This window comes from Malus domestica, chromosome 01 (genome assembly GCF_042453785.1).
Source record: "Malus domestica chromosome 01, GDT2T_hap1".
Classification (NCBI taxonomy): domain Eukaryota; kingdom Viridiplantae; phylum Streptophyta; class Magnoliopsida; order Rosales; family Rosaceae; genus Malus; species Malus domestica.
The window spans coordinates 26,946,574-27,075,723 of NC_091661.1; the positions used below are offsets into that span (position 1 = coordinate 26,946,574).

The window sequence follows — 129,150 nt, forward strand, 5'->3', positions numbered from 1 at the left end:
CATGACGATGATCCAAGCACCTTTGAATTTCCCTGTTTGATTTGATGGGCAATTATATGAGGAACACAAGGAAAAGAAACCACCATTTTTGTGCTAACAGAATGGAATCACAAACTCTTTTCCGCCTGCATTCTTCGCCTTTTATTGGCCCACAAGAAATTTGATTCCTGCACTATCTCATTTCAAACCCAAGTTTTCAAGCAATGAGGAGCCGAAGGCATTTTCTTAAGCATCATATTTTATCAGTGGACGACCCCTCCTCTTTTCAACTTGATTGATCAAATATACCTTTCATCTTCGAGATTTTTCTTGGATTCCATAGATTACTTTACTGCCAAGGCAATAACACTATTTTGACTGAAATACGAAATACGTGTATAGAATAATTTAAAGAAATTAAATGGATCGTCAAAGTCACTTACAAGACGACATATATTATACACTCAGGTTTCGTTACTTTGTGGCAATTTCTTTTTGGTTGAAGTAGAATCTTCAAGCAATGTGTCCACTAGAAGTGTGCATTGCTATGTTTATGTGTAGTGATCCACTAGGTATATATGACTAGTACACAAAAAACGAGCGGACATGAAAAGTACCAATAAGGTACATCTAAAGCTCTAGAGTTCTTTCAACGTGCCTAACATGGAGTAGAACACCATATATCAGTATACAAAGGGCGATAATTCTTTTTCAATTTTTCAAGTCTTCTTCCATTTATATAATGACAAATGACGTATGTACCTGTATTCTAGACACACTGAAAAAATATCTACTAAAGCTTGCCATGGATGACCAATTGAATGCTTGTGTTGTCATGGACTATTTGTATTCTTTTATTTAGGAAGAGAGAATTTGAGGCCAATCTTTTTATTCAAGTCTTGAGGATCATATGGATGGAGTTGATAATGAATTTAATCTTGTCATTAGTACTACAAAGTAATGATATTTTTCAATATTTGTAAGTGAAAGACAAGAAGTTCTCAAGTTTGCATTTGAACGTCGAGTTTAATACCTAATTATTGTTGACTCTTGGCTTGCCAAAATCATCCCTCATAATCATTGTATGAAAAAATAGAAAAATTAATTCTTCTGCTCACGGGTCGGACCAATTGTGCCACTCTAGTTGGGCCAAGGTCCAACCCGGCCCTTATAAGGCAGGTGGGGCTGAGACTTAAAGCCTGAAGTCAGCTCGGCCCAAAATAGTCCAACTCAAGCCCGGTCCATTTCCTAATCAACAATGTTATATTCATATTATGATCATATTATTTGACCTCTATGAGCAGGATGATCAACACTCTGCTACCAATAAGTTTTCTTGATATAATAATTCAACAGATTTTAAGAGGTTTGAGGACGGACAGAGGACGGATTAGTCATTTTCAACGGTGAAGAGTATGAAGATTGATGTTCTCCTTCAGGAGAGACACTTATCTATACCAGATACGTCACTGTAACAGTATTTCAAATTAATAACGCATCATCATGTATGTTTTCGATAAGCACAATACACTTGAATGGACAGAACTCGATATATCATTCATTTTATTACGCAAAACAAAACAAGAAACCGCAGATTTTTCCACTTAACAAACTTCAAAACGAGCCTTGCGGTTGCAAACAGTAACATCCCATAAGTCCCAATAACCAGACATTCACTTAGTTAACTCACTTGCTCAGTTCAGCTGAGAGTGCGTTGGCCAGGGAGGAGATGGTCGAAGGAGACACCCCTCTTGTCCCACCCAAATACCATTTCTTGATGTTCTCCACCACATTTGCATTCTCCACTTTGAGTTTCGACTCTTCCTTCCCTTCGGTGCTAAACACGATCTGCATACACATAAAAGTTCAAGTATAAATTAAACAATAGCTCGTAACGATGTTTGTCAAAGCTTTCAGAGAGTCGGGTCAGCAACTAATTACTAATCAACACTTATATCGCCTTCAATGTGCATTTAAGTTTAACTGCCTATCAGCACAACATGTGTGAGATTTCATCGCAAAATGTCTCGGTAGAGGATTTTACATTGTTCAACAGTATTCATGTTACTTTTTACTTCCTACCCCTCTGATCAAGATGATTCTTTACCTCGGCCGCGGCAGAAGTTGCTGGGAAATGGAATGTGATGACGGAATCCTTCTTGAAGTACTTTGATTGGAAGAACTCAACAACTTTTTCCAAGGCCTCCTCCTCCTCTTCCTCATATTTGTCATCAGCTGCCAATCTGTCCCTCACTGCACTCTCAAGCTGCACTCCATATTGTGACCCTTTGATCTCCTTGATCACCACAACCCTAATGAACTTCTCAACAGGGGCTACATGAACGCACAACTTGATCAATGAACTAATTGGGTTAACTTAAAATTCGACCGATATTTTAAACCACTCTAATTTCTCAGGACGAGCTACATGAACACTACCCTGATCAACTGGCCTGACACACGTTTATCAAATTGGTATTGGGCTATTAGCCAAATGAAATATGACAGATAAAGATTGAAACTTCACCAGAAATAAGAGCATCAAAGAAGTCATCATCTTCTGCAAGTTCATCTGCCTTTTTGGCCTTCCACTGTTGAAGGTGTGACACAACTTCAGGGTCCAAGTAAACCCCAATTGCTGTGAACTTGATTTGAAGAAAGTGAATCTCAATGTCGGTAATTCCTGCGAAAACCTCAATTTACCCATCAGTAATTTTTCGATTTACTTTGCTAATTAAAGTTAAACCCCAGATATGTAATTAATTAGCATGTGAAAAGATGATGGCTTTACCTTGACCCAGCAGAGATAATGGCTTGGTGGTTGTGATCTGAGGAGGAAAAGGGACTTCATCCACCATTACAACTTCAGTGCCCACTGCAAAACACAAAGATTAAAACTTTAATCATGAAAAAATCCCCCAACAAAATATAAAAAATATAAAAATAAATGGGATTATAAACATTAGGGGGTGTGATTAGCAATTTAGCAGAGACGCAGAGAGGTCTTACTCTTACTGGCTTTTGGGATTAGGAGGGTATGATTAGCAGGAAGCTGTGGAGATGAAGGGAGGAGATGGAAATATTTGTCTGAAAAAACAATTGGGATTGCATGTAACCGCTGTTTGAGGGGCTATATATCTTCGGGTGTGAGATTTTCAGCTGACAATTGCCCTCCTAGCAAGTGGTAGGTGGTGCTATTTTGGAGGTTAGAAAGCTTGTGATCACATCTCACTTTCTCCAACTTAACTTTACAACTGTGAAAATTACAATAACAACCCCACATTTTGATTACAAATTTCTAAATTTTGGGTCCCTAGCTTGTTGACACCTCAATTAGTAACTTGCACAACCTAGTGTAATTATTGTATAACAGTCAGAATACTAAGACGTAGGTTTCGAGTTCAAAACCCGCTGCTGGTGTGGAAGCCAGACTTGTGGCCAGAGGAAGGTTGAAATGCCTCTGTGAGTCTTCCTAGCCCCTGAAATGAGTGGATAACCGTGGATTGCCACCAGTTGTCCCTTAAAAAAAAATGAATACTAAGCCGTGGTTTGGATTTGCTCATATTATAACACATAAATTCTTCGGTTATACTTTGCGGTAAGATAAATTTTCGATGATCCGAATTACTTGTAGAAATAAATAAGCATACAATGAGTTGTAAGAGGCTTGACATTACTTGATTAATAACATTCATCTTTGCACCTGTTCGCAGTTTGAATTCCCCTCCAGTAGTATTGCTTATAAAAGCAAACACAAATTGAGGTTAAAATTTACAAACTACACAAGAGAGATTGTAATTGATGAGGAATGGATTGTGGAGAATTCAATCCTCCCAAAATGCCATAGCGTGTCACTTGGTTTGCAAGGCACCGAGACAGTCACTTTTCATATTTCATATTATTCTTCCCAAAATTTGCTAACAAGTCCTCAATATTTAGTACCTATCCTATTAACAATTTAGTTAGGGGCATTTACGGAAAATAATAAATATTTTTATTTTAGCTGAAAATTATATTGGAGGGCCTCCAGCTACCCACGTGCGCAACAGTTATAGTTTTGCATCAGCCGTTCCTTCTACCTACCCACCCTGTTCATCTCTTCTGTTATGTTGCCACAAAGCCATATATACATCAACATCATACCGGTCCACTCTCCTAAGAACAATAAAGAAATATTAAGGAACAATTAGTCTAGCTCTAGCAACTACGTAACTATATAGAAATCATCAAAAAGAGTTTGAATTAAGGGAACTTTAACGAAAAGCACCCGGTACTGTTCACTTTAACGAAAAACCATATTTTTACACTAAAAAGTCAATCATGGTACTATTCATTTTACCTTTTATTTTGTCCTTATTATTAAAACTCAAAATTTTCAAATCATTTTCATTAGTTTCCTTTGAATTAAACAGGTAGGAGGCTCTGTAAGGTCTTCAAAATCCATCTTACTACTTAAACTCAACCTGGCTAACTTGTCACTTGCAAAATTACACTTTCTATACGCTGCAAACATGCTGCAAATTACAACTCTAGTACTCTGAGACAAGAGCATAAAGCAGATGATTAAGCATTGGTTTAGTATTGAGGTGCTTTTATAAAAAGTGGGTATAAAAAGCTGAGCTCAAAAAAGTGTTTGGTAAACACTTAAAAACAGTTTATTTTCACATTTTTGGGTGAAAAAAAGTTGAAAACATGAAGTAACAAAAATGAGCTTATTCTCATAGCATAGCAGAAGCAAATTTTTTTTCAAATATAAAAAGTGGGTATAAAAAAAATGAGCTAAAAAAAGTGTTTGGTAAACACTTAAAAACAACATATTTTCACATTTTTTGGGTGAAAAAAGCTGAAAACGTGAAGCAACAAAAATAAGCTTATTCTCATAGAACAGCAGAAACAATTTTTTTTCAAAGTACAGTAATATCAAACCAACCCTAAGGCTAGGATCCAGGAAAACCATGAATGAGAGAGATCACAAAAGTAGAATCATGGACCTAGGATCCCTACTGCAACAATATTGTGGGTGGGATTTTATGGTAGCCCAATAGAAAATAAAACCATTTTGCGACTTATTAGGATTCAGGAGGAGGAGTGACAATTTTGAATATGATACGTTATAGTAATTGAAATGTACAAGATTAACACCATCAATATTAATATTGTTTAATATGATTTCAAATGTACATGAGCAAGCAAACGTTGTTTGCAACAATTGTTTGTAGGCGACCTTCTCATATATTAACATGCACATTTTGTGCTATTAAAAATTCAACGTTAACGTGATTCACTTGCAGTGTAATGTTAAACATTTTTACTTGTTTGAGCTGCAAAGGTTTGCATGGTTAATTAGCCTTATATAACGAATCATGTCTCAAACAGTTTTTCATTAATTAGCCTTATAAAGTTAACGTGACACCTAAACTGTACGAGAATGTTTAATAAAAAATTTAAAAGGCATACATCATTACATGTTTAATCCGAAAAATTTAGAGAGGGTAATCAAGTTGTTGATTGTTTGGCCAATTATGGTGTTGATCACCCCGGTGTTCATTAGTGGGATTCATGCCCTCCTTGTGTTGCAGCTACTTATTTTCACAACCTTTTTTTAAGCTTTCTTGTTGTTTTGCTGAAAGAGGTTTTGAATTGTTGTTATGAATTCTTTAATGGTATGGGTTTGGCCTCATGTCCCCCCCCCCTCCCCCCCCGACATATTGTATTTTACTTATTCTCACAACCTTTTTTTAAGCTTCCTTGTTATAGGTTTTGCTGAAAGAGGTTTTGAATTGTTGTTATGAATTCTTTAATGGTATGGGTTTGGCCTCATGTCCCCCTGACATATTGTATTTTTCTTGTTTATAAATAAATTCTCCTCAAAATCTCTTCCCATGATAACAATGCTGGAGTGGAACGGACTTAATTTGAAGCCAAATTTACCAAAAAAAATAAAAAATCTAAAAACCTCTCCAGTTTAGTTCTGGGGGTGATGAACTCGATCGGCCATGCATGTTATATTTTGCAAATACCACTGCAGTCGTGCTTGGAGTGCCATGTTGGTCCCTAAATAATAATAATAGTGGTTATAATAAGGAATTTATACAAACAGTTTTTTATTAAGGCCTAATCGGATAAATGTTTCCTGAGCATAAGGCATTCCGAAGATAACAACTATGGTAAAAAAAAGTTGGATTTAAACCCATGTGGACTTCTGTCATTTCCTCTGTTCGTAGCCTGCACTTGGGCCTTACCTCATCTTCTCCGGCAACAGCGATTTGCCGTCGTCGTTTATGGAGCTGTTTAAATGGCGAGTTTGAAAGTGATGAAATGGAACGACCGTTCATCGTTTCATGAAAGGAGATCAACAATGAAAGGAATGAAATGGAAACGATGAAATGACCATTTTAACCTTACACGTAAGGCTCACGTGCAAGCTATTAACAAAAGAATGACATAAGTTTTAATTTTGTGCATAAATTCTAACAGACTTATACTACAGGAGTTTTAATCTGAATTCTTTTACCACATGGGCTACCTTATGAGTGCGAACCATTTATTCGATTAGGCGAATAATAGTAATAGTAGTAATAAGGAATTAATACAAATGGTGTGGTAGATCAGAAGGTTTAAATGAGGTTATATCTTTGGAGGAGGATTGTCTGCCCTCCAAGTTTCGGTGTCCTTCAATGCCCTCCTGTTTTGTGTGGTCACGGTTAAGCCACGTTAATATTTTATATTATTTTTTTATAGAGATAATAAGATAAAAATGAATAATAATATAAAATATTAACGTAGTTTAACCGTGACCACACAATCAGAAAGGCATGGGAAGGCACGGAACTTGGAGGGCAGACAATCCTCCTCCTATATCTTTTAAGAGTAGGTAGCGTGTAAAGATGGCGCTGCGCCCTCTGCATTCAAAAGAATGACTTGTGCAGGATGACTTGTGCAGGGTTGATTGATTAGGGTTTTAGGTAGCTTACGCGGAAGAAGGAGACTTGCATGGAAAATTAAAAAAATATTAATTAATGGGGGTGATTTTTGGTAATAAGTAGGTCTTCCACCTACAATTTGCAGACTCAGAGTTATTGTTCTCACCTCATACACCCCTCAAGTTCCTTCCCATTTTTTCCATTTCAAGTAGAATCATCACAGCAGCAGATTTGGGTACTTGTGGAGCGACGGAGCTCCAACAATGGCTTCCACGACCTCGACTCAAAACGGGTCGCATCAATGGCTGCGTCCATTCGGGTATCCTGCACTTTCTCGCTCGTGTTTTCTCCACAAGTTTAGTTTTCTCATTTAATTTCCTTCTTGTTTTTTACCCTTTTTCAGAAGGGGGAAAAAAAAAAAAAAGGAGTTTTGGTGGAGCTATTTTCTTACGTTTTGCGTTTTCACTTGGTATTTGCAGGGTCCCGAATGGACGCAGCATTGATGCGAACCGTGAAACGGGCTTTGACAAGAAACTCCTCCGTGGTGCGGTGAAGAAATTACTGAAGGTTGGTTTATTTTGTTTATATGTGTTTTCATTATTTTCTCATAGGAAATCGCTTTAGGATTTGGGGTTTTGTTAGAAATGTGAACAGGATATTACTTTCATGTTGATAAGGGAAATAATACGACAGTGAATATGGCGATTTATAGAAGAGCTTGTTATATGCTTTTGATTGAACAACTGCTTGACAAAGCAGAAGCATAAGATGCTGTTGAAATTAGAATAAGCTGATTGCTGCTGCTTCTTCTTCTTGTAGTTTTTGTATGCTGAACTCGTTGTTTCTCCATTGGTTGGGGATCTCGGGATCATCTTCATCTATCTCTCAGACGGCAAGCAGAGGGCGTCTTCCATACTGCAGCAGTTAGAAATGGAGTTAGGGCTCACTTCTTCTCGCTAATGCACGGCCACTAACTGTCTCTAACTCTATCTCCAACCGCAGTATGGGAGACGTTTCCCTTGGAGGCCGAGAGCTAGATGAAGAAGATCCATGAGATTCCACCTAATGGGAAGCAAGTTCAGCACACAAAAACAAAAGCAATCAACTTATCCTACAACATCTTCTCCTTCTACTTTTTTCAAGAAGTTGTTACATCAAGAGCGTATGAAAACTATCTTCAATAAATGACCATGGATTCACTGTCCTAATGCAAAACCCATTTCACATTTCAAACAAAACCCAAAACCCTCACGCACTTTGCTTAGTTAAACACTTAGTACGATAACTATATGGTTATAGGAGGTCTTAGATTCGAGGCTGGTTGCATTTACCAAAAAATGGAGATCCTTTTGAATAAAAGGCCTACATACTATAATCTAGAGCTTTGATTTGTTCAAAGTCCTTCTCAATAGTCCATCATATGAGTCTTATTTGAGCTCGTATACACTTTACATCCACGCAATCTTTTGCAACAAAACAGATTTGTGCCTTCAGATTCGGCGGAGGAGCTCCAACAATGGTTCCAAGAGTACGAGGCAAAAAGGTTCAGCCTTTACTTTCATTTTCTCACACTTTCTCGCCTTTTCCCGCAATTTTTTCTTCTACAAGTTTTGTTTTCTCACATTTGATTTCCTTCTTGTTTTTATTCAGAGATTTTTAGGAGCTGTTTTCTCAGATTTTGCACTCTCACTTGGTATTTGCAGGACACCTAAATGGACGCAGCCATCGATGCGATGCGTGAAATGGGTTTTCACGACAAACCCGTTCGTGCTACGGTGAAGGAACGAGTGAAGTTGGACGATTCAAATAGTGAGTTTGCCCAATAACTTTTTGTTACTGAATCCAAATCTTGGGTTATCTCTTTCGTCAACAAATTCAAATAGCAGGTTTTACAAAAGAAAAAATATGAATGAATTTTTGCAACTTAGGAAGCATACAATTATAGTGACTAACCTAGACGCGCATGAGCAAATCGGATATGAGTGCAAGACAACATTTTGCTTAACTAGATTAGCATCAATATTGAAGTCCCTGAATTCCAACTATCCTGTCAAATTAGGACCAAGAACGAGAACATGATGGTTTTCCAAGAACAATAACATGATATTCATGATTTTCCAAGAACATTCCATGTATGGTTCGCTGGAAATTTTGAGTAGAATTTCATTGTCCCACATTGCTCACCACCACAATGTTTCCTCATTTTATAAGGCTTTGTCATTTATAGAAAGTGATTGGAGTGATGAATCTTGGAGAATAAAATTGGGCTCATCCTTGTGGTTGGGCTTTAGGGTGTAATAATTAATTAATTAATTAATATATATAATTAATTATCAAAAGATGGGCCTTGTGGCTCTTGGGCTCTGAAAATTAAAATTTTTAATTAATTTTGAATTTAATTAAATCATTTTTTTATGAAAAGACTTATCTTTTCAGATGAAGTCTGAGAGCGTATCTGAGAAACGGATGGAGCAACACACCCTTTACGTTGAACAGTCGCCTCCCAAAAACTTGTCTGTTGCGAACATACATATGCTCACTATAAATACGTGCATCTGCATATCATTCAATACGCTGAAAATCATCAATCCTCATATACCAAGCATACTGAGAGCACCACAAACAAATTCGCCAGAAGTCTAGTTTTCCTGTGCTGGAATTCTAACTTAGATCATTGAATCCTGGTGAAGCAGACGTCTGTAAAACTACAAGCATTGAGTAGGGACGAAATTTTTGTTTCAAGGACATTGCGGTACGTAAGCCTCGATCTTCAAGTTGTCTGTTTTATATTTTTGTTTGTTCATAATCTGTTAATTTCTCTATTAGCATTTATTATTTGTTAGCATATATAATTATATCACGGATTGTTGACGTATATCCAACATGGTTTTCCAAGAACAAAAAGCTGACATGCATGGTTTTAGTTTCCATATACATGACCAAGTCTCTTTGCCTATAAATACTAGGCAATTTTCAAATTGAATACACATCACTCATCTGGCTTTACTTTCCTCAAGAAAAGACCAAATCAGTGCATGTTAGGACTAAATTAGGCCCTTGATCAAATCTTCTTCACCAAGCTAGTGGATAATCAAATTCACGTACTTTTCTACTACATTCAAATTCAAACATGATGATGAAAGTGCTAATTGTGGGACCATAATTTTCTAGGACTATGACACGTAGCTCTCGGGTGGCAAGAAGAACCATAATGCCCATAAGCCATGTAATGTAGTCCGACATGCTAGGCATAGTCATAAGATCTACTTGTCACCCAAGTAAAGAAACCCTAATGCTCATAAGATCTTCGTGTCACACAAGTAAAGAAACCCTAATTCAAGTCAAATAGGATATTTTGGGGATTAAGCAACATGATCATAATTCTAGCACAATTTGACATCTTATCCAAAATTCTCTCCTAGATATTTTGGGATTACTCTCCCTACAAAGATTCTCAAGATCTCTATAAATACTCTAGCCTAAGTATTTATAAAAAAACTCTTCTCTGGATCTGGAAACTTTTTTGGATTCTCTAATCACTCACAACTAAGGATTCTTCATCTTCACTACAAGACCACTACACAAATGTTCTCTCTATGCCTAACAAAGACTCATCTCCTTAACGCCCACTTATAGGCTATTCGTTAAGGATGGTTCACGATTTGCACACATCACATTATTCTTCCTTAGAACTACACCAATGGTTTAATTCTCCTCCTCAGATATATGTAGGCAGTCTTCTCGGATTCAACCACACCTTCCCTAATCAACCTCATTCTCCTTTTGCCAGATATCATGGACAATTACGATTATGACTGGATCTCACCTCCGTCTACGGATATGCACGAGTTTGGTTTCAACACTAGTATTTTTTAATACTAAATGTTACTAGGGTCTCAACTTCCCTCTAGTTGGAGACAACTGTGTTGTAGCTAGAGATGGTCGTGCTACAGACTGCAACTTACACAGATTTCATCAGAGCGCTCTAATGCACCCACATATAGTACATGAATTTTCAATGATGCGTCGAGGGTGGAGTATCGAGAACATTTCTTCTAAGTCCATCTTTTTAACTACAACGAAGAGTTCGTCACTGTGATAATTCATGTAGTGAATGTTTACATGGTGGGATTCTTCGATGAGAACCAGTATCTCGACTTCAGAGACACTTTTTCAAATGCAAATGCTTACCGAGCTTTATTTTCCTATAGTGAAGAGCTTAAAGCTTAATGAAGTGGCAAATATGATAAAATAGAGTATGAGGCGTGAACAGAAAGGCTTAATCTTTAATTGGGACGTGTGCCACTACACAATGCCATTTTCCAATTGCGATTTGTGGAACGTGTTTCCACTATAGCCAGACACTTCTTTTGATCATTCTAATGATATTTGAAGTGGTAAGGCTCATTGCAATAGAGTGCCATGTGGCTTCCCACATAGGCATAAGAACAACTTACATACTGACTTTACAGTTGGTTGATGTCAAAAAATAAATAAAAAATATGGGCGGTTGCCATGAGAGATACATGGTGCAAGACCTTTTAGAACCTTCCAAAATCCCGTTCGTATTAGAAATAGGGATACCCAGAATTCAAAATTTGTAGCACCCATTTCGCTAACCTTATTATATGAATGGTCTTATTACTTCACATAAATTTGCGACACTGGCGGATCCATGGCAAGGGGGGTCAGCGGGCCTTCCGAACTTCGATGAACGTCCATAAATACCTTAAGTGTTGACCCACCGAACTTCGGTGAATGTTCATGGATACCTTGAGTGTTGCCCTTTTGAAGATTAGAGTTGGCTTCATACTTGCTCTCCAACCGACTTCAGGCCTACCAAAACCCGATGAATGTCAATGAATACCTTGGGTGTTTTCCCTTGCATACATTAACATGTATGTAGCATGCATTTTCAAATAACTTCAGGCCTACCAAGACTTGATGAAATGACAATATGCATGCTATTTCTGGTATAAAAAAATTTGCACGCTGCGCGCGTTATTCTTACTAACTCCATAATATTATTTCTTACTAACACAAGTCATAGGACGGGTTGTTGGTTATGATGGCAAATGTCTTAAGGCAAGTGATAACTCAACTTCTCCTATTTGTATTTGTCACGGTGCACTAACACGGAAATCAACCAATAGTGAACTTTCCAAACGAATGGGGTGATTAGTGTTTAAGGATAGATATTATATGGGCATCAGTAGGGGTGGTTCGGTATATGATCCCATACCGAAACCCTTGTCCCGATTCCCAAACCGAAATTTTCGAGAATCCGAATTTCAATTCCGATCCCAAACCAAATTTTCTGCAATCCCAATTTTCGGGAATCCCGAAATAGTTTCGGGATTTCGGGACAAATCAAGAATCCCAAAATAGTTTTGGGCTTTTGGACTAAATTTTGATATAGTATGCTTTTAGGCTGCCAATCTGTTGAACATATAACAGTACAGACACAAATCTTTTCTTTGTTTTTGTTTTTTAAGGAGAAATTTTGTTAACTAACTAAAACATGAACTGACATGGAGTTCTCAACGAATAAAACCATAACACAAATTTGTGCAATGTGCAGTGTGCCAATCTGCCCAATCTGTGCAGTGTGCACAATGACAATAGCACAAATATGTGCACAATGACAATAGAATAGCATAAATCTGCCTATTCAATTTCTACTACAAATGCATGCAATAAAAATAAACTAAGTAACAAATCCAAAAGCAAAAAAATTAGTTACAAGCCAAGGTTTTAAAATAAATAAAGTAACAAACCCAAAAGAAATACGAGCCAAAGTTTCAATAATTAAGTTACAAACCAAAAACCAAAAAGCAAAGCTTAAAGTTTATGAAGATTGTTGGCCTCTTCGGCCCCTAGATCTTGTTGATGCTTGTGGTTGCTCCCTTCTTGTTGGTACTTGTGCTCTTCCCCTTAATGTTGATGGTTGAGCCTTTCCCCTTACAATGGATGGTCATGGAGGTAGTGATTGATTTTGACGTTGTTGAACTTGAACTTGAACTTGAGGTGGTCAAGGAAGTGGAGGTGGCATTTCATTTTCGTGTGTTGTATTCTCCTCACCTCCCAAATTAGCCGTGCCTAAAACAATAAACCACAAATCATTTACATTGAATTATAGTCTAATAGATAATAAATACTAAGAAAATAAAAGAGGGAATTAAATTGTTTACTTACTTCTTTCTAAGCGTTCAAGCTCTTGGTAGAAATTGAATTCGTCAAGTGTAGGCTCCTTGTAGAAACAAAATTCCTTTCCTCTAAGCCAATCACTAGTACACACTAATGCCTCAACCGTTTTAGGTGTTAAGAAAGTTCTAAAAGGATTAACAACTCTCCCACCAAGACTAAATACATTCTCACTAGCAACGGTGCTACTAGGAAGGGCCAATACATCCTTAGCAACTTTACTAAGAGTTGGATATTAAGCACAATTTCCTTTCCACCAATCCAAAAGATTGAAACCCTCATATGTTAGGCTTTGATGTGGATCATTGAAGTACATATCCACTTCATTGACTATCTCATTTTGTTGTGCCTCCGCTCTCTTTCGTTGGATCTTCTTTGCCATCCTTGAAGCTACATCAATATCTACGATCACACCCCTCACATCATCTAGTACAACACTTGATCTTTGCTCCACATTTGAGGTAGCACTACTATTAGTACTGCTAGACTACTACTACTAAGGACCACTCCCTCTTTATATGCATTATACAACTTGGTTACATAGCCTTTAACCCTTACTTTCTCCTCCCTTATTTTGTCCCATCCATAGCCGAGCTCTTCTAGATTTATCTCCAACATATCAAATTTGTACCTCGGGTCGAGTACTTGGGCTACAAAAAGAATAGGATAAACGTTTTCAATGTGACCCCAATATTTGTCAAACTTGAGCTTCATTGAGGTAGCCATACTTTGCAAAGTGGCATTACAGGCGTTTGAAATTTATTCTTGTATCTCAACTTGCAAGGCAATCATCGTGCTAAGTATTAAGTGTGATGTTGGAGTAAGGGTTTCACTTAATGTCAAGGTGGCATCATAAAACTTTTTAAGAAAGTGAGCAAAACTCATCGACCTTTCCCAATCATCCACCTCCGGAAGACCCACCCACTTGGCCTTTCTTGTCACCCCATCAACCTCTTTCGAGACCTCATCTTTAAAGTAAGCAATAAAAGAGTCACACTTAAAAACCATCTTAGAGAACACTTCTTTAAACTTGAAAGCACTATTAAGCATTTCATACATGGCATTCCACCTTGTGACAACATCAAAAGGGATACTTGACATCCTATCAAATCTCAACAAGACACAATATTCCCTAAAATACTCCAACATTGCCGAAGATGAGTGTATAAACTTCACACAATTTCTTATGGCATCAATCCCACAACTAAGCTCCGTCATTCCATCCTTAACTATCAAATTGAGGATGTGACAAGCGCACCTCATGTGCAAGTGAGCCCCGTCAAGTAAAAGACTACCATTTGATTTGAGTCTTTTTTTCATGTATACAATAGCGGTGTCATTTGCACTAGCATTGTCAACGGTAATACTAAACACCTTGTCTATGCCCCAATCATTCAAGCAAACATTTAGACATCTTCCAATATCATCACCCTTATGAGAAGTAACTTGGACAAAGTTTAAGATCCTCTTATGCAACCCCCAATTAGTGTCCAAAAACTGGGCTATGATGACCATGTAGTTTATCATTTGAATCGAGGTCCAAGTGTCGGTTGTAATACTCACTCTCAACCCCTCAATCATACTTTTTATTTTTGTCTTCTCTTCAACATACAACTCCAAAACCGCCGCTGTCACCTTATGCCTATTAGGAAGTTTGTACTTTGGATTCAAGTCACGAATAAAATCTCAATCGTCCTCTTGATCAACCACTCTAAAAGGCATCTCCATTATTATAATCCACCTCACACATCTCCTATCAAGTCTTTTTTGATTGAAAGTGTGAGTGACAACCGGACCTCCCATCTTCGCTTGTGTCAATGTAGGTTGGTTCGGATCCACTTTCTTAAAGAGACTATAACCCGGGCATTTCCTCAAATGATTAAGAATTCCCGTTGTCCCATGAGTTATAAGGTGTGCCAGTACTAAGAGTTTGCAATGCTTGCATTCGTCCATGAAAGATTTCTCCCCATTGTTATCGGTGATCGTTACCCTCTTAGCATCATTCCACACCGGACTTGGACCCTTTCTCCTATTACCCTTTTTTCGATGAGGACCCTCCCATTGTCTCACTACTTCTTCTATTTTCTCTTCCCTATCTTCCCCCTCTTCTTCTATTTGTTCTAATGCAATATCCTCCTCCATATCTGGATCATCATCCCAACAATCTTCATAATAATCATTATGCAAATAATCTTGAGGTGAGGGCGTGCCTAGTTGAAGGGTACCACTAGGTTGGGTTTGTTTTTGTTTTCCTAATACCGAGACCATAGGTGTACTAGATTGGCTACTAGACCCATCCATCCTAACAAATAAAATAACAATGCACATTAATATATCACAACCACAGTTCAACAAATATCTACATTCCAATCAATAAATAAAATATTAAAATATTTCCAACTGTTGTCTAGTCTAGATCAAAGCAAATTCAACATAGAATCAATATAAACACCAGCCCAACATCTCTACCAAACAGTGAAACAGATATTCGAAAAACTTGCAATAAAAAGAAAGCAACAGTTACCTCAATCCTCAAATCAACAACCCGGTAAAACACGGTGCAATCGATCCTTAAATATTTATAATGCTTGTCTAGAATACTGCAAAAATAAAGGACACATATCATGTCTTAGTATTACAAGTCTATTAGCCGTGAATGAAAATCTAAAATATGTAAATAAATTTTTAGTACCGACAGTTAAGAATGCACATAAATTTTTAAAACAACTAAATATCAAATGAACTAGATTCACCTTGAAGCTCACACCTCTTAATATATGCTTCTCGCCAAACAATTTGTAGACGTCTTTACACTCGATTAGAACATCAAAATCATCATCAGGCTATCGAACTCTACTTAAATCCTCTGATTTAAATGAATCCTGATCAGAAAAACCATGTTAGCCACAACTACCATTTTATGATTTGGATTAGTTTTAGCTACTACAACATCTAACTACGCATTTCATGTGTCCATTGGAAATCCAACACGGTGATCAAAATACGACACAAGTTTTCCAAACTGCAGCTTATCGAAAACAACACAAAGGAAATAACATATAACAACATAATGTAGATGTCAAAAGAAGCCAAATAAGCATACGAAAGAAGCCAACATAATGTACAGACATTGATATTGATATATCGAATGGTAAGACTAGCAGATTATTGAGGCATGTTAAGTTGTCTGTCGGTGCAACCTTTACAAACAGACAGACAGACACACACACACACATACTCACTTCCCAGAACCAGCATCAGCTCCTCAAATCATTCAGGTATAAGGTTATCTTCCTTAAATTCAGAACACAAAAATAAATGCAACAAAAAACCAAGTAAAAAACACATTTGTTGATGCACAAAACCAGAGGGGTCTTAGAACAACATAAATCCGACCATGAATCTGCAAGAAAGTAAAGAACACAAGATGTATTGTGGTTCACCCCAATGTTTGGGCTACGTCCACACTGATGTTGATATTGTTTCACTATGAATGGTGAATATACAATAAGGCTAGAGGCAGTGTGCTCTCTAGCCTATTTTTTGTGTTTGCCCTCTTTACGATGTTTTCTCTCTTCCCATGGCCTAAACCTTGACCTCCTCTAATGAGGAGAGTGAGAAGTCCTTTTATAGAATAAGGGCTCCTCACTTATTACACATTTGCCCCTTCATTTATTACATAATTACATTTGAGTCCCCTGAGTATTTATACGAGGTCTAAATACGAAGGCCCTAAATATGGTACAAATAGTAGTCCCCCAAGTCTTCAGTTAAGAGAGTCTTTTGGCTGGAGACTTGAAATTCAGTCCATTTATGGGCCGAAATAACTAGATGTCGTCTAGAACTGATACTCGATATGAGACAGTGCTCAATGTGAAATGATGCTTAACTAGAAGTAGCACATGTTGTGAGGCTGCTCGGCTTGTGGCTTATGTTGCCTTGATTGGCTCGGCTTGTGGCGTTGAAGGTGAGGGAGTCCTTTTTATAGAATAAGGGATCGCTCCTCAATACATAAATGATAGGATAGAGTTGATGCTCGCGGCGAGGCGGTTGCTCAGCAGGCAGTGATGCTCTATAATGATAGTGAGAGAGTACCTTTTATAGAATAAGGGCTCGCTCCTTAATACATAAGTGATAGGTTAGGAGTGGTGCTCGCGGCGAGGCGGTTGCTCAGCAGACGGCGATGCTCTCTAATGATGGTGAAGGAGTCCCTTTATAGAATAAGGGCTCACTTTTCAATACATAAATGATGGGCTAGAGTTTATCTCTAATGAAGATGAGGGAGTCCCTTTTATAAAATAAGGGTTCGCTCCTCAGTACATAAATAATGGGCTAAGTCCCCCAAGTATTTTTCATAAGGCCCAGTTGCGAAAGCCTAATATATGGTACATAGTGTAGTCTCCCAAGTCTTCAGTAAATATAGTCTGTTGGCTAGAGACTTCAAATTCAATCTATGTATGGGCTAAAGTGGCGATTGTTCGGAGGTGGTATTTGTATACCATGCACTGAAGCTTTGTAGGTGAAGCTTTGAAAGTGAGGTTTTATAGGTGAGGCTTTGAAAGTGAAGCTTTGAAGCTGAAGCTTTTGTAAATGAAGCTTTGAAGTAAGAGCTTTGTAAATGAAGCTTTCGAAGCTAAAGCTCTGTAAATGAAGCTTTCGAAGCTGATTGACATGAGTGATGCTCATGAATGTTTATGTTGATTGACATAAGTGATGCTCATGGATGTTGACATGAGTGATGCTCATGAATGTTTATATTGATTGACATGAGTGATGCTCATGGATGTTGACATGAGTGATGCTTATGGATGTTGACATGAGTGATGCTCATGAATGTTGACATTAATGATGCTCATAAATGTTGACATGAGTGATGCTCATGAATGTTTATGTATGATTGACATGAGTGATGCTCATAAATGTTTATGTATGATTGACATGAGTGATGCTCATGTATAATTTTGGTGTACTGGACGTACTTTTGATCACCTGGTTGATGATAATAGCGGCAGACTGCTGAATAATTTTGGAGTACTGGACGTACTTTTGATCACTTGATTGGTGATAATAGAGGGTGAACCTTAAGTGGATGGATGTACGTTGGAGTTTGAAGCTATAGACCTTGGCTCTTTGGGGCATATGGGCCTTCGCCCTCCACATAACATTCCAGCCAACTATTTTGGACTTGCCGACATTTTGCTTTTTTTTTTTGGCATGCTGCCTTCTTTCTTTATTTATGATTACCCTCTGGTGAGGTTATACAGATGTCTCCAAAAGATAAGAAAAGTAAATTACATCATTAAAAAAAAAAAAAACTGATGGGACTTGGCAACAGCGAGATTTCTCACTTCATCAGCCACACTGAGGCCATTTACTTCACATAGTGGGATAACATGTGCAGCTGACAGTTGCGGAATAAAAACTTATCTTTTTAGATAATGGAGTGGGCATTTTCTTTGGTGGTTGACAAAAGTCATCATCAATTATACCAACTTGACTCTTTGTTTGAAAAGCATATATCCTCTTTCTTATTTTTTTCTGATCTCACTTTTTTTTTTTTACTTTTGCTTTCTGCTTTTGCTTCTTCTTTGGCTGGTTCTCTCCCTTTTCTTTTCCTAGCGCTCCATGGTCATGTCCCACCACAAATGTCTGCTGTCCACCAAAGTGATCAAAGAGGCCAACAAGGTCATCGACGAGGTGGAGAATGGAGTAGGAGGTAGGGTTGAGAGGGGCATCGGTGTCGCCATAACCTCTCATGTCAGGAGCAACAACATGGTAGCCATGCTTAGCCAAGAAACCGATCTGGTGGCGCCACGAATACCATATTTTCCGGGAAGCCATGGAGGAGAAGCCCCATACATAACTTTTCGTGTATTAAGCAGAAAGAAAACAATTTGAGAAAAGAGAAGCACCATGCAAGCTTTGCAAGTACTGGTATTCTCTCATAAATCCCCGTAACGGGCTAGCCCACCCCTTGCTAATGACGCGGACCCACTCAAGATCAATCTTTGTCAGCCGCACCATGGGCAGCGCTTCCACCTCCAGAGTCTTAGTAGCTCTTTGGCTCTCCGGCACCACGAGATCGACCAGGGGCCCTACCGTCGGGGTCGGTGAGGGAGCTCTTGATGACAGCGGATTGATGAATATAGTTTAAAAGAACCTCCACCGTGAAATCAACCACCGGCCGACAAGCGACGTGTGCGCAAGCGTTGTCCATGCAGACGCAAACACCTTTGGGCAGACACCTGAGCTTCCCGCAGTACAAATACCCCAAAACAGCGAGGAGCGCATCCAGTCGTATTCCTTAGCGAGCTCCTTCAATTCAAACCGAGGAGCCGCAACCGACGACGACGCCGCCGCTGCTGATGATCCTCTGTCCTTCACCGAGAACACGTTCTTGAAAAACTCGCTCCTCGTAGACAGAACGCAGTGGTGAACAGGAACTTCCCGGTTGGCGTTGACGACGATCTTGACATTGGGGAAATAGTCAAAGTCTGTGAAGTCGACAATCGATTCTAGGTTATCAGAGAAGCGAGCAAGGCGGAAATGTCAAGAGGGGGACGGTTGTGGGGTACTGCAATGCAGGAGATGTTACTGCTGTTGGAGTGGCTGTTGCTAACTAAGTGATTGTCACCCATGTTCACTGTTGGGAAGACGAGAATTGAGTCGAGTGATGGAGTTAATGAGTTGGTTGTGGGGGCGGTGATCTGAAACATGGTTAGCGTCCAAGCTTTTTTGGACTTAGGAAAACTCCAAAGAGAGAAAAAAAAAACAAATTAAAGCTAGCTGGATGAGCTGAGAGATGAGACTAAAAGAGAGAGATCAAGTTTTTTTAGTTTTGCAGTGACTGTGCAGGTGTTTGTTTCTTGGTTTCTGCAGATTCACGGTGGATATTGTGGTGATGTTTCATGGTGGTAAGATGAAAAAATGAAAGAGAACCGACATAGCTTTTCGTGTCGTTTCCCACAAACGGCGCCAAATGTTGATGCAGAAAATCGGAGGGGTCTTCCCGTCCACAGCTGCGTTCTGTCTGCGAGGAGCGAGTTTTTCAAGAACGTGTTCTCGACGAATGACAGAGGATCATCAACAGCGACGCTGTCGTCGTCGGTTGCAGCTCCTCGGTTTGAATTGAAGGAGCTCGCCAAGGAATATGACATCGGACTGGATGCGCTCCTCATCGTTTTGGGGTATTTGTACAGCAGGAAGCTCAGATCTCTGCCTAAAGGCGTTTGCGTTTGCGTGGACAATGCTTGCACATATGTCGCTTGCCGGCCGTTGGTTAATTTCATGGTGGAGGTTCTTTTGAACTATATTCATCAATCCATTGTTATCAATAGCTCCTTCATCGACCCCGACGGCGGGGCCCTGGTCGATCTCGTGGTGCTGGAAAGCCAAAGAGCTGCTAAGGCTCTAGAGGCGGAAGCGTTGCCCAAGGTGCGGCTGACAAAGATTGATCTCAAGTGGGTCTGCATCATCAGCAAGGGATGGGCCAGCCCGCTGCGGGGATTTATGAGAGAAGACCAGTACTTATAGAGCTTGCACGGTGCTTCTCTTTTCCCAAATTGTTTTCTTTCTGCTTAATACACGAAAAGTTATGTCTGGGGTTTATCCTCCATGACTTCCCGGAAAATATGGTATTCGTGGCGCCACCAGATCGGTTTCTTGGCTAAGCATGGCTACCATGTTGTTGCTCCAGACATGAGAGGCTATGACGACACCGACGCCCTTCTCAACCCTACCTTCTACTCCATTCTCCACCTCGTCAACGACCTTGTTGGCCTCCTTGATCACTTTGGTGGACAACATGCATTTGTGGTGGGACATGACCATGAAGCGCTAGGAAAAGAAAAGGGAGAGAACTAGCCAAAGAAGAAGCAAAAGTAAAAACAAAAAGTGAGATCAGAAAAAAATAAGAAAGATGAGATATGTTTTTCAAACAAATAGTCAAGTTGGTATACTTGATGATAGCTTTTGTCGACCACCAAAGAAGATGCCCACTCCATTATCTAAAAAGATAAGTTTTTATTCCGCAACTGCCAGCTGCACATGCTATCCCACTATGTGAAGTAAATGGCCTCAGTATGGTTGATGAAGTGAGAAATCTCGCTGTTGCTAAGTCCCAGCAGTTTTTTTTTTTTTTTTAATGATGTGATTTACTTTTCTTATCTTTTGGAGACATCTGTATAACCCCAACAGAGGGTAATCATAAATAAAGAAAGAAGGCAGCATGCCAAAAAAAAAAAAAGGAGCAAAATGTCGGCAAGCCCAAAGTAGTGGGCTGGAATGTTATGTGGATGGCGAAGGCCTATATGCCCCAAAGAGCCAGGCCCTATGGCTTCAAACTCCAACCTTCATCCTTCCACTTAAGGTTCACCTTCTATTATCACCAACCAGGTGATCAAAAGTACGTCTAGTACTCCAAAATTATTCGGCAGCCTGCTGCTATTATCACCAACCAGGTGATCAAAAATACGTCCAGTACTCCAAAATTATACATAAGCATCACTCATGTCAATCATATATAAACATTCATGAGCATCACCTATGTCAACATCCATGACATCACTTATGTCAATCAACATAAACATTCATGAGCATCACTCATGTCAATCAGTTTCGAAAGCTTCATTTACATAGCTCCAGCTTCGAAAGCTTCATTTACATAGTTCTAGCTTCGAAAGCTTCATTTATACAACTCCAGCTTTGAAAACTTCATTTACAAAAGCTCCAGCTTCGAAAACTTCATTTACAAAGCAGGGACGATAGTATGGTGTGGTGAGGGAGGCTCAAGGGTTGGAGATGAGGCATCGGTAAGGGAGGCTCAGGTAGGGACAACCGGACAGGGGCTGCGCAGCGCTTCTGCTTCGATTCTAGTTCGATAGAACAAATGGAGACGGAAGTGAAGTGAAGTGAAGTGAAGTAATGAGATCAGACCTAAAACAAATCAACAGCACATATTAAATGTAAAACAATGAACGGTTCAAATAATTTTCTTTTAATTAAAAAATAATATATATATATATATATTTTGGTTCGGTATGGGAATATCGAAAAAATGAAATGCAAAATCGAATCCCATACCGAAACTTTCGGTTTGGTTTGGGATTATATCCCGAAATTTTCAGGAATTTTAGTTTGGGATCGGAATTTTTTCTGTTTGGTTTGGGATTTCTGGGATTTTTTTTCCAGCCCTAGGCATCAGGCAATATTATAGTTAATGTTGTGTTAATATTGTATTTCCGAATTTTTGAATTTCTGAAAATATATATATATTTTTAAAGCTTTATAGGTGAAGCTTTGTAGGTGAAGCTTTGAGGTTGAAGCTTTGTTGGGTACCATGAACTGATTTTGCTTCACACTATCTTGATTAAGAGTGTGTTAAGCTTTTGGCATTTGTAGTTAAAGCTTTGGTGTTGAAGCTTTGTAGGTGAAGCTTTTGTGTTGAAGCTTTGTAGGTGAAGCTTTGGAGTTGAAGCTTTTGTAGGTGAAGCTTTGGAGTTGAAGCTTTTGTAGGTGAAGCTTTTGTGTTGAAGCTTTGGAGTTGAAGCTTTGTAGGTGAAGCTTTTGTGTTGAAGCTTTGTAGGTGAAGCTTTGGAGTTGAAGCTTTTGTAGGTGAAGCTTTGGAGTTGAAGCTTTTGTAGGTGAAGCTTTGGTGTTAAAACTTTGTAGGTGAAGCTTTTGTGTTGAAGCTTTGTAGGTGAAGCTTTTGTATTGAAGCTTTGTAGTTGAAACTTTAGAGTTGAAGTTTTTGTAGGTGAAACTTTGTAGGTTTGTGTTGAAGTTTTGTAGGTGAAAGTTTGGAGTTGAAGCTTTTATAGGTAAAGTTTTGGAGTTGAAACTTTGTAGGTGAAGTTTTTGAGTTAAAGCTTTTGTAGGTAAAACTTTGGAGTTGAAGCTTTATAGGTGAAGCTTTTGTGTTGAAGCTTTGTAGGTGAAGCTTTGGAGTTGAAGCTTTGTAGGTGAAGCTTTGTAGGTCAAGCTTTTGTGTTGAAGCTTTGTAGGTGAAGCTTTGGAGTTGAAGCTTTGTAGGTGAAGCTTTTGAGGTTGAAGCTTTGGTGTTTAAGCTTTGTAGGTGAAGCTTTGGAGTTGAAGCTTTTGTGTTGAAGCTTTGTAGGTGAAGCTTTTGTGTTGAAGCTTTGTAAGTGAAGCTTTTGTAGGTGAAGCTTTGAAATTGAAGCTTTTATAGGTGAAGCTTCAACTCAAAAGCTTCACCTACAAAAGTTTCAACTTCAAAGCTTCACCTACAAAGCTTCAATACAAAAGTTTCACCTACAAAGCTTCAACACAAAAGCTTCACCTACAAAAGCTTCAACTCCAAAGCTTCACCTACAAAGCTCCACCTACAAAGCTTCAACACAAAAGCTTCACCTACAAAGCTTCAACTTCAAAGCTTCACCTACAAAGCTTCAACTCAAAAACTTCACCTACAAAGCTTCAACTCCAAAGCTTCACCTACAAAAGCTTCAACTCCAAAGCTTCACCTACAAAGCTTCAACACAAAAGCTTTACCTACAAAAGTTTCACCTACAAAGCTTCAACTCCAAAGCTTCACCTACAAAAGTTTCAACATAAAAGCTTCACCTACAAAGCTTCAACACAAAAGCTTCACCTGCAAAGCTTCAACTCCAAAGTTTCACCTACAAAAGCTTCAACATAAAAGCTTCACCTACAAAGCTTCAACATCAAAGCTTCAACTACAAATGTCAAAAGCTTCACACACTCTTGATGAAGATAGTGTGAAGCAAAATCAATTCATGGTACCCAACAAAACTTCAACCTCAAAGCTTCACCTACAAAGCTTCACTTATAAAGCTTAAAATATATATATATATTTTTTTTTCAAAAATTTGAAAATTTAAAAATTAAAAAAAAAAAAAAAAGGTCTAGGCATCCTCTTGTTTGGGCCTAACAACTTTCATAACAAATATATATATGAATGAGGAGTTTTGTGTTACCACTTAGAAAGGAAAATTGTGAAGTTTTGTTATTTTGGAAACTTGGCTAGTAACAAGACACCTCTTTCGTTAACTCCCTCGACCGGAAACTTGGGGGACTCTTACCATATGCTACTACACATCGATACTTGGAAGGTTCACGACTATTTAGTGACTTGGATCTTTCAAGTCTCCAACTGAGAAGTTTTCCTCACTCGGGAAATTAAGGGAGCACTACCTCAACTTACACGCTTCACTCACAAAGTTTCAACATACAAGCTTCAACAAAAGAAAAAATTCAAAGAGCTTGCTTAGTGAAGGAGGCCTTGGTGTATTTAACACAATACGTTGTAATGAAGCAAAGCTTATTTATTGATATCTCCGAAAGTTACAAATATGTACATATACATGAATCAAAATAAAAAAACAAGAGGGAACATTCACAAAGGTTGCTCAGAAAAAGTCTCAGCAGTCGGCAAAGCCCCAGAAAGATGAGGCACCCGAGGATGATCATTCGGAGCCTCGGTACTAGGCAAAACACGAGAAAGATGAGGCACCGAAGGTTGATCATTTGGAGCTTCATTACGCGGTACAACCCCAGAAGACGAAGGCAATAAATGCCTTTGGAACAAACCCACAAACCTCTAATGATCAAGTAAAATCTGACCATCAGATTCCTGCAGCTGGTCAAGCTTCATCTTCATGTTTGTAGCATAGTCATGTGCGAGCCTGTGCAACTGTTTATTCTCATGTTTGAGCCCTCTGATCTCCTGTTTGAGACTTATCACTTTAGCCGTCAATGATTCAACTTGGCGGGTTCGAGCAAATAAGCGTTGGGCCATATTAGACACAGAACCTGCACACTGAACACTGAGAGCCAGAGAATCCTTAACAGCTAACACATCAGATCGTTTGGAAAGTAGTCTATTATCTTTAGGAATGAGAAAGTTCCTAGCCACCACCTCAGCGGTCATATCATTCTTCATCACAGAGTTCTTAACGGTAAAAGGACTAGTATGGGATAAAAGAATGGGCGTCATATGTTGTCTTATGGGGGCATGGCTGCCTCTTCACCAAAGTTCAAATCAAAATGACGGTCGGATGGGCCATACATTTTCAGAAATGATGAAGGAGAAATGAGGTCCAATAAATCTCTGAAGTACAAAAATAAGGGGAAAATTCCTACAAGCAATAACTCTCTGAACGTACTTCTTGCACACAATTGGTGCCCCTATAAAAGAAAGGGCAACAGGGCCATTGGCTCAAAAATCGAAGAGGCACCACTCTTCGGATTTCGAGAAACGGATTTTCCTAAGTAAAATCTCCACATGCAACATTAGCTTCTCGAGTACCACAAATAACTTTGCCAAAGATCTCTGACAAAGTTTAGACACATAAATTTTGAAGGTCCAACTACCCTACTATTACCTAGTGTTCTAAAACACGGTCTAGGCGGCCGCCTAGGCGCTAGGCGGCGGTGCTCCGCCCCGATTAACTCGAAATCGTTCACTAAATCGGCAAGGACATTAAGCGGTGTAAGGCGGCCACCTGGGCGGGCTAGGCGAGCTCGGCGGACGCTGGGCGGTTTGGGCGGCCTGGAAAAGAAAGTTCAGTCGCGAGACTCACAACCTTCTTGTCTCCCCGAGTCTCGCCGACGTCGCCGTCTACCTCTCTGTTTGCTAGAAGAGAAGTCGAATATTTATGGTGGTCTGAAAGGGCGAAGAAGAAGATGAGGGAAGAGAGAGAGAGAGAGAGAGAGAGAGAGACTACTAGAACCAATTTGGAGGTTCTAAAAGAGCGAAGAAGAAGATGAGGGAAGAGAGTGAGAGAGAGAGAGAGAGACTACAAGAACCAATTTTAAGGTTCTAAAATGACAAAGCAGAGGAAACGAATAGGAATGCTTGGGGTTGGGGTTGCGTGAAAGAGGTAAGGTTAAAAGCTAGTGATTAGTATTACTGGGTCTATAATATTGGGTGATGTGAAAGAGGTAAGGTGGACAGGTACTCTTTGAAGGGCTATCAGATGGTTGTAATCATGAACACCACCCCATGAGCTTTTGATATTTTTTAACAGTTATATATTATAAGGGTCATCAGATGGTTTTAACTTTTATCATGAAAACCACCCACTTATGTGGGTTTTTTATATTTTAAAAGTTTAGGGTATCTATATTATATGTATATAAATGTTATATAAATTATTTAGATAATATTTTATTTTTTTCCTAGGCAAGCATATTATATATGTACATAAAACATTCACATATGTATGTTCTTCTATTAGAAATAACATATTATTCAATAATGATTTACATCTAATATAGTAAGTTTAATTAATTCATATAAGATATAAGAAATTTACCTAAATCCGCCTAGGCCGCCTAGGCGCCCGCCTTGATCCCGACTAGCCACCTAGGCGCTAGGCGCCATCCCACCGCCTGACTAGCGCCTAGCGTTTTTTAGAACCTTGCTATTACCCACAAGGGTAAAGGAACATCACCACTGCTTGATAACTGGAAAGTCTCTATGTATGTCAACCTCCGTGCTTCATGGTAAGGCAAACTGGCAAAAATGCCCAACATTTACTCACATTCGAGAAAACACTCCCAACAGGATTGCTTGCTCAAAAATCGAAGAGGCACCGCTCTCCGAATCTTGAGAGCCAGATTCCCAACAGGATTACTTGCTCAAAAATCAAAAAGGCACCGCTCTCCGAATCTCGAGAGCCAGACTCCCAACAGGATTGCTTTCTCAAAAATCGAAGAGGCACCGCTCTCTAAATCTCGAAAGCCAAACTCACAACAGGATTGATTTCTAAAAAATCGAAAAGGCACCACTCTCTAAATCTTAAGAGCCAAATCTCCAATAGGATTGCTTGTTCAAAAATCGAAGAGACAATGCTCTCCGAATCTCAAGAGCCAGATCCCCAACAGGATTGCTTGTTTGAAAACCGAAGAGGCACCGCTCTTTGAACTTCGAAAGCCAGATTTCCTTGGATAAAATTTGTCTGCAATCTTCACACACAACATCAGCTTTCTAGTTACCAGAGACCATTTTTTCAAAGTGTTCTAACAAAGTTAAAACATGTGAATCTTGCAGCTCCTACTATATTGCTATGACCGAGAAGGGTAAAGGAACATCGTTACTACTCGCTGTTGAGACAATTCCTATATATGTCGACCTCTATCATTCACAGCCATGCAGACCTACAAATAAAAAAAATGCTCAACTTTTCTTCACATCCGAGAGGGTACTCTCAGCAGAGTCTCTCGAAATACTCAGCTTCTTTTTCCCCCCCCCCCCGATAATACCTCTGCAAACAAGCTACACCAAAGCAAGAGTATCTCATATCATGCTTTTTCCCTGTCTTTTCTTTTGCCCTTACTCTTACCTACAAGACAAGGAGAAAGAAAGCAATAAGTCGGAACCTGAAATCAAACTTTTGATCTAGACCTGATTGCCCGGAACCTTTGCCTGGTTACTCACCTAGCATTGCTCTCAAGTACTCATCCTCAACTATTGTCAAGGTCGCGAATTCTTTCAGCAAATACCTTAGAACAGTTGATACAATATTGGCTCTTTACACTGAAGCTGCCAAGCATGGATGAGTCGCTGAGAAGTAGTACTCTGAATGACCATTCAAAGGCAAAGGTTGTGCACCACTTATGTGATGCAAAAGATTGAAGCAGAAGGTTCAACGATGAGCTGGAACATATCACTATAGCACGACACCCCCTGCAGAATCGTATAATACAGACTGAAAAGTCTAAGTCAAATCCAAGCTTGACATCGTTGCCCTATCCGAATAGCTCGAGAAGCTTCAACAACCTTTTGTTGACACCGTCGCTAAAGAGCAAAGCCTCGCCATGCCACATCCACTACTTTGTCAACAACAAAGGTATCCCATATCATCAGGGTCAAACGTACTCTAGATTTGATGGACTTGTTTTGACCTCAAATTCTTGAGTTGGCCTTATACTCTGGAGAAAACCAGAAAACCCTCCAGCCCAGTTCAAGAATAAGCATGTAGAAAGTTACTTCTTCAAAAGCAAAAATATCTCATATCATTTCTTCTCCTTTTTCTTCTCTTTATCCTTCTTGTTGCCTGCAAGATAAGGAGAATGAGAACAATCAGCCAGAACTCGAAATCAAACTTCTAATCTAGGATTGATTGCTTGGAACTCTGATTGTTTACCTTGTCTGTCACCTCTTTTGGCAGATCTCCTAGCTTGATGACTTGGGGGACTCCTACTACATGATTTGTATCACGCTTGACCAAGCATGAAACTACAAGTAAGCTTCAAGTGAAATTGATACATTATCTTGTGCATCTCCACCGATTAAAGATACCACTCTTGGATGGAGGAAAAATACTTCCAGAGAAGATGCCACATCTATCTATGAGACAAATAAGGCAAGTGAAAACGATACCACACTTCGGTATTTAGAAGTTTCGTGATTACTCAGCAGCTTAGATCTTGTAAGTCCCCAACCGAGGAGCTTCCCTCACTCGGGAACTTAGGGGAGCACTGTTTGTATCATACTTGACCAATCCCGAAACTACCAAGCACCAGTCAACGTTATACCTTCAAAGGCCCAGAAGAGTTTCCCTCCAACCAGGAGGCCAATCATAGCGCGACACATGTCGACATCAAAAGCCAATCATAGTGCGACACGTGTCAACATCAGAAGCCAATCACAACACGACACATGTCAATGTCAGAACAAAGCTAGAAACTCTCTTCTATAAAAGGAGATCATTCTCCCACAACATTTCCTAATGCCATTTGTACTAAATCATTCATTAGTACTCACTAAAGGAGAGCTTGAACCTATATACTAGTGTAAACTCTTCACAATTATGAGAACTCATTTACTCCGTAGACGTAGCCAATCTGGGTGAACCACGTACATCTTATGTTTTCTTCCCTGTCTCTATCCATTTACATACTTATTCACATTAGTGACCGAAGCAATCTAGCGAATGTCACAAATTTGACACTTTCTGTTGTACCAAAGTCCTCTCACTAATTTTGTGCATCAACAGATAATTTCACCCGATGCCCTTTGGTTTTGTACGACGATCTATTACACAATATTGACGATGTTACTACCCGATGCTCATAGAATATCTCTCATTCCACATTATTTCACCATACGTTTGGAAGGTCCATTGTTGGTTTGGTTTCATGTTATTGCATTGCGACAAATACAAATAAGGGAAGCTAAGTTATCCTTTGCCTCAAGACATTTGCCATCAAAACCAGCCATCTATCCTGTTACTTGTGTCAGACACATCTGCTTGGAGTCCTCATTAGTATTTGGGCTGCATCACGGATTTTTACGTGGAGTAAAAAGGGCCAGACATGTAATAAAGTTAGGTGAATAGATGCTACCCATTTCGACATGCTGGTAGTCTCTATTTCTAATTTGAATGGGGTTTCAGAAAGTTCCAGATGGTCATGCACCATGTATCTCTTGAGACAGCCGTCCTCAGTTTTGTTAGACATCAATCGATGAAATAGTCAGTACGTAAGTTGTTCTCGTGTCTATGTGAAAAGGGATACGACGCTTCTTTGCACTAAGCCTTACTGCTTTGGATATCATTAGAATGGTCAAAAGAAGTGATCCGGCTATAGAGGAAACACGGTTCATAAGGCACAATTGGGAAATGGCATCGTTTAGCGGCACAAGTCCTAATTCAAGATTAAACTTTTTTGTTCTCTCCTCATACTCTTGTTCATCATACCTACTGCCAAAATTAAGCTCCTTAGTGTAGGGAAATAAAGCTCGGTAAGCTTTCCATTTGAAAAAGCGCATCTTAAATGGCAATATTGGTTGTTAGCAAAGAATCCCTCTACATAAACATTCACTACATTAATTATCACAGTGATGAACTCTTCGTTATAGTTGAAAAGCTGGATGACTTGGAATAAGCGTTCTTGATATTCCACCCTCGATGCTTCACAAAGCACTGGAAATTCATGTACTGTGGGCGCATTAGGACCAAGTACCGCATCAAAGAGCTCTGATGAAATCTACGCTTGCAGCATGGTCGTCTCCAACTAGATGGAACTTGAGACCTAACAGTTAGTATAAAAAATACTAGTACTTTCATCATCATGTTTGAATTTGAATGTGATAGAAAAGTATGTGAAATTTTACTGTTGAAGAGTATTTGGTCAAAGGTCTAACTTAGTCTCACTGATCTGATAGTGATGTGATATCAATTTCAAAATGACCTAGTATTTATAGGCAAAGAGACTTAGTCATGTATATGGAACTAAAACAATGCATGTCATGTTCTTGTTCTTCGTCCTAAGTTGCTAGTACAGTTAGAATTCAGGCTTCATTGATGTTAACCTAGTTATGCAAAAAGTTTTCTTGCACTCATATCCAATTTGTTCACTCGCACTCTCTCTTTCTCAATGAACCAGAAGCAGTACTGTCATCATCGATATCAGCTTGCTCTATCTCTGCCATAACTTCCTCCCTATCGCCGCCTACCATAGGTTCCACCTCATTTTGCACTTAATCAGAATGAATTTTAGGTTCTTGAATTGCTTTGTCTGGTTCAACTGAATTGTGCACCGTGGATTGTGGACATGGATACGTTGAGACTGTCACCATAGATGTCACCAATAGATTCTACAAGCAAGAAAATGCTAGTTGTAATGCTACGAATCAAAAGTTCTAAGAAAATTAATATGCAAGCTGTAGATTTTATATACTTCAATATCAGTTTCAGAAAATGTAGGACAAATTTGACGGAGGATGGAGCTGATGTTATTATAGATTAACTCTCCCGCATCCTCTCCCGCATCTAAGATAACACCAACTCCGTTGAGTAGGGCAATTTCAAGGACCATTTGTAATGAAAACCCCTAATTTTATATTTCAATATCATGTTACTAGTTATTTGGAACTTCATATAGTTCAATAATGTTCTCATATGTGAAATTTATAAACAATTTTTAGCTTCTCTTGTACTCCTACTTATTTATGGGCATCGAATTGAATAAATCAAACATAAATTACAAGCATAATTAATTAAATAAAAGTGTGAGAAAATTTAAAAAAAAATGTTATCATTTTTCTTATATATACACACACACACCATGGAAAGGGATCCTCTCCATATCCCATCCACCAAATCTACACAATTAATCAATTCAGGTCCTTGAAATTTGATTCAACGACTACAAACAGGGAGCTCATTTAAAAGTTATAATAACCTTAGCTGTTTGATCAAATTTCAAGAATCCAAATTAGGTGATTGGATGAATTTGGTAGAAGCGATCCGAAGATGATCCTTTCCATACACCATAATCTGGAGCTTTGATTTGTTCAAAGTCTTCCTCAATAGTCCATCATATGGGTCTTATCCAAGGTCTTAAATGCCGATAATATCGGCGATATTTCGCCGATATTATCGGTTTTTCACGTTACCGATATTTTAATAGGTATCCAACGGGTTTTCGTCAAAATATCGCAATATTATCGATAATATCGATTATATCACGATATTTCCGAAACTATCGCAATATTTTGGAACTGTGCTAATCGGAGAAGAACCCCAGAGCTTCTACAGCTCCGGGCGACTGTAAAAGAGCATCCTAGACTCCGATCTAGGTATGAAAATGAAATAGAAGACGAGATGAATGTTTTTATAAATTCCATTTTCCGTGAAACGGTCGGAGGTGTACGGAAAGTTCGTCGACACCCATGGCCTCGCCGGAGATGGGTGTGCCTATTCCCGAGCATATTTCGTCCCAAAAACCTTGCAAAAACACGATTTTGAACTTAAATTTCACATATAAGCTTCAATCTAGAACACAAAGAGGCAAACCCGAAGCTTACCTAACCGAAGAAATTCAAGAAACTCGCCGGAGTTCCTGCGTTCGCCGAGTTGCAGAGACTAAAAGGAGAGGGAGAAAGATGAGGTTGCTGATGATGATGGGTGTCTTCCTGAAGCAGGTGCGATGGTGTGCGTGTGTGTATGTGGGTCTCGGACCCTCGGTGCAGAGAGAAAAGAGAGAGATGGCGCCGACGAGGGAGGAGCAGAAGGAAAGGTGGACTTATTCTCGAAGATTTGAGATGAGAGAAGCTGGAATGAGGATCGGCTACAAGAGAAGTGGAGACTAGGGTTGTGCTTTTGTGCACTGGAAGGAAAGGTTCTGGAGGCGGCAAGAGGAAAAGATGGTAGAGAGTGAGAGTGATAAAAGTGAGAGTTTTAATGGGGAGAGGAAAAGATGGTATGGAGAAAGAAAGAAAAGTAAATAAAAATATAAAAAGGGATGACAAAACCAAGATCAAGGCACACGAATTAAGAGTAGAAAATTAAATAAAATATTAAAATGATTGATAGAAAAACTTTACAAAAGAGAGAGAGAGGGAGAGAGAGATGGAGTGTTTGAGTCTGACTGATGACTACACGAGAAAGAGGAACCGAGGGAGTGGGTCACACGGACCAACATTCAACAGAGAAAGAATATTAAAATAAAATTACTACATATTTTCTATACTAACAATGTTTGCCAGCTTGTTATATAATCAATTTAAATCAGTTAAATCCATCATGCAATGTATTTCCTTCCAATTTTTTGTGATAAACTAATAGATAATTGACTAAATAAACATCCTGCAAAGTTTCAATAAAAATTTCTAAGTTTTTCTTACAATTTCCGTGGTTTCCATATTATTTTTATCGATATCGATAATATCCTGATATTTCTATCGATATTTCCGTGTTTTCGAACTACCGATATTTCCGATATTATCGATATTTAATACCTTGTTCTTATCTGTGTGGTATGGGTCTTATTTGGGGGGATTGACCAAGTTCCTTGATCCAACCACCAAAATGCAGGATGCAGCCTTCTTTCAAGTTTCATGTTTCAATTACTCAATATTAGAGTACTGTTTTTTTTTGTCATGCTTTTCTTGCGTTGTAATTATTTGATATATTAACTTTCTTTTTTTATTTGTTTTTGTTTTGTTCCAATAATATATAGGACCTTCTATATGTCATATCCAAAAATGAAGATATAAAAAGAGGTAACACAAAATAATGATATACTAACTTCTCATGCTATTTTCGCAATCCAAACACTTGAAACCTACATTATATATCGATAAAATTCAATTATAATTCAACAAAAGACTAGCAAATATATCGATAACATCACGAGAAAATTTTCATTGTGACGGGAACATGGATGGTACACCACATGTTTTTATGTAAGTGATGGAAAATTTTATTTTTTAAGATATTAACTTTTTAACACACATATTCCAGCATTTATATAATGACACATGATACATCACCTCTTATACTGATCACATTGAAAAATATCTCGTAACATCACGTAACAAATACAAAAATGGGCCATAGAATAAGATGGGGTTGTGCAGTTTAAGGCCAATGGAAAAAAAAGAGGCGATGATGATGTGATATCCAAAAATGAAAGATATTAAAAGAAGTAATACAAAATAGTGATACATTAACTTCTCATGCGTTGTCATTTTCGCAATCCAAAAACTTCTAACCTATCATTTTCGCAATCCAAAAACTTCTAACCTATCGTTATACATCGATAAAATTCAATTATAATTCAGCAAGAGACTAACAAATATATCGATAACACCACGTAACAAAAACAAACATCGGCCATAGAATATGTTGGGGTTGTACAGTTTAAGGCCAATGGATAAAAAAGAGGCGATGATGATGTGATGTGGGTGCCTGCTGACTACAATCGCATACGCTTTGCATCCACGCAATCTCTTGCAACAAAACAGACGCCGAAATTCCAGGTGGATTTACTCTGTCTACGTGGATATACAAATCCTAACAGCTCTGCCAACGTGTCAATTCTCTCTAGATTCATTGGTCGAGCTTTCCACGGGGCGGTCCGGGCTGTGCCAGCGTCCGCACTGCAGGCAATTTCCACGAGTCACCACGTGCCACGTCCGCCCGTAGCCAAACGGGACCCACCACTCCCCCTCCATTATTTCACATTCCACTCAATCCATAACTAAAATGTGCACGCCACAATTTAAAAACTCCAACACCCTTGATCTGACCAGAAGTCATCACCACCAACGGCCCAGATCATATGATCATGTTCCACGCCAAGGATTTATACTCCGCGCCCACGTGTACCGCGTGGGGACGAAGCATCCGAACACGCGCTGCCTCGTGCCGTCTTCCTTTATTAACCGACTCTTTGAATTCTAACCGGTCTCGCAAACGAGAAAAACTGCAGTCAGTTTTGGATTCGGAAACCAACTCCGCCACTCTCCGCCGTCTATTTAACAGAAACAGCCACTGCTTCCACCACAAAATCCTGACTCAGGTTCAAAGACGTCCGCGGCAAGAAAACGTTTCCGGGAAACGTTTCCAGAAAACGCTGATAGTTGCTTGGACGACGACGTTTTGTCTGTGGTTGCTAATGGCGTCGCTGGGAGTCCAGTTCGGAGGGAATAACAACGCCGTTCTTGATCACCGCCGTCAGAACAGTCTTTGCATCTGCAGTCCTTCTTCCAAACAGAGTGTTTCGATGATACGTGGATCCGGGGGCAAAAGAGGAAGTGAGGTACTGGCGATGGCGGGGCCGGGATTGGAGGCGGTGGGGCGGGAACGGCGACGAGGCGGTGGGAGCGACGCGGCAGCGGCGGCGTATGAGAAGTTGGACGAGTGGATGAGGGAGTCGGTTGTGGAGATTGTCAAGAATCTCCGGGAAGCACCGCTGTTGGTTAACGTGTACGGGAGAAGCACGGACGGGAGGCCGAGGCTGGAGACGGAGAAGCGGGTGGAGGAGGAGAATTGGGACGGGCTCAGACGGAAATGGGAGGCGGGAGTGGCGCCGTTCCCCGACGGCGTTATCTTTGTGGAAGAATTAGATGATGATAACGGTGACGGAGAGGGTAGCGGTAACGACGAGAGAGGGGATGCGATCACGAGGGCGTGGGGGTTAGTGGTGCAGGGGAGGGGGGAGGAGAGTGCGCCTGCCTGTTACTTGTTGAAGACGAGTAAAGTGGATAGCGGGCCGGGTTTCGGGCTGGGAATGGGTTTGGGTTGCACTCATTTCTGTTTGGTTCGGGTCAATAGTTTCAGGGAGAAGGCCCAGTCGCAGCTCAAGAATTGTTGGCTATTGCAGTCCCAGACCCAGGCCCAGGCCCAGGCCCAATGAAACTAATTCCCTTTCCATTCCAGCACAATTGTAAATTAATACCAAATTGATTGATCTCTCCAGAAGAAAACAAAATGTAAAAAAGGGAGATGAATTGATGTTAAGTTGAATGATTTAGTTCATGATGATTATGATATACCAAGAAGAAAGCAATTTACTAGAAAGGTAGAAACTCATTTCCTTTGGTTTTTGTTTGTTTGATTATTTTAATTATATTCGAATTTAGGGGCGTATGCAATTGAGATTTAGGTTTTTCGCATTAGATTTGGCTGTGAAAGTACATGGGGATCTCTTCTATAAAAAAAGGTTGATGAATACACAATTAGAGGTAAGATTTTAGGGCAGTTCCATTCACTCTTTGTTATCTCCACACAAATTTGTTAATATTTTTTTTCCATTGATGTTCTTTAATATATTTGATATGATAGCCGGAAATTGAAAACTCTTGTTAAATCTTGTTCATTGATTTTCTTCGATTTGATGGCCGAAAAAATGAAAATAATGTGTGAGGAGATAAAAATGAATGTATAAATAGCACCACCCAAGATTTTAATGTGATGTGAGATAAAGTCCTAATTATTACAAACCCATGATCCCAACACAAAATTAGATGGGTAATAATTTTGAGTGAGGATCCTCAAATCACATCTGTTAATCGTATATCGTACAGTCAGAAATGATTGTAACTTTTTTTATTTAAAATTGAATATAAACAGTACTTAACGAAAACTGATCATACGATACACGATAAATAAATTTGATTTGAGGATCTCCGGGATCCTCACAAAGAGAACCCGACGAAAATCCTCTCTCGATAATTTTGACCACCAATAACCTATCCATGCAACCAAACAATCCCCTAATAAGGAACGAGTGGGAAAAGGAAAAGCATGACGTTTCCCCCTTTGGGCCCAAACCAATAAAAAAACCCCTCCATCCAAAACCTGGTTTGAATTTGAAAACTCCCCACGTTGTTTGCCGTTGTTTAATCTTAAAAGCTTCCTCCCAAATCACAATTTAAAACGAACAACGTTTGTAACTCAGTAGCGAGAGAGTGCGCGCTCTTCTATTTTCTCTGCAAAAATTCAAATTTGATAATCTCGAAATCGAAATAATAATAAAAATGTCCAACGGAGATCTGCCCTCCTGCGCGCCCCCAATCAAAAACCGTAACCCCAGCAACCCCACTTCCCTCCCAATCGAAATCTCCGACATCGCGCTTCCGATTTCTTGATTTCTCCTCGGAAGAACGAAGACTCGTCGTTTTGGGACAAACCCTTTTCGTTTCCGGGTGGAAAGTTTTCAAATTTTCGCGCCCATGAGGTCAGTTTAGTGGTTCTTGCAAAAGGGTCGCTCTGAAAGTTTCGTTTTTTTGAATTGGGTTCGAAGGTTATGGAGAATCGATGCGATTCGGGGAGAGTTTCCGACGGGGCAGTCCCGATACATAGATTCGATTCAAAGGTGGGTTTTTTTTTTTCCTGCGCTTAGTTCAAATCTATGGCATTTATGTTCTGGGTTTTGATTCATTTTATTGGGTTTTAGATTGCTGGCCAGAAGCGAATCAGTACTGAGATGGGACGAGAACGTGAGCTGGGACCTCGCAAACGGCCGAAAATGCGAGATCTTAAGACGGTGTGCCGGTCCGAAGGTAATTTATCTTAAATTTTAGAAATTTCTTGTTGCTGTATTGATTTTATTGGTGTGGAATGTTGTCTCCCTTTTCAGGAATGATTTTGCAATTATTTGGCGCTTAAAATGTTGATTTTTAAACCTATTAAATTTTAATGTTTCATGTGCTTTTGTTGTGCTATAGAAATTGTTCAATTACAAGTACTTGTGCAAATTGCACTCAGTTTACAAGTCAGAGTTTAATGCATTTGAAACCCACTGAAAAGGTATGATTTATCTGAGACTTTGATGTCCAAGATTTTAAGTAGTAAGTAGCTTCATGGGCTTTGCATTTGAGTTGTGTTTGAAAATCATTTGTGAATTCGTTTACTTAACGAGGTTGTTTTTGGTTTGTGATTTGGAGTGGTTTGGGGTTCACTGCTTAACTCCTACTCTTAATGCCACAGGAATTCGGACCGATAATCCAACATCGTTGAAAAACAAGGAATCAAGTGATCAAGTTCAATATGGTGATGATGAGATGTCTCAAGTTACTGAGGTGCCTATAACTTTGAGTGTAGATGCTTCCCAAGCTGGAAATTTTTGGAGAAATACACTGTCAGTACCAGTCAATCATGCTTCTAGACTAGATCTGACTACTGGTGCGTGCATTGGCAAACGTACGGTTCTAAACAACAGTCAGCAATGCACCGAGAGTTTTGAGATCACCTTGCTTAGGGATCAGAGTAAATGTGAAAAGGCGAAAGGCATTGGATTGGATCTCAATGCAGCAGATGTTTCTGCTTCAGAAAAACAAGATCCATTTTATCCTTATAAAAGCACCAATTCCTTGAAGCCAAGAGCTGCCTCTGAATGTGGGAGTTGCACTGGCCCACTGGAAGAGAAAGATCCAATGAATGTTTGGAAGGAGATGAAGCAAAATGGTTTCATATCATCCACTCATGGAGGCATACCGGTGCCAAAACCACGTCCCAAGAAGACTAAAAATGACGAGGTCAAGAAAAAGATGGAATGCGCAAAGAGGGAACAAGTGGACAGGTTCGCGAAGATTGCTGCTCCAAGTGGACTGCTCAATGAACTGAACCCTGGGATTATCAACCATGTCAGGAACAGAAAACAGGTCCGTTCAATAATAGAGTCCCTTGTAAAATTAGAAAGACTTGAAAATGACCGCCTGGGAAACAAGCAAACAACCCATCCGAAGAGTGGAACTTGTGAAATTGGGAACAGGCAGGACGTTGGAAATATGAATGATTCTGCAATACATCTCTATCATGAAAATCAGCCTCCAAATACTGTCTGTCATGACTGGCAGACAAGAGGGCTGCCTATATTGACGAACAAATCTTCTTTGATTCCAGTAGACAAAGGTGGAGATGTTGAACGAACCACAGTAGAGAGGTTTAGTGGTAAAAGTCTTGAATCGCACTCCATCCCTGAAAGAGAGGAAGATTTGCTAGCATTGAAGTTGTCATCATCAATGCAGGCGCCTGAGGATGACAGCCCTTTGTCTAGTGAGGAAACATCATCCTATCTATCTATCAAAGGTCATTTTTTTTCTTCATTTTTTTTTATCTTAAATGTTCAGTAATTTAGGTATACTTTATTAATGCATGAAAGTGGTATAAGTTAGTAGTTAAGTGATGGTTAGGGAAGATCATACATGAATACACTGTTGAAAAAGGTTGAATGTGATATCTGATCTAAGTTTTCGTTCTTTTGCAGCTGCTACCATTGCTTCTCAATGGTTGGAACTTATTCTTCTGGACGTCAAAGGACGTCTTGAAGGTAATGCTCTATCTCTTATATCACTAGTGGATCTCGTTGATGGAGCATATTCTTATCTGTTCTTTATTATGTAACTGCAGCATTGCGGCGCAGTAGGAAGAGAGTTCGAGATGTAGTAACTACAGATTTGCCATCTTTGCTGGCAAAAGAATTTTCACCAGATCAGGAGAATAATTCTCAGATCACGAAAACTTCCGCCCATGGATTTTCTAGATGTGCTATTGCAGATATGCATAGAGCGAGATGGATTCCGCTGTTTGAGCAAATGGACAAAGCACTTTCTGAGGAAGAGGAACAACTTGTGAGTGCTCGAAAAGAAACCTTGAATTCATTTCATAGCTTGTTTATTGCACGCATTTCCTTACAGAACATACTGGTAATAAATTTCAGGAAAGTTGGTCGAACCAAGTAAAAGAAATGCAGCTTCACTGTGACCAGGGCCTGCAACTTGTCCAATGGAATGCTGCTCCCGGCATTCAACATTTCGGAACATCTGAAAATGGTGCCAGGTAAATGTTTGCTTTCATAAATCTAAGCAGAATTCTTCTCAAAAATTGCTTAGAGTCGATTGCAACGCAGTTTTTTCAACTAAAGCAAATGCTGTAATCTTATCATTTGTCTTTTTGTTTGTCTTGCAGACCACTGATGTTGGATAACTCAGAAAGGGCATTAACTGTTAGGGCTGCTGCAGCTTCGATTTACTCGACGTGCAACTTCCTGTTGTCGACAAACGTGCCGTGTTTCTGATCTTGTTCAGGACTGCAGTCCTTCCTTGAATCTCTGTCTAATTAAGTAGATTAGGTTCTTGAGGCTATGTTCATTAAGTGTTTGAGTCTGTAACATTAACATGTAATCTGCCGGCTTTTTCTTGAGATTTTTCACTTTGATTTGGATAACAATGAGATGTCGATTCTCAGCTTCTTTTGAACATTTGAGTTCTAAATCCGTTTGGAACATTTGACGGTTTTATTGGATAACAATGAAGTGATGACATGTAAGTTTTTGTCCACATGTTCTTATTTTATTGGCACGGGACGTGCTACATAAGTTCTCAATTGATCAAGAAAAGAGTTAAACAAAACGTCAAATTCCAGATTAGCCAAATTAACGATTTTCCTGACCAATTTGACGAAACAAGATCACATTAAACACAAAATGAAAAGCAAAGTGCGATTTTCTGCGAAATGCAAGGGGCATATAAGCAAAGAATGGAATATCAACCTTCAAAGGTTTACACAGGATTCAAATACAACAGAGCTCAACATAAAGACACATAGATACATAATTTTTACAATCTAAATTCACATTTGTAGGGGCTTCTATAATTTACAACGCGGAACGTCACCATGTTTGCTCGTGATAAAATACAACTTAAACAGAGGCAGAAACTTCTTAAACAACCAAGTTAGTTATAGCGTGGCATATTGCCGACGAAGTAGTATGGCCTACAGCCAGTTAGGTGCCATCTTGCTTGACGTTGGCTTGGATGTTGGGTCGTCGGCTACCTTGGCAAGGGAGCGATACTGCAATTTCACACTCTCTGCGTTATCCAACGTCTTTACCACATACCTGTTGAAGCAATTTGTGTACATTAAAACAAATCTAAGCCGGCATCTCATTTGACAAAGGTATGTAAGGCAAGCAATATATATCATTAAGGTGGAATAAAACTCGAAATATGACTAACCATCCGTTTAAGCATTGTGTTGTCACAACAGCCTCGCGTCCGACGAAGCGTTGTGGTGTCCTCTTGTTCCCCTGTGACAATATCACTCCAATTATTGGTTCGAACAAACAATGGAACAAGAACGAGAGCCAAGATTGGGACTTTAGTCTGCTAACCTTTATAATAACTCTGTCAGTCACAGCGAACGGAAACTGAACACCTCTACCCCTTGGAGAATCCATGAAAGCTAAATCACCACCACCACCCTTTTCCTACATGAGAAAATAAAGGACTTAGTATTGAGGTTTTGATAATCTTTTCCTCAGTTTTTTTTTAAAACCTAATGATGCAACAGTTTCTGAATCATGAAAAAAGACAAACCTGGTCAAACCTTTCTCTTCTTCTTTTGGATGAGCGATAAAACTGTAACTCTTCTTCCCGACGGAATGCCTGTACAGCAGCTCGAAGAGCTGCACGTGTGAGACAAAACTGTTATACTGGAATGATTTCTAAAACAAATCAATGTTGTACAGTTTGTCATCCGACAGTTATTCTTTCATCCTTTTTTTTCATCTATAGGATCCCCAAAGCCTGATCTTTCCACTTAAATTGTCAATGTTTTTCTTTTTCTACGACACTTGATGATCCCTACGTATTTTACTCCAACGTTTCTGATTCCATCAATCTCTTTGAGAATTCAATTTTTCCACATTTTTCCTACACTGGAGTTTTACTAAATAATGTTTACGTCAGAGAATATTACACCATGGATTCCAAGCACATTAACATTAATTCCTTTTTTTCAGGCTACTGATGCGACTTTGGCATGGAGAAGTTCAGCATGTAACAAACAAAACCAAGAAATCGGGAAATGATTGTGCTGCCTGTTCCATTACATTGACGATGTGCAAGCAGTATAATTTCAGTTACGGTTTGTCAGAAAGAGATGTATTTTGACATGTTAAGGGATTATAAACCATCAATGAAAACTTTTACTTACAAAGATTTGGAGCAATTGAGTCTTCTGAAATCGACTGAGAACACGTGCAGCAAGCTTTCTGGAAATTATGAAAGAAAATAAAACTTCAATTTGACAATCAAAACGAAACAAAAATTTGCAAGTGATAGGGCACAACTTCTTATTGGTTCATAGAATCCCACATGCATGTACCAGATGTACTTTGCAAGCAAAAGGTTCAAAATAATGAATGCAAAAACATATGCTTATGAAGCCACACTAGGTCTCGTGCGTGCAAAATAAATTTAACGAGAGCCTTTTTGTCTTTGCCAAACCATTTAGCAGCAGTAGCTCTCTTCATTGAGTGCCGGCCACGGAAAACAGTTAATGACATGCATATATGATAACTTGTTGGCACCCTGAAGAAATGGAAACAATGAAGGGAACTTTAACGAAAAGCTCCCGATACTGTTCACTTTAACGAAAAACCACATTTTTACACTAAAAAGTCAATCCTGGAACTATTCACTTTACCCTTTATTTTGTCCTTATCGTTAAAACTCAAGTTTTCAAGTCCTTTTCATTAGTTTTCCTACAATTAAAAGCAACAAAAATACTATGGGCCGTGACTATCTTTGTTTCTAAGTTTTAACCCGAGATTGTAATTATGCATGTTATTAGATTTTATGTAGAACCATATGCACATACACAGCCAAAATACAGCAGAGAACATATGTTAGCTTGTGGTCTAGCTTTAGAGGTTGTGACGAAAGTTAACATTCCTAGCAAGAAAGCAATGATGTTTGAGATATATATATATATATATATATATGTTTTTTTGTGTAGGATCGTCCAAATATTGTCAAAGCAAACAGAAACGATCACATCTATATATGAGAGAAAAATGTGTGTCCTACTCCGAGGAACTCACCATTCTCATAACATGCTGAATTCCACCACCTCCAAAGGAATGTCCACAAGGCAATATCATTGCGTCGTCCATCAGACCTCCCCTGAAATTCAACACACAGCAAAGACTCGGTCACAAATTTTATAAATCGATGAATCAAATGCAAAACCAGTATATGAAAAAAAAAAACTCACGTCACAGGATCAGAGAGAATGGCCCTCAAAGAGTCTCCAGACTCGCTCGAGTACATAACATCCTTTCTTCCACTAAGACCACAACCATTTTCCACAACCAAATCCTTCGGAGCAGAACCAGACCCGTCAGAGCCCTGCAGATACTGCGAATAATACATGTCGCCATCCGGTTCAGCAACCGTGACGGCATTGTGGTAATTCCCCAGTCTTCCTTGCTGCGCATTACTACTGGGACTAGCCCTTGTGTTGTTATTCACTGTTTGCTGCCCAGCACTATGTTCTTTCACCAACACTTCTCTACTTGATCCTACTATTACAGTCCCACCTTAAAATTAACAAAAAAAAAAAGAAAGGGAAAACAACATTCCAAAAAATCAAACATTCGACAAAGGTTTCCAAAATTAGAAACTAAATTATGAAACGATCAAAACTTTCCACAAAAATCTCTTACCAAAAGAAGAAAGGTGCTGCTGCTGATGATGCTTAACTTTCCCGTTTCCCATTTTGTCCTCCCCATTACTCCCATTGTTACCGGCAATGCCCTTGTTTCTGCTCTCCACTCCGACAAGCCCGCCATCACCTTCATCATCGTCGTCCACGTCATCATCGTCGTCGTCGTCGTCATCGTCGTCGTCGTCCGATCCCTCGCCACTCGGCGTCGTATCAGCTCCGTTCGAGTTCCAGTTTCGCGGCTCGGGCGGGTCCCGCCGATCCAGGTTCTCGCTATACATGCTCCGCCGGAAGTCCGAGCTCTGTGGCGCGAAGAACCGGTCGTCGATGAACCCGGTGAGCTCGCGGGTCTTGGGACCCGTGTCCCCGACCCGGCGCTGCGGCGTAGCTCCGCAATTGAATCGCAAGTTGTCGTCTTGGAACACGATTGGAGAGTTGAGCCCGTTCTGGGTCGAAACCAGACCCAATTCTTCGGAGGACATGCTTGGGGTTGGGGGGAATTGGGTAATTGGGGAACTGGAAACCCTAATTTGGGGAATTGGGCATGATTTTGGGATTGAAATTAGAGGAAATTAAGCTGCTTTTGGAGGGTTTGGGGAAAGTGAATTAGGGTTTTAGGAGAGTGATTTGGGTGGGAAAAAGACACACTCTACTACTCTAGAGAGTGTTTACTTTGCTCACTTACATGGAATTTAGGGGGAAAGTGAAAAGGTGGAAAGGTTCTAAGATCTGGGGAACTCAGGTGGAAATTAGAAAAGATGAAGGACTTAAAGCTCAAAATTTTAATTGCAATTAGGAACACTGTAAAATTGGGAAATTACAAAATCGTCTGAATTTTCTTCAGAATTAGAATTCTCCTCCTTGGAGATGGTTAAGCATTTGGAGCAGCTGGCCATGTCATCTTGGAACAGTGTCGAATGAATGAGGTGGCAATGGTGTTTGTGTGATGAGACAACAAATGACAGAACTTTGAAGGGACTAAAGGCGTTGACGAGGATTGAGGAAGATGGAGAAGACAAGGAAACCGACACACATACAAACCAAAGCAAGTACAAAAAATCCACACTGACATTGACGTTGACACTGAAATGAATGAGCTGGAAAGTTCTTAGATATTTCGGTATTATATTTCGATCTATCTATCTCTCTCATTACGTGAATTTAACGAATGAACGTTTTATGATTTTCATTTTTCATTTCCTTCGAATGTGGTAAGTTATGAGTATTTTGCAAGTTTGAGGTAAGGGGTTTAAGTTTTTAGAGCCAGTTCTGGTAAAGGCGAAATGAAATGCAACTGCTTTTGGAGTTAATTTGTGGTTTTACTGTGGTACTGTTTGTTGCAATTCAACCTTAGTGTCAATGGTTAAGATGCAATCGTCAAATATGTGTCAATTTTCCCCATCAGTGACTCCACAATCTCTTTACTTTTCGAACGTGGGATGGGACAGTTCTTCACCTTCTCGCATTGGTTTCTCTTCATTTATCGAGAATGATCGGATTTTTATCGTGTGTGAAAGATGAGCGCAATGCATGCTCGTGTATAAGTTATTTTTATCGAGAATGATCAAACCAAACCAGCTGATTAACCAAATTCAAAAAAATTGATGAAAATCGTTCGAGAATCAAAGACCAGCTGAAGGCAATCCTGTGAATGAAAGTTTGCTTCAACTATATTTCCAATGTTTATTCTCAACATTGTTGTGTTGCCTCTGAACTCCATCGCGAAAGCGATCATTTGAATGTTTATGAATGGTTTGGCATGTGTGTGCAGTAATCATGATGTTCTTTTCGGATTTAGTTTTCTTAATAAAACACATTCAGGATCAGATTAGTTTGGTACATGTTCTTGTAAACTGATCACTCTCTTTAACTGATAACCTTGATCAACTTGGTGAAAATATGGCTTGAATCCTTAGGCCATCTCCAACCGAAGGGTTCAAAGGGCAAGAGAGCCGAAAAACGCCTGAAAACCGTCTCCAACCAAAGGCTAGGCCAAAGAGCTCGTGGGCCCCACGGAATCTGAAAGGGCCAAAGGGCTGGCCCAATCCAGACTGACCAGAAATGTGAGCATTCCACCAAATTTTTAAATGCAACGGCTAGCTGACATCAGCTAACCATTATTTTTTATTTTTTTTTACAGGTTTTTTTTTATTCAAATTTTTTTTTGTATAACTTTTATTTTTAAATTCTATTTCTTTCTATAACTTCCTATAACTTCTATTTTACAAAATTTGTTTCGTATTATTTTTAAATTCTATTTTTTTTTCCTATAACTTCTATTTTACAAATTTTGTTTCATATTTTTTTTATATTCGGAAGTGACATCTGAAATCCTCTTCTGTGTACACCGAGTTGGGGTTGAAGTAGTTGTTCATCAGATTTGCATGCGTCATCGCTCTGTTTTGTGGTTTGTAAGAGCGACTAGCAATAGAGCCACCACATTGAGGTTGTTCCTCAGTTGGTTGATGCACCATGGTCGCAACCATGGCTGCTGCTCTGTTTTGTTTGTTGCGCCTTACTTGAACTTCTTCGTCAAACTCCTCATCTTCTTGTCTCATTTGCGCCCATTTTTCTTCCAATTTGGAATTGGATAAGGACCCCCAGTTGAAATCCAAAGAGGATCCAAAGTTGGAATTCATTGCAAACTTGAATTGAAAGAAATTTAATTGGAATAGATTGAATTCAAAGTTGTGTGAATTATAACCCAATATCCACCATATTTATAGCAAAAAAAATTCAAATCCAACGACTAACTGACGTCATGCTGACATCACTTAGCCTTTGGATTTGAATTTAAGTTGTATTTTTTTAATAATAAATTATGTTTGGCCCTATGGTTCTTTAGACCTCGGTTGGAGACGATTTTTTGTGATAAGGCTAAAATGAGCCATATGGCCCTATGGCCCTTTGGCCCTCGGTTGGAGATGGAGGCAAATATAGCCATGTACTGTTCATTAAAATATTAATTTATTGGAGTGCTAGAGGGCTAAAACGAGCCATCTGGCTAGCCTTCGGTTGGAGATGGCCTTATATTTCATGGTTTTAGTAAGCGCTTCGAGCACACTTTTGAGAATTCGAGCTTGCGAGATCAAATTAATCGCAGTTGAAGCATTTGGTTTGATATACTTCTCACCTCCTAAACCCTTGTTTATTTCTTTGAAGCTCTTATTTCTACAAAAGAATTGCGTCCTACTTTGTTGGTGTACACTAATTTTTCTTCAGTACGTGTTTGCACTAAACACAAACACATTGCGAGAAATATAGTAATGTTGGTGTTTAAAGCGGTAGTGTTGATGCTTCAATTGAGTGTAATGCACAATTCCGAAAAGGCAATGCACCACTCCGAACAATGAAACGAATAATGTACTTGGACGATGTGAAAAATGAAATAATAGCATCAAATTGTTAGAGGGCATGTGCTGGTAGGTGATAGAAGGTGGTGCCCCTACCATCAAGGCAAGGCAACCCAACAGCAATAGGCACCAATTTCAACTGCTGTGAGACCAAAAGCTAGAGACTTTTAGTTTTATGAGGACGGACTTGGATTGTTTGCCCTCCCCATTCCATGCCATTACCATGCGTTCTTATATTCTGTGGTCACGGTTAAGTTACGTCAATATTTTATATCAATTTTTTATAGAATTAATAAGACAAAAAGTAATGGGAATATAAAATATTGACATAACTTAATCGTAACCACGAAATAGGAGGGCATGAGAAGGGTATGAAATGGAGAGTCCAGACAATCCTATGAGGACATCATGTTGTTGCCCCTCACCAAAGCAAAAGCATGAACAAAGAAAACTACCAAACAAAAAAGCAGATTTCTTTATTATCTCCAAACAATGGAAGCAGCAAGAAGCAGCTTTTTACAGCTTTTCGTTTAAGTGCTTTTCCCTTAGTTTGTAATTTGAATGGTCCTCCTAAGCATTTAGAAGTACTTAAATTGTGAAAGCAAAGTCTTTACCTTGACTGACTGCCCATACCAAAGCACTTCTTGGGCTTAATGCTCATGTTTTGGTCCCATCAAAGGTAGTGGGTTTCTTCACTTTCAAGAACATTACATGGAAATAAACATTGTGAGAATTAACAAGCAAAAGATAGATAAAAGAGGATGTACAAACGGTAAAAAAGTAGATTAATTTTTCAAGAAACACTTCCAAATAAAAGAATCTCTCTCCGATTCTACATCTCATTCTCCATTCTAATTACGAGAGAAATAGACAAAATGAAATAACCAACCGGTTACAATACAAATTGCTTCTTGAACACGCACTAATAATATTTATATAATTATAAATAAATAAAAAATTAGAGCATTTGATCCTTGTTTCTTTGACCTGCATTAATCATCCAAATCCAAAGAAAATCATATAATTTCTGAAGGAGCCATGTGTAAGGTGATAATTCAAATGCCAATGTATTTATAATTTAATTTAATTAATCTCTTGGGCCCAAAACCATATATTTATTTGGCTGAAAGCATTGGCTAATGGCTAGGGACAACTCATTGGCATTGCTCAAAGTCTATGCACATGGCTATGCAAGTTTATTATATTCTTTGACTACCCTTTACAGATATGGGCGTTGTGGTTGTTAGGAGTGCCACATTTTTTATTGTGCTTTTGGAGATATTTTCTTACGTGTCAGGAATATAGTTTCGTATACTAACGAATATAATATAAATGATTGGATATTTAAAAGAAAAAATTTATAACCACTTATATTATGATTTTTGGTGTATTCAGCTGTGTTCTCGACATACTAAAAAAGTTTATCATGCCTTTGGCTAGAGGAGAGAGAAAGATGAGTTAGACCGTTTTTCTGATTATTTGATAACGACAAGCATATTGATATGTTATCAAGAAATCGGATCTCTTCCATCAAGGCCACCGGATCAAGTGATCTGGATTATTGAAATTTCATCCAACGGCTAAAAATTATTTTAGCTCTTAAAGAGTTAAAACAGGTGGGCCGTTTGATGAAATTTCAAAAGTTCAGATTACTTGATCTATTAACCTTGATGAAAGAGATCCAAAGATGATCGCTTCTCTGTTATCAAATCATCGATATATTTATTAGTGAAGGTTTACATGACAGATAATTAATAACGAGTTCTCGTTTTATTAATTAATCTGACCATTCAGCTGATTAGACGCTCTAACTAAATTTTACCCAAGAGGAGGGGAAATCCATGCAAGTTACCATCAATTCATTGGAAAGAAAAACATTGGGGAGGGTATAAAGAGGAATAAACAAATAGTTTCTGCAGATAAATATAAGATAGATAAATGGGTGGTAAAATATAAAAACATAGCTTCTATTCCGACAGGGAGCTCCCTAATCTATATATATATATATATATATATAATATTAACGTACAATTGTATATGCCCTACCACTTTGGTTTCTTCTTGCTTTTGCATTATTCTACTGAGCTCTTTAGATTTATTTGACTTTAAAGTGGGCACTAAGATTCTCTGGTCTCAGGCCTCTCTACTCACTTTTGACTTCCAGAAATTGTATTTTATTTCCCATCATTGGGACACACATGGGGGCAAGAATAACAACAAACCACCTTCTCAAACGTGTCTTGGGAAGTCAATTCTGTCCTAGACGGGTGCCACCGTGCCGGTATTTTCAACACAACTGCGTTTTGTCGTGCATTTTAACTTTTTCTTACAACGCTATTTGTTTTACCTTTGTCTACAACGCAATTCGCTTAAAGCTTGAAATACCGTTAAAATGACATTCACGTCGATAGCAATCAGACAAACTAAAATGTAGGATCAGTGACATGTTGCGAAAGTTTCCAAGCATTTAGAAGTTGACAAATAGAATCAGCTCTTAGTAAGAAACATGAACGAAGAGAAATTGGAAGAGTTCAGAAGATTAGTCGTGACAATTTCTGACCGGGACTCGAATCGGAATCCGGCAAAGGAGAATCTGGTGACCTAGCTACTTGTAGCATGGAGGAGAAACTACAGAAATGTATCACAAGAAATCCACAACAGAAGGATAACAAATACAACAATGCAGAAAAAAGAAAAACCTTCAAACAATTAAAATTTCCTTCTCCCTCGATAGAACGAACAAACTGGATTCTTCTGTGCCGGATAACTTGCTGTGAATCCCTTCACTGAATATCGGTTAAGATTTGTTTAATGCATCACAACTCCTCTTGGCCTTCGGAAGGACATCGGATCATCTCCAAAATGTTGACGACCTCCCCCATGTCTGGTCTGTTTGATGGCACTTGTGACGTGCATATCAAGCCTAGTTTCATCACAGGTATAGCCTCTTCTGCTGGGAAAATTCCTTGGAGCCGAGCATCAACGCATTCTTCTACCCTGCCTTCTTCCAGTGCTTCTCTCACCATGTCACAAAGCACCACAACATCATCTTCCATGTACTCGACAGGTCTTTTCCCGGTGACAATCTCTAGAACCAAAATCCCAAACCCGTACACATCACATTTCTCGGTTATCTTTACCGTTTTGCAAGCAAACTCTGGTGCCATGTAGCCAAGGGCGCTCTGAATCTTGCTGCTCAGAACATAGCGGTCAAGCATTGGCAACAACCTAGCCAGGCCAAAGTCTCCCACTTTGGGTTCACCTGAGCTGCCAATCAGGACATTGCTGGACTTTATATTGTAGTGAATTATGTTCATCTGGTGCAAGTGAGCCAAACTTTTCGCAGTTCCAAGAATTATGTTGAACCGGTCATTCCACGACAGGAAGTTTCCACCTGCTCCATCATGAAGATGCTTGTATAAACTACCACCGGCAACATATTCGTATATGATGAGCTGTAATGATGGAGTCCAGTAATAGCCTTCGATCTCCACAAGATTATCGTGCCTCACTTTCCCCAATTTCTTCACTTCCCTTTCAAATTCTCCTTGAGACTTCACAAGACTAGAAACAGTGAGCTTCTTGATTGCAACTGGTCGTCCATCTCGAAGAACAGTCCGATAGACTGCTCCAAACCCGCCTCGCCCAAGCTCACAGTCCTTGTTGAGCAGTGCATGTGCGCTGGTGCTGAAGTCAGGCTCACCTGAGAACATGACAAGCTTACCAGAGTTTCCATCTGTTGTAGGGGAATGGCTGAAGTCATCCCCACCTGAAAATGCGAGGGCTGCCGCCGGTTGAGTTGTGGAAGAGGAAGACCGGACACGGAGATTAAGCACGGTAATGGCAATTACACCAATGACAATGACAGCGGCTGCAGCAATGGCAATAAGCGAAGAAATACTGAGTAAGATTCTTCGATGACCAAGATTTGATGAGATTTCTCCTGTGCTGGAATCAGAAGAGGAATTGGGATTGAGGACAATGGGTTTGGGAAGGACTCCTGGGCAAGACTTATTAACTGCAGAACCACAGAGAGATGGATTTCCAGAGACGGAGGAAGGGGAGATGGTGTTGAAAAAGGCACCCGCAGGTAGTTCACCCTGGAGGTTGTTGTGGGAAATGTTGAAGGAAAGAAGGTTGGGAAGATTGGCTAGATGCTTCGGCAGGCCTCCCGTGAGGCTATTGAAGGACAAGTCCACATTTTGTAAGTTGGTAAGTTTGGACATTGCTGCAGGTATTGGACCAGTCAATTTGTTCTGTGATACAATTCTGGAGAATTCAACCAAAACCAATATATCAAAAACCAACAAAAAAATTGTCGAAGAATCTCAAACAACAGAAAAACATACTAGGATTAAGGTAAACACGATTCGTGCGTAAAATCATTCTCATATCTTGATTAAGTAAGTGCAAAGGATTTCTAATATTAACAAGTTACTACCCTTATAGATTAAGAAAAATTAGGACACGAAAATGAAATGTAAGAGAGAAAAGGGAACTTACAAAGTGGTTAGAGAAGAGCAATTCTCGATTGAAGTTGGAATGGTTCCATTGAGCCGATTTTCGCTCAAGTCGAGATTGTCCAGGACCTTCAGGTCTCCAATGGCCACAGGAATAGGACCAGCAAGAGAGTTACCAGAGAGGTTCAAAACGTGCAAGCTGCTTAAAGCCCCAATGTCAGACGTAATTTCACCGGAAAAATGATTAAGGGATAAATCCAAGACTTGGAGATTCTTTAGTGCATTTCCAGCTGATGAAGATAGAGGGATGTTCTTGCTTCCACTTAGTTTTTTCTCTGAAAGTGAAACTTCCTCTGTACCTGCCGCGAATATCCACACAGGAAGCTCACCCGCCATCGAATTCTTGCTAAAATCTAAAGCCATAAGGTTTGTGCAGTAAGACAGAGACTTTGGCAAGCTACCAGTGAACCCATTTGCAGAAAAATTCAATACTTTCAAAGACTCAAGATTGCCTATTGAACTTGGAACTTCACCCGAAAATTGGTTGCTAGAAAGGTCCAAAGTCTCAAGGCTCTTCACCTCTCCAATCCACTCTGGAACCTCACCGGAAAACGTGTTCTGGTGCAAATTCAGATAGCTGCACAGGCCAAGTTTCTGCATTGTCTGAGGGAGGTTACCCGAGAACGAATTCTCGCTCAGGTCAATGGACCTCAAGAGCAACCAGTTTCCAATTCCATCTGGAACTTGCCCAGTAAACCGATTCCTGGCCAAATTAATTCCTCGCAAATTATTCAATCCTTCAACCCCCTTTGGAATTCCACCCTCCAACAAGTTATCAGACAAATCCAGTGATCTAATCCCACTCAAGGACCAAACCCCAGCCGGAACCGAACCCGAAAACTGGTTCAACGACAAGTTAACAGAAGCTAGACTCGGACACGAGCCCAAACTCTCCGGAATTTTCCCGGAAAACTTGTTTTTCGCCAGAGAAATCATTCTCAGTGACCCACATTGCCGGAAAAACTCTTCTGGAACATCACCGGAGAAACTGTTCTCACTCAAATCGAGGACTCGGAGGTTGTCGATGTGAGCAATGTTAGGCGTTAAGCTTCCGGTGAGATTATTCTTCGAAAGCGAGAGCTTCCGGAGCGCTTGCAGTTGCAGAAGGCCGCGCCCGATGTGACCCGAAAGCGAGAAGTCGTCGAGGTTGAGCTCGATGACCCGGTTGGATCTCGGGTGGCATTTTACCCCGACCCAACTGCAAGCACTGTCGTCGTCTTCGCTCCAAGACGCTAACTTTCCCTTCGGATCTTGGATATTCGCCTTGAACACTATCAGCCCCAACACGTCGTCGTTCAGAGACGGGTTCAGAGATCTCGCGAGAACCGGAGACAAAACGACGACGGCGAATAGGAGGAGCAGCGGTTTCATGCCTGAAAAGGGTCGCATTGTTCGGTATTCAAGGGCCCCACTACAAGGCCATAAAAACCAGAGAGCTCAAAGCTAAAAGAAAGAAGACAACTCTGTCCAACGGCTAAATTTATGGGTTTGAAAAGAACAAAATGGGGGAAAATGCTCCTGAAAACGGCGCCGTCTGCCGGTAAGAAGCCCAATAAACCAAAAGAGGGCGTGAAATCGGAAAAATTCACAGCCAAAAACCCCAGAAATTAACCGCTCCCAGGTGAAGAACAGTCGAGCTACAGAGCTCGAACAGTCAACAAAAGTCAAACAAGAAGCTCCGAGCCTGTTCGATATGAGAACCGTCAAATGCCGAGGCTGGAGTTTTCGAATATCAGCCGGGGAATGCTGCAATGGTGGGGAAACACGCCGGAATTTGCAGCGGGAAAAGCTCCGGAGACGGAGCAGGAGAATTAGGGTTTTGACAAAGCTGAAGGCTTTTGAGTATTCGGGGAACTTTCTAGAGAGCTTCACTCTCTCTCTCTCTCTCTCTCTCTCACTCTCTCTCTCTCTACTCTCTCCCTTCTGTGTGTGTCTGGGACTCTACGTCTTGTATAAAGTCTGATGAGCTTCTGAAAAGAGAAAAATTAAATTAAAGTTTCTTATTAACGGCAGAGCAGGGCGGGACCGGCCTGGTAGATGGGGGCTTATTTAGAGCACTTTCATCCTAAATACTTTGCGTCAGCACCTAGTGCATTTATTCATTCAAATAAACAGTAATAGACCTCAATAAATAGTAATAGGCCAAAATATCTCCACTCACCCCTAACAAAAAACAACCTAGTCAATTTTATTAAAATATTATTATTTTTTATTACAATGGTTCTCTTGTCCGACTCGTCATCGTCAGCCTTCGTACCTTCTCCGTCGTCCTCCACTTTCACTTTCCCTTTCTTCTTCTTGTTCTCCGCCTCGGCCTCCACTTTCTCCTTCCCTTTCTTCTTCTTGTTCTTGTTCTCCGCTTGGGTCGGTGCTGAAGCTGGGCCAACCAGTCTCAGTCACGACCACCAGAGTGTTCTCGTATCGTGCAACGACCATGGCTCTGATGACGGTGTCAACCATCATGTCGAGAGGTTTTGGTATCGAACGCCCATGGTGAGGTAATCTTGGAATCCGAATGGGTGCTTCTGAAACAAGGGAAACTCGGCCTCCGCCTTACTCTCGCCGGAGTTGTCCTCTTCTTCTTTCACAACTTCCCCTTCCGCTTCTTCCTTCTTCGCCTGCTCTTTCTTCTTCTAAGCTCCCTTGACCTTCTTCCTCGCCGGCGCCACCAGCTGCTTTTCTTCTTACTCAGTCGTCTTGCGTTTCCTCGGCGCCATTCCCACAAAACGCACACTATTAAAAGCCCGATCCCTGGCTCTGTCAATTATAGGCTGGCCTGGAGACCAGCAATTGAACTGGCTATAGTGGATTGACTGAGTCCCAACCCTTTTTTTTTATTGGGTGTCGGCCTAATGGTGTTCCGGTGGAAGTGCTCTTATGAATGAGCATCATCTCCGAATCCTTTTTATGAGGATCATGGGAATTCTCAAATCATATATGTTCATCATACATCATGCGATCCGAAATTATTTTAAATTAAAAATGAATAATACTTGACGAAAACTGGTCGCACGATATATGATGAACGGATACTATTTGAGGATCTCCAGAATCCCCGAAGGGTGTACAATGTCCGACGTGGAACACGCCCAGTCGTCGTTACCGATGGCGCTTTATGACGAGGAAGGCACAAGTGGCGGTAACCGTCGACGGAGCGGAATGTGACTGAAAAACTATGTGTGAAGTTATGGTTATGACATGTTGCTGCTAACATTTTTTAGGTAAAATTGTTTATGCAACGCAGACATATGTTATAAATTACTCAATCCAAACATCAGAAATAAATAAGCATAAAGAGCAAAAATGATGTATTTAAATTATTTAATTTTTATATTGAAATTTTCGGATTCATTGCATAAATTAAAATCAAAATTTTCGAATAAACAAGATTATGAAAATCATGCAAAGCTAGATAAGGGGAGTGTATTCAATTGAGAATTTGAGAGACTTTAATGGATTTATAAATTCATGGATTTTTATAGAGTTTAATTGATTTGTAGAGATTCCATATAAAATTTTGATTCAATTCCCTCAAAATCTCATGGGGAGATGTGAGATTTATGGATGCTTAAAATACATTACGAAATCTTTTCAATTCCCTCTAGTTCCTCAACTTTCTCAAATTCTTTAAAATCAATTTCTAATTGAATGCACCTGAAATGTTATAAACTTCTTAAAAATCCTAATTGAATACACCCGAATTTCTAAGGATTTTAATAAACTATCTTAAAATTCTAATTGAATACACCTTGAATTTCAGAGAATCACTTAAAATCCTGATTGAATACCCCTAGATTCATTAAAAGAATTAAAATCCTTCAAAATCTCAATTGAATACACCAATTTGATTAGGATTTTGGTATCCTGAACTTAATTTTTTGTATTGTTTGCACTTGTTCGAACTTAATTATATAAGCAATAATGCAGATTACCTAAATCAATGATTCAGTCTTTTAGACTGGCAGTTGATAACATAATCATAAACTAAATTAATAAAGAAACAAAAACTTGGCTTGTACATCAACATTTATGTTTATTTGCCATTTTAATACAATGTTTATTGGACATCCGTGGAGACCTAGCAAACGGGTGATATTTGTCATGTTTGGCATGAAAAAGATAAATGAAATATGTTCTTTTTATACATATGTTTCTAAAGCACTTTCCTATGTTTCAATTTTTGAAAGATATGAGGATAAACAAAATACCAACCAATTGAAAGGATAAATCAATTGAAAATATTTGTGTCGTTTTTATGTCATATTCGTTATCTTAAAGGATTGTGTCGAGTCAAACTTGTTATCTTAACGGATTCTTAATAGATGACCTAATAACGACTCAACTCGTTAATAGGCCGTGTCGTTTCTTGTCAAATTGATTGGTCATGCAAAAAACTGTCATGCCGAAGGTCTAGACCGGACAAACAAGTTGTGTTCATGTCGTTACATATCATACCTATTATCTTAACAAATTTTTAACGTTAACCCGATCATAATCTGAATCGTTAACGGATTCTAAATAAATGACCTGATAATGACCCGACTCATTAATGAGTTGACCTGAACCTATTATTATTGTGTAGCTTTGTGTCGGGTTAACAGGTTGGCCGAAACTTTTTATTTTCGTGTCAGGTTATGGGTCGTTCAAAACATCCCGGGCATTGTTGGCATGTGGGAGTAATTGTAATTTTCTGGTGCATAGGGTTTAATTTGCAAAGTTGCTTGCTGCATAAACAGAAGGCACAGCTGAGCTGAGTGAAAAAGTGAGGGGAGAGTTGGGTGTGCATAGTGGATAAACAGAAAAAGTGGAGGCAAAAAAGCTATGAAGGCAATTAAATAGTTGGTGAAAGGTGGGTGGTGTAATAAATAAAGAAAATGTGACAGAGAAGAAGTGTGGTGCAGATTGCTGGGTTGTGACAAGGACTCAGCTTTCTTTGCCTTCATTTTTCTTATATTACATTGCATTATTAGATTTAGATGTTTCGTGGAAAATCAGAGTTGAACCCATTTTATGCATGTTACTTTCTAATTTTAGAGAAGGGCTTCTTTTATTTTTAATTCAAAATTGTCTATGAGATTGGTGTAACTCATCACTTTGGTTTTTGAGATTTGAAATTGATAGAAGTGATTTCTGAGTTTGTCCACCATTAATCATTTTGGTTATTTCCTGAAAAAATTCCATTAAGTAAGGACCAAAATGACAAACATATCTTCAATTTAATAAACAATGGGTCAAATGATATGACAAAAATTGAGGGTATTTTTATCATTTTATCCTTATTTAACAAAGATTTTACGTGAAATGACCAAAGTGATTAATGATTGACAAATTCAAGGATCAATTCTATTGATTTAATATCTTAAGAGCCAAGATGAAGAGTTATGACAATCTCATAGACCATTTCGGCTAGAAAGCCTTTTAGAGAATGAACTTAAGATTTACCAACACTTGATATCCTACCATAGCATATGGGAAGGTGTAAAGAAGTCTTTCTCGTGTTTTAGAAGAGAGATGTTTATAACAAATATTTCATTGTAGTGGTAATTATGTGTTAAAATACATAGTATCGTATTTGATAATTTGAAATACCGTTATAATAATGTACTCGTGTACGTAAATCAAATTGGGCATTCCCTTGATCAATTTTAAGATCTATAAATTACTTACTCACTTCTCGAGCTTTACTGATCTTTACAGATGCAACATTATCGATGTTCAAAATAGTTTTGAAAGGGATGTATAGAGAGGGTTGTGAATTTTTGGAATTGGAGTAGCATTTTGTGTTGTTTTATGCATTGAGGTTTAGTGCTCACCCTTTTATGGTAAGAATTTGGAGGTTACTCAACTACCAAAAGAATGAGTCCATTCTGCACTACAAATTTCAGGCTGTCAAGCATTTTCCCCAACTGCTGCCGCTGTCTCCACCCTCTGCAACACCGGACCAAACTGTTAATTCATCTTCCTTTCTCCTTCCCTCCCTCAACAAACCCTAGTTTTTTGATAATACAATGATTAATTAATTAATTCAAAATTAATCCCAATACAAATGAACATGTGGTGACTAAATGTCAAGCACTATTGCCCAAAAACCCTAACCCTAAACCTCATTAGAGCCTTTTTTTCCACCAGTTTTGTAAGTGGCGGTTAGGAAGGAGAATTCTCTCTCTGTGCCAACTACTTTATCTGATTGAGAAATGTTAAGAGAACTCTTTTAAAGTGGAATTTTCGATGAACCATGTGTCACATGGAATTTTATTGTTAATTTATGTGCCAACATTATAGAAGATTGAGTAAAAAACATGAGCTGACAAAGAGTTCATAAAGAGTCTCAGATTTAAGAGAGTCCCTTAGCATTTCTCTTATCTGACTTTATGATAAATGTTAAGGGGTCTCTCACAAAGTGAGACTCTTCAAGAACACTCTGTCATCTCACAGTTTAACGTTAATTTTCGTACTAATATTATAAAATATTATGCCAGTGATACAGATTGCTTAAAAACTTTTCACTTTTAAAATAGTCTCTTTACTATTTCCCCGCACTTTATTATTTGATATTTTTATTTTTACTTTTCACTTTTTTCTCTTATCCCAGGTAAAAAGTATGGAATATAGACAATTGACAGTAAAACGACATGGTCCAATTGATGCACCTTCTGCAATTTATTTACCTTTGCCTTTGTGTTTATAACTTGCTTTTTCTGCAATTTATTTACCTTTGTCTTTGTGTTTTTAACTTGCTTTTTCCGTGGTGTGCCCTGGTTGACAAATTCTCGACCAAAAGAATACCGGCAGCTTTGGAAGGAGGAGGAAAAAACTAACAAGAACAAGACGATGCATGAATGGGACCATTTTTTTCAAAAAAAAATTTAGTGGAGGGACTCTTCATAATCCATATAGTTGGTAAATGTTAGTCCTTGAATTCTCTGTAACAACTAGGGGTGGGTACAATCCGATTTAATTCGATTTGTTATGAAAAAACTTAAGTTGAACCGAGCCGAATAATGTGATGTGTTTGAGTTTGAGTCAATTTTTGTCATTATCAAAGAAATTTTTTCATGCAAAGTCATGCACGTTCATCCCACTTATGAGACTTAGGATAGGTTCTTCAAATGTCAATCAAGCACTCCACATTATAATAACCCAACAACTACAAAGACTAATAGCTCAATAGTTTTCTTTTCTATTACCTCTTTTCAACAAAGTGAATACCTAGTGCCACTGAATAAATAATCATGTGCGCTATTTAGGGGCGGATGTATATTGGGATCAAGGTAGTCGCAAGATCACATGGAGTTCAAAAAATATACATGTGAAGGTCTTTCGATTATTCTTCAATATTTGGTGCGAGTTTCTTTTGTCCTTTCCAAGTGTTTTGATATGATGCCTGATGGGCATACCTTGACAGCTTGTGTCAATAAAACTTGACAAATTATCTTGATATCACTCGTCAGATTGCTTCGATATATGTCGATATTTGTTGATATGCATGCAACATGGTTTGGTTAACGAAAACAAGCCCACCAAGTTGTTATGCGAAATGCCTCAATGAAAAAACGAATTTTTTTTTGCGCACTTCGCGCTTTGTTTCTAGATCAACCCTATGACCTCCCAAGGTTCAAATCCTAAATCCGCCACTAGCAATCGCTCAATATTATGAAACTACATGGTACAATATAAGTGAGCAACATACTTAACATAACACATTGTTGATAATTTTTCAGTGTGACGGTGACTGGAAAATGACCTATTTACTCCCATTCACTTTATTTATTTCTCATGGGCTATTTGGGCTTTTCAACAGTGTCTTCATTTATGGGTGAGCCCAAGGAAGCCCAAATCATGCAAAAACCCTAAATCTCCCAATTGAATTTGCACACTCATCTCTGAACTGAGAAATTGTGGAGCTCTGATTTGTGCAGGGAAGAGATGGCAGCTAATGCAAGCACCAGCGTAAGCAGAAAGCAGCTGATACTATCGGCTCTCTGCAAATACTTCTCTCTCGATCCTGTAAGCAACTTCATCTCTCTCAATCAGCTTCAAGTTTTTAACTTTTTTGCCACTTTGATTGCTCAAGTTTTGAGCTCGATATCTGCAGAAATCGTTGCCGGAAAACATCGCTGGCGATGAAGTCACGAGCTTGTACTCAACCGTACTGAAATCAGCCAAAAAGGACGCTGCAGGGGAAGTGAAAGATGGGGTAATGTTTTACAGTTTTACTGCCTCAAAAGCTTAGTTGAATTGGATTTCTGGTAATTTTTATGTGATCTGCAAGTAAAAGTTTCGTGTTTTGGGGTTTGTAGGTGGTGAATTGGATAAGATATGCAGAGGGTTTTCCTACAGATTCCCAGGCATGCTCTGGAGCTCTCAAAGGGTTGAATGAAACCTTGGTTGATGTGTCAGTGCTTTTGGGCAATGGGTTCACCCCCTCTGAAGCTGATGCTGTTGTGTTTGCTGCAGTGCATTCTTCTGTGGTATGGATAATGGATTGTTCTTCTGCATGCATGCGTTCGATCTTGTTTTGCATTTTTCGATACTTTTGCGATTTGTAATTCTGTTGATGTTTTTGCTTAAGAAATGCAAGACTTTTTAGTTGTTAGTATTTTCTGGAATTCTTTTTTAATTCGTGCACGCGCATTTTGTTCCAATGTGGCTGCAATGGCGCTTGAAATCGTGGTGATTTTGTTGAGTGGTTTATCTGCAGATTGGACTTTCAAATTCAGATAGGCAAAAGTTGCCGCATTTGTTGAGATGGGTGGATTACATCCAGGTACGTCCCCATGTCGTGGGTAGTGCTGTTATCTTTAATTCAGACTCAGTGAAGGTTCAATCTCACTGTCCACTGTCCAGGGCTCCCCCTTAATTTTATTAGCAACACTTATCAAAGTGTGACAGTAATTTCAGGTGGAATAAAGTACCATGTGGTTACGAACTTCTGTCATTAGATGCAAAAATATGAGCTACTTGTTATTGTTTCCACGCGTAGCTTTCAGAAATGTCGTAGTCGACTAGTGCTCACAACTTTTTTCTCCTCCAGAACAAGGTGGATTTTGGGGACATACTTGAGAAGATAGTGATAGAGAAGGATAAATTTGATTTTCGAGTAAGTAAAATCTACTATTTAACTTGAATCCCTTTTACAGTTTTTCTTCTCTGAACCTGATATTGCAATACAATGGAAATATTAAATGTTGAAAAGATAGTAAAAAAAAATGTTTTCTTGTGAATCACAAAGTTGACTTATGTTACTCTGTATCCTTTGATCGTTATGTGTGCAGAAGTTGGATGAATTGATGGGAGCAAAAAATGCAGGTAAGGTAGAAATTGATTCAAATGCAAAGAAGACTGTTCAAGGCGCAAAAAGTGCAGAAAAGCCAGAGGCAGACCTGAACACAAAGAAAAGTGATGCTGGGGTACATCCTTTTAAATTTTCACCTGTTCTTTATCGTGTACAATCAAATAATCTTACCGACATATGACATGTTTCTTTGTAATCATATTAATTGTAAATTTTATGGCTATACCTACATGCGTAATGATGCTTCAAACATGTAGTTAATAGAAAAACTCAATTCATTTGAGAAGAAAATTTAGATAGTTATCTAACTTATCTTCTAACAATGCTTTGGATTTCCTGCAAGCATGAATTCATGAAATTTCTTTTTAGAAAAAAAAAAGCATAGAATTGTGAAATGATTAACGGTACCAAACAGTGTAGTAGAGTATGCTCATGAACCACTGTTCCTCATCTGAAGACCAAGTAGCTAGATGCATAATTATGGGTATCCACCACCTAAGTTCTTTAACTTTTATTACAAGCAGTACCCATACTACTATGTGAGATGTCCATACAAAACTATTTTAGCTGTATAATTAAACCTTCTAGATAGAAATTTCTATACTGTTCCTTTCAAATATAACTGGGAATAACCATATTGCCCTTCATCGGTTAGTTGACCAACATTATATCTGATCGCTCTATTTCAAATATAGATGGTTGGGTTTGTGCGGTAAACTACTACAATCTGAACAAATGCTTCTACTTTCAGATTTCCTTAGTATACTGTTCTTTCCCGATGACCTTTTTATTGGAATTGTTAGGTAAAGGCAGCAGGAGATGAGAAAATTACTTCGGATAAGAAAGCGGATAAGAAAGCAGATAAGAAAGCTACTGAAGAGAAGAAAAAATCACCAGAAACAGAGGCAGTTGAGAAAGACAAAGAAGTTAGTGTCAGTTTATTGAATATACAGGTTGGCCTCGTGCGCAAAGCTTGGAAGCATCCGTCTGCCGATAGGTGTGTGGGCAACATTTTTTCTCTTTCTTTTTGTCTAGGTGCCCCATTAATTCATTAAAAAGCTAATTAAACTGCTGGCTGTCTTACCTTGAAGTTTGGACTCTGAATGCTATTGCATATTTGGAGTATGCAAAATCAGTCATAACCCATGTTTTAAAACTTGATACAGTTTACTGGTTGAGGAGATAGATGTTGGAGAAGCTAAATTACGGCAAGTGGTCAGCGGCTTGGCAAAATATATCAGTCCAGAGGAGTTGACAGTATGATTACTACTTGATCTTTTGGAACTAGACAGTTTTTTACATAATCTTTTGCATATTTTCTGTTCATTTTATTTTCATAGTTGTTAAGACAGATGAATGTCACACTTAATTTCTGATGTATCCACTCGGTGCATGCACTATGCAGAACCGTCATGTTGTGCTGATTACGAATGTGAAACCTGGGAAGTTACGGGATGTGATGTCACAAGGACTGGTATGAGTGTTCTCATTTAACTCATATTTTTTGCTGCTGAGGTAGTTTTATGAGTTGGAAAGGGGATGTTGTTTACTCCTACACTGCTTAACTAGTGATCAAAATCATGTCTTCATTTTCATATCTATACTCAAAGTATTCAAGTTTTCACTCCAATCGGTCATAGGAAATATTTATAATCCCACCTACTATTCTCTAGTATAAGATTCCAAATTGGCTTATGAAGAGTCCTTTTTTAGTGAAAGCTGAATGTTTCTAAACTTAGCTTCTACTAAACAAATATAAAGGTATGGATTTCATTTGTGTGCATGTATTCAGGTGCTATGTGCTTCTAACGAAGATCACACCCTTGTAGAGCCTTTGCTCCCTCCACAAGGGGCTAAACCGGGGGAACGTGTATCATTTTCTGGGTGAGTTAGCTGAAACTACTTGGAGCTTAAACAGACATTTTCTTTCATTGGTAACTTCTCTTGACATGCACTTCTTTCTATTCAGGATTGATGGAAAGCCAGAAGATGTTCTGAACCCAAAAAAGAAACAGCTGGACAAGATCACTCCGGTATGTTTTCGTTGCTCTCGTTTTGTGGATCTTCTTAGTGTGATTAGGGGACAACCATAGATGTGCTGCCTAATTTAATTAGACTGTTCACTACTTATATGGAAACTTGCAGTCCACAAATTACTGCCCGGCTAACCATTAAAAAGTTCACTTTAAAATTCTGGGGTACTGGAGGTGTCTCAATCCGTGTAGGAATCAGTTTGTCGATAGGCCTGTGTTTCTATTGATTATGAATCCATTCTTGCATTTCTTTTACGTATTGGAATTTTACGGAGGCATTGACAGTTATTACAGTTGTGGCAATTTGGTCAGAATAGTCATAATCTCCCCTCTCATCAATTTTGCATTAAGTATCTCTACAACATTGCGTTTATGATGCTTCAAAGTTAGAATTGGGCATATGAATCTCATGTGTTTCATCGTTGCAGCATCTTTTCACTGACGACAAGGGCGTGGCTACCTTCAAGGGTATTCCGTTTATGACCTCGGCTGGGCCTTGTACATCATCCATCCCCAAGGCAACCATCAAATGATCATAACTTGCCCTTACAACCAATGTAACTCTCATTATTCAACGAAGTTCTCGCTCACCATATGGTTCTACTTATTCGATGTGAAGATGTTATGGAATTACAGGTTAAAGAAAATTGCTTTCATGCCGCTTATACTGTTATATCAAACGGTTTCACACGATCAATTTGAACCCGGAGATGAAGTGCCGATGTGCCATTTCAAATTAGGCTAGAAGGATTCCGAGAAAAACTTGTCTGCACTTGTTTTTAGGTCGCTTGCACATAATTGTACGTGCAAGAGACCCGTTTTGTGAAACAGAAGTACAAACGAGCAGAGTCAATTTCTACCTTCATTAGGATAAGAGGGAACCAATCACGAGAAATTTAATGCGTACTGCAACGCATTGTATGTCTCATTTTGAGGTATATTTTATATTATAACATGCGGTGTATCGTTTTCTATTTAAGTACACCGAAAAATCTACCACTACTCACAACGAGATAGATATAACTCACATTTTCCCTTAAAGCTAGCAAAGCCATAACAAGTGGACCAAACGGCAAGGACATGTCAACGTCAGCTACCAAGAAGTTGTTATCCGTTATAGATTTACCAGTCTTGTCTGTAATCTGTTGTTGAAATTGTACTGTATGCTTTGTAAATTGCAATTTGCAGAACAAAGCATGCATTGAAATTTAAAGGTTCAGCTCTTCACCCTAGTCCGCAGGCACCAACTAGTAATATTTTAAAACAAGTAATGCAACATGTACTACGTTGTTAACTTGTTAGCAGCATGTTTCATCCAAGATACACTTTCATGAAATAAATTAGAGTAAATTGTAGTAATGATCTCTCAAATTTAATCAAATTGGAGCAATGGTTCCTTAAGTAAAAATCCATTACTATTGGTCCCTAAACTTATCAAAATGTGTAATTATAGTCATTTTCATCAATTTCGTCAAAATTTTGTCAAAATAAGTTAGGTTGGAATAACCATTTATATAATTAGGGTCCCTCAACTCATCAAAGTGTGTAATTATGGTCATTTTTGTCAACTACGTCAAAATTTTTGTCAAATCGAGTTATGTTGGAAGGACCATTGCTACAATTGGGTTAAGGTTAATGGACCATTTCTCCAGTTGAATTAAAGTTGAGGGACCAATGGTAATGAATTTTTTGTTGAGGGACCATAGCTGCACGTTTTGATGAGTTGATGAACCAATGGTAATAGATTTTTAGTTGAGAGACCATTACTTCAATTGAGTTAAAGTTAATGGACTATAGCTACAATTTACTCAATAAATTAATGTCTAGAAACAAATACATCAAACTCGTTTTATGTAATATTTGAGTTTTTTCTTTTCTTTTCATCTTACGGTTGAAACAAGAATATTTAAGCTCACGATTCATATAGTATTCGTATGAGTTTGGGAGGAGCAAAACATAGTTTTATTTTAGTACATCGATATTTTTACACTATGAGGAATTCGGCTAAGCCACACAACAGGCAACCTAATTTGGTATCGAATTCACCATCCACGAAATTCGAACCTGAGACCTCTCACTTCTAAGCGAAGAGGAATAATACTAGACCATAGTTGTTACGGAAGACTCACTATTTGGTCCATGCAAATTAACTGTTGTTTTTAGTATTGAGTAGAAAGAAAGACATGACAAAGGTTCTGTGTATTTACGCATGTAATATGTAATGAGTAATACTATTCATACCATATTTTTATACCACATTTCTATACCACCTTAGGTGGCATCTGATGTGGACAGTTACATCATTTGAAAAATTTGCAAAACCCAAGGAAAGGAAGAAGAAAGACTCATCGTATACCACAATCATCATTTAATTAAGGAAAAATTAGTATCCGGTCCTTAGTTTTTACTGTTCATTGACTAAGACCTTATTAGTTCTCAAATTTTGATTCAAGTCCCTAGCATTAATGTGATAATGAATTTACATGTTTATTATATAATTTTTTTAATATAAAAATTAGTAATTAATTTAGGGTTTAATACTCACACCTCTATTAAACTTCTAATTAATTTTCAATTCAAACATTTCCAAAATAATAAAAAATTAAATTAAATTAAAAAAAAGATTCTCAATTTTTTAATCTTAAATGTACCCATTCATATAATTTTTCAATTTTTTTAATCTTAAATGTACCCATTCTCAAATATATCAATTTGTTATATGTAAAATGTACCCTTTTTTTAATATAAAATCCATTCAAATTTTTTAATCCATGTTTAAACTTATATGGGTACATTCTTTTTCGTTGATTTGAGAATGTATCCATGTTTTGGTACAGTAACTTTTTTTGTTAATTTTGGTTAATGTACCCATACATATATGTACACACACACACTATAATAGAGAGTATAATTTATATTTTATTATTTTTAATCCCATAAATTATGGGTTTTATTTAAAATCTCATTAATATAAACAATTATAAATTTCAATTTTTAATTTTTCAGTAAAACAATATAGTAACTTACATTATTACATTAATGTCAGGGACCTCAATCAAAAACTAAAAACTAACAATGTTTCAATTAAAGAATATTGATAGCTAGGGACCGCATCCAAAGTGTCCCTTTAATTAACTATTTTTTCTTAATTATTAGTTTATTAAATAATGAACTAAATTTAAAAATATGATTAATTCAATTGATGTGACTATTCATATCAAATGTCATCTAAGGTGGTATGAAAATGTGATAAAAAAACATAGTACTCAATATGTAATATGCATGCATCGGATATGCATGGATTCTACATCAAGACAGATGGGATTCGGATCTTTTTGACGTATGGGGATTTGGTGTAGTAACTCCACCACCTCCATCCTTTGACCAGATTTACTCAAGCAACCACCAATTTTGCTGTTGTTCAATCCAATCTACCTTTTTCAAAACTATGAAAGGAAATTCAAATTTGAGTCCGTTTACATTAACGTAAGTCTGCTCATTTCTTTTTGAGTACCTATATGCACTAACGCTATCACTATTTGACCGAGCAATCTTGTTTCACTCAATTCAAGTTATTAAATCAAATTCAATGGTTAAATATGTGTTGTGTCAAATGTTTGTAGATACTTAAAAAAAATTAAAATAAAAAATTTGCTTTGGTGCTCTTGTCCTTAACCATTAATCGAAGTTTTCATAGAGCACTAGTTGATGTTTCTTCCTAAATAGAACTAGCATTTCGAAAATTATCCTTAAAAAAACATGAAAATCAAGATTCACAAATACAAAAGATGGGATGCACTTTTTTAAAATGTAGAATATAATTGAGTGATATAGAAAATGAGTTGCTGACATTGAAAGTAGAAAATATACTAGTAGTACATATTAAATATAATAGTAAAAAACACTAAGTTCTACGTAACATTAAAGCCACACTCGAAAATTATAAATTTTAAATTTGTTGGGGGTTTGAATTTATGTCACAAGGTCATGGTTATTGTTGTATCAGCAGCCAGCAGCAGTAAAAACCTGCTATAAAGTGAATCAAATGACATAATTTAGCAGCTGTATCCATGCAGATTGCTGAATTCTGATACCGACTAATTTTCTCTGCACGCAGAGGGAGAGAAAACCATAGAGATAGAGAAGATAATAAAATATACCAAGTCACAGATATTTCGTGATCTTCTTTGGGTTTCTACCTTTGATTTGATTCAGTTCTCTCTCTCAAATTTTCTAGCAGCATATCTGCATATGCATTTACTTACCACAGTCTCTAATCTCTATAAATAAATACAAAAATCCCACCTTCCAGAATCCACATTGCATGCTGTTCATACATTTCCCATGAGTTTGTTTGCTTTATGTTTTAATATATGAATTTGAATCCCCATATGCTTAATTGTTACTGTCAGATTCAGACAAGTCGTTTCGTTTTTGGTCTTATGTAATTAAATCTTGTCTGTTACTGCAACTGCGTTTGTTATAAGTCTCTCTCTCTCCTCTTCTGCAGTCACGTCTTTGCTTTCTTTTGGCTATTATTTTTGTAAGTTGGTGGGTGAGAGAGTGAGAGGAGTTATTATTTCTAGGGTTTAAGAAATATGGAGGCTTCTTCTTCTTCTTCCTCCTCAAAGGGTTTCATGGCAAATGTGGAGCAACCCCATGTTTTAGCCGTCGATGACAGTCTCATCGACCGAAAACTGATCGAAAAGCTGCTCACAAATTTGTCTTGCAAAGGTAACAATCTATCTGCTTGAATCCTGCACAACCCTCCATTTTTTTTTCATTCTTTTTTATAGTTTGCGAGATATTCTCATGCTAATTTACTTGAAAATAAATGGTAGTGAATGTTACACTCTTGTTTTCTCCGTGCAAGAGGAGAAAGTGTAAGTGTAAGAATCACCTCCCGGAAGAAACGCTACATTGTACATTTTAATGGTTCATTTATTGCTTAATAGAAAGATTAAGAAGACTTTATAATGGTGAATTGAATTAATATTAAGCTGTTTAATGGAAATAAAGTATATTAAAAACAGAGTCTATTTTTGCTTGCTAAAATAAAAAAGCTAATGATTTTCTTCTATTTGGTGCAGTGACAACTGCAGAAAATGGGGCAAGGGCGTTGGAGTTTCTGGGCTTGGGAGATCAACAACACAATAGCTTGGAGAGTAATGTGAGTACCTAATTACCATTAATCCATCGTATTAATTCAATATTTTAAGCTTTACACTGAGAAGGGAGAAGGGTCTTGTTCTTACTTGCAGGTTTCAAACTCAAAGGTAAATCTGGTAATTACTGACTACTGTATGCCAGGAATGACAGGCTATGAACTGCTCAAGAAAATCAAGGTATTGCAGATTTTTTGATAAATTTTTAGCATGTAATTAATATGGTTAAATATATAATCATGCTTTATTTTCTTACCCTTTTGCAAGCAGGAATCATCAATCATGAAGGAGGTTCCAGTGGTGATTATGTCATCTGAAAACGTACCGAATCGGATTGACAAGTAAATATGAACTGATTATTTGTTCTTTCCTTTTATTTATTTATTTATTTATGGTTTTAATTTCTAATTAACAACAGGTGCTTAGAGGAAGGAGCTCAAATGTTCATGCTAAAGCCACTGAGACAGTCTGATATAAAGAAATTGAGATATCATTTGATGAACTGCAATAGCTAGAAAAACGTTTTTCTTTTCCTTTTTTTTTTTCTGGAGAAAGAATTGGAAATAGCCTAAGAGCTAGTTCAATTACTAAGTTTTTCTGTGCAACATAGCATGGTATGCACTGGAGAGCTAGTCTATTAAATTTTTTTATAATTTCCTTATGACATATGAACTTCCTTCAATATGCTAATTTTTAATTTTGGGTTTTGTTTTGTTCAGGACTTGTTGTCTCCACCTTTTTAAATTATTGTTTGAGGCACAAATACTTCCAATTAATATTTATCTTGTTTAGGAATTAAAACTATCAAATTGACTTTTTAGAAAAATGAAGGAATGCTATTCTATTGCTTCTCCTTTGATGTTTTTTTTCGTTGTTTTAACTTCAGAAAATTATTTATGCACACTATAATTCACCTCTACACACTTCCGTTTTTGTTTATCATTGTTTTGAACAAATCGAAAGAAATTCAACGGTCAAATTAAGAAGAGTGCAGAAGTAGAAATCACTCATCATGTCATGCAATTTCCTGAAATTATTATATATATATATATACAGAATTTGTATATAATGATTAAAAAGAAAAGAAAATGGACAGGAAAATTAGAGTCTAAATTCAATGAACTATATGATTCTTGGATAATTTACTTTAAAAGTTGCAGAGAAAAAGCTAAAGAATCATGATATGTACAATCAAAATCAATCATATTCGAATCAAAATTCCTAACTGCAACAATTTCTAAATTGATGGGATTTGGATTCTTGTAGACTTTTGACATATACCAAATCCCTAATTTTCTATGTATCTAAATGTGTTCTTCTCCCCAAGGACCCCAAACCTTCATCTTCTGCAGGAGAACAAGGAAAATATCGTCATTCACTTCCTCAACAGAGACAAGGCCTTGAAAGTAAACCTCAAATACGCGCAATCACCGGTGTATGCTTTGTCCAACCCTTGATCTTTCATTGACATGTATATTTATTTACACAAGGATCCAAGACGTACCAAATAAAAAATAGAATTTTAACGAAAAATCATATTTTTACACTAAAAAGTCAATCATGGTGCTATTCACTTTACTTTTTATTATGTCCTTATCGTTAAAATTCAAAGTTTTCAAACTCTTTTCATTAGTTTTCCTAATAAAAAAAAGATGCAACAAAACCTCAAAACATTTTCACAAACGCACAATTGAGGTCATGAAAACTCATGGAAATGTATGTGGTGGTGGTGGTGGTGGTGGTGGTGGTGGTGGTAACGGCGGCAATCATCTAATCCAAAGCACTGCATGACAGGAAACAATGTCACGAACACACATCTCCCTATCCCTCTAGATAATAGACACTGCAAAACAATGGCACGTCCTCTTTGGATTTCGTGGGCTCTTCTTTACTCCGTTGTTGGAGTGATCATGGCCAACACAACGAGAACCGCAACGTTGATGCTTTCCCATTACCAACTAGCAGTCACCTTAAAAATCCAAAATTCATGCATGCATATCAAAAAACTGACGACCCAATTGCTTAAAACAAAAAAGAAAAAAAAGAAAAAAAAATCAAAGTTCATAGCTTTTTTCAATTTTTGTTTAGCATACCTTGCCAAACTCTTGGTGATGGTGATGGGGAGCTTCAATTTTCTTTCTTGGTTTTGACAAAAGAGAGAGAGAGAGAGAGAGAGAGAGAGAGAGAGAGAGAGAGAGAGATTGAATCACAACATGTTTAGCAATGCAATTAGATTTAAAAGGTTGAAATGGAAGCTGCTTAAAGTTAAAAGATGGAGTTTAAAAATTAATTAACTGATTGATATTGTTTAATTATGGATGGATGTGATTAACTAGAAGCCAAAAGAATATGCTTTTTTTGATAAATAGTGATCAAGGTTCTTTGTTATTTGTACAAGCAAGGTGCATCTTTTTCTTGCGCGTTGCTTGTCTGGTTGACAATGGCATTCCTAAATCTTTTGCCATTTTAGTCAATTTTTTGTGTGTAGAAATTAACTGTGGAAGGGTAAATGCTCTGTCGAGTCAAACATCCTTATTGGACTAGAATGTATTAAAAGTCTAAGTTAAGAAACTACATTTGTAATATGTGCGCCATGCCCGTCCGAACGGATCAGTGATGGTAACAAGACCCCCAGGAGCGATATGCGGGAGAATGGGTCTAATGCAACGTTATATAGGGAGTTTTATTCTCACATTAAAGATCGCGATTTTCGACGGTTCCTCGATCTATGATCTTTTAGTTTCCTGGGCTCTACTCTCATCTATGCTCTTAACACATTTGGTGTCATTAGGTGCAAAAGGAAAGATTAAATTAGACATTAAACATGATCAAGGAAGTTGTGTATGAGAAAGAAAATCACTTTGAGGTGTATAATTAGGGTTAATTGTAATATTAGTTCTCAAATTAATACCCGAGCTTCGTTCCCGCAGTTTATTTGTGATTATGTGCTCCTCAAATTTGGTCACTTATTGCACATCGAGTCATTTATGTCAATTATGTCTCATTTCTAGCATATTTTAGGAGGGCAATGATTTTTTCACGCTCCCTCCAAAATTTGTTACTAATAACACATCACACCCCTCCCCGACCATCACAAACCCCACTCCTCCCCTCCCCACTGTCAATCGGCCTCGACTTCCCCTCCACACCCACGCACTCCACCGTTGTTGCTCGGGGGACAGGCCAACAAACAAGGCCCTAGAGCTCGGCCTATTGACTCCAGCGTGTGGGAGCCCGAGGGACAGTTCAGGCTCAAGCACCAAACCTGTGAGGAATTGCCAACCCGCGAGCCCGAAGTGGATCTGACGCAGGGCTGACGTCATCTAGGCGTCAGCCCATTTTTTTTTATTTTTTTCTGTCAGGCGCATGCACCTCACTCGCGAGTGGGGGCGCGTCACCCAACATGTTTTTAGCGACTGGGGCCCGCGTCGCAGTTTCAAAAAGTTACCATTGGGAAGCCACATGGCTTCCTATGGTCCGTTGGATCTCAACGGCTAGATAATGTGGACCGTCTGATTTGCAACGGTAAAAATAAATAAAAAATTCTTATTTAATATCAACCGTTGGATCTGAGATCAATGGTTGATATTATTCTCCTTTATAAATAAAAAAAAGTTTTAAAATAAAAAAAAGTTACCGTTGTGCCATGTGACATAATCTGGAGTGTTGGAATTCAATTTTTTTAAATCCAACAACAGGGATTAATTAGTTGAATAAAAAAATTAAAAAAATTGTAAAAAATTAAAAAAAAAATTGTTTTTACTTTTCTATAAATACCTTCTCATTATCATCTACCGTACACCACAATTTCATATTTGCTCAACTACTTTCAACCACATTCCTATCTTTCTCTCAAAGTTTCAATCCAATTTTTTTCAACAAAATGACTACTGATGTAGGTACGAATTGGTTGATTCTTGAAGATGTTGCATTGTGTACTAGCTGGGTTGAAGTTACTCATAATTCGGTTACGGGTAATGAGATGCAGTTGCGAGAAATGTGGAGTCTTATTCATACCAATTTTCTTGAGAAAATGGGTGGGAAAAGAACCAAAGAATCGATGTCTAGTCGTTGGAAATTACTTAGCCAATCGTTTAGTACATGGAGAGACGTCTTGGCACAAGCTAGTAGTAATATTTGAAGTGGGGAAAATTTAGCGGATCAGGTAACAATATATTAATTTGTTAGATACTTTGATTATAATTATTTGTTTGTATTATTTATTTGTTACCTAATTTGATTATAATTATTTGTTTGTATTATTTATTTGTTACCTACTTTCATTATAATTATTTCTTTTCCCTCATTGTGTAGGAACTTCAAGCACAAGCTTGGTATAGTGCCAAAACCAAAACAAAAAACAAATCATTCATCCGGTGGGAATGTTGGAATATTGTTAAAGATTGTCCTAAATTCAGAGTTGTGTCTGTCGGTCCAGAAGTTTTTATGAACAACACCCCTCTACACTCTACACCCGGTCATGGCTCGCATTTTCATGAAGATGCTGCAGAAGAAGTGCCCGAAACGCCCCTCCCTGAACAAGCGTTGGGTTCGACCTATTATCCAATTAGGCCTCAAGGTAAGAAGGCTTCAAAGAGAAAAAGGAGTGCTTCCAAGAATGATTATGCAAAGTACATGGAAGAACTTGTTTGCCAAGGTGAATTGACTTTGGCGCGGGAAATGGCGAAATTTGAGGTTGATAAGACTAGAAAGGAGGCAAAAGTTGCAGCTGTTGACAGAGCATTTCAAGCTAATGAGAGAGAAAGAGAGCTACTTAGGCAAGAAAGGGAACATGTTAGAGAAGAAAGAATAACTCAACGAGATCGTGACATTATGAACACACATTTAGAAGGAAAGTTCCAAATTCTAAATATTTTTAGAAGTCGGAGAAAAATGACGTGGTGCGAAGGAGGTGTGCAAGAGAAGCGAAAGCAAGAGGAGATGGTCCTAGCACGACAAGAAAATATCATTCTAGCACCACAAATTGGTTAAGTGATGATGAATAGAGTACTTTGGGTTGTAATTTATTATTTATTGAATAGAGTACTTTATGTTGTTTATAATTTATTGAATTTAGTACTTTATTTAAAGTGAGAGTAAATTCATTTAATTTGGTAATTTATTTATACTAAGAGAATCTTAATTCAAATGACATAAACACACCAAATAAAATTACATAAACATACCAAATAAAAAAAAAAACTCACTAAATGAACTAAAAAAAACACACCAAATAAAAACAAACACACTAAATAAAAATTAAATAAACACACCGAATAAAAGCAAACACACTAAATGAACTTAAGTATCTTGAGCTTGTTTCAATTGTCACTGGTGCTCTATCAAGTCAATTTGCCGGGCATTGTGCATATATGGCCTTTGAAGTGCAGTATATCGTTGAATGAGCCTTTCATTGTAACGTCCATCCCTTTCTAATGGCTCATGTTGCACGGGTTATTCGGTGGTGTCATGAGCACAATATATTTATGTTTTGGAATTGTTTATCGTGTCTGGCTCATATTCATCAACGGCATCATAATCGTACTCATCTTTCACAATCATGTTGTGAAGAATGATGCACGTCATCATGATGGATCGAAGCGACTCTACATCAAACATTCTAGCAGCACCTCTGACAATCGCCCATCGAGCTTGGAGGATACCAAAACAATGCTCCACATCCTTCCTATACCCATCTTGACAGCTTGCAAAGTGTTTTTCCTTTGCACTTCGTGGACGTGGCACTGTTTTGACAAACGTTGACTACGTTGGGTAAATGTCGTCTGCTAGGTAGTATGGCCCGTCATACTGACGTCCGTTGACCCAGTACGTGACTTTTGGTGCCTTTCCTTACAGGACATCATTGAACACTGATGATTGGGCAAGGACATTGAGGTCATTTTAAGCTCCTGGAATCCCGAAAAATGCATGCCCAATCCATGTCTCAAAAGATGCCACCGCTTCCAAAATGATGCTTTTTGCTCTTTTTCTATCCCCATAAGCGCATTGCCATGCTCTTAGACAGTTTTTCCAGGTTCAGTGCATACAATTGATGCTTCCAATCATCCCAGGAAAACCTCGAATCTTGCCCTTCTTCAGAAGACGTTGCAAGTCCATCTCAGTAGGTTTCCGGATGTGCTTTGTGTTGTAGATAGATTCGATTACTCCGCAAAACCTCATCAGGGACTCAAGGATGATTGATTTCCCCATCCTCGCTATCTCGTCCACTTGGTTTGCAGATACTCCATATGCAAGCATCCACAAGGCAGCAATAATTTTTTGCACATGAATGAGACCCATAGCACCAAAAACATCATTTTTTTGCACAAAGTAAGAATCATGGTTGCAAACAGCAATAATGATTTTGTTGAACAAGTGTCGTTCCATTTTATAACGACGTCTAAAGTACGTATCAAAGAATGCACTGTTACGGACAAAATAATCGTCCAAGAGTTCTATACCTCGTCATTGCCTGCTTCTATCGAGGTTTGCAGAACAGTTGGGCCTGCAGATTTGAGCCACAACTTGGATAACCCGACGGGAATGTGAGGTTCTGGCCATTCTTGATTTGTCATCTCTCCTTCTACGTTCCTCATCATCTTCCATCTCATTTTGGGCCACTTGGAGATTGAACATTCATTATGATTGGTTAAACAATTCTTCCTCTTGCTGATCGATTTCCCACATCATCCTTGAGGAAAAAGAAGACATTGTAAGAAGGAAGCAAAAACTATGAATAATGATACAGATTTTGATTTTGGTGAAGAATGAAGCAGAAACTATGAATAATGATAACGATATTGAGAAAATTGGTGTGAGATTTGTGAGGATGGATGGTGGATTATATGGAGGATTCAGAAAGGATTAGGTTGTAGATAATGCCAGGTGGCATGTCGTCATTCGTTAAAAATCTGACTGAAATCTATCCTCAAAGATAGTAAACGAATTGTGACACGTGGCACCACATTGGTTAAAAATCTTATCGAAAATCCATCACCAATAATTGTATTTTCGGATAATGACACATGGGGCAACAAGAACAATTAAAAATCTTATCGGAAATCCATCACCAATAATTGTCTTTTCGGATAATGACACGTGGCGTAACGAGAACGATTAAAAATCTTATCCAAAATTACAAATAAAATTATTTTGCATTATTTTATAAATAAATAAAAAGTAATATTTTATTGCCAATTGCTAGGGCTATTCAGTGTAGGGGTGGAGATAGAAAATGATGTTACTGTTCATTAAGGGCAGCTACTGTTCACTTGGTGGATTGAATAGTGAATAGCCTGGGGGAAGGGCTCCCACGCTGGAGTTGCTCTTAGAGCATCTCCACCTGTTGATGGAGGGTAAGGGCAATAAAATTGCTTTTACTATTTACTCTAAACAGTAATTATCTTTGTGTAAGTTCACTTGTTTGGAAGGAACAAAGCAAGGACAATTACTATTCAAATATATTTTTTATTTTTTAATCTTTGCTTCGTCTTATCCTCACATATTTTTATTGCTGTAGATTTTTGGATAATGTTAAATGTTTAATTTGCAAGTGTGTTGAACTTTGCAAGCTTTGTAAGTTTTTTGAATTTTTTGAAATTTTTTTGGGTAATTTTATGATTTTTTTAGAGTTAGATTAATCATAACTATTGGATTGGGCAATTTTTCGAAATCAAAGATCACAAAGAACCATGTAGCGAGCTGAAGCATCAAAAAGTCAGCTGGGCTCAGCTGGGCTTCCCCTCGCCCGGGTTGGGGGTTTGTCTGCTTGGCTTTTACTCGGGCGCAAGCGCTTGCAATTGTTGAAGGGGCCTTTTTATCTAATTGCCTCCCACAATTTCCACCGGTTGACCACATTTGTTTGTATTGCATTTGCAACAACTGATGCCAAAGCTGCTTTGCCGGGTGCCGATTATCTCTTTCATGCGGTCCCTGTGCAGGTCTTTCATTCCCATTCCTATCCGGGTATTGCATTAATAACTTAGGGTGTGTTTGAGACTGCTTCTATAGGTTAAAAGCGCTTTTCGACAACCAGAAGCTCTTCTGACTGCATTTGGCAGAGAAACCTAAACTTGATTATCGTTTGTAGAAATGCACTTCCAAGTTCCAAGTGTGCTGCTCGAAGAAAATCTCAATCTTCTCTAATATAAGCTCTTCTAACCTTCCTATAGAAGTAGTCCCAAACGGGCCCTTAGAGCTTTTCTCAATCGATATCTGAAAAGCACTTCTGCTTTATAGGTTTAGATTAAGCTCTTTCCTATCAGACACTGGAAGATTGGTGTACTGCTTAATCGACAACTTTGAAAATGCTTTAGTCCGAGGCTAGTACCTGAATCCTTGTCTGTGATATTGCAGTTTCGCTCGTCGCTTCTTGATGGAATTGCAGAACATGTACGTCCACGCTTGCCCTTCATATCAGTTACCAGGGGCCTAATTGAGGACCATGTCTCAGATCATCCCCCAAGCATTTAACAATCACTGGCCTATCAGGAATTTGGAGATGTTATGCTTACATGCTTTGTGAACCTTTCCAGAAACAGAACAGTCGGTGTTCGTCTCGGATCGGGGGAGCAGCTTGACGATAACTAAGCTCCATGAATCAGGTGGGGGTGGCAGAGGGTGTATCAACAGCAGGAGCTGTGATTGCACTGGCACAGAAGTACAACGTGAAGATGCCGGTTTTGACCGCGGTTGCCCGGATTATCGACCACGAACTGACCCCGAAGAAAGCGGGTCCGGAGCTGATGAGCATCCCTCAGGCCCTCCTCTATTAGATAACAAGAAAATAAGTAATGGTTTTTGGTTGAAGAAGTCTGAACCTGTTGACTACTTCAAGTGAGAGTTTTTGCAGAATTCAGCATACATTTATTTGCAGAGGTTTTTACATACACTGGGATTCATCCCCTCTGTGCTCATATATCCGGCCAAATTCAAACGGGACAACGATTTCTTGTTGATCTGGTCAAGTATTCTTCTTGATCTGATCGAATACTTGACGCTGACCCATTAGACAAATGCAACATAACATAGCATATTATATATAAAAGTTGACTTACACATACAACTCGTTGACTTACACATACAATTTGTTGCCTCTGTTCATTACAAAAGAAAAGAGAAGATCTTGTGGGTTATATACAACAAACTCACAACACTTAAACCAGCAAACATGCTGGAGAGGATCTTTCCTGCAGGCGGATGCGACTGCAACTGCTGCGACGGTATTCAAAACTAATCAAATTGTTTTGTGTAGTCAAGTATGAAGTCTTCTCAATCCGCACCTCTGATATTCCCGTGGCTAACGGTACAAGCCAACAAGTTATGAACTTCCCTCTTCAAACCAAGCAGCAATTGCCTGAGGCTATTACTCGCGCTTTCCCCATCTGATTGGTCCTCTTCCTCCGACGCACCAACGTCCGACCCCAACCCCGCCGCTGACTCTGTCGGATTCACACCACCTCCGGGCGAAACAAGAGTCTCGCAATACACCGTCTCCTGCAACCAGTGATTCGCACCCTTGATGTCGACGTGTTCGAATGTATTGTCTTTTGTATCTAATGTCACAAACCTCTCCCCTCCAACGCTCATCAGCACAGCTCCCTTCTTGGTAAAAGACAGCGGCATGTACCGAAACGAATCGAGGAACGGGTCTTTGGTCGGAATCCTCGGAAACTTCGCAGTGGTGATGATCTTACTCCAGTTCTTGTCATCTTTTGTTCCCCAAACATGAACATCACTCAACCTCCGAGTGTGCACGACACAAAGGTGGTCTTTCAAAGATCCAATCCACGCTATACTCCGACCACTCTCATCTGGCGGTGGCGGCACCACCTTAAACTTCTCGTCGGCCAAATCGAATCGCAGGATCAGACACCTCCCCGAATCGTGGTCCTCTGCCATCCAATACAATCCGCCATTCACTTCCGTTGATTGGAAAATATGCTCAATGAAAAACGGCGGCGTATCCTCGTCTGGAATCTTCCTCCAGAAATTGGTTTTCAGTTCCAATACCTCGACCTGCGGCTTGTAACCCGTAACTTTCAGCCGGCAATAGTTCGACGGGACTCGAACAACCTTGTAATCATCGATTGAGGCATCGTAACCCAAACCCAGCACCTCCCTCGTACTTCTGAAGTTCTGAGGAGAAGGGAGCTTCCGGTACTCCTGGATCGTCGGGTTGTAAATTACAGCCACACCCTCGATCCCATCATTGATAACCACACAGAGCAGCCCATCGGAGTGTCCCTTTACGTAATACGGCAAGTTCCGAACCAGAGCGAAGTCAAGCTCGACAGTCCCGACAACATTGTTGTTTTCGGACTCCATCGACAAAAGGGTGTCGCAGTAACGCGACAAAATCACGCGGGTGCTGGTTCCCAGCTCGGATTGGAACATGGCTCGGTTTTTCTTCAGAAGGGCTCGGACGAAACTCGGGCTTTTAATCAGAGAGCACCATGGTTTGCAGACGCACCTGAATCGGACGAGGGATTTGGGGGGAAGCCGTTTGAGGATGTCGACGATGAGTTCTTCCGGAAGCTCCATTGGGCTTGGGTTTAGCGGCGGCGGCTGGTGTTTGGCGGTGGTTGGGGTTGTGTGTTTTTATTCTTGGGTTAGGTGGAGTGGCGGCGAGGTGGCCGTCTTTGCATTGGCTTCCGTGACTAAATAATCTCAAAGGCTATCACGTATTCCTGGCTTGGCGGTGAGGTGTCGGTGCTGCGCCGTGGAAAGCTTTCCATGTGTCCCGAGACGATGAGCGCCCATGTGATGTGTGTAAAGCAGAGTGATGCCGCGTTTCATGCTTTCTTTGTGTTGTCTTCTGCTTCCGTCAGTTTGTCACTCTTTCTCTCTCTCTCCCCCACGCGTCTTCTTTGTCGTTGTCAGATTTGGTATTGGGAGTTAAAGGATAAGTGGACAAGCATTGTCTGCCCTCCCACTTTTTGTTGTTTTGTGTGATCGTAGTTAAGTCACGTTATCATTTTATATATATTTTTTTATAAAGATAATAAGATAAAAATGAATAGTAATATAAAATGTTAACGCGACTTAACCGTAATCACATAAACAGTAGGGCATAGGAGGGCACCGAAAGTGGAAGGGCAGACAATCATTGTCTAAGATAAGGAGCATTTTTGTTCATCATCATTTAGTGTATGCTCACCATCCTTGTTAGAAGAATTTGAATTTTAAGATATTTCAAGATTCGTGTAGTAGATAAGCACAAATCCTAAAATTCAAACTCATCTAACAGTGATAAATAAGATGATGATCATAAACCACACTAAACGCTGGTGAACAACAATGCATAGCGTTTAAAATGGATCTCTTTTATTTTTTACTTTTGATATTAAATTCAAATGTTAGCAATTATGCACTCTTAGAAAGCAAGAGAACTCATTTCGTAGATCACACGTAGTTGAACAACTTGAATTTGAAGTATAGATTCTATCTTTTTTACGTGATTAAGAGTGTTTATCTATTTTGTGGTTTTTTTGTGTTCGATTTTCGTCACATGATAAGAGCAAGGCTATTTATTTTGCATTTGAGATCTTGTGTTCGATGATTTTCATCATGTAATGAAGAGTAAGAGCATTTATTTAAAATCTCAAGTTGGATTCGTTATTTTTTTAATATTACTTTTATAATATTGATATAAAAATTGACATTGAATTGTAAAGTAATAGAGAATGAATCTCACCTTAAGAGTGTTCCTGTAACATTTCTCAATATATAATAAAAATTACTTTATGGTTAATAGGTGGTTTGGTTGGGAAAAGGATCCTCGTCAGATTCTTTTACTAAGGATTCTAGGAATCTTGTGATCTTGACCATTCATTGTACATTGTGCGATCAATTTTCGTTAGGTATTATTTATATTTAATTTTAAATTTTAAATTTTGAAATGATTTTTTACCGCACGATATACGATAATGAACGATTACGACCACGAAATCTTTAAGATCCTTAGGAAAAGGATCCGGTGAGGTTGGGTTGTTTGTTGGTTAACCATCGTTATGTGAAGTCGAATCATCACTGCATTGGTTGGTCTTCACGTCACGATGGTTGGAGGCCGCCGTGTTTGTTAAGTTGATGCCTTTAAAAGCTTCCACTTTTCTCTCTTTCGTACTTCTTTAACTGCTCCACTTGTATTTTTCTACTTTATTTTTCCCTTTTGCCCCGAAACAGAAGAAAGAAAAAACAAGACGTATGACGAACTGCCGAGAGAAGTATAATCCTCGCCCCTCCTATTACCATCCCTATTGCCCTCCCCCGAACAAGAAGAAAGAAAAAGCAAGACACTTAGACGATCTGTCAAAAAATGTAGAATTTTCTCCCTTCCTATTACCGTCCTTATTGCCCTGCCCCGAACAAGAAGAAAGAAAAAGCAAGACGTTTGACGATCTGCCGAACCACGACAGAAAATAAAGAAGGAATAAAATGAGTGGCTTATCGCTTTAGGCCAATCCAATATGCAACCCCCGACCTCACGTCACTTCCACCCACCTTACCAAATATACAGGTTGAAAGCTCTCAGCCACAGACAAGGGCGGCAGGATTTTTATTTTTCGGTGGGTTAGTTGAAATTAGTACTATAAATTATATGTTTAATTTTTTGTTGATATTAAATTATATAATAATTAATGTAAAACAATGGGATAAAGCATTTTTCTTACGGTAGATCCAATCTCATGTTGCATGCGGAAAGGATAAAGAATATCACGTTCTTCATTTTAAATTATTCTCAAAATCGTAACTTTAATAGACAAATTCGATGCGTATAAATAACTTAACCTTCTGATTAAATTAAAAATGTACCAAATGCGACGTTCAGTAGAGAATCTCATCGGAAATTAAGAAATTTGCAGAGATATGGATTTTAATGGTGGATTAAAAAAAAAAGATTTATTTTTCTTTTCTTGAGTACGAAGCACAGAGGCTAAATTGGATAGGGTAAAACGCCTATTTCTTTACGAATAGGATCAAAGGGTGCGGAAGAAGAGAGAGAACTCACGTATTATTTTTAGTATCAGAAGTACTTTTTTATTAACTATCTCGCATTATATATCTGTTTGGGCCCAAAATTACACAATCGGTTTGAGTAATCGAGGCCGTTAGATGAGTAGAGTTTTAGACCGTTGGATGATAAAGTGATTAAGATGGTTTTCAACTATTATTAAAGAATAATATTGTGGTTTTAATCATAATATTATCTCCTAATATATGTTAGATTATCTAAACCTAATATTAGCTATATCCAGCTGGTTGTTTAAAGATAGATGAGATGCAAATTATATTTCCAAAGCAAGTAATGCAGTTCAATTTGATTTGGGACTCTTGGAGTTTGGACGCATGGTGGATTGGAGGATTAGAGCATTTTATCAAGAGTTTTAATATATTGCGGAGTTGGTTGGCAAACGGATATTGATTGGCACAGAAGATTAATGCATGCGTTTAAATGGGATGCCAGGATGCGTAATCAACAGAGAATCAACTCCACGTGTGCTTGGAGTTGGTTAGCCGTGCATGCAGGATGTGGTATATTTCAAATTAAGATACTTATCAGCATAAAGATATGTGCTAATAATTGGTACATGATATTAATTAGCACGTGGTGGTGTCGTGCTGGTAAGTGATAAGGCATAACAATCTTTTATTTTGCATGAAATTGTTATGCAAGAGGAAGCGTTGGAATTGACGACAGTTTTACAACACGATGACTATCAAGATGATAGTCCTATAAGTATGAGATGCTTAGAAAACAGAAGGCCCCCTTCAATTCAACACACAACTGCCCTGCGCAAATTCTCTCAACAACCTTGAGACTTTTTCCTTTTCTTTTTTCGCCGACACATCTTCAGTTTGGATAAACAGCACTGTGAAGGCAACCAGTGATATCTTCAGTTGGCATAGATAGCACTGTCACCGTAGAACCAGCCGGTCTCGCATCATCTTCAGTCGGCATAGATAGCACTGCATCGAGGGTGACTGGTTATCTATCCAAGTCTCAGTCGAAAAGGATTCCCGAATCCTTATTGGTCGAGGTCATCTCATTAGCCTTCTCGGCGAAGTGAGGTGTTACAATTTATTAGGCTCGGCACATTGCACGCCGAGTTAGTTTATGATTGGATACTCTCAAGTAGGATTTAGAGTTCGGTATTCCAACGGTCGAACCACGTTTACTGTTAAGACATATATCCACTTTGAGTATTTGTGCCCTTAGACTTTGGTGTCGATTCGAAGTGAGTTTACTATGACGAATACCATCACTGTGACCGAATCCGACGACGACGATTTGTGAGCTTCGTAAGAATAGTAGCCTTGTGTTCAGGTTCGAGAACCCAAGAGGTTGAGACGTGTTCCATCCTCGATCGCAATCGCAAGACGCAAAAGTTGGCAGCACACTCATCACAACATCAACATATTTTACTCCTCGACTGAGCTTGGCCGACGAGTTGGCACGCCCCGCATTCAACCGAATGACGTAATTAGCTCATAGATTACTCGGCCTACGTGCCACGTAGGCTTTGTAGTTTTAAAGGTCAACAATATCTTATATAATAATTTGTATTGAAATTGAGCGGGTTATACAGGCTACATATATTAACATGTCATTAAGGATGAATTTACCAAAAAGTTTCTTGGGCCACAAACCCACTAGCCTTTTGGGTGGCTTCCCCACTAGCCATAAAGAATTATATCGGTGCAACTAGTTGCATATTCATATCTCTCTCTACCTTTCTCATCAAGTCGGCGAGGGATACATTATCAGTGACACCCAAGATTATGCCTTATAGTTACATGGAAGTACACCAAATTTTAGGGCCGATTCGGTATGGGATACCGAACCGAAAACCATATCCCGATTCCCAAACCGAAATTTTCGGGAATCCCAATTTCAAGACCGATCCCAAACCAAATTTTTGGGAATCCTGAAATTGTTTCGGGATTTCGGGACAAATCAGGAATCCCAAACCATTTCTCATGCTAATTGAATTTCTGCAAAACTCAATTCTTTCGCACCTTTGCACATGAGAAATGTTTACTAACTTTACTTTTACATCACAATTACAGAATTGATCTAATCACTAGCAGCAAACGAATCACCACCCTAAAGACCTCAAAAACCCTAGGATCAAGCTTCTAGTGCAGGGAATGGAAGAAAAAAAACCTGTCGTTCGACGTCAACTTTTGTCGTTGGGGTCGCAGCAAGGAACACTTGCTCAATAACAGGTTCAGTCTGCAGAGCAGAATTCCCCAAGTCTGAGTTATCTGTTGGAACAGATCGCCACCCCAGAACAGTGTGTCCAAGGGACTCTGCAACCTGAAAACAGATGAACAATATTCACATAAATGCCGTCGGACAAGAAATGAATGTCACTATTAGAGATAGCAATTAACACTATTAAGGTCGACCTAACAAGAACAAAATGACACAAACAAATTAAGCATTCTGCAGGACAAGCGTGTAACATCCAATGAGAAATTATACGAAATTATTCCCTTTTCATTTGTACATTTGGCTAAGCAACTGTAACAAATGTATAATATGTATTGAGTTCAACAAAAGTGGTAAAGCTCAAATTGACGTGCGTCAATGGAATCATAAGACAATAGATAATCAACGGTTCACCAGACTAACAAAAAGAAAGCAGATTCCCATTTTCTCTTTGGAGAGAACTAAATTTCAATTTTTTTTTTTCAATCCTCAGCTCAATCAAACACCAATCTGTTGATGGAACCAGATGGAAAAGGGGGTTTTGAATCTCTCCAAACTATGACCAAAAAATTAGCTCTAGCAAGTTTTGAATCAAATGACCTAGAAGCCTAGAAACTGGGAAAAGGAAAGTTGCAGAACCCCTTTTAAGATATTCTCAGAGGGATATTCTCAGATGGGTACTCCAAGAAAGACCAAAAGGCATCAAATCAAATTTATGCTTCAATTGTGACAGAAGAGAAAATGGGCAGGGTTTTAGCTCAGTCCCTGAATTGGGATTTTGATTTTACCTACAAAGGAATCAAATTTGACAGGAAAATCCCTATTCACCAATTGGGTATTTGCACAAACAGAAAATCCTAATTCACCAATTTAGGAGAATAAATTGAACTACCGTTCATCATCAACCTCCATATCAGTATCTTCCAAGGGCTAAAGTTCACAAACCCTAATCTAGAATTCGAACCCTAAATTAAATTTCAAACCCTCAATTAATTCCAAAATTTACCTGATTTCATCATCAACCTCCATATCAGTCGAGATTGTGTGATGTGGGTGTGGCCGGATTCGAACACGGAGAGAGAAATCGGCGAGGAGGGTGGTGAGGTACTGATGTCTGAGGTCTGAGGCGAGGTCGAGACATCGAGTAGAGACGGAGAGAGTGACTGAGTTCTGACCGACTGTGAGTCTGTGACGGTTTGATTTGTATTCAACGGTTGAGATTAAATCTCAACCAAATCCAACGGCTGTTACAATTTCAAATATATATTTAAAATTAAATAATATATATATTTTTTATTTTGGTTCGGTTCTGGATTACCGAACGAATGAAAATGTGAGATCTACTCCCGTACAGAAATTTAGGGATCAGTTCGGTATTGAGTATTGAAATTTTTGAAAATTTCGGTTTGGTTTGGAAATATTTGGTATTTTTTTTCCACCCCTACAAAATTTTACACGAGTGTTTAATTTCTGTCTAATTTTAGGGTTGAAGAACATCATTAATAGAAATGTCAAAAGATAAACGTTAAATGTTAATTTGATGATTGACATAGTCAGATGACAATGTTAAATTTTTACTTTCTCCAACCCATATTTTTTTTGTTATAATAATATGTATAAGATCTACTTAAAAAAAAAAAAATCAATTAAGATATATTTTAGTGATTTATAATTAATGCATGGGATCCACACAACAAAACAATTTTAAAAAAATTAATTAATTGACAGCCCCTTTTCTCATATGTCAAAATTATCAGTAAAAAGCTTTTATGTCGACTCACCTAAAATTGACATATCGGTTAGAACTTCTTTCTCTCGTACAACCCTCCCACCTCCTCCTCCTCTTCTCCCTTTTCTTTCTCTAAGGGCTCTCTACTAGACATTGACAATATGGTGAAGGTGTGCATTCCTGCAAACGAATGCTAACATCCAGAGGGACTCAAATGGAAATATAGGAAGAAAAGCCGGTCTTTATTCTCTCTTGTCCTCTTCTAGATCTTCTGCAAGCCCAAAGACGTGATGATCTGCTGCACTCGAGGCCTTCCTTTCTTTTCTCTCTAACTTGGCTGCCAAGTCTCCGCCCGCCACCTTAACTCCACTTCCCGTGAGTGATATAGCCTCGCCATCGAAGTCATCAGCAGTCTCCTCCGAGTATGCATATCTGCAGAAGCTCGCATTAAGTCATAATTCAAAGTATCCTCACTAGGTGTATCGGAAGCTCGTTAAGAAAACTGAAGAAATTGAATATCTAGAGAACGTCTTGTAAACATCGCTCGGAGAGCATTTTGATGCATGATTACAAAACTCTCTGAAGAAATTGAATTGGACTAATGTGAGCAGTTTTACAAGTGCTTGATAAGCAAAAGCCGAAGGAAGCAAACTCAGAAAGTTGGATGATGCAATGAAAAGGAGGCTTAGAGCATACCCGGTTGGGTTATGAGATGGAGCCCAAAGAACACATATCACCACCAACAGCAAATAAGCAAGCAAAGTCCAGAAAGCTGGGATGATCCAGGCTCTTCGCCACAGTTCACTCAACGGATCAGTCGCGTTGAAATACAACTGAACAGACAAAGATCATAAGTTTAATTATTAGTTATACAGATCGTAATACTGTACAAGAAAAGAAACAGAAGAGGAGTGGAGCACATACACAAGTAGAAGAAAGAAATAAAGAACCAAGAAACAGAAATTAAAACAAAACAAAACAGACCTCATAACCAATCCAAGCAACAGAGAGCAGCACTGTTACTGCAAGGAAATTGGTAAACTTCCGGTACAGCTCAAGTTTGGCCATGCTTCTTCGAATCTGTGAGCAGGGTAGACACATACATATTCACTTAGTTTCCTCAAGCTGAATACGAAGTGTTGCATTCAAATGCAAGCCAATAACTTTATGTATGTAACAGACATAAGACATTCTCATATATATATATATATATATATAGATGCTACCAGGCTTCTAAGCACTAAAATAACACCTAGGTAAAACAAGGTAGTCATGTTGTAAAACACAGATGGATTCAAACTGTGCAACTTCCATTGGAAATATATCGGCCAGGTATCTATGATGCATACACACTTCCAAGACAGGAAATCCAGATGCCTTAGTTACCAAATGTGCTGATCAAGGTCAAGCCAAAAAGTAAATTCATGTAGTGATAACAAGGTAGGAAAGGATGAACATGAAAAATAAGGTTACCTGAAGCTTCTCCAAAGTTTTAGATAATGAGGAAAAGATCCAAAGAATAAAACAGGCATCCAAAAGAGCAACCGGTAGCACCAGAAAAAGCCTTGCCTTTCCAGAAAAGTCATTGATATTCCCCAAATGTTCAACAAGTTCAAGTGCTTCTGATGCTGCAAAATATATTACCCCAAGGAGAAGTACTTTCGAGGTTATACCACCAAGAGTTGGCCGTAAAACACCATAGCCCATTGAAACCACCAGAAGAAGAAGCCGGGAGACAGTTTTCTTAACAGCGCTGAAGGTTACTGCCCATATGGTAATTCCCATTGGTCTGCTTCCGGTGGAATTAAAATTTGCATATTCAAAATACCAAAGGGCCATTTCACACATTCCAAGTCCAATTACAGCACTGATGTGGTAGTGCAACTGTATTATGTCTTTCCAATACTGCAAAAAGCGGAGAAACCAGAAAAGACCGAGGACAAGATATGCTACAGACATTAGGCCAAAAAATGTCATCAATGGGGACATCTTTCCGGGTAAATAACCGTCAGGGTTCCTCCAAACAGTTCTTCCGCTGATTAATGTGCCAACAAGTTCTGGATCACAGAACATAAAATAGAGATAGTACATGCCGGTGCTGTTGATCTCAATAGTTTGGATATCCATATTAGCCTCTTCATTTTTACCCTCGAAGAAGGTCTGAATCCTTTTGGGCCCATCAGGGTTGTCTGGGTTTTGTTGGATGATAACCTCTCCCACCTTGCAGGAACCATCCTTGGAGAGCTCTGGGGTGCAGCATATTGCTACGGAGTTCAAATAGGAACCTCCAATCTTCTCCCTGTCCCTAACCTCGAGTACAATAGCCTCTACCAAGCCAGTCCTCTGCTGCATCTCATTCTTCTTTTCAGTAGATTCCCGGGTTCTTCGAAATATGATCGATTCGAACCTGCATTCACATATGGAAAGGATGGATAAACCCCTTTGAAATGTTTCGTTTATACACAAAAACCTACAAATACTTCCGACCGAAAATGGTTAACCTACAAAAACCTACCTTTGAAATTTATCATATATTGTTTCCTTTCAAGTTTTTGTTTTCGTATAATCTCTTTCATTTTCTCCCTCCTACCTCCCACCAGTCCCTGCATCCTTCTCCGTTCCTCATTTCTCCTACGTACTTTCTGTCTATCTCGAGCAGAAAACATGAAAACTAAAATCAAAATGGTTATCAAACGCGCCCTACATTAGTGATACAAGCGGCGTCCCCTCATTATATTCATTCCTTCATCCCTAGATTCCAACTTCATAGCATGAAGCACTGCCATTTCAACAGCCAACCCTCATTGAAACAAATCAACCACTGCACAAAGCATTGCAATTTAACCCATAAACCCCAACACAAACCCAATTCAATTCACTCAAAAATTCAACTTTTCCCAATCAAAACAATCACCAATCAGCAAATGCACATTATTTGGCCATCTATGACAGTGTGTCCATCTATGACAGTGTGTCCGGCCCCTTGTACCCAAAGTTCTAACCCATCGCCCCGTAAATTAGATTAGTTTAGAATATCGTCTTATCAAACAAAACAAATAACAAAGAACCCATAAATTATTTCCCCCAAAAAACAGATCAAGAACAAAAAGGTGGAAACTTAATCCATTTACCTGATGAATGACTTGCCATTGAGGGGCTTATCCTCAGAGCTAGACTTGTCATTGCCAGAGTCGAGCTTGGAAGCGTAAAGGCCCTCACTTCCGCCATGGAAGAAGAAGGAATTGGAACGACGGATGAAGGACTCGTCCTGGTAGTCATGGATCGAAGCAGATGCTAAAATAATCAAGTGCATCAGCACCAACAGTATAAAATATCCACATGAATTTGGAGAAGGCAGATCTCTGTGACCCATTTTGTCTTTGTCTCTGTGTGTCACTTCCTCTGACAACGTTGTTAATCAATCACAAGGAATGATATAGAATCATGGGATCTTAGGATTTTTAGCACACTTCGAGATTTGGCTTAACCGGGTTAACAGACACTGTTAGACATTTCAGTACTTCAGTTTACTCTCTAAACTTTCTAATTTTAGGAAAAAAAATTAAAAAAAATTTAAAAAAAAAATTCGATGTGCCACACTTAGATCATCTTCAATCGAAAGGTCCAAATGGTCGAAAATCATTTCAAACTGAGAGCCAGACCAAATGGCTCGTGGGCCTCATTGGAAAAAAAAAAGGCCAAATGACTAACTAGCTGGCCCAAACCAGCCAGCCCTAGGGCAAGCCACATGATGACGTCTTTTTTTTTAATTTGGGGGCCAATTTTTCTAAAAAACATTTAATTATGGGTTTAGATTTTTGGGCTTAGAAGTGAGAAAGGTGAAAGTTGGGGTGTTCATTTTATAAGCATGTTTCCTTGCTCGTTCATCTCTCACGGCCGATGTGGGACAATTATAATGGGTGTAGTTGTACTTGTAGTTCCTTTCATAAGCATGTTCCTCTCACAATTTATTTTAAATATTTAATTATATTACATTTAATTTGTTTGGCCCTTTGAACCTCGATTGGAGACGGTTTTTTTGTGACAGAGCTAAAACGAGCTCTATGACCCTTTGGTCCTCGGTTGGAGATGGTAAGAAATATAGTCTTGCACTGTTCATTAAATATTAATTTCTTAGAGGGCCAGATGGCTAAAACGAGCCGTCTGGCCAGCCTTCAGTTGGATACGGCTTTATGTCATATGTTATTATATAAGTAGAGAGACATTTGAAAAGAAAAAAAAAATTCTTACTACTTGTATAATAATATATGACGTACCATCCCACCCCATGTTCGAACACATTTAAAAATCTCTCAACAAGTCATGAGACTTTGCATCAATTTATCAAAATTAAATGAGAATTACCCAATGAGTTTGTAGGTTAAGTGACCATGAGTTTTTTATGGAATTACAAAAAATGTTAGCATTACCCCTCAACTTGCCCCTGAATTTTCAATTTTGATTCGAACCTCCTAATCTTTTTTAAAACATGTCAATTGTTCCCTCTCTTATATTAAGTAGATATAAATAGTAATTATCGGCAAAAAAGAAAAAAATAATAATGGAATAGACACCGGTCAATTCAAAGGCGACATTGGGAACTTGAAATTCTAGATATGAGAATCCCAGCCTCCCCAACTCTCTCAATGCAGATGCTTATTTCCCCGATATGAATAGGATTCTCTCCCTTCTAAATTTTCTCTCCTTCAGTCTCCTCCTCTTTCATTTTCTTCATTTTCTCTCTTTCTCTAAAGAAGTAAAAAATGAGATGTTGACGCAGCTCAATTGTGGCCGTTCAAATAGAATGAAACCGGAGGGGAGAGTAATTTGGAGAGGAAAGAATCATACTCCTCGAACACCCTTCCTGCGAAAATTCGAGTTTTTCTTCATACATGACCCCAAATGGAGTGGAAGATCATGGCAATGAAGTCACCAAGTCCTATGACTATGAGACAAGAAAGAGTGGAGAGAGTAACATTAAAGTGACAAGGCTGAGAAGTGGGGTGATATTTTCCTCGAATATCATTGTCGTCGACTAGCTAGGATTAGGTCTTGTGGGAAGAAAAGTGGAGTAAAGAGTGATGTGTTTGTTATGCTTTTTTTGTTATGGCGCTTGGGGTATGGCCAAATCTTCTTCTTTTGGCTAAACAAGTTAGCAACTCGGTCGAATGTGCCAACTCCCTCAGAAAGAAAAAAGGGTCTGCGATCTCTCACTCTCTCGGATTATCACGAACAATTTTTCTTCGATTAGTTTAGTTTGATAGAAGGGAAAATTAAGAGATATAATGCGAAGGTATATTTTGCAGTTATACAAGCAGATGGCGAAGAAGGACAATGCAAGGTACAAGAGGCAATGCAGGCAGCTGATGGGAAGGTGATAGAAAACTTATGATTATATTTCTTGATCAATAAGATTACAACAAATGGTTATATATACAACCAATAAACCTATGAAAAATGACAGCTCACCTAACTAATTTACAGCTCATGAAAATTAGCCATAATAGAAAAATATCCTCTAAGTTTTATCTTTTACAATATTAATCTTCTAAGTTTTATCTTTTACAATATTAGCCTTAATATCCCCCCTCAAACTAGGGGTGGGTTCAAAAAACCGAAAACCAAACCGAACTGAAACCGAAAAAACCAAACCGAACCGAACCGAACCGAATTCTTTTGGTTCGGTTCGGTTTTAGTGATCTAGAAACCAAACCAAACCGAATTAATTAAATTAATTTTTTAATTTAATTATTTGTTTTGGGTATTATTTTCTAAACCCAATTTGTAAGTTAAAATGTGCTAAACCCAATGTGTTGCCAAACTTTAAGCTCAAAATATTAAAAAAATGCCTATAAAAACTCTAAACCCTAACCTATTATTTCTCCCCCATATAAGGTTCCGGAACCAAACCTCCTCCTGAAATACCTACATCCATTTCCATAGTACTGTCTACTTCTGCCCCATCTTTCTTTTTTAAATCTACTCTCATATAATATGAATCCATAAACATTTATTTCGGGTAGATTACTTGGGTAATTTGTGATGGAAAAGAATCCAACACACACTAAATAAATCCACCCACGCATTACTTTTACTAATCAAGTTGTCAACATGCAGTTACAAGCAAACAACCCTGATCTTTGAACAACATCATACAATTTAACTTTTCTAAGTCATTTGTACGATTTTTGTGTTGTGAGGTTGTTAGTTTGGACTTTGGAAGACTTGATTGATGATTTTAGTTCAACTTTAAATGTTTATTTTCATTGTCTTTGATTCTAGTTAGAATGCTTATGTTATGATTGTGTTGGATATGTTAAAATTTAAAATTTCAATGTTTTTCATTTTTTGAAAAAAACCAAAAACAAAAAACCGAAACCGAACCGAAAAAAACCGAAAAAAAATGAACCGAACCGAACCGAAATTTCGATTTGGTTTCAGTTTTGGCAAAAAACTGAACCGATTTAAACCGAACCCACCCCTACCTCAAACTAAACTGAGGGTGGCGAAGAGCAAGTTTGTGCCGGAGAAGATGAAACCGAGTCTTGGACAGAGGCTTTGTGCAAATATCAGCAAGTTGATCTTGTGTGCAGATGAAATGGACTGAAAGCTCTTTAGACAAAACTTTCTCTCGGATATAGTGGTAATCAAGTTCAACATGCTTGGTCCGAGCATGAAAGACATGATTCTTAGCAAGATGCAGAGCAGAAATATTGTCACACCAAAGCTTAGGAGGAGAGGGAAGTTGCAGACCAACATCAATCAAAAGCTTGCAGATCCAGGTTAGTTCAGCAGCAGAATTAGCTAGCGAGCGGTACTCAGCTTCAGTTGAAGAATGGGCCACAGTAGGCTATTTCTTAGCACTCCAGCTAAGTAAAGAGGTACCTAGAAAGATACAGAAACCACCAGTTGATCGTCGATCCAGGTGACAGCCTGCCCAATCAGCATCAGAAAAGGCATTGATGCTAAGAGGTGTGGCAGTTTTAGAAAACCACAGACCAAGCTCAAGAGTACCCTTTAGGTACCTAAGAATTCTCTTGACAGTTTGAAGATGTGATTCCCGTCGTTAATGCATGAACTGACACACCAAGTTGACTGCAAAGGAAAGGTCAGGCTGAGACCAAGTAAGGTATTGCAACCCACCAACAAGAGATCAATATTCCGTGGGATCAGATAAGAAGGGAGACTCATGATCCAGAGAAGAAGTGCTGAGGGGAGTTGCACAAGGTTTGGCACCATCCATTTTGGATTTCTGAAGCAGATCCAAAATGTATTTTGTCTGAGAAATAAAAATACCAAAGGATGATCGTTTTACTTCAATGCCAAGAAAATAGTGAAGAGGGCCCAAATCCTTGATAGGAAACAAAGCACTGAGCTGAGAAATAGTAGCTTGACAAGCTTGAGCATCATGACCGGTAACAAGGATATCATCAACATATACAAGAATGAATACCAAGGTAGGATCCTTTTTAACAAAAAGAGAATGATCATTTTGCGAACCATGGAAACCAAAAGAGGAAAGAGCATAATAGAGTTTCTCATACCATGCCCGAGGGGCTTGTTTGAGCCCATACAAGGATTTGTGCAGTCGACAAACACGAGTGGGCTTTGTAGGATCTTCAAAGCTAGAAGGCTGAACCATAAACATAGATTCAGAGAGGGTCCCGTGCAGAAAAGCATTGCTGACATCCAATTGATTGAGAAACCAATTGAATTGAGCTGCCATAGTAAGAAGTAACTGAATAGTGACAGGTTTTACAACTGGACTGAAAGTCTCTGTATAATCTAAACCTTGTTGTTAATGAAACCCTTTGGCAACAAGCCGGGCTTTGTACCGGGCAATAGTACCATCGGGGTTCCTCTTGATGCGGAAAACCCATTTGCAACCTACCAAGTTTTGAGAGGGCTGGGATGTAACAAGAGACCAAGTCCCAGTGTTGAGCAATGCATTGTACCCTTCCTGCATAGCCTGTCGCCAATGAGAGTGTTTGGAGGCTTGTAAGTATGTATGAAGAATATAGTCTAGGGATAGAGAAGAGGGAAGATGATGTTTGGTGGCTATGTAGGCTTTAGGCTTATGAATCCCAGATTTAGAGCGGGTTTGCATAAAGTGATTATTAACCGGAGGTGAAGAAGGGTGAGGAACTTGAGGTGGTAGAGAAGGGGAAGAGGGTGGAGAAGAAGGGGGTGCAGGATTAGGATTAGAAGAAGAGGAAGAAAGGGACTGAGACAAAGATGTGGGAACAGGATTGGTAAAGGTTAAAGATGTGGGAATGGGATTGGGACAGGTACTTAGAGGGGGAGACAGAGAGGGAGAAGTGGGAATGTGATGAAAAGGAAAGTGGAGTTCATCAAAAAGCACATGACGGGAGACATAAATCCTTCGAGTAACAACATCGTGACACTTGTAACCTTTATGTTGCAAACTGTACCCCAAAAATACACAAGGCTGACTTTTCGGATCAAGTTTCGAGTGAACATAAGGTTTTAACTAGGGAAAGCACTTGCAGCCAAATATTTTGAGCGTATGATAATCCGGAGATTTTTGAAAAAGAGATTCCCAAGGAGAACACTTTAAGGTAGTGGGAAGCCGATTAATCAAATATATAGCTGTAGCAAAGGCATCAATCCAAAATTCATGGGGAACTTTAGAGGCAGCAAGAAGGGTTCTTACGGTCTCAACGATATGTCTGTGCTTCATTTCAGCACAACCATTCTGTTCCGAGGTGTGGGGACAGGTAAGTTGATGTATGATACCATGTGTTTTCAAGAAACTGGAGAACTGAGTACTGGTAAATTCCCCACCATAATCGGATCGCAGAGTCACAATCTTAGTGCACAGAAGATTCTCAACCATTGATTTGAATTGAGTAAACACAATGAAAGCTTCAGACTTCTATTTAAGTGGAAAGAACCAACAATATTTGGAGAAGTCGTCAACAAAAATGATATAGTATTGGAAACCTTGAACAGAACTAACTGGTGATGGTCCCTATATATCAGTATGTAAAAGCTCCAAAGGCTTGCTTGATGAACAAGAAACATAAGGAAATGGTAATTTTGAACATTTTCCCATTGCACAACTGGAACACAAAGACTGAAGGGAACTACCAGTGAAAGAAATACAAAAAGTGGAAGCAATCTTATTCATTATTCTAGATGAAGGATGGCCTAATCTTTGATGCCATATAGCCTGAGAAGCCTTGGATGTTGCTGCAAAAGCATGTTGAGTACCAGTAGTAGGAAAGGGATAGAATCCGTCGCGTACAGGTCCGTTAAAAAGCACATTCTCCGAAGAAAGGTCCTTCACAAAAAAGTGGAAAGGATACAGATGAACTGAGCATTGATTATCAAGAATGAATTTGTTGGCAGAAAGCAAATCTTGCTTTAATGCAGGAACATGTAAAACATTCTTAAGATCAAAACAGTGAGTATTAGTAGAGACACGAGAAGAGCCAAGATGAAGAATAGGCAAACCTTTGCCATCGCCAATGTAGACCTGTTCAGGACCAGAGTAGGATTCAAGATTTTGCCGTTTGGCATAGGAGTTTGTCATGTGAGAAGAAGCTCCAGAATCAAGCAACCAAGTGTGTTGAGATAGAGAGGTAGTAGCACAGAAAGCAGATTGGGATGGAGCACCAAAATTAGGGTTAAGGCGCTGAAAACACTCCATAGCTTCATGGTCAAATTGCTTGCAAACTTGACAAGTCAGTCTTCTACCAGAAGGAAAGGAATTGGAATTGTTGTTGAATCTGAAGCCACGATTTTGAGAATACCGCTGATTATTAGGCCTGGTGTAGTGATTATGTTGATTGTTACCCTTGAAATTTCCTTGATTCTATGAATTTCGGAGATGCGAGCCACGACCTTGATTGGAGGAACTCTGAGCAATGTAAGCCTGAGAATTGGGAGGATCAGTAGGTGTAGGCAAAATACCAGTATAAGTATTGAAGGCTTAGATCGGTGCAGAGGAAAATTTCTTCTGATTTTCGATCTGAATTTCTTTGCTCAACAAAAGACCGTGTAGTTCATCAAGAGTTATAGAACCGACTCGGAATTGAACAGCATCAACAAATGAGTCAAATTCAGGAGGTAAACCATGAAGTGTGATAGAAATTAACTCAGAATCATCAACCGGAGCACCAGTATTGGCTAAAGCGTCAGTAATTTCTTCAATTCGTTGAAGAAACAAGGCGGCGGAGGACTCGCCTTTGGTAATGGTGCGAAGCCGAGATCGGAGCTCATGAATGTGAGAGTGCGACGCCGTCGCAAGTCTTGATTCAAGTTTAGACCAGAGCTCGTGAGATGAATTGACACCAACAGTATAAGGAATCAATGAATCAGAAAGAGTCGAATTTATCCATATTAGGATATTCTGATCATTTTCATACCAAGAAACAAAATCAGGATTCAAGGTAGAAGTGCGATTTCCAGAGGAATCACAGAGGTACTTCGGTGGAGCCAACTGAGATCCATCGACAATATCGATGAGATTGTAGCGCTAGAAGATCGGAGCAAAGAGCGCACTCCAGGTGAGATAGTTGGTGGTAGTGAGCTTAATCAGCACCATTGAACCAATATTCTGGATAGTAATGGAAGAAGGTGACGAAGAAACGGCTGGAGAAGGAGGAGAAAGAGAGACATTATTAGAGGAAGGAGATGCAGACGCCGCCATTGATGACGATTAACCTGTGAATCCAATTAGGGTTACGATTTGGGGAAGAAAGAGGCGATGCGAAAGCAGTTTAGGGAAAAGATTGAGCGAGAGTCGTGAGACAGATGACGAGAGATACCATGATAGAAAACTTATGATTATATTTCTTGATCAATAAGATTGCAACAGATGGTTATATATACAACCCATAAACCTATGAAAAATGACAGCTCACCTAACTAATTTACATCTCATGAAAATTAGCCATAACAGAAAAATATCTTCTAAGTTTTATCTTTTACAATATTAATCTTCTAAGTTTTTTCTTTTACAATATTAGCCTTAATAGAAGGCCGCTCGTGGCACTGCAAAACAATCACGAGGATAACACAAGATGCAGATTCAAGAATGGCTTCCAGATGATTTATTATTTTACGGATTTTTCTAGTTTTTTTCTTCAGTTCTTGTTTTCTTCTTGACATGAATAATGAGATGATTTTTGCATAATATTGTAATGTAAGTGATAAATATGCATTTTCCTTGTTAATTGTGTTGTGGACTTGCATTTTTCGTATACAAAACAGGAGAACGAAAACAGATGACGAAAATCACAAGGAGAATATCTTCTTCAGCTTAAGTTTTTACTTGTTGTGAGCTGTGGTTCCTGCAGAAAACAAAATTACAAGAAGACAACCAAACCAAATTGGAAGCATTAACGATCATGTGCACCTGTCTCAACTTGCAAGCAAGAATCGGACATGATTTCGAGGTACTACCTCCGTGATGTGGCCAATACTTCGCAGTATGATGAGAGAATATACAATCGATTACATGTTGCAAGGGAGAGAGATTATCTCAACTATCTCATGTTCTATATTCTTTTGTGTTTATCTCTTTTGTCATGTAAGAATATACAACCGATAACAAAACAAATTCTCTCGACTTTTTTGGCACACCAGCTCTTAAAATATCCAGCTTGGACTGTACAAGGTGGGGTTATTGGGTTCAGATCAATGGTTTGGTATGTTTTTCTCTTACCCATGTTTAGTCTTGACAAAAAAAAGTTGTTTCGTTTCCTTTTTCCTTTATCTCCTCCTCCACCTCCTTACCCATTGCTTTTGGATAGAAAAAACAGCTCGTAAATTTTAAATTTTTTAAGAAATTTAAATGAACAGAAATGATCAATGACAAAATTTAAAAGTATGGAGGTTCTTAACAACCTTTGGTTGTTTATTTAAATTATACTTTTGAGGTGTAATACCAGCAGCCGAATCTGGATTCTCTTTGTGAGGATCCCGGAGATCCATGAATTGTATCTGTTCATCGTACATCGTGTGGTCAGATTTCGTCAGATACTGTTTGTATTCAATTTTAAATAATAAAATTTAAAATAGTTTCTGACCGCACGATGTACGATGAACAGACACGATACACGAATTCTTGGATGTAAAGTTTGCCTTTGTCCTACATTCTTTCATGGAAAGAGAGTAATGGGGTCGGGCCGGGACTCATGGAATCTTGACTACCTCTCTGTGATTGGTTTGTGTAGGATTTCAGTGGAGGACCAACTTTCCTTCAACACAGCCTTGACGTAGGGGGCAAGGGTTTCTAACACTCATTTACCATTGTTAACTAGTTAAATAACATTTTTCTCAATGGTCTAGTACAATGGTTTAGTCATCGTTTTTTTTAAGGAATAACTAAAATTTCGACGATTCCAACTCTTTGACCATTTTCCAACTCTTTGACCATTTTCTATATTAAAACGATATGTTACGCTAGGTTATTTTATTCACATTAATATATGTGGATAACTTTCACGTTATAGATAAGTAAAAAACTCATTAAAATGAGTTATTTCAAACATATAAATGTATAAAATTTCTACAATTCTAACTCTTTAACAATTTTCTATACCAAAATGATCTTATATATATGTTACGCTCGGTTAGTTTATTCGCTACAACATATGTGGATTTTTTTTCACGTTATAGATAAGTAAAAGACTCATTAAAATGAGTTATTTCAAACATATATATGTTGTAGCATATTTTGATTAGGTCAGTTAGTCAAGATAATATTCTCATCCTTCACACAAAAGTTTGAATTTTCTCTCCGTAAATTAAAATAGCTAGTTTAAAATATGTTATGTAAAAAAATTGTGGCTAAGTTAATAACCTCAAACCTCTGAGAAATTCCTTAAAGGATCCAACAAAATTGGTTTCAATGAAGCAAGTCGTCTTCTAGACTCGATGGAAAAGAGAAGGGTTGAAATTGAAATCCGAATTAAGTAGACCACACTTGTTCCAATCTGACCAAGACTTAGTCAAATTTGCATATTTTCCAAATTTTGTACCGTGTAAAATAAACATAAATACCTTTGAACAATTTCTGTATCTTTTTCATGAAGCACCAACTCAGAAGAAGCCTCACAAAAGCAGCTTATATTCACAACACTTTTAAATTTCCCCACCACCACCATATAGCATGTTAGAATCCAAACCAACCCAAAAAAACCAAAAGCTGCAAGAACCAGAATCCATGGAAGAAATCATTTCTTTAATCCTCCATGGATGCATGTTGGCCGGAAAGCTTAAAGAAACCTTACCCAACTTGGCCACCCAACCTGACTTACTCTCCAATTCTTTGGAAGAAATCACAAAGATTTTTGGTTCAGCAAAAGAAAGGGTTTTACATAGTCAAGGCTCAAGTACTACTTCATATCTTCACAACCTATTAACACTTGAGCACCAGCAGATTGGAACAAGTGTTGAACAATGGCTGAGGTCTAATACGCAGGCAATGGATATAATCCAAACCCAACTAGCAGCTGATCGAAACGAAGCAAAGGTCAGTGGCGGCGTTGATGTCCGGGTTTCGGAGGCGGCAGTTGGGGGTTTTCAGGCAGCGGCTGCTGTGTCAGCTTCTAACGTGAACATTGCGTCATCAAGCACACAAAGACCGCGACGAAGGTATGTGTATTTACGAATTTATTTGAGAGCTTAGATTATGTGATTATTTTGTAACATGATCTTAATTTGTGCATGTATACGTAAAAACATTGTCTTGAATTATCGTCACACAAACAATAAAACTCTATAAAAGATTATTGCCTTGTGTGTGCACGACCAGAGATTTTTTAGAGTGACCGAAACATGAGGTGGTACACCACGCAACACTATACAAATGGTGAAATATGTGTGTTAAAAAAATTAGTAACTTAAAGTATAAAATTTATCACCACTTACATAAAAACATGTGGTGTACTACCCGTATTCTAGTCACAATAAAAAATTTCTCGTGCACGACGGTTGAACAACACACGTGTAATCAGTACTGTATTTGATATTATTTATCGAGAATGTACTAATAGCTTATACATATATTTTGTTGGCGACAATTATATCAACACATTATCAATAAAAACAGACGTATGTTCCACAATTAGAGTATGAAAGTACAAATACGATAACTTTGCTAAGAAGAAAGAAGGAAAATGTGTTGAAAGCAGAAGAGAGCATTTCCAAGCTGCTTCTTAGAAAATGACCCCAATAAAGCATATAAAGTTCTTTCCTATTTGTTTTCTAATCATATTATTTTATGTTCATTTTGTTTACTTAAATAGGAAAGATCAAGGGGTAATTAACAAAATAACAGTGCCAGCACCAAGGATTGGAAACACTGAAATCCCACCAGAAGATGGCTTCACCTGGAGAAAATACGGCCAAAAGGAGATCATGAACAGCAAATTCCCAAGGTAATTAATTTGACCATAACCATATAGATTAAGGTTAATTATATCTTGTTTGACACTTTCAATTCAAAGATTTGCAACGTTCTTCTACTTCTACTTCATCTTAGTGGGTTGGCCACGCTCAGGCATGCCATATATGCTAGATATTGGAGCCCTTTTGGTCAAATTGGTATAATTATTTAGTGTCATTTTATCATGGAAATATTGAAATATTCATGGCGTTGACCAGAATTGACTTGGTCAGCAATCAATCAGTTTTAATTCGAATTTGGCAAACGGTCCTTAATTTGTTCTTATGACCAATTGCTGCTTAGTAAATGGGAAGACCCCTGCCCAGAGTGGAGCCTTCACTTAAGAATGTTCAATTAGTCCTATTCTCTAAAATCAAATGTTGGGTAAGAGTTTACTTATAATTACTTTACTAGGGTAGCCTATGATAAATGTTATGACAACGAGATTAGCATGTGACGGGTGATAGGTTCTTTGTCTTTATAGTTTGACACTTGAAGTGTTTACATAAAAAAAATAAAAAAAAACTAATGAAAATGACTTGAAAACTTTGAGTTTTAACGATAAGGACAAAATAAAGGGTAAGATGAATAGTATCATGATTGATTTTTTAGTGTAAAAATATGGTTTTTCGTTTAAATGAACAGTAATAGAAGTTTTTAAAGTTTTTTTTTAAAAAACTCATCACTTGCCAACCGTTAATGTCTGTGCCACAACAATTAAGTGTCACTATAGATGCACCCATCAAAAGTTGTACAATTGCCCTGCTAACTGTCAATGTCGGTGCCATAAGTTCTTTGTCTTTTATCTTTGAAACGATACTTTGTGTTTTTACTGACTGATTATATCTTGTTTCTTTTCCAGGGGTTACTATAGATGCACCCATCAAAAGCTGTACAATTGCCCAGCCAAGAAGCAAGTCCAGAGGCTGGACAATGATCCCTTAACATTTGAGGTAATGTACAGAGGTGAACATACATGCCACATGTCAGCCACTGCACCTTCAACTCTACCACCACCAACAGCAGACCATCAAATTCCACAAGATCATCTGTCAGCAACCACTGAGCCTCCAACATCTCTATGGCTTTCCATGGACTTTAACCCTATTAGACAAGGAGGCAGCAGCAGTGGTATGATCGGTGGCCGTGGCAGTGGTCGTGGCAGCGGTGATGACGTTGGAACATCCACCGGCACACGTTATGGTAAAGAAGTTGACTTTCCTGTGATGGATTTGGCCGATACTATGTTTAATTCAGGCAGCAGCAGCAGTAGCATGGATTTTATTTTCAATTCTGCAGAACATAGATGGGAGTCAGATGACAAGAAAAATTGAGATCACTAGGCAGGAAATGCTAGTACTTTGGCCGGCAGGTCAATTTTCTTTATATTGTTGTTTAGCCAATGAAAAGACCATAGGAGCTAATTAACAAAATTAATCTGAGTCAGTCATCCTAATCTTCTAAGAAGGTTAACTACAGTAATTTCAAACTCTGTAAACTTTTTTTTTTCTGGTCAATAGTTATTTGCAAACTTTATTTATGTATTTCGAAAAATGATATTTTAAAGTGTTTTAACGTTCAAGGATAGTGATTTAGGTTCAAAAGCAAGAAAATGAGCACATTGCCCTAACATATTGGTTGTATTTTTGTTAATTTTTGAAGTGTATACTATATTCAATTATGTTATGTGCATGCCTACTACTTTCCATGACAAGTTTGGAATTAAGATACTTTATTTTACGAGGGCAATAATTTAAACTTAGATGTGAGATGAAACATATATATTATTCTAGTCAATTAATTGAATTCACATGTGGCTAGTTTAAACTTTTAAAAGTGTGCAATGTGATAATTCATGTTATTTTGTAAGCCTAATTCTTTTTAGGGCCTAAGTTTGGAACCATAATGTAAACTTAACTTAATTCTTTATTACTTTATGATTGATGCGATCGTCAAAGAATTTTTTGTCTACCGCCACAAATTAGGGTTTTCTTTTTCTCGTCTATAATACCACTTTATGACTAATGCAACCGTTAAAAGAATGTTTGTTTGTCACCGTAAATTAGGGTTTTCTTTTTCTCAGTCAACAATATCACTTTACGACTAATGTGATCGTTAAGAAATTTTTGTCCACCACCACAACTTAGGATTTCCTTTTTCTCATCAACAATATCACTAGATCAATAACTAATCGGTTGATATTTGTGTAGATAAGTAGCATTGCACTAAGTTCGTTTCATGCATAAAGATATGACACCGAATATTTCAACTTCAATCAACATTAAGCTTTTTCCAACTCAAACGGATTATGAACAACATTATTAGGAAAATGCCTTGAGCGACACATCAAACCTAGCTATTACAAGAAGCTAACAAAAAGTAGCATCAAATCCATCACTGCGAGGAGTTCATAGGAAACTCTCAAAATTAAAATCTTCCTCAAAATTAATAGACTTCACCACATAATCCATGTCCTCATCCCAGTGCATGTTTGAAACCACATCCTCGTTGGAAGACACGCAGATCCCGACAGTCTCTGATAAATCCAAGTGATCCTTCAAATCATGCCACATACTGTTGTCCGTTACATCACTGGGTGTCCCCACTTTGTAATCTTCTTGCTTCGCAATGAGAATTGACGGTGCGGATGTGCCAAAGAAACTAGGGTTTTGGTGATGTGGGGTCCCAGATTCTGAACTAACAGTCTGAGAGTCCCTGGGATTAGAGCCGATGATCATTGGTGAAGGCTTGATCATGGCTCTGCACGTGTGCTCGCCGATGTAGGTGGTTTGGTACGTGAGTGGGTTGTCTTGGATTTGTTGGACTTGTTTGGTTGCCTTGCAACCTTGGTCAAACTTTCTTGTGCATCTGAAGTAAGCCCTGCAATTGGGATCATGAAACTGTTAGCGTCCGTCTGTAAAATGTTTCCGTAGTACGAAAACGAGAAAATAAATTAGTATTTTTATAATTTGAGAATGTTCCGACACATACATAATGATTAGATACAAATTAAATCCACTCTAATATCACTTCCAACTTTTGTAATTTGTTACAAGTGGTTTGATAATTTCTTGCTAGACACGTTAATTCAGCAAAAAAAAAATAGGTTTTGAATTAATTCGTTAACAAGTCAGGTCGTTATCGGATCAACTGTTAAAAATTCATTAATGAGTTACCGAAATCACCTATTAAAAACATGATAAGATATCATTTACCAGATCTATATATTTGGCATGACAATAACTTGCACCACTCATAAACTCAACATGATACGACCCAACTCACTAACAAATCATGTCGTTATCTGATTACATATTAAAAACATAACAAATTAACTAGACACTACTTATTAAAAAAATATATTATAACAAAAAAATAATACGAACACAATCAACACAACCTTTTTGCTGGTCCTGAATTAAACTATATGCATATGTATTGGTAAAACCATTTCTCCTGTTTGTTTGTTGAATGCACTTCAATTAGTACTGCTGCAATAATTGTTGGGGCCTGGTGTTTCAACTTTATACGTGTGCACCATCCATCACATCAAAAGTGGAAATGTGAACCCAACTTTTGTTGGAACCACAAAACAATGTGCACACCTAACTTTTCTACTTGGGGTTTCCTTACTCCCTTTATCCTTTCTAATTTAATTATTTGTGCGAATTGAAGGGAAGTATTATTTAAAAATATTCTTTTACTTTATATTTTTTACTCTAACTTATGCTGAATCTAACGTGTTACGCAATGCAAACAAATTTAAACACCAACTATACCCTATATTGCCATGTTGTCATGAATTTAATTGTACTATTTAAATCGAACAAAACAAATGAGTAAATAGTTTGAATAAATCATTTTCCCAAAAAATTGTTCATAAATTCTTAAAAATAAAAACAAACCTTGGATATGGAGCATTGAGGATTATCTTTTGGCCATATTTTCTCCAAGCCTGTCCATCTTCAATTTTGGTCGAGGTTACCGTCCATGATTGACATGTCTTTCTGCAACCATGAACATGAAACAAACTTTTAGTCTCCATGTCATATAAAAGAAGTAAAACAGTTTTAAAAACAATTTAGTATTTTTTTGGATTAATTTTTTAAACTAATAAATGTTAAGTAATTTAATTACAACTGTCATTTTTTCTTTAAAAGTATATAAAAAAATTCTTATTGAATAACAAACAATTCTAATTAACTCCGTTAAAATATTGATATTTGCTACAAGACTATATTTTATACAAGCTTGAGCAATAAATACAAACGCGCTTCCAAGAGATATATACATTATTCTAGCCAACTAATTTATTTATGCGCAAATCCTTTAGTAATAAAATTGATATTTAATTAGATAATTCAAACGCGTCCTAAATCTATATAAAAAAGTTCTAAATAACTCTGTTAAAAAATTTGATGTTTGCTACAAGGCGATATTTCATACTAATCTGAGCTACAAAAGGAAAATTCAAACGCGCTTTCAAGAGAGATATACACTTTTCCGGCCGACTAACCTATGTGTTAAAGGCTAAGGGTTCGTTGGAGATGTTTTTAAAATGATTAAAAACGTTTTTGGTGAAAATACCTTTGAAATCAATTTTTAGTAAAAATACATAAAAATTCTAAAAAAAAACACTCCAAATTTTTTTTTTTTTTAAATACAGTTTAAAAGAACTTTCAAACAAGTTTTAAATCTAAATCAAAACTAAGGTATTTGCAAGTTCCCCAAAAAAAAAAAAAAAACTAAGGTATTTGCAAATCCTTTAGTAACTTGACATTAACCGCTGATCTGTGTATCATACTGGCTAGGAAATTAAACATATAAAAGAAAAATGGCATACAATTATTTAGATATGAATCTATGGTTGAGATATTTCACTTCATTACCTCCTCTTGTAGCAACCTCTCCGATCCTTGAAAGCCTGAGACTTTCGACTCTCACCGGAATCTTCAGAGCTCCGGTCACCGCAATGCGAGTGCTCCACTTGGGAAGGTTCCGGCTTGACCTGATGAACCTCACCGGAAGCAGCAGACTGGTGATCCTCATGGCCATCAGAAGCAGTCAGAACAGAAAGAGTCTCTGCGAATGTCGTCATGATCTTCATCAAAAGCTCCTCCGCCAAGACACGATCTCCGTACGGGTTCTGGAGCAGAATCTGAAGCTCCGCCGCCGTCTTCTGGCCTTCATGTAGCTCTCCGATCAGTCTCTTGTGGTTGGTTCCCATTGGTTCTAGGATGCTCTGTTTCTAGCTTTAACTCCTCTCTCTCCCTCTCCCTCTCCCTCCCCCTCTCCCTCTCCCTCTCTGTCTCTGTCTCTGTCTCTCTCTGTGTTTTTTAGGGAAAATCTGAAATGGGTTTTGCTTAGATGGAGCAAGAGATCAAGCGTACATGGCTTTTATGGTATGAGATAGACTACTGTTTGAATTGCTCCTGAAATGACTAAAAGCGTTTCTGATTATGTTTGACGGTTCTTATCAGAAGTGTTCCTTACAAACACAAATTCAAACAAACTTTTGGAGAGTGGGAATTGAATCATGAAAGATGATGGCTTTTTGGCTACTCCTCTCTTTTTTGCTCTGTTTTGTGTGGAATAATTTTGGTTGAATTGGGGTTTGTTTGGATGAGGTGAGAGAAGAAGGGGATATGGTTTTATGATGTGAGAGTAGGAAGGTGGGAAGTAATTCACCGGAAGATGTAAGGAAGGAGGTGAAGCCCCCCTTTCCCATAATTTTAAGAGAGAAAGTTCCAAAAATGCTTACAACGCTGAGGTGATGTCATGGCGATGATGCAAAACTTGTATCATTGATACCATACTTATTTTTCCCACCTGGTAGGCTGTGCAAATTATGTGCTTTCTCTTGAATATGAGATAACTAATGACTGGTTTGGTATTACTGTGTTTTGAAAAAAAAAATACTTATGTTGTGATGTGAGAATAAGGGTTGGTTTGGTATTGTTGTTGCTTTGAAAAAAAAAAACTGATTCTGATGTGCTGTGAGAATAAGCTCATTTTTGTTACTTCACTTTTTCAGCTTTTTTTTTAATCCAAAACTATGAAAATAAGCTGTTTTTAAGTGTTTACCAAACATCTTTTTGAGTTCAGCATTTTTTTATACCCATTTTTTATAAAAGTACCTAAGTACCAAACCAGTACTAAAGTCTGGTTTGGTACTGAGGTGATTTTGAAAAAAGTGGGTATAAAAAAAGTTGAGAGCTTTTTTGTGTTTGGTAAACATTCAGCTTTAGCTTTTTTCACAGTTTTTGGTGAAAAAAAGCCAAAAACACAAAGCTGCAAAACCCAGCTTTGAAAAACTGGCTTTTTTTTCACATCTGTTTTACATAAAAGTTTACTAAGCACTATAATACTGTTTTTTTTTTCAAAAGCACTTTTACAAAAAAATTTACCAAACATTTTGCTGCTTTATTTCACAACTGTTTATTCTCACAGCACAGCAGAAACAACTTTTTTTCAAAGCACATCAATACCAAACCAGCCCTAAACTCATTTTTTATGCTTCACATTTTTAGCTTTTTTTCATCTAAAACTGTGAAAATAAACTGTTTTTAAATGTTTACCAGACATCTTTTTTAGCTCAGTTTTTTCATATATTCACTCTTTATAAAAACACTTTAGTACCAAACCAGTACTAAAATGATTCTTTTAAAGTAAAATTGTTTATAGACTTTCTGTGACGTCATATTTTTTTGCATAATATTTTATAATATTGATTCCAAAATTATCGTTAAATTACGAAGAAACAAAGAGCACATGGATAATTTCACTTTTAAGTTTTAAAAAAGGTCATGAAGACTCTCCTTAGCGTTTATCTTTGAATATCGTTTGGTGTAGTAAAGTCCGAGTAATCATTCAACGCATATCTGCTGGTCAGATTCTAGCTAGCTACACTTTGATTATATTAAGTTATCTTTATATTTGTTTTTTTCACTAATCAACTTTAATCTTAGACGTTGGAAACTTTTCAATAATTCTTAAAGTTAAAGAGTAATGCTTTATATGTTTTTTGGGAGAATGTGTTATGGTTTGGAGAAAATTAAAGATTGGACTTAAATGGTTGTTAGAAGATATTTTATAAAGAATTATTGATGATTAGTTTGTTTTTTTGTTTCCCTCAAAAGATGAATTTTGTTAGATTAGCAACAAATGAGGTTTTGAACCCACGTTATCATGAGATTCAACATATTTTCACTATTGTGGGTAAATGACCACTTGCATATGATGACAAGTTTAGAGTGTCAATAATTATTATTTTAATTTAATATAGTTCAAGCAGTTAAAAAACAGTTTATCCTACTTACATTAAAAAATAATTTATATAGAACAACAACGCAAAGTTCATTTTAATGGACTATCTGAATGAGTTCCTAATTAAAATTTAGAGAAAGATTTGAAAATTATCTTCAATCACACATCATGTCTTGCTCATCAAATTGGAAATTGTTTAGGAGCCTTTGATTTTGAAGAGAAAGAAATGGTCTCTGAGTAACTCCTAGCATTAGAAAACTAGTTTACTCATCTCGCAACCCTAGCTTAATTTCTGGTCCTCTCTTCTCAGGCTTAATTTCTAGTTTCCTCGAGCTTGTCTTAACCTCCATGAGCTTGTATTAGATCTGGGTTTTTATGCCCTTTTTTCCCGTGGGCAGCCCTCCACCACCGACCTTTGCTAATTGGCCCATCACATGTATATTTTCGGCGACGCACTTTGATGTTTGATGGTATTTACTTTAATTTAGGAGTAGGTGTCGCAGTTAAATTAAATTTAATTGAAACATTTATTATCTAATTAAAACATGTATGACCTAACATAAAGCATTTATTACCCTTTAAATTATGACAACTTGTGTGGCATTTATATGCTTGGACTGTAGTTTTTTGTGGTAATGATACAAATGCCTCGTAGACAAATAATGTACACATGTTTCCACAACAACAATGTACTTTTGCAAGTAATTCACTACTTTTAACTTGGAGGTGGATTGTCTGTCCTCCCATTTGCATACTCTTCTCATTCTCTTCTGTTTTGTGTGGTCACGGTTAAGTCACGTTAATATTTTATATTCCTATTACTTTTTGTTTTATTATTTTTATAAAAAAAATTAATATAAAATGTTGACGTGGCTTAAACGTAACTACACAAACAGAAGATGATGGAAAGAGTATGGAAATGGAAGGGCAGACAATCCACCCCCTTTCAACTTATACATGATTGAACATGCTCTCATATGGCATTGCAAATCAATTATGCGGCACCATACTAAAATAATTAAAAAGCCGAAAAAGTATTTCTCCTACAAAATCAAAATACTGATTAAAAAGCAAAAAATCATTCAGAACCAAAAGCATATATATAAAACAATTTGTTATAAAATAAGATTATCTTCCCTCCAAATTCCTTCTTCTTCAACTCCCTTTTGCTTCATGATTAAATTACGTTAACATCATTGATTTTTTATTTTATAAGGAAATAAGGACAAAGATTAAAGTGAAAGAGAAATGGAAAGAAAGCGAAGAAATTCGAAAGGGAGAGATCTGACTCAATATAATTGATGTAGTCTCACTTTCACAACATAGAACTCACCAAAAACAGAGCTTTCTAATTTATAAACGTGGGATATTTTAATTGGGCACTGTGTTTGGACCTTTTGAAGATAAAATTAAAGTGTAGGTGGCAGATTAAAATGTTACAAAAATATACATTGTTGCATGGAACCCTAGTTGCTAACATGGTAGCCAAAGTTTCCCAATACAAAATATTGCCACCATATTTCTTGGGTTCACTGCTTCTCAATGTAACCCTTTGCCCTTTTGGAAAAGGGAATTTTAACGAAAATATCATAGTACTGTTTACTTTAACGAAAAATCACATTTTTACCCTAAAAAATCAATCATAGTACTATTTACTTTACCTTTTATTTTGTCCTTATCGTTAAAACTTAAAATTTTCAAGATATTTCTATTAGTTTTTCTTTTGAAAAACTATGTATTATAATGTAACTCCACCACCCTTTCATCTAGATTCTAGAGGCCACTTACCTTGTTGGTCCATTGATCATTGTACGACAATCTTAAAAAATAAAAAAAATACTTACTTTATTGACAAGCCGACTTCCACCCTTTCGTCTAGATTCTAGAGGCCACTTGGCTTGCTGGTCCATTGATCATTGTACGACAATCTTAAAAAATACAAAAAACAATTACTTTATTGACAAACTAACTTAATTTTATATTTGTGGGAATTCAAATCTTTAGTATAACTTCTTACTTTGATATATGAAATTTGAAATCGATAGAATTAGTCTTTGATTATTGTGGGTAAAGGGGTGGGGTAGTTTAAGGTCCTAGGTTGGAAACGAGGAGGGGTAGAAAAAAAAAGTTAAAAAAAAAAAGAAGACATAACTGGTTCCTGAATTTATCCACCGCTAATTATTTTAATCATTCTGTGAAAAATTTATGTTAAATAAAGATAAAAAAATACCCTCAAACTTTGTCAAATCAATTTGGCCAATTGTTCATTAAAATGAGAGTATTTTTATCATTTTGATCCTTATTTGACAAAGATTTTCCATAGAATGACTAAAATGATTTATGGTGAACAAACTGAGAGACCATTTCTTTAATTTCAAATCTTAGGGATCAAAATGAGGAGTTATGTCAATTACAAATATCATTTTTGCTAAAAAAAAACCATGATAATTTAATCCCTCTTTTGGAATGGGACATTCAGATTTTTATTGAAACCATGAGTTTTTCAGTAGAGCGATGACATTAGGGTTAAATAGTTAGTTATTAGAAGGAAAAAGAATGAATGAAGATCGAATTTGGACCAAATATAAATATAATTATTTTTATCACAACAGTAAAGCGTTATTTGTACTTGTGTCTTGTTATATATATTTATGTGTGACAAAGTACAATATATTTGTAGAAGTCATGAGAGCTAAAATATTATTTAAAAAAAGGTTGCTTGGGATAAACCGCCTACTAATTGGGACCAAGGTTCTAAAAAACATTATACGCTAGTCGGGCGGCAAGTAGGAGTCTAGCGTCTAGATGAATTTATATAAATTTATTATATATCTTGTAAATAAGTGTCTATTTACACTTAAAAAAAACTATATGTATAATAAAAAATGACAAAATACAAAAATAGAAGTAGAAGAATTCACAAAGTACGTCCATCCAACAAGTTCAATATTTAAAAACAGTAAGCATATAATTATAATGAGGAGTATTCTTGGATGATAAACTAAATTATCCTTGTTCATGATCCTTGCATTGGATTAGACATAGACTCAACTATTTAATGTTGTTGTATCTAGTTTATTTCTTCTTTTTTTATTATTATTTATTATTTTTTTATTTTATATATCCCCTCAAAAGTTCTCCAATTCATTTCACAGTTGGATGAACTTGTAGTCAATCCGTCCTTTACAAATTAAGTACACTATTTCCATAAGTATACCACCATGAAACTAAAACATAAAAAAGCACACAATTTAAAAAAAAAAAAAAAAAAAACCAAATAAGCCTAGGACAACCTAGCTCCAGACCGATTTTTCAAACCGATTTGCCCTAAATCGCGGTGGGTCTTCACCTCCTAAATCAATTTTTAGAACACTAATTGAGATAATATACAACCATTTATTTGATTTCAAATCTTAGGGATTAAAATGAGGAGTTAAGTCAATCTCAAAGACCATTTTGGTTAAAAAAAACCATAATAATTTAATCCCTCATTTGGAATGGGACATTCGGATTTTTATTGAAACTGTGAGTTTTTCAGTAGAGCGATGACATTAGGGTTAAATAGTTAGTTATTAGAGGGAAAAAGAATGAATGAAGGTCAAATTTGCACCAAATATAAATAAAATTATTTTTTATCACCGCAGTAAAGTGTTATCTGCACTTGTGTCTTGTTATCTATATATATATATATATATATATATATATATATATATATTTATGTGTGACAAAGTACAATGTATTTGTAGAAGTCATGAAAGCTAAAATATTATAAAAAAAAAGGTTGGCTTCGGATAAACAGCCTATTAATTGAGACCAAAGTTCTAAAAGACGTTAGGCGCTAGTAGGACAGTAGGTAGAGGTTTAACACCTAAGCGGATTTATTTAAATTTATTATATATCTTGTAAATAAGTACCTATTTTGTCACATCCCGCCCCGGGCCCCCACCACATATCGGACTCGACTCCGCCGTATCACGATATTGTCCGCTTTGGGTCCCGACCACGCCCTCACGGTTTTGTTTCTGGGAACTCAGACGAGAACTTCCCAATGGGTCCCCCATCATGGGATTGCTCTCACGTGAACTCGCTTAACTTCGGAGTTCTGATGGAATTCGAAGCCAGTGAGCTCCCAAAAGGTCTCGTGCTAGGTAGAGATGAAAATATACATATAAGGCTTACATGATCCACTCCCCTGGACGATGTGAGATGTTACAATCCACCCCCCTTAGGGGCCCGACATCCTTGTCGGCACACTTCAGGTCAATGATTGACTTTGATACCAAATTATCACATCCCGACCAAGGCCCCCACCACATTCCGAACTCGACTCCGCCGTAGCACGATATTGCCCGCTTTGGGCCCTTACCACGCCCTCACAGTTTTGTTTGTGGGAACTCACACGAGAACTTCCCAGTGGGTCACCCATCATGGGATTGCTCTCACACTAATTCGCTTAACTTCGAAGTTTGAATGGAACCCGAAGCCAGTGAGCTCCAAAAAGGCCTCGTGCTAGGTAGAGCTGAGAATATACATATAATGATTATAGGATTCATTCCCCTGGATGATGTGAGATGTTACATATTTACACTTAAAAAAAAAAAAATCTATACTTGTATGGATAATAAAAAAAAGAGTAAATTACATAGTAGCCCCTCAGGTTTGAGGTCAATTACAACCCCATACAACAACTTTAAAACATTTCACTTTCATACATCCAGTACCATTTTATTTCAAAATAACACCTCCGTTAGATTTTCCATCCATTAGTCTGTTAAATGCTGACGTGGCTGCCACATTTGTGCTGATGAGGCTGCCACGTGGCAAATTTTTTTTTTTAAATTTTTTAATCTAATCTTCTAAATATTTAAAAAAAAAAAAAACTTGAAAACGCAGAAACCCCCCCACCTCTCTTCTCCCTCTATCTGTTTCTTCTTCTCCGCCCAACACAGAAAAACACCAACCACTCTTTCTTTTCTCCCTCTCTGCTCTCTGCATACAAACCCACATACCCCCCCCACGCGTTGCAACCTCTCTTCTTCCCCCCCGACGCCGCAAGCAAACCTGGAAACATCCACCCCCAAAAAATCTGCAACCAAACCCAGAAAACTTACCCCCCCCAAACAAACCCAGATCCGAAACCTCTTCTTTTCTCCCTCTCTGCTCTTTGCATACAAACCCACATACCCCCCCCCCCCGCGCGCCGCAACCTCTCTTCTTTCCCCCCCGATGCCGCAAGCAAACCTGGAAACATCCACCCCCAAAAAATCTGCAACTAAACCTAGAAAACTTCCCCCCCCCAAACAAACCCAGATCCGAAACCTCTCCCCTCTCCCCCCCCCCAAAAAAACCCAGACCCAGTGCTCCTCTCGTCGGCTCGTCGGTCGGCTCTAACAACGAGGTATGTATTCAAATTTTGAATTTTTTCAGTGCTTGGTTGGTGGGTTTGGGGTGCTTACGAATGCGGTCAAAGTTTTGATTTTTGAATGGTTAATCTCAAACCACGGAACGATGCCGCACCGAGAAGATAGAGAGAGAGAGAGAGAGAGAGAGAGAGAGAGAGAGAGGGGAGGAAGGATGAAGAAAAAGTGAAAAAGGATAGCAGAGAGCAGAGAGGGAGAAAAGAAAGAGTGGGCGGAGAAGAAGAAACAGAGAGGAAGAAGAGAGGTGGGGGGGGGGTTCTGCGTTTTCAAGGTTTTTTATTTTATTTTTTATTTTAATATTTAGAAGATTAGATTAAAAAAAATTAAAAAATTATTTTTTTGCCACGTGGCAGCCTCATCAGCACAAATGTGGCAGCCACGTCAACATTTAACAGACTAATGGATGAAAAATCTAACGGAGGTGTTATTTTGAAATAAAATGGTACTGGATGTATGAAAGTGAAATGTTTTAAAGTTGTTGTATGAGGTTGTAATTGACCTCAAACCTGAGGGGCTACTATGTAATTTACTCTAAAAAAAATGATAAAATGCAAAAATAAAAGTGGAAGAATTCACAAAGTACATCAATCCAACAAGTTCAATATTTAAAAAAAGTAAGCATATAATCATATCGATGAGTATTATTGGATGATAGACTAAATTATTCTTCTTCATGATCTTTGCGTTGGACTGGACATATACTACATTTTTACTTCTCACACACCCTTTGTTAATTTATATCCGTTGATCTTTTTCAATTCATCCAATTCAACGGTCGAAAATTAGAAGGGTGTGTGAGAAGTAAAAATGAGTGTGTGGATATCACAGCCCACTATTTAATGTTGTTGTATCTAGTTTATTTTAATTTTATTTTTGTATGTATCCCCTCAAAAGCTCTCCAATTCATTTCACAATTGGATGAACTTGTAGTCAATCCATCCTTTGTAAAATAGGTACACCATTTCCATAAGTATACCACTACGTAACTAAAACATAAAAAGCACACAATTTAAAAAAAATAAAAAACCAAATCCCCCTAAGAGCCGTCTAGGACCGCCTAGCTCTAGACTGATTTTTCGAAACAATTTGCCCTAAATCACAACAAGTCTTTACCGTATAAACCGATTTTTAAAACACTGATTGAGACAATATACGACGCATTGATTGAATAATATAGACTCTTAGCTCAAAGAAGACCCAGACAATGCCAATCTCGACTAATTATCAATCAGAACAACTGGCAATAGCACTAAACACTTATTCGAAATAGTGGAAGACAAATTTTTATGAAGAATTCGCAGGATAAAGCCACTCATCTAACCCACTGTACACCCACCACGTGGTCCCCCTAATACCACGGACACGATTGTAAATTCACACATCGAGAGCAATGCAGAAACCCAACGAACGCAGCGCCGTACGTGAACCCTACCTCCAGCAGCCCACTTTATGCTAAGGTGGAGGTCACCTCCATCACTGTCGCTGAGGATGCTATCGTCACCTCCACTGCACTCCGTGAGTCCTAACCCTAGATTCCACCACGCTTCTTCAATTTCGCCGCCCTCCAATCGACCTCCTCAGCCGTTCTTCAACCCCAGTAGGATTCCGGTCTCCGATTCTCGCGGCGTCCCTCAAAGCATGACGCTTTCCAGGTGCTTCTCCGGGCCCACCAGTCCGGTCCCGATTCCGAGCTCACCCGACTCGGATAACTCGGATTCGCAGATTCTCGTGGTGGTCTCCTTCTACAAGTTCGCTGATTTTCCTGACCATGCGCGCCTGCGGCAACCATTGAAGCAGCTCTGCGAAGAACTGGTACCCGCATTTCATCAGCATTTCTGTATTTCTTTAATTTTTAGTTTGTTAATGGTTAATTTCCATGAAATTTTAAATAAATTGTGGTAATTTCTGCAATGGAAGTAATTTTCAAATCTTTATGCATCGATGGAATATTGGGGATTAAAGCTTTGTTGGATTAGAAAATGTCGATCTTAATTTTGTTGGCTAATTAGCAAATGATAATTTGATAAAGTTCTGTTTTTGCTGTCAGTTTATTGTCTAAATTCTTAATTTGTGCTTAGCAATTCTCAAAGGCCTTCATTTTTACTGATTAGAATTTGTTTTACCCTCCCTGAGCTTATGTACTGTGTAGTTCGTACCTTACTAAGCTGATCATGTCCAGCGTGTTTCAGGCGGTATCATACTTGCACCGGAAGGGATAAACGGGAGCATTTGTGGGACAAGAGAATCGGTGGAGAAAGTTCTTGAGTTCATCCAGAGTGATAACCGCCTTGAGGGACTAAGAAGATTGGAGTCACCTGTGAGTCCAGAGGATGAAGCCATCCATCATGGACACACTAGTAGTTCTCCTCTGGCAGCAGGGGAAGACGCGCCCTTCAGATGGGATCATGTGAGGGTCAAGTTGAAGAAGGAGGTACGGGTTATAACACAACTTGATCGTGAACTTAGGTGTATATTTTGTTGTTATCAGTTGTGAGGTGGTTCTGATTTTCTCATTGCACATGTTTAATCAGATTGTTAGTCTTGGAATGCCTGATGTATCGCCAATTGAAAAGGTCGGAAAGTATGTGAGTCCACGGGATTGGAATACATTAATTAGCGATCCAGATACGGTGAGTACTTTCTTTCTTACACTGGTTTCTTTATACGTGTGTCACTGAGCTGTAACCAATATGCAGAATGTACTCTGTCCTTTTGTTTTTAAGTTCAGTTATTTTGATTTATGAGTAGTCTAAAGCAAACTAAGCAGTATAATTTCCAACGCTACCAAGTGCATTAGAAAAGTTGACCTTCATGACTCTTTTTTAATTCTGGAAAAATCATGTTTTTAACAGCTTGATACTGTGTATATAGAATTTACTGTGTTTTTATGAAGTTTTGATGAATGATGGCATTTAATTGCAGTCCTAACACATGCATATATCCAGGTAGTTATTGATGTGCGGAATAATTATGAAACTAGAATAGGGAAGTTCAAAGGAGCAGTTGATCCAAGTACTAAAGCATTCCGGGAGTTCCCATCTTGGGTAGACGATCAGTTTCAACCTTCTGAACCTGAGAATGGTGATCCTGAGGTGCAAGTCAAGAGTCCAAATGGAATCCCCAACAATCAGCTGGATACATCAAAACCAAAAACACCTCCGAAGGTTGCCATGTACTGTACTGGGGGCATTAGATGTGAGAAAGCTTCAAGTTTCCTCCTCAGCAAAGGCTTCGAAGAGGTGAATATCTTTCAAGTTGTATTTATTTTATGCCACAAATCTTATCTGTAGGAATGGATTAGTTTGTGAAGGTTAAAACGAACTTGGCTGATAGTTTGATTTGGACCATCTGTGTTTCTCAGGTCTATCATCTAGAAGGTGGAATTCTGAAGTATCTTGAGGAAGTTCCGCCGACAGAGAGCCTGTGGGAGGGAGAGTGCTTCGTCTTTGACAAGAGGGTCTCAGTTGAGCATGGCTTAGCACAGGGAACTCACAAGTTATGCTATGGGTGTAAGCAACCAGTCAGCGATGCAGATATGGAGTCTCCTCAGTGGGAATACGGAGTTACTTGTCCGTACTGTTTCTCGTCAAAATCTGATGAAGAGAAGGAGAGGGCACGAGCTCGACAAAGGCAGTTTGAGACATGGGGGATCATTGGTGGTCCGGACAAGGGACGCAAACCGGATAGTATCAAGCAGAACGCTACTCAACTTTCAAATTCAGTTTAAATAGAGACGTAGGGAAGAAGAAAAGAATGTTTCGAAAATCGACATGGACATGTTGAATGATAAATCAGGCGTGAGATGTTTTTTTTTGTTAAGAGTCTAGCAACTGAAATGTTGCAAACTCCCACATGTAGCTGGTTTTCTTGATTCTTCGTTTCGAATGCGGTTTAGAGGATAAGTTCTTGGGTAAGGGGGTGCAGCTTCTAATGAAAGTCGAACTTGCAACTTTTCGCTTACTAGACACAAACTTGAGTGCAGATGAGACAGACACGAATTTGAGTGCCTACGAGATGCATTGCTCTAGTGAACTTAGCTAAATTCATATGACGCTGTTACACACTCGTCATGTGATCAATTTGAGATGTTTGTTTTATAGGCCCAACTCCATGTCGCTCTTCGTAGTTTTGGCCCATGAGAGTCGCATTCGAAACAGAATTTTACACGGTCAATTCAAATACTGGAAAAACAAAACAAAATGATTAAAAAAGAAAAAGAAAAAGAAATAAAGAGACGTTTATTAATTGAGATGATTTCTGGGTCCCACAACCATCAGAACAATCCAACGGTGAACGATTGATGATCAAGTGATACCGACCGCACCGGAAGGTTCTAGCTTTATTGTGTAGGGAACATTCTAGCAGTGACATGAGAAACAAAGATTTCGCTCATTTAATTTGTGTGACTTTGAGAGGGTTAGGGCTGAGAATACAGAAAGTCGGAGCAAATGGCAGGTGAATTAAGTATGTTCAAGTTCGTGAAGCCAAGGCTTCGTCCCCATACTACCGATCTCCAAGCCGCCGTCGGGTGGGGCGTTGCCGCCTTCACCGGTGCGCTTTGGCTCGTCCAGGTCTGTAAATCCCCATCACTGTCACTTCGATTTTCCATGCCCTCTGTTTGATCGCGCCCTTTGTCTTCTTTTTTAAATCAAATAATTCATTTCACGTGTGCAAATTTGATCAAAGGTTATTAGAAATCCATGTTTTATTTAAAGAATTGTAGCATTAAGATTGCGGATGATCATTGATCTAAAAATTTTCGATTAGTGCCAATTTAGGTGCTAGGCGACTGGTCATCCGTTTGAAACGTTTGAGAAGAAAAAAAATAAAAAATAAATCGGCGCATGCCTAGTCCACGTAGATCCTAGGTTGCAAGTCTAATTTATTATGAAATTTTAACGAAAATCTTCTATACTATTTATTTTAATAAAAAAATTATATTTTTATACTAAAAAGTTAATTATTTTACTTTTTATTTTAGTTAAAATTTAAAGTTTTTAAATTTTTATCACTAGTTTTCCTTTTATTTTTTCAATAAAGTGTGTTGTTCAATACTTGAATCAATGTTTTCAATATGTAAGTGGCATTTTACCACAATGGTGGCAGTGTTAAGCCTTTGCATGATTGTTTGGGTTTAAACTCCGTCGTTGGTAGTTAATTTAATATCTAATATAACAAAATCTATCGATTGACAAAAAAAAATATATGTTCTAATACTTTATCTATATGTTATTCAATTGTACAATTTATGTATAGAAGAAATTTAATTAAAATTATAAAAAAAACTGCCTAGCCGCCGACTAGCGCCTTCTAAAACCTTGTGGATGATGAATCCATTTGCATGAAAACGAAGGATTGGACTGTATATTTTTCTGTATTTCTGTGTTGTTGCTTTTAATTGTTGATAACTACAGCTGATTTCCATGGATTCACATTCTGATGTATGTGCCTGATAAAAAAAAAAAAAAAAATCCGATGAATGTGTTTTCTGATTGAGTTGTCTGCTTGTTGCTGAAACTTTGATCGGTTTAAAAATTTCGAAATCACGCGAAAACTGTTTTCAGCTGAAAAGATACCGAGTACCACATCTGGAGATTTGTTTTCATTTGCTATGTGTGAGAATTTAAAAAAAAGAAAAGGTTTTGGATGAAAAGTGAAGGAATTGAAATCATTAGCGGATGATTATAATCGTGTGAAAGTAAAGAATTAAAATCATTAGCTCTCGTAGCGCCATTTTGCTGGACTTGTGTTGGCAGATGCTTTTGAGATTTATGCTTGGATGAAATCCATCTACATTTTGGTGCACAAGATGCAATTTATCTTGTTATCGTTGTTAATTTTCTTTAATTTCAACCCGTCGGTAGTTTCGTGAACTTCTCCGAGCTCTGGTAAGTTATTAACCGAACAATTAAGTCTAATAGTTTATGATTCTATTTGCAGCCATTTGATTGGATTAGGAAGACGTTTATTGAGAAGCCGGAGCCCGAAGCTAAGTGAGGAAGGGAATCGAACATTCTGGTAAAACTTTTGGGTTTCTGTTTTGTGGACTGATATAACCATGGGACATCATGTTTTGATGAGACTACAGTTGAAGAGTTTATGCAAATAATCTTGTACTTTCGTACCCTTGATCGTCGTTTATTACATGTTGATCGTTGTTAATTACGTGTTGATCATCGTTAATTACATGCGAAGGCCTTTCTGTGCATTATTTTACTAATGATAGCGTCTTTGTATGTGCATTCTTGCTATTTACTTTCTTTTTAGCTGTGTTTTGTTTGGCATGTGAATGTGATCTCCTAACCCTGTTGAAAATAAATAAGCATATGAAATTCACACGTTATGTAAATGAGCAAGCCGTTCTTTAGCCATTCCTTCTACAGATACAAATTACAGTCTGACGTGTGTATGAAAACTTTTCTTTTTTTTATTTTAATCGAGTTAAAAATGATTTGCATTTCAAGGAAAATCGTTTATTTTCGTGTCCGAAAGTGATTTGAAGTTGAAGAGAAATCACTTCTTAATAGCTTTTTCTGTCGAAATTTGGGAGTTTCTAAAATCTAATTTGTATATAGAACGACACTCATGCAATAAGAAGTGATTCTCACACCTCTTCTCTTTTGTCTATCATTTGGATTGAATAAAGAAAAATCAAGAGACATAAATAAAGAGAGAAGTGCAGCAGGAAAGTTAAAGTGACTCTCGTGCAATATTTTTGTATTTGGGTACCTGGCTTGGATAAGCTAATTTATTTATTTAATTTAGAAGTTTTATATTTGATTTTCGTTAAAAGTGAATATGAACTACGAGTTTATTGTGAGGCTAAGTCATTCTTTACCAAAGTTCGTTATACAAGTGGTCATTTACTACAGTAGTGAAAATGTGTTGAGTTTTTGTATGATGCCGTGAGTTCAAATCCTGTTAAGAACTAATCTAACATTTAATCTGACGAAATTTGTTGTTTGATAAAAAAAAAATTTAAAATAAAAAGGAAAAGGCAAAAGCGTGCGAAAGTAACGAACTAAATCTGTGGATTCCTGTTCTTTTTCTAATTTTAGGTTTTGGTGGTAGGTGTGGTACTCAAGAAGGCGCGTAGCAAAAGTAAGAGAAATGGTAACAAACAGAAAAACCGAACCCTAAAGCACACGTGCCACAACATGGGCCGTTGATCTCCCGATCACAGTAGGATTTAGTCTAAACGTTTGCGTCGCCTCTCGAAACAGAAGAGGAAATTTTATCGTAAGCGAAATAAAGGACTTTCGACAGTCCCAACGACCTCTCTCCCTCTCTCTCTCTCTCTCTCTCTCTCTCTATCTAAGTTTCTCACTCCTCCCCGTCGATTCGATTTCTAGGTTTTCTGGGTTTTTTCCCCTTCGATTCACTTATCAAAGGGTGGATTTTGGAATTCAATTTGGAGGAAGAATTGCGAATTGGGGGCGATGGAGAAGGATCTTCTGGAGCTGTTCGACGCCGTGAAGAAATCGGCGGACGCCGCCACATCTTGCGACGGAGGAGCCGAGGAAAGCGAATGCCTTGAGGCCTTCGAGCAGCTCAATAATTTTCCCGTCACTCATCAAATCCTCGTCTCAACCCAAGTATGTTCCTTTTTCTTTTTTCCCCCAATTTAATTTGAATTTAGGTTTCATTTTTCAGGTCAAATTATTGTTTTGATTTTATTCTTCACTGTTAATTCAATTACTCACATCTAGATAACATGAATCAGTATCTGATCTGAAAGTTTTTATTTTTTATTTTTTATTTTTATTTTTTTAAGAAATTTGGTAGACTATAACAATTTGAACTTATCATTCATAAATCAGAAATTATTTGCCCTAATTTGAGATATCATATTGGTATTTTATCTTATATGGATTCAACTGTTTCCGAAACGATGGTATGCAGTTTCAGTTCTTAGAGACGTAGATTATATCTGCATTTAGGATTGAATTGAAGTTCTGTATCTTGATGTCCCGCCCCAGGCACTTGTCTGTTTAGGCCCCGAAAATGCTGCATTGTCTATATCTTTTGCTATGGTGCATGGTTGGAAAGGCATCAAATTGGATTTGAAGCTTGTTCTTCTGACGTTTGATATGTAATTTTTCAGGTTGGAAAGCGTCTTCGACATCTCACAAAACATCCTAGAAAAAAAATACAATCGGTTGCTTCAGGCCTTTTGGAGAAATGGAAAGAGATTGTTATGAGCGAGGTAGGGAAAAATGTGAAAAATGGAAACTTGGAAAGAATAGACTCTCTAAAACGTGATTCTCCACGTGCCGACAGCCCCAGGCCTGAGAAGGTTCAGAAGACATCTGCTGTGAAGGTTGAGAAGGTTTCCAAGGCTGAACCTGTTGAGGTTAAGAAGGTTGATCGTGATGTCAAACCAAGCTCTGAGAAAGCTTATAGTTCCGGAACTGTCAAAGCAGAAAGAAAGGTTCAAAATGTTAATCCTGTCAAGACTGAGAAAGCTGCTTCAGTGGAGAATGTGAAGGATGAAAAGGTAGCCAAAGACGTGAAGAAACCAGCACTGAACTCTTCTGGTCCCCCAAAGTTAACCTCTATGATTAAGTGTAATGATACAGCTCGGGACAAAGTGAGGGTACTGCTGCATGAGGCTTTGTCCAAGGTTTCTGAGGAGGGTGATGAAAGGTTTGTGGATGAGGTGAATGCAGCTGATCCTATTCGAGTTGCTGTCACTGTGGAATCTGTGCTGTTTGAGAACTGGGGTGGTTCCACCGGCTCCCAGAAGGCTAAGTATCGATCTTTGATTTTCAACCTGAAGGACCAAAAGAATCCAGATTTCCGCAGAAAAGTTCTGCTTGGACATATCGAGGCAGAGAGGCTCGTGGACCTGTCAACAGCGGAAATGGCAAGTGATCAGAGGCAAGAGGAGAACCAAAAGCTTGAACAAAAAGCATTGTTTGAGTGCGAGCGTGGAGGTGCACCAAAAGCCACAACCGATCAATTCAAATGCGGTCGATGTGGACAGCGCAAGACCACTTACTACCAAATGCAGACCCGGAGTGCGGATGAACCTATGACAACGTATGTAACATGTGTAAACTGCAATAATCGTTGGAAGTTCTGTTAGGGATTCTTGTAGGAGCCATGGACATTTTATTGCCGTTTCGACGTCATAAGAGTCATAAAACGAGCAGTTTGTACCGTGGTTGTCGGATTAGGGCAGTTGGACGAATGGGAACTAGTCGGACGGATGGATCCGGTTCAGAATCTTGTAGCATATAGAATTCTTTGGTTGATCATGTTTTCTTCTTCTAGGGTTGTTAGGCTTAATTTGTTTGCTTTTTATTGAGTCGACTCTTTTATTTCGTTTCACCGATGATTAATAATTTCATATTGCTGTGTTATTGTGAATGATATTCCCGGCTAGGGATGGTGTTTCAGGTTGTGTTGTGTTGTTTTTGTTGTGAGTTACCAGAGGAGGTTAGTTTCAATCTTTAGAGTTCCACTCTCGTTTTCTCTTTCTGCACTTTTCTTGTTTGTGTCCCGTGATTCTTTTTAGTTTATTACAACAACAACAAAGCCTTTTCCCACTAAGTGGGGTCGGCTATATGAATCCTAGAACGCCATTGCGCTCGGTTTTGTGTCATGTCCTCCGTTAGATCCAAGTACTCAAGTCTTTTCTTAGGGTCTCTTCCAAAGTTTTCCTAGGTCTTCACCCCTTCGGCCCTGAACCTCTGTCCCGTAGTTACATTTTCGAACCGGAGCGTCAGTAGGCCTTCTTTGCACATGTCCAAACCACCGGAACCGATTTTCTCTCATATTTCCTTCAATTTTGGCTACTCCTACTTTACCTCAGATATCCTCATTCCCAATCTTATCATTTCTCGTGTGCCCATACATCCCACGAAGCATCCTCATCTCCGCTACACCCATTTTGTGTACGTGTTGATGCTTCACCGCCCAACATTCTGTGCCATACAGCATCGCCGGCCTTATTGCCGTCCTATAAAATTTTCCCTTGAGCTTCAGTGGCCTACGACGGTCACACAACACGCTGGATGCACTCTTACACTTCATCCATCCAGCTTGTATTCTATGGTTGAGATCTCCATCTAATTCTCCGTTCTCTTACAAGATAGATCCTAGGTAGCGAAAACGGTCACTTTTTGTGATTTTCGCTAGATTGCTTCGGTCATTAGTGTGGATAAGTATATAAATGGATAGAGATAGGAAAACAAACACAAGATGTACGTGGTTCACCCAGATTGGCTACGTCCACGGAATAGAGGAGTTCTCATTAATTGTGAAGGGTTTACACAAGTACATATGTTCAAGCTCTCCTTTAGTGAGTACAAGTGAATGATATAGTACAAATGACATTAGGAAATATTGTGGGAGAATGATCTCGTAACCACGAAACTTCTAAGTACCGGAGTGTGGTATCGTCTTGACTTTCCTTATCTGTCTCATAGGTAGATGTGGCATCTTCTCTGGAAGTACTCTTCCTCCATCCAGGGGTGGTATCTGTAACTGGTGGAGATGCACAAGGTAATGTATCAATGTCACTTGAAGCTTACTTGTAGTTTCAGGCTTGGTCAAACGCGATACAAACCATGTAGTAGGAGTCCCCCAAGTCGCCGAGCTAGGGGATCTGCTGAAAGAGGTGACAGAAAAGGTAAGCAATCAGAGCTCCGACTGATTGTTCACATTCTCCCTATCTTGCAGGCAGCATGAAGGATAAAGAGAAGAAAAATGAGAAAAGATGATATGGGATACTTTTGCTTTTGAAGAAGTAACTTTCCACAGGCTTATTCTTGAACTGGGCTGGAGGGTTTTCTGGTTTCCTCCAGAGTATAAGGCCGACTGAAGAATTTGAGGGTCAAAACAAGTCCATCAAATCTAGAGTACGTTCGACCCTGCTGATATGGGATACTTTTGCTTTTGACAGAGTAGTGGATGTATCGGCACGTGTGCTGTTACGCTTGTCTCCACATGCTTCCTTGTATCCTTCTCACTTGCCCTATCTGTTCCTCAGGCAGATGCGGTATCTTCCATGGAAGCATAAGATGTTGAAGATGAGTACTCGAGAGCAATGCCAGGTAAGTAATCAGGTAAGGGGTTCCAGGCAGTCAGTTCATGGCTGGAAGCTTGATTCCAAGTGCTGACTGATTGCTCTCTTTCTCATTGTCTTGCAGGTAAGAACAAGGCAAAGGGAAAAGACAGGGAAAAAGCATGATATGGGATACTCTTGCTTTTAACCCTGATGATATGAGATATTCTTGCTCTAGTATAGCTTGTTTACAGAGGTATAATCGGGGGGAAAGAAAGCTGAATATTTCGAAAGGCTTCGTTGGGAGTGCCCTCTCAGATAAGAGGAAGGGTTGAGCATTTTTACAGGTCTGCCTGTCCGTTGGGGATGAAGGTCGACATATATAGGAGTCTCCCTAACATTAAGTAATAATGCTATTCCTTTACCCTGCTTGGTCATAGCACGGTAGTGGGAGCTGCCAGCTTCACAAGTTTTAACTCTGTCAGAGCACTTTGAAAAAGTGGTCTGTGGTATCTGGAAAGCTGATGTTGCGTGTGAAGATTATAGACAAGTTTTATCCAAGGAGATCCAGCTCTTGAAGTTGGGAAAGTGGTGCCTCTTCAGTTTTCGAACAAGCAATCCTGTCGGGGATCTGGCTCTCGAGATTCGGAGAACGATGCCTCTTCGTTTTTTGAGAAAGCAATCTTGCTGGGGGTCTGGTTCTCGAGATTCGGAGAACGGTGTCTTCGATTTTTGAGAAAGTAATCATGTTGGAAGTCTGGCTCTTGAGATTCGAAGGGCGGTGCCTATTCGATTTTGGAGCAAGCAATCTTGTTGGGAGTGTTTTCTCGAATGTGAGTAAAGGTTAGGCATGTTTGCTAGTCTACCTTGCCACGAAGCACAGAGGTTGACACACAGGGAATTTCCAATTATCCAGCAGTGGTACTGTTCCTTTACCATCTCTTCGATTTTTGAGAAAGTAATCATGTTAGGAGTCTGGCTCTCGAGATTCGGAGGGCGGTGCCTCTTCGATTTTGGAGCAAGCAATCTTGTTGGGGGTGTTTTCTCGAATGTGAGTAAAGGTTGGGCATGTTTGCTAGTTTACCTTGCCACGAAGCACAGAGGTTGACACATAGGGACTTTCCAATTATCCAGCAGTGGTACTGTTCCTTTACACTCTCTTCGATTTTTGAGAAAGTAATCATGTTGGGAGTCTGGCTCTCGAGATTCGGAGGGCGGTGCCTCTTCGATTTTGGAGCAAGCAATCTTGTTGGGAGTGTTTTCTCGAATGTGAGTAAAGGTTGGGCATGTTTGCTAGTCCACCTTGCCACGAAGCACAGAGGTTGACACACCGGGACTTTCCAATTATCCAGCAGTGGTACTGTTCCTTTACCCTTGTGGGTAATAATATGATAGCTAGACCTTCAAAATTTATGTGTCTAAACTTTGTTAGTGTTGTTTCTTTGCTATTCTTTTACCCTTCTTGGTCAGAGCGATGTAGTGAGAGCTGCAAGCTTCACGTGTCTCAACTTTATCAGAGAACTTTGGCAAAGTTATATGTGGTATCCATGAGCTACTGTTGTGTGTGGGAAGTGGGTGATTGAACAGTATGATTCATGTGCTTTCTACTTCGCCAGAAATCTTCGACAGAATGCCCATAATTTCCGCAAAGCTGAGTGTGTGTGTGACAGGTGCTGACAAGGCTGGAAAAGTAGGTGCCTCTTCGATTTCTGAGATCGGCCCTCGTGGTCTCTGAGCAGCCCAGCTTTTGAGAAAGCAAGCCTCTTCGATTTCTGAGATCGACCCTCGTGGTCTCTGAGCAACCCAGCTTTTGAGAAAGCAAACGCCTCTTCGATTTCTGAGCAGGCGCCTCTTCGATTTCTGAAGCTTCGTCGAGTGCAGATTTTTATAGGGGCTGACATTAAGTTCCAAAGCACACTTGAATATCCACCAGTAGAAGCTCCATTCTTGCACTTCTAAGATCTTGATTTGTCCGACCTCTTCTCTTTTCAACACCTTTGAAAATGTCTGGTCCCTCCGACCGTCGTTTTGACTTGAACCTTGTTGAAGAGGCAGCCCCGCCTTCTCCAGACAACATATGGCGCCCATCCTTCGTCTCTCCTACTGGTCCTCTTACTGTTGGGGATTCCGTGATTAAGAATGATATGATCGCTGCGGTAGTGGCCAGGAACCTTCTCACTCCCAAAGATAACAGACTACTTTCCAAACGGTCTGATGAGTTGGCTGTTAAGGATTCTCTGGCTCTTAGTGTTCAGTGTGCAGGTTCTGTGTCTAATATGGCCCAACGCCTATTTGCTCGAACCCGCCAAGTTGAATCATTGGCGACTGAAGTGATGAGTCTCAAACAGGAGATTAGAGGGCTCAAGCATGAGAATAAACAGTTGCACCGGCTCGCACATGACTATGCTACAAACATGAAGAGGAAGCTTGACCAGATGAAGGAATCTGATGGTCAGGTTTTACTTGATCATCAGAGATTTGTGGGTTTGTTCCAAAGGCATTTATTGCCTTCGTCTTTTGGGGCTGTACCGCGTAATGAAGCTTCAAATGATCAACATCTGATGCCTCCTCATTCTAGGGTTCTGTCCAGTACTGAGGCTCTGAATGATCCCCCTCCGGTGCCTTCTCTTTCTGGGGCTCTACCGACTGCTGAGACTTCTCTTAAGCAACCTTTGTGAAGGCTCCCTCTTGTTTGTTTATTTTGACTCAAGTATATGTACATATTTGTAACTTATCGGGGATATCAATAAATAAGCTTTCCTTCATTTCAACGTATTGTGTTAAATACACCAAAGCATTCTTCGCTAAGTTCTTTGAATTTTCTTTTGTTGAAGCTTGTATGTTGAAGCTTTGTGAGTGGAGCATGTAGGTTGAGGTAGTGTTCCCTTAATTTCCCGAGTGAGGAAAACTTCTCGGTTGGAGACTTGGAAAATCCAAGTCACTGAGTGGGATCGGCTATATGAATCTTAGAACGCCATTGTGTTCTGTCATGTGTCATGTCCTCCGTTAGATCCAAGTACTCTAAGTCTTTTCTTAGGGTCTCTTCCAAAGTTTTCCTAGGTCTTCCTCTACCCCTTCGGCCCTGAACCTCTGTCCCATAGTCGCATCTTCTAATCGGAGCGTCAGTAGGCCTTCTTTGCACATGTCCAAACCACCGTAATCGATTTTCTCTCATCTTTCCTTCAATTTCGGCTACTCCTACTTTACCCCGGATATCCTCATTCCTAATATTATCCTTTCTCGTGTGCCCACACATCCAACGAAGCATCCTCATCTCCGCTACACCCATTTTGTGTACGTGTTGATGCTTCACCGCCCAACATTCTGTGCCATACAGCATCGCCGGCCTTATTGCCGTCCTATAAAATTTTCCCTTGAGCTTCAGTGGCATACGGCGGTCACACAACACGCCGGATGCACTCTTCCACTTCATCCATCCATCTTGTATTCTATGGTTGAGATCTCCATCTAATTCTCCGTTCTTTTGCAAGATAGATCCTAGGTAACGAAAACGATCGCTCTTTGGTATTTCTTGATCTCCGATCCTCACCCCTAACTCGTTTTGCCCTCCATTTGCACTGAACTTGCACTCCATATATTCTGTCTTTGATCGGCTTAGGCGAAGACCTTTAGATTCCAACACTTCTCTCCAAAGGTTAAGCTTTGCATTTACCCCTTCCTGAGTTTCATCTATTAACACTATATCGTCTGCGAAAAGCATACACCAAGGAATATCATCTTGAATATGTCATGTTAACTCATCCATTACCAACGCAAAAAGGTAAAGACTTAAGGATGAGCCTTGATGTAATCCTACAGTTATGGGAAAGCTTTCGGTTTGTCCTTCATGAGTTCTTACGGCAGTCTTTGCTCATTCATAGATATCCTGTATAGCTTGGATATATGCTACTCGTACTCCTTTCTTCTCTAAAATCCTCCAAAGAATGTCTCTTGGGACCCTATCATACGCTTTTTCCAAATCTATAAAGACCATGTGTAAATCCTTTTTCCCATCTCTATATCTTTCCATCAATCTTCGTAAGAGATAGATTGCCTCCATGGTTGAGCGCCCTAGCATGAACCCGAATTGGTTGTCCGAAACCCGTGTCTCTTGCCTCAATCTATGCTCAATGACTCTCTCCCAGAGCTTCATTGTATGACTCATTAGCTTAATACCCCTATAGTTCATGCAATTTTGTACATCGCCCTTATTCTTGTAGATAGGCACCAAAGTGCTCGTTCGCCACTCATTTGGCATCTTCTTCGTTTTCAAAATCCTATTGAAAAGGTCAGTGAGCCATGTTATACCTGTCTCTCCCAAAACTTTCCACACTTCGATTGGTATATCGTCTGGGCCTACTGCTTTTCTATGCTTTATCTTCTTCAAAGCTACAACCACTTCTTCCTTCCGGATTCTACGATAAAAAGAGTAGTTTCTACACTTTTCTGAGTTACTCAACTCCCCTAAAGAAGCACTCCTTTCATGTCCTTCATTGAAAAGATTATGAAAATAACATTTCCATCTGTCTTTAACCGCGTTATCTCTAGCAAGAACCTTTCCATCTTCATCCTTGATGCACCTCACTTGGTTTAGGTCCCTTGTCTTCTTTTCCCTTGCTCTAGCTAGTTTATAGATATCCAACTCTCCTTCTTTGGTATCTAGTCGCTTATACATATCGTCATAAGCCGCTAACTTAGCTTCTCTCACAACTTTCTTCGCCTCTTGCTTCGCTTTTCTATACCTTTCACCATTTTCATCGGTCCTATCCTTGTATAAGGCTTTACAACATTCCTTCTTAGCCTTCACCCTTGTTTGTACCTCCTCATTCCACCACCAAGATTCCTTTTGGTGTGGGGCAAAGCCCTTGGACTCTCCTAATACCTCTTTTGCTACTTTTCGGATACAACTAGCCATGGAATCCCACATTTGGTTAGCTTCCCCCTCTCTATCCCACACACACTGGGTGATTACTTTCTCTTTGAAAATGGCTTGTTTTTCTTCTTTTAGATTCCACCATCTAGTCCTTGGGCACTTCCAAGTCTTGTTCTTTTTTCTCACTCTTTTGATATGTACATCCATCACCAACAAGCGATGTTGATTAGCCACGCTCTCTCCTGGTATAACTTTGCAATCCTTACAAGTTATACGATCCCCTTTCCTCATTAGAAGAAAATCTATTTGTGTTTTTGACGACCCACTCTTGTAGGTGATCACATGTTCTTCTCTCTTCTTAAAGAAGATGTTGGCTAAGAAGAGATCATATGCCATTGCAAAATCCAAGATAGCTTCCCCATCCTCGTTTCTCTCCCCAAAACCATGGCCATCATGAAAACCTCCATAGTTGCCTGTCTCCCTGCCCACGTGTCCATTTAAATCTCCTCCTATGAATAACTTCTCCGTCTGAGCAATTCCTTGCACCAAGTCTCCAAGGTCTTCCCAAAATTTCTCCTTCGAACTCGTATCCAACCCTACTTGAGGTGCGTACGCACTAATCACATTGATAAGTTCTTGTCCTATTACAATCTTGATTGCCATGATTCTATCTCCTACCCTCTTGACATCTACAACATCTTGTGTCAAGGTCTTGTCCACGATGATGCCAACACCGTTTCTCGTTCTATTTGTGCCCGAATACCATAGTTTAAACCCTGAGTTTTCTAGATCCTTTGACTTACGCCCAACCCACTTAGTTTCTTGTAGGCACATAATATTTATCCTTCTCCTCACCATAACTTCTACTACTTCCATAGATTTTCCCGTCAAGGTTCCAATATTCCACATTCCTAAACGCATTTTGCTCTCTTGAACTCTACCCTTCTGTCCTAGCTTCTTCACCCTTCCCCGTCTAATAGGATCAAAATACTTCTTTTGTGTGTCCCGTGTAAAGTTGATAGGAGCATATGCTCCCAAACAACTTTGAGTGGAGTCGTTCGAAAAGAAGTTTCTATAGCCCCCTTGCTCATTTAACACTGCATCCGGGTGCCAATGGAGATACAGCGATCCTTGCTCACTTATCACTGTGCTCGGGCCACACAGTGCGCCACTTACGGGTGACGCCCTAGCTTTAGCGCGATTTCGTTCTGGATTCATTTCATAAGGATTCGACGTAATCATGGAGTGCCGACTGTCGACTACCTGACGCCCTCCCCCTCCTCCTTTATCCGGGCTTGGGACCGGCAATGTAAGATAAACTTACACGGCGGAGTTCTTTTTAGTTTATTCAATTTAAAAATTAGAAAACTGAAAAATGAAGACAAAATGAGTGCGAAAATCATTTTTCTTCTGCACACAAGCTTTAGTTGTTGGTTTGCTTTTGACAGTGGAAGCAAGTGCTTTTGACAATGTTGAAGCAAGTGTTTCTGAGTACGCTTTGGGAATGCTTTTACGAGAAGTACTTATTGTAAAACATTGTTAGAACCGCAACTAATTTTGTTATTAAAATTCAGGCTTAAACATTAAATGCTTTACAGATATTTGTTAGGAATCTGAGTCGATTCATCCTGCAGAACTTGGTAGGACATAAATTGGTATACAGGCCAGAACCAAAAGTGCGTTGTTCTTCCTCAAGAACTTGGCAGTACATCACTTGGGACAATCTGAACCGTAAGTGTTTTTTTTTTTTTTTTTTTTTAACAAAAAGTACTTTTATAATCTAGAAAACACAAAAACAAATGGGAGCTTTCTAGCCACCCTCAATTTTGTATCAAGATATCCATAATTCTGCCGAACTTTAATGAACTTTTAGTGGATAAATACCGAATAAGACTGGGTTATTTCGGAATAGTTTTACAATCCATTCGTTTTGGAAGTGCTTTTAGCTCTTCTAAGGCCATCTCATCCGAAGGGTCCAGAGAGCCAGATGATCGAAAATAACCCGTAAACCGTCTCCAACCGA

General features: G+C 38.5%; 13 protein-coding genes, 2 long non-coding RNA genes and 1 pseudogene across 23 annotated transcripts; 8 read left to right on the forward strand and 8 right to left on the reverse strand.

Annotated features, from left to right (window-relative positions):
* Window positions 1–1,515: 1,515 nt before the first annotated feature.
* LOC103430446 (chalcone isomerase-like protein 2) lies at window positions 1,516–3,237 on the reverse strand. Its single transcript, XM_008368581.4, has 5 exons — window positions 2,989–3,237; window positions 2,771–2,854; window positions 2,507–2,662; window positions 2,087–2,313; window positions 1,516–1,827 (listed from the first exon to the last, which is right to left on the reverse strand). Coding segments are annotated over exons 1-5 (630 nt in total). The 5' UTR covers window positions 2,990–3,237; the 3' UTR covers window positions 1,516–1,665.
* Window positions 3,238–6,868: 3,631 nt separating this feature from the next.
* Window positions 6,869–31,021, forward strand: LOC139194841 (uncharacterized). 6 transcript variants are annotated; one of them, XR_011579603.1, is made up of 6 exons: window positions 6,869–7,221; window positions 7,382–7,469; window positions 8,383–8,445; window positions 8,553–8,711; window positions 9,339–9,654; window positions 30,477–31,021. XR_011579603.1 is itself a non-coding variant. In XM_070819773.1 (5 exons), the coding sequence occupies exons 1-4, from the start codon at window positions 7,166–7,168 to the stop codon at window positions 8,679–8,681; spliced, it is 336 nt and encodes a 111-aa protein (XP_070675874.1). In that variant the 5' UTR covers window positions 6,869–7,165; the 3' UTR covers window positions 8,682–8,711; window positions 9,339–9,708. The 6 variants fall into 6 exon arrangements, 3 of the variants coding, with proteins under 3 accessions (XP_070675874.1, XP_070675863.1, XP_070675876.1); XR_011579605.1 differs by having other exon boundaries at window positions 8,606–8,711; XM_070819773.1 differs by lacking the exon at window positions 30,477–31,021 and having other exon boundaries at window positions 9,339–9,708.
* LOC139194854 (uncharacterized) lies at window positions 30,908–32,434 on the reverse strand. The gene is made up of 2 exons (XR_011579606.1): window positions 31,900–32,434; window positions 30,908–31,819 (listed from the first exon to the last, which is right to left on the reverse strand). It is a non-coding gene; the product is annotated as an uncharacterized lncRNA (long non-coding RNA).
* A 1,598-nt stretch (window positions 32,435–34,032) lies between these two features.
* On the forward strand, window positions 34,033–35,398 carry LOC103423635 (uncharacterized). Its single transcript, XM_008361725.4, has one exon. The coding sequence runs from the start codon at window positions 34,158–34,160 to the stop codon at window positions 35,232–35,234; it is 1,077 nt and encodes a 358-aa protein (XP_008359947.2). The 5' UTR covers window positions 34,033–34,157; the 3' UTR covers window positions 35,235–35,398.
* A 697-nt stretch (window positions 35,399–36,095) lies between these two features.
* LOC103413919 (uncharacterized) lies at window positions 36,096–39,658 on the forward strand. Its single transcript, XM_008352352.4, has 7 exons — window positions 36,096–36,695; window positions 36,777–36,882; window positions 37,310–38,410; window positions 38,589–38,651; window positions 38,732–38,952; window positions 39,042–39,160; window positions 39,290–39,658. The coding sequence occupies exons 1-7, from the start codon at window positions 36,627–36,629 to the stop codon at window positions 39,396–39,398; spliced, it is 1,788 nt and encodes a 595-aa protein (XP_008350574.2). The 5' UTR covers window positions 36,096–36,626; the 3' UTR covers window positions 39,399–39,658.
* A 189-nt stretch (window positions 39,659–39,847) lies between these two features.
* LOC103414079 (U-box domain-containing protein 62) lies at window positions 39,848–43,752 on the reverse strand. Of its 3 annotated transcripts, none has more exons than XM_029102398.2 (8): window positions 42,831–43,752; window positions 42,380–42,704; window positions 42,207–42,288; window positions 41,318–41,375; window positions 40,699–40,787; window positions 40,494–40,589; window positions 40,339–40,409; window positions 39,848–40,220 (listed from the first exon to the last, which is right to left on the reverse strand). In XM_029102398.2, the coding sequence occupies exons 1-8, from the start codon at window positions 43,309–43,311 to the stop codon at window positions 40,097–40,099; spliced, it is 1,326 nt and encodes a 441-aa protein (XP_028958231.1). In that variant the 5' UTR covers window positions 43,312–43,752; the 3' UTR covers window positions 39,848–40,096. The 3 variants fall into 3 exon arrangements, with proteins under 3 accessions (XP_028958231.1, XP_028958240.1, XP_028958234.1); XM_029102407.2 differs by having other exon boundaries at window positions 42,380–42,686; window positions 42,831–43,650; XM_029102401.2 differs by having other exon boundaries at window positions 42,380–42,689; window positions 42,831–43,650.
* A 4,904-nt stretch (window positions 43,753–48,656) lies between these two features.
* On the reverse strand, window positions 48,657–52,663 carry LOC103451240 (probable LRR receptor-like serine/threonine-protein kinase IRK). Its single transcript, XM_029102416.2, has 2 exons — window positions 50,686–52,663; window positions 48,657–50,451 (listed from the first exon to the last, which is right to left on the reverse strand). The coding sequence occupies exons 1-2, from the start codon at window positions 52,089–52,091 to the stop codon at window positions 48,999–49,001; spliced, it is 2,859 nt and encodes a 952-aa protein (XP_028958249.1). The 5' UTR covers window positions 52,092–52,663; the 3' UTR covers window positions 48,657–48,998.
* A 5,851-nt stretch (window positions 52,664–58,514) lies between these two features.
* Window positions 58,515–62,695, forward strand: LOC103450759 (probable methionine--tRNA ligase). The gene is made up of 12 exons (XM_029102427.2): window positions 58,515–58,709; window positions 58,798–58,899; window positions 59,003–59,173; window positions 59,404–59,469; window positions 59,737–59,802; window positions 59,978–60,112; window positions 60,801–60,994; window positions 61,164–61,254; window positions 61,403–61,471; window positions 61,790–61,881; window positions 61,967–62,030; window positions 62,459–62,695. The coding sequence occupies exons 1-12, from the start codon at window positions 58,629–58,631 to the stop codon at window positions 62,561–62,563; spliced, it is 1,236 nt and encodes a 411-aa protein (XP_028958260.1). The 5' UTR covers window positions 58,515–58,628; the 3' UTR covers window positions 62,564–62,695.
* A 3,801-nt stretch (window positions 62,696–66,496) lies between these two features.
* LOC103450760 (two-component response regulator ARR17-like) lies at window positions 66,497–67,916 on the forward strand. Of its 2 annotated transcripts, none has more exons than XM_070819798.1 (5): window positions 66,497–66,764; window positions 67,121–67,200; window positions 67,292–67,375; window positions 67,463–67,536; window positions 67,614–67,916. In XM_070819798.1, exons 1-5 carry the CDS (start codon window positions 66,629–66,631, stop codon window positions 67,708–67,710), a joined length of 471 nt encoding a protein of 156 aa, XP_070675899.1. In that variant the 5' UTR covers window positions 66,497–66,628; the 3' UTR covers window positions 67,711–67,916. The 2 variants fall into 2 exon arrangements, with proteins under 2 accessions (XP_070675899.1, XP_008388361.2); XM_008390139.4 differs by having other exon boundaries at window positions 66,506–66,764; window positions 67,466–67,536.
* Window positions 67,917–76,210: 8,294 nt separating this feature from the next.
* Window positions 76,211–78,817, reverse strand: LOC103450763 (putative F-box protein At3g16210). The gene has a single exon (XM_008390141.4). It carries the CDS (start codon window positions 77,735–77,737, stop codon window positions 76,466–76,468), a length of 1,272 nt encoding a protein of 423 aa, XP_008388363.2. The 5' UTR covers window positions 77,738–78,817; the 3' UTR covers window positions 76,211–76,465.
* Window positions 78,818–81,885: 3,068 nt separating this feature from the next.
* Window positions 81,886–83,850, reverse strand: LOC139194875 (uncharacterized). The gene is made up of 2 exons (XR_011579613.1): window positions 83,416–83,850; window positions 81,886–82,514 (listed from the first exon to the last, which is right to left on the reverse strand). It is a non-coding gene; the product is annotated as an uncharacterized lncRNA (long non-coding RNA).
* A 205-nt stretch (window positions 83,851–84,055) lies between these two features.
* Window positions 84,056–87,700, reverse strand: LOC103430449 (uncharacterized). Its single transcript, XM_008368583.4, has 5 exons — window positions 87,270–87,700; window positions 85,612–86,545; window positions 85,123–85,218; window positions 84,835–84,971; window positions 84,056–84,570 (listed from the first exon to the last, which is right to left on the reverse strand). The coding sequence occupies exons 1-5, from the start codon at window positions 87,509–87,511 to the stop codon at window positions 84,381–84,383; spliced, it is 1,599 nt and encodes a 532-aa protein (XP_008366805.2). The 5' UTR covers window positions 87,512–87,700; the 3' UTR covers window positions 84,056–84,380.
* A 9,496-nt stretch (window positions 87,701–97,196) lies between these two features.
* Window positions 97,197–100,271, forward strand: LOC103451242 (WRKY transcription factor 55-like; annotated as a pseudogene).
* A 549-nt stretch (window positions 100,272–100,820) lies between these two features.
* On the reverse strand, window positions 100,821–104,410 carry LOC103450764 (WRKY DNA-binding transcription factor 70-like). The gene is made up of 3 exons (XM_008390142.3): window positions 103,447–104,410; window positions 102,463–102,564; window positions 100,821–101,437 (listed from the first exon to the last, which is right to left on the reverse strand). Exons 1-3 carry the CDS (start codon window positions 103,782–103,784, stop codon window positions 100,966–100,968), a joined length of 912 nt encoding a protein of 303 aa, XP_008388364.2. The 5' UTR covers window positions 103,785–104,410; the 3' UTR covers window positions 100,821–100,965.
* An 8,094-nt stretch (window positions 104,411–112,504) lies between these two features.
* On the forward strand, window positions 112,505–115,157 carry LOC103450765 (rhodanese-like domain-containing protein 7). The gene is made up of 5 exons (XM_008390143.4): window positions 112,505–113,055; window positions 113,423–113,674; window positions 113,775–113,873; window positions 114,189–114,482; window positions 114,605–115,157. Exons 1-5 carry the CDS (start codon window positions 112,693–112,695, stop codon window positions 114,968–114,970), a joined length of 1,374 nt encoding a protein of 457 aa, XP_008388365.2. The 5' UTR covers window positions 112,505–112,692; the 3' UTR covers window positions 114,971–115,157.
* A 434-nt stretch (window positions 115,158–115,591) lies between these two features.
* LOC103401711 (transcription elongation factor TFIIS-like) lies at window positions 115,592–120,615 on the forward strand. Its single transcript, XM_008340432.4, has 3 exons — window positions 115,592–115,814; window positions 117,184–118,838; window positions 119,348–120,615. The coding sequence occupies exons 2-3, from the start codon at window positions 118,683–118,685 to the stop codon at window positions 120,329–120,331; spliced, it is 1,140 nt and encodes a 379-aa protein (XP_008338654.2). The 5' UTR covers window positions 115,592–115,814; window positions 117,184–118,682; the 3' UTR covers window positions 120,332–120,615.
* Window positions 120,616–129,150: the final 8,535 nt, after the last annotated feature.

Bases quoted from the DNA above. Each gene is read 5' to 3' on its own strand.
- LOC103430446 (XM_008368581.4), bottom strand. The intron at 2,314-2,506 runs GTGAAGTTTCAA...GCGTTCATGTAG, and splicing joins CTTTGATGCTCTTATTTCTG to CCCCTGTTGAGAAGTTCATT. The intron at 1,828-2,086 runs GTAAAGAATCAT...ATGTGTATGCAG, and splicing joins CAACTTCTGCCGCGGCCGAG to ATCGTGTTTAGCACCGAAGG.
- LOC139194841 (XM_070819773.1), top strand. From the start codon at position 7,166: ATGGCTTCCACGACCTCGACTCAAAACGGGTCGCATCAATGGCTGCGT. The intron at 7,470-8,382 runs GTTGGTTTATTT...GCAACAAAACAG, and splicing joins CGGTGAAGAAATTACTGAAG to ATTTGTGCCTTCAGATTCGG. The intron at 8,446-8,552 runs GTTCAGCCTTTA...GTTTTTATTCAG, and splicing joins CAAGAGTACGAGGCAAAAAG to AGATTTTTAGGAGCTGTTTT.
- LOC103423635 (XM_008361725.4), top strand. From the start codon at position 34,158: ATGATCATGTTCCACGCCAAGGATTTATACTCCGCGCCCACGTGTACC.
- LOC103413919 (XM_008352352.4), top strand. From the start codon at position 36,627: ATGGAGAATCGATGCGATTCGGGGAGAGTTTCCGACGGGGCAGTCCCG. The intron at 36,883-37,309 runs GTAATTTATCTT...TTAATGCCACAG, and splicing joins GACGGTGTGCCGGTCCGAAG to GAATTCGGACCGATAATCCA. The intron at 38,953-39,041 runs GTGAGTGCTCGA...AATAAATTTCAG, and splicing joins CTGAGGAAGAGGAACAACTT to GAAAGTTGGTCGAACCAAGT.
- LOC103414079 (XM_029102398.2), bottom strand. From the start codon at position 43,311: ATGTCCTCCGAAGAATTGGGTCTGGTTTCGACCCAGAACGGGCTCAAC. The intron at 41,376-42,206 runs GTGAGTTCCTCG...CATAATTTCCAG, and splicing joins TTCAGCATGTTATGAGAATG to AAAGCTTGCTGCACGTGTTC. The intron at 40,410-40,493 runs GTTAGCAGACTA...ATATTGTCACAG, and splicing joins CTGACAGAGTTATTATAAAG to GGGAACAAGAGGACACCACA.
- LOC103451240 (XM_029102416.2), bottom strand. From the start codon at position 52,091: ATGCGACCCTTTTCAGGCATGAAACCGCTGCTCCTCCTATTCGCCGTC. The intron at 50,452-50,685 runs GTAAGTTCCCTT...TGAATTCTCCAG, and splicing joins TGCTCTTCTCTAACCACTTT to AATTGTATCACAGAACAAAT.
- LOC103450759 (XM_029102427.2), top strand. From the start codon at position 58,629: ATGGCAGCTAATGCAAGCACCAGCGTAAGCAGAAAGCAGCTGATACTA. The intron at 59,174-59,403 runs GTATGGATAATG...GTTTATCTGCAG, and splicing joins CTGCAGTGCATTCTTCTGTG to ATTGGACTTTCAAATTCAGA. The intron at 61,472-61,789 runs GTATGAGTGTTC...GCATGTATTCAG, and splicing joins ATGTGATGTCACAAGGACTG to GTGCTATGTGCTTCTAACGA.
- LOC103450760 (XM_070819798.1), top strand. From the start codon at position 66,629: ATGGAGGCTTCTTCTTCTTCTTCCTCCTCAAAGGGTTTCATGGCAAAT. The intron at 66,765-67,120 runs GTAACAATCTAT...TATTTGGTGCAG, and splicing joins CACAAATTTGTCTTGCAAAG to TGACAACTGCAGAAAATGGG. The intron at 67,201-67,291 runs GTGAGTACCTAA...TCTTACTTGCAG, and splicing joins ACAATAGCTTGGAGAGTAAT to GTTTCAAACTCAAAGGTAAA.
- LOC103450763 (XM_008390141.4), bottom strand. From the start codon at position 77,737: ATGGAGCTTCCGGAAGAACTCATCGTCGACATCCTCAAACGGCTTCCC.
- LOC103430449 (XM_008368583.4), bottom strand. From the start codon at position 87,511: ATGGGTCACAGAGATCTGCCTTCTCCAAATTCATGTGGATATTTTATA. The intron at 85,219-85,611 runs GTAACCTTATTT...CCCTGCTCACAG, and splicing joins AAACTTTGGAGAAGCTTCAG to ATTCGAAGAAGCATGGCCAA. The intron at 84,972-85,122 runs GTCTGTTTTGTT...TTGTCTGTTCAG, and splicing joins TTGCTTGGATTGGTTATGAG to TTGTATTTCAACGCGACTGA.
- LOC103450764 (XM_008390142.3), bottom strand. From the start codon at position 103,784: ATGGGAACCAACCACAAGAGACTGATCGGAGAGCTACATGAAGGCCAG. The intron at 102,565-103,446 runs GTAATGAAGTGA...TCATGGTTGCAG, and splicing joins AGAGGTTGCTACAAGAGGAG to AAAGACATGTCAATCATGGA. The intron at 101,438-102,462 runs GTTTGTTTTTAT...TCCCAATTGCAG, and splicing joins CTCAATGCTCCATATCCAAG to GGCTTACTTCAGATGCACAA.
- LOC103450765 (XM_008390143.4), top strand. From the start codon at position 112,693: ATGCTAAGGTGGAGGTCACCTCCATCACTGTCGCTGAGGATGCTATCG. The intron at 113,675-113,774 runs GTACGGGTTATA...ATGTTTAATCAG, and splicing joins GGGTCAAGTTGAAGAAGGAG to ATTGTTAGTCTTGGAATGCC. The intron at 113,874-114,188 runs GTGAGTACTTTC...GCATATATCCAG, and splicing joins TAATTAGCGATCCAGATACG to GTAGTTATTGATGTGCGGAA.
- LOC103401711 (XM_008340432.4), top strand. From the start codon at position 118,683: ATGGAGAAGGATCTTCTGGAGCTGTTCGACGCCGTGAAGAAATCGGCG. The intron at 118,839-119,347 runs GTATGTTCCTTT...GTAATTTTTCAG, and splicing joins AAATCCTCGTCTCAACCCAA to GTTGGAAAGCGTCTTCGACA.